This window comes from Thermobia domestica, unplaced genomic scaffold, assembly GCF_964235325.1.
Source record: "Thermobia domestica unplaced genomic scaffold, izTheDome1.hap1.1 HAP1_SCAFFOLD_206, whole genome shotgun sequence".
Classification (NCBI taxonomy): Eukaryota; Metazoa; Arthropoda; class Insecta; order Zygentoma; family Lepismatidae; genus Thermobia; species Thermobia domestica.
In genome coordinates this window covers 199,716-343,894 of record NW_027655931.1, presented here as the reverse complement: position 1 = coordinate 343,894, position 144,179 = coordinate 199,716, and positions in this window count along the sequence as shown.

Here is a 144,179-nt window from a genome sequence, read left to right as displayed (position 1 = left end):
GCATGAGTAAGGTACAAGTACGATATTCATCCCGTACTTTAGTATAAAAGGCATTCATGATATTTCGGACTAGAACCTATGTTCTGTACTGTTACACAAGATATACGTAAACTTCCTCCCACTTTCTTTATTCCACCATTTCATGAGAGCAACGTCTCTCATTTAGCCTACCCAGCATAAACATGGGACGTAAAACTCAACATTTCGTTTCCTCCCACTTTCTATATAGTCTTTTAAAAGCTTTCTGTGTACAGCGATGCAATATAAAAGATTCAATTTTCATCATTATCATCTCTCCTTTAGCTTATAGCGCATAATTGTTGGACGTTAAACTAAAATATTTCATTTCAAGAGCATTCAGTAGGAACACGTCTCAGAGGAAGGAGATGCTATGTAGTAAAAACTGTAACATGGCGCCCATAGAATAATCCAAACGTGTTATATATGCAATTCAACAATATAACCTCTCGTAACTTTTATTCTATTGTTTCGTTTGGAAACTCGTTGTTAAAATTGTGGGTCTATAAATAATTCAATTCCCTGTTGAATTTTAGTTGGATCGATTGTTACTCAAACTCCGAGGTTGAACACATCATGGTACCTCAAAATGTAGGTCCACGTCTCATAGTATCGTGCTGCTGAAAGGGACGCTACGCTACAGTCTAATTCAGCAGTCATTATTTTTTCTGTGTGTGCGCTCATATTTGATGTGTCTTGCATTTTTAAACGACTTTAAAAAGAGCTCCTCTCTCGCTAAGCAGTTAGCGTGGGAAACCGGGTTCATTTCCAAGCAAAACGGTTTGGATTCCATAACAATAACTAGGTCTTCGTCTCGCTGCTCAAAAGGATGGTAAGTTTCTCAATGACACCCCCAACTCATAGAATAGATATCTAATATATACATTTACATAGTTATTATTATTGAAAAAACAGCTCCACTCTGTGGATCAACTTGTACTAATCAAAATTTTTATTTTTGCAACACGAAGATTATGGCTTTTTTCTTTTCATTATTCATATCTCTCCGTGTTCTTTTAACAAAAAATAGACCTTATTTTTCTAATAAGACAGCTTATGTTCCATTTGCTTTTTTGTATATCAAGCTATCTCTAAAAACCAGTGTAATTTTTTCGTGTTGAATGCTAAATTTCAGAGCCCTAATCTTATAAGTTCCCCCTACTCAAAAAGAATGAATGATCCATTCATATATACTTACAGAGTTCTGAAAACCTTGTCCACCCCCACTCTCCGTTGGTCACTATGCACGGTGTGGGGTAAAAGTTCAGGTAGAAACCAGTGTTGCCTCTATTCCTTGAATTCTTTCATAGTTCAAACATGTATATATTTCTTGTTAGCTGGGGGGGAATAGCAAAAACGAAAATCTTTCTCATTTTGCTGGAACCCAAGTGAGTGGGGAATGGACGAAATTGTACCAGCTGTAAAACAACAACAACAACAACTTGTGGCCACGCTCTCTCTCTCTTACATACAACAGTCATCCGTTGACGTAAAGAATTATATATATATAGGAAGCAGGAAAACCTGTTTCAGACTTATCACAAAATATATTTCCAATAACAGTCATTTTTTATTTATTTATTTAAAAAGAAAGAAATAGATTATACTTTTACGTAAGATGATCATTTGTTATCCAAATTCTACAATTTTCATCACCTTTAAAATGATATTCATTTTAGTTGATAAATCATAATCCTATTTTATGTCTGAATTTTTCAGTATTAAGCTTCTAATTGAAATCACTGTGTCTTTTTCTACATATCATTAACTAGACATTTAACGTATATTAGCAAAAAATTCTCTGTGTTGACTTACCTATAATTCGACTCAAGTTTCATATGTATGCAAATCAAAACAGCAATAATAATAATAATAATAATAATAATAATAATAATAATAATAATAATAATAATAATAATAATGGAATGACAAATCTAACTTCAACAGTTCAAATTCTATGTTAGCTGTAAGACATTGTGTTATATAGTTCAATCATTATAATTGGTCATCCTGTTCTTCTGCGTATGTATGTTGATTCTAACATTACAGGATTTTCAAAATTACTTACCTTTAAGATCTATTAGAGGCTGTAAATAAAAATATTTTCTTCTCACTTTTAATGTCTGTGTCAGACAAACCACTAGCTTTTTCAATGTACATTGTAACTGATTCACGATCAGAGAATATTATTTGAATAATAATGTGAATATTGTAAATATAAGTTCATGTCTCAAAATACCAATGCTCTTGCTAAAAAATCACAATTTGAATAAAAAAGGAGAAAAAATACACTTTACTTTTAATTTCTCGATACAACTTTAATTATATATATTTATATTACATTTTTTTCTATTGAATTATAGCTTTCTTTTTTTTAAGCGAAGCCGTTCCATGGCCTCAATTCTTTTCACACTTATAATAATTTTTCTGGCCTCCTCCTCGTCTGATGGGAAGAGACCCCACAAGGCTTCTTCCTCTTCCTCTTGCCTTTTCCTTTTTTCCATCTGGCGTTGTTCTTCCATGTTTCTTTCTTCCCTCTCTGTTTCTTCTTGTGCTTGTTCTCCTCTTTCATTTTCTTCTTCTTCTCTTGTAATATCAATAAGAATACAATCGATGTCATCCAATGTATTAACAACATTCATTGAACCGGCCATCCTATAGGGAAAAAAAGAAGAAAATTTTTACTAATTGAAATTTTACAAGTCTATAGAATCTAAGTTAAGTATCCTTATGACTAAACAATTATTACAATAAAGTAAATCCGATTCTCAACAGTAGTATAATCTAAGATTTAATCCACCCTAAAAATCAAAACACAGTTTTTTCGTTTTCTTATATTATAAGCGAACTTTTTACAAATAGTAATAATTATATAATCGTTCAATGGTACATTGTTCACCTCCGATGTCTGAGTTTAATCCCCGCTAGCGTTGTGTGGTATACAAGCATTTTGCTCGTGGTCTTTGGCGTGGGAGACCCGGGTTCGATTTCTGCGGGGACGGTACGTAATCAACGTAGGTCCACGTCTCGCTGTTCAAAGGGACGCTAAACTAAAAATCAACAATCATTTTGCTCGTGAATTTTTCAGCTTTCATGATCGCGATGGATAGCCTAAACTTAAAATATATATCCAGGGTTTATTTCTACAATATATATTAGCACTGCTGTAATATAAATCTAGTTCACACCTAACCAAATAACGTATGTCTTTCATACACTCGTCAACGAAAACGTATATTTTTTCTAACTCAAATGAAACAATTTTAAAAATATCATCACCTTTTCAGATATCAAAGCTTATGTTGGAGTAATAATAAACATTTTATTTATAGTGTATTCAAATGATTTCTTTCTAGTGAATGTTCTCCTTCAGATTAGATACTATAACAACGCACTGAAGCATAATGGGTTGCCTACCACTTAGGGACTATGCAGATTTCAACCTTTTCTCTGCTTTTTCCCCATTTTGTATGGTCAAACCGTATATCTTAAATTTCGTTTAACTGTGTTTCAATTTACATTAATGAGAATTTGATTTTAACAGCCAGAATACAATAATAATAATATTTCCCATCGATAAAAACTCCAATCTTCAATACCCTAACCAAAATAAAATGATCTAATTTCTATTCTTTTCTGTAATCTAATTTCTCCATATATACACATTTATTATGCTCCCCCGACAAAAAATTTTCTGAGTGTGTCCGTCAGTCTTTCACAAGTTTTGTTCCTATACCCTTTATTTCAATACTAAAAAAATATAAATAATAATAATAGTTTAAGCTAGATATATATCAACAGTACAAAAATAGTTTAAATCGCTTTTACAAAAAATTCAAAGTATGTTCCAAAAATTAACCCAAACGTATGTCTGACCAACATTTCTATTTAAAACTTGACAATATCATAGGACAATTGTTAATATCACAGCATAGTACTTTTCAACTTACTTATTACTCTAACTAAATCATTATGTTAATAGAAGAAACAGTTCTTCCAAAGAAATTTAGCAAAATTATTGTATTTTGAGTAAATTACTTGATGTATTCAATAAGGTTCTCACCTTTTCTGTGAACGGTCTTTTGTTCAAGTTCTGATATGTATAGTCATTCAATCATAAATAATTCTTAAAACTTTTTATGGAATAGAATCGCCCCCACCAAAAATTAATTTCTACATATATTAATAAAATTTCGTAAAAATATATAAAGTATTTCTCTTCAAGTTACATGTTACAAAGTTCGGCGTTAACATCTCTCTTTAACTATCAAATGTATTTGTTTTTCGATACCGTACTATTTTACTGATAATCCATATCATATACATGAATTTTCTAATGTTCCTCATACTTTTTAAAACTATAAAAAAAACATCTATATGGCATATCGTAACGAAAAATGGAAAATATTTCATGAAGCTCTACTGGATGTGGTCCCAGGTTCAATCTTAGCTCACGCCAATTATTTAAACAGATTTATAAGAAACCTCAGGTTTAGATTATTTTATAAAATGTGGTAAGTTCCCCCTCCCCTATCTTTTCTCACATATTTAATCTAACGTTTTTACTCATCTTAAAAGTTTTCACATAACACGTATAAGTGCTGGACGCCCAAACTACGATCACAATTACATACAGAAATAAATCCAATCATATACGTATGTACCCGGAGCTGATCAGTTATATATATATATATATATATATATATATATATATATATATATATATATATATATATATATATATATATATATATATATTCAAACTTTATACAGAATACAATACTAACTTTACACCGTTCTTTAGTCTGCTACAAATATATTAATTCCCATAAAACATGTCTTGCTACAACATTACAACAGTCCTACTCGTTTCTTGTAGTATTCAAGAAAACAGAAATACTTTCTATGTAACACCATTGTTTCTAATACCCCATATCTATTCTAATAAGACGCATATTTATAAAATTTTCCGTGTACGTGACAAATAAATCTCCAATATTAACGTTTGGACATCGACACCCGCAACATACATATTCCACTTCGTATCTTTTCCCTCGTTTACTAAAACAAAAATCAATTTCAAACAGTATACTTTACGAAATCTAATTTCCCTCAACCCTATCACTCTTATTCAACAATAACTTTCGCTCTGTTACAATCGTAAATTAACGGTTTGTTGTGTATACTCCTTATTTATTTATCCTGTTTGGAATCTCATCAGAACAGCAACGCTGTGATCCGTCAAATAAATATGATTGTGAACCGATAAGAAATGATCCTATAAATAATCCAATTCTTGGTAGGAAGTTTCCAATATATCGAGGTTCCCCGTCTCATTTGGACTAGTTGCTAAACAAGCAAACAAATTTAAATTCCGTTTTAAAACCATGTTTCGTGTAACCCCATTGCTCAAAGCACTGCTACACCTGATAAATTTATATATCGTTTCAACAATATTTATCTTCAAATGTCCGTAGATTAACGAAACGAAACAAACATTCCAACTAAATGATTTGTTCATCTGCATATTATTTTTATTGTGTTAATAAATTGATCCAAAGAGTAAATATTTCCTTACCTGATACTTTTTAATCTTCACTGCAACACTGATGATAGTCCACCGTGGGAATTAAGCTAAAAAAAAGAAACACAATTTATTATTATATTTGAATAAAAATATTGAATAATAACAAAAGAAAATGTTACACTGTGATGCTAATATTCATATTTGTAGGCAATACTTTTCCTCTTAAAACTCAACTATTAATAATTCTCACGTTAAAGTTGTCATTTCGCAAAAAATAAATTGCTCTTGCAACTAATTTATTAGGAGAATATAAATAATTAACATTTTCTCAATAATATATATTAAATCTCATATTACTAATATGAAAATTTATCAATTTTCTTGATAATATAAATTAAATCTCATCTTATTAAAATGAATATTAAACATTTAAAAAGACAAGCAGAGTTTTATTTCCATATGTATATAATTAAGAAAAAACAGAAATCAACGTACCTTTCAATATAGGTAATAGTGACAAAGTTTTCTTATCAAACTGCAGCACACGTATGAATTAGCAACTTCTGATACCAACACTCGTGATAAAAATACTGCACTTCTTTAAACCTTGTTTATATATATATATATATATATATATATATATATATATATATATATATATATATATATATATATATACTAGCAGCGTTCACCCCGCTTCGCTGCGGTCACCCTGGAACGCAATAAACTTTGTTACTTAGATAATTTTTACTTTTTCGCTTTCAAGTGATATGATAAAAACCATAGAAGAATGTTAACATTATATCCCCTGTCATTTATGTTAACCCGCCGAGTGACACGGTCATGTGGGTTGCATATAAATACGGTTAGATTTAGCTATGATGAGCTAACAAAGGATTTGTACGTTATGGACACTTGAATGGTCAATTATCTCAAGACACTGGTAATTAAAAATTAAAGTGATATGATAAAAACCATCTAGGGTCCAAATCCTAATAACCCCCCAAAAATAAAAGAAATTGGTTCAGCCGTATTAGCGTGATGAGGTAACAAAGGATTTGTGCGTTCTCTTTTATATATATAGATTATATATTAATTTTTCGATCTATATTTCTGTATTCACTATTTTTTATTTTTTTTATTTTCAGCGTCACAGAAACCTGGCTACTGTCCCCCGTGTCCACTCCAGGAGTCTGCGCATACACCTGCTGGAATGACGCTGGTTGTGTGGAACACTACAAGTGTTGCCAGAGCGCGTGTGGCACCACGGAATGCATGCCGCCCATTTATTACAATTTTAATGCCATCCCTGGATTTTATCCACAGCCAAGTAAGTAATCGATTGAAATAAAAAATCGTTCGGACTGTGTATAAGTACTGTATGTATACAGGGTGTATCAAAGGAATAATTGGATTTCAAAGATTATAGTTTGTAAACAAAGAACCATACAGTGTAATTTTAAAATATTGTACACTAGCAGCGTTCACCCCGCTTCGCTGCGGTCACCCCGGAACGCAATAAACTTTGTTACTTAGATAATTTTTACTTTTTCGCTTTCAAGTGATATGATAAAAACCATAGAAGATTGCAGTAAATCTTAACATTATATCGCCTGTCATTTATGTTAACCCGCCCCGCTTCGCTGCGGTCATCCCGGTGCTGGCATATTGTAAAAGTGTCTGTAAAAATAAGCAAATCAATTAAAAAATTTTAAACAGAAGATTCAAGCTATTTTCCGCTGTATATCGCCTGTCATTTATGTTAACCCGCCGAGTGACACGGTCATGCGGGTTGCATATAAATACGTTTATTTTTACCTATGATGAACTAATAACAAAGGATTTGTACGTTATGGACACCTGAATGGTCAATTATCTCAAGACACTGGTAATTAAAAATTAAAGTGATATGATAAAAACCATCTAGGGTCCAAATCCTAATAACCCCCCAAAAATGAAAGAAATTGGTTCAGCCGTATTAGCGTGATGAGCGGACAAAAAATTGTACGTTCTCTTTATATATATATATATATATATATATATATATATATATATATATATATATATATATATATATATATATATATATATATATATATATATAAATAACATAACCCACGCTAACTTCGAGGACAAATTATCTTCTTCTTCTTCTCTTCTTTTTTTCTTCTTAAAATCGTCTCAAAATTAAGTACAAAAATATCGTCTTTAGCTTGTGCAAATAACCATACCTGTTCCTTTAAAACACAGTAATTGTTAAATCCCATCCAACTGCACACAATAAAAGAAAAAATATCATCTGATACCTTTTCCTCTAAATCCATACCAGTGTCAACCAAGCAGAAAACCTGATTTTTCTCTAAATACATTACCGCACACATGAGTAAACAAACCTCTTCCTTCCCTTCACAACAACAGAATTCACAGTTGCAATCTGTTAGTGGGAGGGTCAACAGGATTCGTTCGTCCGTTGTAAACATCGCCTGTCTATACCAGCTGTTAACAAGCTTGGATTTTTTTTCAAGTAAGTTTTCATTTTAGAACTTGTACAAAAAATATCTCTATACCTTACATGATTCATACAACACTTAGCTATCAAACATGAAATCCATACTTCAATTCCCGATAACAAACAAGATTCACTCCATGATTTTCGTTGCCTATACATAATTGAGCCCACATAGCATAATCGCTAACGCTCATCCCTTCGGTGCGTGCGGTCATTGCTTCGATTCCCGGTTGGAGCACTCGGTCAAAAAGTGTAATCGCTAACGCTCTTAACGTCGGTGTGAGCGGTCAAAAAAAGTGTAATCGCTAACGCTCCTGCCTTCGGTGCGAGCGGTCCCTGGTTCGATCCCAGCTCCCGCCAATTAAACTTCGTGCTCAACATAATCCATATGCCTTAGTTTTTCTTATGACTCCCATTTTCATAATACCATCATATCATGCATCTCATCATCATTACCGTGTGTACTCGCGTATAATTGCCAGGTTCGATTCCCGGTGTTTCTCACGCCACTTGTCCTCATAGAGGGTTTTTCTCATTCACACCATGCAAATGCGTGGGGGTGGTACATAACTTATAAGTCCCCCAATCCTTTTGTCCTTCCCTTTCCCCGGATTGTGTTCTCGCCAAGGGCTCCTCAAACGTGCAGTGTTAAATGGCCTTAGATGTTAAAAGCCCAGAAATTTAAATCTTAACCTAACAGTTCTCAAAAAATTGTAATATTTCATTTCATTTATTAAATGCGTACACGTTTCACGCAACCTATTCTTAGATATGTTAATGAAACTAATTATCTCTCTTGTTTCACAAATCTATGATTAGTCATTATCCATTCGGGTTTGTTTATCTTTTCATAGGATGGATCAGATAAACTTCTTATACAATAAAATTCATTTTCATTTATGTAACTCTAATATAAAGGTTCCATGTTTCGTTTTGCTAGCATATAATTTGTATTCCACTAACAACATTTAAAAATCGTTATGGGTTTATCTTCATAACAAACGAAATACATTCACTCCGTTCAGCTACAATACGTTAGTTCGATTCCGACGCTCGTCAATATAGCTTATTCATATTCTCTTTTTTTCTAGATTAATTTAATAACTAAATGCAACATTACAATTTACATGGAAGTTATCCATAACCACACGTTTTTAAACACGGAGGTTCCCTCACCTCTCTTTCCTCATACTTTTTTTTTCAAGTTAAAGCACTGTGGGCGGGGGTGATCCACAGCTGGTATAACAAGTCGGTTCCCATGGTCAACTTACAAACTTTTAACATAACAACATATTAAGAAAGCAGAAAAGAAAAAAAAAGAATTATCTCTTCTAAAAGTAGAAAAATATAGCATGCATTCATTCACATTTGCCTTCTGATTCACGTAAACAGTGGGGTAGTCTGTTTTTTTCTCATCATTTTTCAACACACACACACACACACACTCATATATATATATATATATATATATATATATATATATATATATATATATATATACAGAATCAATAGGACTTTTCAACATAATAGAGGGATTCTCATTCTTAGAACGGATACACATAATAGTTCATTCACATTTCCCCTTCTGATTCACGTAAACAGGATGCAGTGGTAGTCTGTTTTTTTTTCTCATGATTTTTCAACACACACACACATACACACACACACACACATACATATATATATATATATATATATATATATATATATATATATATATATATATATATATTCTCTTGGGTCTTGTAAACACGAGCTCTCTTTTCATGCATGATTACATCTTTCTATAGGTTAATATATAAGAATATCATTGGAACTCTCTTAGAGCCAAAACATCTCATACATGTTTCACTAAACAGCAATTATCAATCACACAGAGTATAAAGGTTCTCTTTCTCCCTACATCTCTCTCTCTCTCTCTCTCTCATATTATACTCAATTTTCAATACACCACCACATCCCACATTTCCTCTTCAATTCAATTGAATCTAGTCCACCTGCGGTTGTTTTTCACATCCTGTTACATTATATCACCAGATGTTATTCCACACTTCCCCCACTCCTCTGCATTCATCTATATGTCGAATATTGTCTTCCCATTGTATGATTAACTCCCCTTTTCTCCCATAAGTTTAACATTGTGTCACATATTGGCTATGGACTACTTACGTACCCCCTATATACATATAATACAATTGACGGAAAGCTTCATCCCTCAAAAATACTTTGGCACCAAATCATCTTTCTAGCTTAATTAAGGACTGAGCTATTGATGTTTGTTGTAAAAATAAATGTAATTTACGTCAAAACACTTAAACTCCATAAATTGGCTAACTTTGTCCCCTTTCTTCTCCCCCATATAAGCAAGAAGTACAAATACGCGATATTACCATGTAGTGGCCTACTTCATTGCTTCACGTAACAATTTTTATGAATCTATCCCCCAAGAGGGAGAATGGCCCCCAAAAAAACTGTTGAAAAAAACACACACGATATTTACCCTCCTCCCATATACATAAAATGCACACCAGCAAAGCTGCATCTTTCAGGAATAAATTGGTACCAAAACCATCGTCCAGCCTTAATTCGAGGTTTAAAGCCCTGACGCAGCAGTTGCGTCAATGGGCGTTTAAAGATTAAGAATGCAGACGACCAGTAGAACGTAACACAAGGAAACTAAACTACATATTCCGTGAACGGAGATCGAGAAAATCCCGATTTCTTTATCCGGAATTGAACATTTGGGCGAATCGAGATTAGGGAAGTTCCCGAAATTTGATCTAGCGGTTGAATATAGATGGCAAGCAATACCTAAAAGTGTAAAAATGTAATATATATGCGTATTTAGATTAATGTTTTAAACAAAATAAACATTTTAAATATGTTTTTTTTGTTTAAAACAAAGTACTTTGTTTTAAACGTTTAAAACGTTTTAAACAAAAAACATGTTTTAAACATAAAAAACGTTCTTTTTGATTTTTTAAAAAAAACATGTTTTTTTAAACCCTGTATATAACTAATATATTTCTTACACCATCACATAAATCGTAAAATTTCAACCTTTTCTTTTTTTCTTTCTTGTAAGTATCTGACTCGTGTTATTACATCTTACACTAAATATCCTTATTATACTACACTGGATATACCAAATTTTCAATATTTTGAAAAGGATGAAACATAAAATGCAAAAATAACTCTTTTTATACGTATATATATATATATATATATATACTTACTTATGGCTAATTTTCAAAATAACTTTTAATAATGTATTATTTTCATTATTCAAACATTTAAAATACGACACTTAAACAACAGTATATCAACTTATGAGTTAACTTCCAATATAATGCAATGATACAATAGCATCAACATACGAAATAAATTCTCTTATTAGTAAATAATTTTTCAAAACATATAACATATTAAAATTTTTATTTTCACACAATATTGAATAATATACATTTTTGTCGAGATTTAATAAAATTTATCGGCGCCTTTGAGATCCACAGCTAAATTTTTACAACGTAATAATTTAGTTATTATTCCCTCTGACCACTCGACAAGGTCTGCCTGGCTAAATTTCGAAGATACCTACCCACAATGAATTATTTGTTTTCCACCCCGAGATGAGGCCGGAATATAGAACACAAGGTTAAAAATTCAAAATAATAAAGAATGGATCTTACCAAAATTGCTTACTCCGAGCGTTAAAGAAATATTACATTACCCAAAATATATAGCGGGGGGAACCTCATCTCAATGACTTGGTATATGTCTTTGCTGGTTTTTCCATTACCTTGGAAAAGAAAACATCAACGGCCATTTGGAAGTCGCATAGCTAATCACAGATGCCTGCTTACATCGTATGAAACAACCTCTTTTTATTTATTTTTTTTTACATTCCATGAACTCGCTCATTCAATAACACATGAGGATTTTGTAGGTTTACCAACGCAAATTCCAATACGTCAGATGAGCATAGATTTTTACAATACAGAAAATTCAAATACTTATCAACATCTAGCAATTTCTCTAAAATTGTATGTATTCGTTCATTATTACTTCTCGACTGAACACTTTGAGACAAACATACTGGTATTGTGGTTAATGCGTTGCAAAGAACAGTTTCAACACTACTTTCTAAATCTGAATTTTTGAATTCACTTGAAATCACATCATGGTATTTCTCAGAACTATGTTTCACAGCTAAATCTAACCAAATCTTTCGAGTTTGTTTCGTAGGTTTCCACACCTTAAGTCGGTCTTTCTTAATTAATTTCTTATACAGTTTAAAAGGAAATTTTAATTTTATTTATTATCATTATTATGTGATCTTTTTTTTGTTATTACCAGAAATTTTAGACATCGCTAAGGTCAACTTTCAAAAATGTACACAATCCGGTTTTTGCAAACATATATTTTCATCCTATCCCTACTCTTGGTTTCTCGAGTACAACAAAAATTTTGAATTTTATTTCAAAACATTTAATAAACGTAACTTCGCAATTGTCTGTGTGTTTTCTGCAACAAATATTCACTTTAGTAAACACTGGCTTTCCATACGCGTACAATTTTTCACTGTCAGTAATGACATCAATTTGCATTTTGGCAGAAATTTTAACTTTCGTCTTACCACATTGCTTCACTAATTTACAATTTCCACGTATTTTATAATTAAGTTTACTGCACTTATTTCCTTTCAAATTTTTGTTACGGGAAATTTTATGCCTGATTTTGTATGAAACACTGAATTTACTTTTGTGATCAACCTGGTTTTTCATTTTCCCTGTGTGATTACACGTAGGTACTGTCACCGGATGTTCGGGCCACCTAGCACAAGTTCGTTTGACTAACCTAACTTTTGCTTTTTTCTCGCATTTGTTTTGAATTTTCAATGCTTTGCTACTACTCGGTTTTTTTACCTGATTTTTAAATTTTTCACGGACACCATCATGATTTTTAACAACTAATTTCTGCATGTAGTTTCCTTTTGCATTGACTTTTGACTTTTTGAACAACTTACAATGCTTACTAGATTTTGACTTTTCACTTCGCTTTTCACTTACATTTTCTGATCTTGGTTTCTCTGGAGTGATTACATTGCCCTTTTTATTACTACTTGCCACCATATAATTGCCTTTGTGCTTACATTGGGTTTTCTTAAAGTTCCTACGGACCAATCTTGAAATGTTTTCAAAAGATCGCAAAATTCTGTGCATGCTTTTTACTTTTCGTTTTAGTTTACTCAACTTTTGTTTCTTACCGTACGTATGCTTACCACGTCGTGACCAATCTTTGTACTTCCTGACGGATTTACTCAAAATGTACTGCAGTTACTAAAACTATTTTGACAAATTTCAACTTGTTTGCGCCATGATGTTTCACTAACATTATTCTCATTGATGCTACAAGTGCCTGAACTGATTTCATCATTAATTACACATATTTGGGTGCATAGAAAACAATAAAAACTTATGCGCTTGAAGTTCGTAACATACACATTTGTCACCACCAAGTGAGAACTGTTACCGCTATTTTCCCTATTGTCAATCTGAACCATAACTATGTTCATTAAGTACGAACATATGCCATTACTTGGAATACATGCTAACCTATCTGTTTGTGACGTGTTTTGGACGCATCCTAGTTCCATTGAATTCAACATATGACTAATGAGTAAAGAGCGCACTTTCTTGCCTCCATTCATTAATATTACTACATTAGTACAATTACACGCACAAAACCTATCAGTGCACTTTCTTCCGTAACATGACAAATATTTTATGTTCAACACATCTATCTGCTGTTTAGACTTCGAACGAACATTAGGCCTACCTGACGTAACAGTTTGGCTAACTAAACCTTTGCCTTTGTGTGACACTGGCTGACTACTTATTTCTTTAACATTGCAAGCGCTAGGAACAACTGACTTATTTACAACCTTTTGGCACCCTTGTTCTACATCTGCACAACTAGACTTTTCAATTGGCGCTTCGATTGGTTCAATTTTCTCAAATACTCCGTCCCCTTTTCCCTTACATTTACCCCAAATTTCTTTCTTTACTACTTCTACTTGTACCTGGAGTTTATTGTTAATGTGCTTTTTTGTTGTTTTACTAACTTCCACATATTTACTTTCCAAAGATTCGCTAAACTTTTCAATTTTGCTTTCTAACGATTCATGTACATTATTAATTTGTTTAAGAAGTAAAACTTGCATTTCATCTTTATTTGCTTTAATTGCGTCCAAAAGTAACTTAACCGTACTTTCATCCATTTTGCACAATTACGTAAAAATACACGAGTCAGAAACTTACCTTGTACCTTTATGTTTCTACGCATAAATCACTACTTTGACCTTACGGTACAGGAATTCTGTCCTGGTTCGGTGCGCAATTCTTATGACCGGTAGGGTTCGTGTCTTGTCTGGTACGCCTTTCTGGTGACCCAACTGGGTACGATTCTTTCATTCGGACGCTAAAGATTTTCATTTATAGTGGGTCTAACGGATGGAACGGAATGAGAAAACACGTTAATGAGCAATTCGTATTGGTTTTCGAATCGTTTTGGTTTGGTTGAACAGCTCGAAAAAGAAATCTTTATGTTTAATTTCCAACGATAATGCCTGTTTGGTTGAGGAAGACTATGCTTGAAAGAAGTGAATTATAATGGACGAGTTGGTGGAATGACAAAGTGTGAGTGCCCCGAGAAAACCCATGAGCACGATGTTGTCAGTCTCAAGCAGTGTTGGCTAAGTTACTTGTAAAAATGTAACGCGCTACAAGTTACTTTACTTTCTCTTAAAATGTTACGCGTTAGTAACGCGTTACTTGCCCCCAAAAAGTAACTGTTACTTTACTTCGAAAGTAACGCGTTACTTTTAGGTCGGGAACTTTAAAAATGTGAAAAAAATTATGACTTCAATTTTCCGTACTACTATTACTACCGCTATTATTATTATTATTATTATTATTATTCCACATTCTGAATCGCTTTATGTAAATACAACGACAAATTTTTACTTGATATATGAACATTTTCATATAATGTAACATTGATAAAATGCTATACTGTGTTGTTACTAGTAGGGATGGACAGAACTGAGTTCGAGCGAGTTTTCTTTGAAACTCGATTCGGCTAGAAACAGACATCTTTGAGCTCGAACCGAGAACTAGGCCCGAAAAATTTCCTCCAATTGGACTCGAATTGGAGCCAAATCCGGTGTGTAGTTTCGAGTACCTAATTTCAGAATAGTAAATCCCCACGTTAAGCGGGTTTGCATATCCAGGCTCCTAACTATGTAAACATTTACGATCACTCCAACCCCAATCATTTCACAGATTCAACCTGTTGCATTTAAAATATTAGGACGTAAAATTGAATGTAGTTTATACGAAAAAGACCTTTATGCATTCAGAGACCTGTAACGCCCAAATATTCACCACAAAAAAAAGTGTGGAGCAGGAAACTAGTTTACACAAAAGTCTAAAGAAGCTCAGTGAAGACGTAAGGACTGGTCGAACGGTTTGGGTCAATAGTCTATTAATCATAAGTTTATGTGTTCAAAGTATTCGTTTTGTATATTTTTCCTTAAAAGTGTGTTCCTTATTTTCATCAGAGGACTGAAAACATTTCTTTGAATAAATCTTTGGCAACTATTTGTCTCTCAAATTCGATTAGAAGGGAACATTATATGAATTGCAAATCTAAAATCCAAAACTGAAAACCAAATATTAAGTATGTTCAATATTTCATTATTATCCTTTCATTTGTAATGAAAAACTAATAAGCATTAATGATTTCAGAAGATTCTTCCCGGGTAATGATCAATATATGAATGAGAGGGAATTGATAGAACATTATTAGTCCACTTTGAGCATGATCGAAGATATGGCCACGAATTTATGTCGACAGAGTCTTAAACTCTCCCACAAGTCATACCCTGAAATCATCACTGTTTCAAAGGATTCCTTAACAAATACCTAGGTAGAACATTACATTTATTTCTCGTTCTACGTTTTGAAATGACAAAATCATAATTTTAAAGATAATTTTAATACGATAAGCATAAAAGTTTATAGAACTAATGAAGTAAATAGTATTATTTAAGTTATCGGTTTCTAATCGGATTAAAACTAGAATATTCGTTTGTGTCGCACTTTAAAGTAAATCCTCTTTATATATAACACTTATGGAAAGCATGTTTAACTCCAATTACTCAATCAATATTTTTTAATATATTTTTATTATAATATTTTTACTATTCAATGTCGTATACACTTCATTTCCCAAAGCAAAACCTCGCAAATGTATAGTGGGCTAGTGAATATTATCAAATAAATTATCATTTAGTTTACGTAAATACTGCATCGCCTGATTTGAAACTTCGTACTTAACTACTACTACTACTACTACTACTACTACTACTACTACTACTACTACTACTACTACTACTAATAATAATAATAATAATAATAATAATAATAATATCATAGCCATATCTTATAAGAATTTCAGGCTTACTCAATAAATGAATACAACGTTGTCTCTATTCAAAGTCATATTTATTCGAATCCGATAGAAATACAAAGAGAAACTTCGAGAACAGGTAAAAGAAAAATGTTACTTTGGTGGGACTGGAACTAACCTTTGAGAGTTCCTTCGACACTTTGGGCCGTATTCAGAGTCATTTTCGTCATACTACGGGCCTGACTACTGCATGAAACATGTTAGTCGAACTCTTTAGTATGGCGCTAGTCACGGCCAGACTCTGAATGTCATGTTAGACCGACTCTGAATACGACTGTTTGTTTCTTGTTTTTAAGTTAAGTGATTCACTGAACGTATCTGAGTAAGTTGTCTTTATTTTCTACTCGGTTATACACGTTTTACAATCATTTCCTTTAAGCTTGAACGACAGGAACACGAATGCAAAAGCATTTTGGTAAATTAAAATTCCCCCACCGAGTATTGAACCGGGGACCCTGTACAACAAAGGCACACGTGCTAACCACTAGAGCAGCGGTAAGAACGAATGAAATCTGTTTTGAAGTGTCTGAAATGTATGCCTATTTCGCCCTGATATAATATGTCTATTGATGAAATGATGAGGTGTATACGGTTTTGGGTTGATATAGTTGTTGCAGAAGCTAAAAAGAAAATTAATAAGATGTAGAAAACTTGAGAAAGGCTTCTAAAGAATATGGGATGAAAATAAATGTTGGAAAGACAAAATCCATGGTGATTGAAACAAAGCGATCGGTGTCAAATATAGAAGTAGGAGCTGGAGAAAAGAACAAATGACTAGTTTTCGATATCTGAGTAGTATTATTAGTGATATTATAGGCGAACGTGAAATACAAGCAAGGATAGAAATTGCGAAATAAGCCTTTAGGATGAAAAAAATACTATTTTGTGGGACCTTGATTAGAGTTGAAAAAAGAGTCATAAAATGCTTCGTATTTTACTGTATTTATAAGGCAGAATCATGGAAATTATGCAAAAACGATGAGAAACAATTGATTGCTTTTGAAATGTATGCGGGGAGAAGAATGGAGAGAAATAGCTAGGTCGAGAGGAAAACGAATGAGAAGATGTTAGAAATGGAAGGAAAAAAATATTATTAAGAAGAGGAAGAAAAATTGGTTGGGATATTGGTTAAGAAGGAACTGTATCATAAGGGATGTGCTAGAAAATATGGTGGCAGGAAAGAGAGGGAGGGGATTAATTAGACTATATAGAAACAGAATTAGGCTATTGGCGATATCAAAACAGAAAAATCGTATGTGAAGATAGAAAGGTTAATAGAAGATCGTGGAACATGGTAGTTTCTCAGCCGCGGTAAGTGACCCGCTGTTATGGCGGAATACTTCTGATATAATGATGCACAGTAGAAACAGAAAAATTTACTTTACTGTCATTGTTAATACGAATCACAATGCAAATTTCTACAGGCTGTCAAAATGCCTTGCTCTAAAGGCTGTAGAGAACTATATGTTACTATGAGCGGGGAAATGATAGGTCGAGTAACTATTGGACAAACTGGCATTCACATAGCTAGAGGTATGGGCTGTGACAAGAAAACAGTGAAGAAATTAATGTAGTGATATGAAGAAGGTGGTGAATATTTCACATCTCGGCAAAGTAGTGGGAGACCAATAATAATAATAATAATAATAATAATAATAATAATAATAATAATAATAATAATAATGTCAGGTATTTATATTTAATTACAGCAAGTCTTTAGCATACCTCGTAGTACAGTATTATCTTTTAAACGGTCATTATAAAATTGTCAAGCTAAATTTTAAAGAGTCATTATAAGTGGTGCTTTATTTATTTATTTCACAATTCATTTCTGCCAGTAGCTTTCGCCCCCTTCCTCCCTCTTCATGCTTAACCAGGAGGAAACTGCGCGTCCTCAGGTTGGAAACCACTGCGTCCGTTTGACGCCTGTAGAAAATTACATTGTGATTCGTATTAGTAATGACAGTAAAGTGGATTTTTCTGTTTCTACTGTGCATCATCGGCATCATTATATCAGAAGTATTCCGCCATTACCAGCGGGTCACTTACCGCGACTGAGAAATTGCCATGCTCCACGATCTTCTATTAACCTTTCTATCTTCACATACGATTTTTCTGTGTTGATATCGCCAATAGCCTAATTCTGTTTCTATATAGTCTAATTAATCCCCTCCCTCTCTTTCCTGCCACCATATTTTCTAGCACATCCCTTATGATACAGTTCCTTCTTAACCAATATCCCAACCAATTTTTCTTCCTCTTCTTAATAATATTTTTCTCCTTCCATTTCTAACATCTTCTCATTCGTTTTCCTCTCGACCTAGCTATTTCTCTCCATTCTTCTCCACGCACATATTTCGAAAGCCTTCAATTGCTTCTCATCATTTTTGCATAATGTCCATGATACTGCCTTATAAATACAATAAAATACAGTACACGAAGCATTTTATAAGTCTTTTTTCAATTCTATTCAAGGTCCCACAAAATAGTATTTTTTTATCCTAAAGGCTTATTTCGCAATTTCTATCCTTGCATTTATTTCACGTTCACATATCATATCATCACTAATAATACTACTCAAATATCGAAAACTAGTCATTTGTTCTTTTCTCCAGCTCTTACTTCTATATTTGACACCGATCGCTTCGTTTCAATCACCATGGATTTCGTCTTTCTAACATTTATTTTCATCCCATATTCTTCAGAAGCCTTTCTCAAGTTTTCTACATCTTATTAATTTTCTTTTTAGATTCTGCAATAACAACTATATCAACCCCAAACCGTATACACCTCATCATTTCATCTCCTACCGAAATTCCACATTCATTAGGTAGACTGGTTTTCGCCATCTCTTCTATATAGCTATTAAATAATGTCGGCGAAATACATAATCTCTGTTGACCTCACCTTCCAATTACACTGTCCGTCTACTATGCATGCACCAGCGAATTTCCATGAAAGATCATGAATAATTCTGATAATTTATATAGTATTTATGGACGAATACGTAATAGAACCTATATAAATAACATATATCGTTACTCAAAGTAACGAATACGGTAAACATAAAACATCAGTAGACATATTATATCAGGACGAAATAGGCATACATTTCAGACACTTCAAAACAGATTTTATTCGTTCTTACCGCTGGTCTAGTGGCTAGCACGTGTGCCTTTGCTGTACGGGGTCCCCGGTTCAATACTCGGTGGGGGAATTTTAATTTACCAAAATGCTTTTCCATTCGTGTTCCTGTCGCTCAAGCTTAAAGGAAATGATTGTAAAACGTGTATAACCGAGTAGAAAATAAAGACAACTTACTCAGATAGGTTCAGTAAATCAGTTAACTTAAAGACAAGAAACAAAGTGTCTAAGGCATTTGTAACTTGAAAGGAAGTCTTAGAGGTTAGTTTCAGTCCCACCAAAGTAACATTTTTCTTTTACCTGTTCTCGAAGTTTCTCTTTGTATTTCTATCGGATTCGAATAAATATGACTTCGAATAGAGACAACGTTGAATTCATTTATTGAGTAAGCCTGAAATTTTTTATAAGATTTGGCTATCATTTAATTATTATTATTATTATTATTATTATTATTATTATTATTATTATTATTATTATTATTATTATTATTAGTTAAAGTAGGAAGTTTTAAATCAGGCGATGCAGTATTTATGTAAACTAAATGATAATTTATTTGATAATATTCACTAGCCCACTATACATTTGCGAGGTTTTGCTTTGGGAAATGAAGTGTATACGACATTGAATAGTAAAAATATTATAATAAAAATATATTAAAAAATATTGATTGAGTAATTGGAGTTAAACATGCTTTCCATAAGTGTTATATATAAAGAGGATTTACTTTAAAGTGCGACACAAACGAATATTCTAGTTTTAATCCGATTAGAAACCGATAACTTACACAATACTATTTACTTTATTAGTTCTATAAACCTTTACGCTTATCATATTAAAATTATCTTTAAAATTATAATTTTTTCATTTCAGAACGTAGAACGAGAAATAAATGTAATATTCTACCTAGGTATTTGTTAAGGAATCCTTTGAAACAGTGATGATTTCAGGGCATGACCTGTGGGAGAATATGAGACCTTGTCGACATAAATTCGTGGCCATATCTTCGATCATGCTCAAAGTGGACTAATAATGTTCTATCAATTCCCTCTCATTCATATATTGATCATTACCCGGGAAGAATCTTCTGAAATCATTAATGCTTATTAGTTTTTCATTACAAATGAAAGGATAATAATGAAATATTGAACATACTTAATATTTGGTTTTCAGTTTTGGATTTTAGATTTGCAATTCATATAATGTTCCCTTCTAATCGAATTTGAGAGACAAATAGTTGCCAAAGATTTATTCAAAGAAATGTTTTCAGTCCTCTGATGAAAATAAGGAACACACTTTTAAGGAAAAATACAAAACGAATACTTTGAACACATAAACTTATGATTAATAGACTATTGACCCAAACCGTTCGACCAGTCCTTACGTCTTCACTGAGCTTCTTTAGACTTTTGTGTAAACTAGTTTCCTGCTCCACACTTTTTTGTTTATATCGATACCACTATACGTTTGCGGTGAATATTTAGGCATTACAGGTCTTGCAATGCATAGAGGTCTTTTTCGTATAAACTGCATTTAATTTTACGTCCTAATAACTTATATGCAACAGGTTGAATCTGTGAAATGATTGGCGTTAGAGTGATCGTAAATGTTTTCATAGTTAGGAGCCTGGATATTCGAATCCGCTTAACGTGGGTATTTACTATTGTGAAATTTAGTACATTCTTCAAGTATATTACATAGACAGTATAATTATTATCAATGACACAACAACTACTACAGCTTTATTATTATTATTATTATTATTATTATTATTATTATTATTATTATTATTATTATTATTATTAATAATAATAATAATAATAATAATAATAATAATAATAATAATAATTTTAACAACTCTGTATGTAAACATGAAAGATAGGCGGTTTGTATTTGAATACTAAAAAAACTAGTTGAATGAGAACCTCGGTAGTCGTGAAGTGTAGGAGTCAAGGACATTGTTCTCTAGCTTCTGAATTTGGGTTGAGAGTCTAGGTTGAGTATTCGGGCTCGAGTAACTGTTAAAAGGTATAGGGCACTGGCCAAATATCTTCAAAACTGCTCGGTCCGGGTTTAGAATTGTCAACGACTCGAGCAGCTCGGGTCACAGCTCATTCACTGCGAACCGAGAAGTGAGCCGAGCCAACAGCTCACCCAACGACTCGGCTAGAGCCCTCGGCTCAGTTGAGCCGAACCGAGCAGATTGCTCTTCCCTACCAAGATAGCTCGAGCCGATGGTTGACCCCAAGTCAGCCGGCTCGAGCCATCTTCTCAGTTGAGCCGAGCCGAGTTGAGCTTGTTATGAAAAATCTCTTGTGGTTTCGCTATCGAGACGAGATAAGATGCGAGCAGTGTCCCTCTCGTGAGCAACACTAAAAGTATTCCATATTACTATTTAGTAGGGATGGCCAATTCCGGAATTTTTACTTTCCGGAATCCGGAAAGTAAAATCGGAAAATTCCGGAATTCGGAAAAATTCCGGATTTCGGAAAAATTCCGGAATTCGGAAAAATTCCGGAATTCAGAAATATTGCGGATTTCGGAAAAATTCCGGAATTCAGAAAAATTCCGGATTTCGGAAAAATTCCGGAATTCAGAAAAATTCCGGAATTCGGAAAAATTCCGGAATTCAGAAAAATTCCGGAATTCGGAAAAATTCTGGATTTCGGAAAAATTCCGGATTTCGGAAAAATTCCGGAATTCAGAAAAATTCCGGATTTCGGAAAAATTCCGGAATTCAGAAAAAATCCGGATTTTAGAAAAAATCCGGAATTCGGAAAAAATCCGGATTTCGGAAAAATTCCGGAATTCAGAAAAATTCCGGAATTCGGAAAAATTATTTTTTCTTTTTGTAATCCTAAGAATTTTGTTCAAATGCAAACGAACAAATTTCCTTTTTGTAATCCTAAGAATGTATGATGCAAGTTAAGCTGAAACTTACATCCTAAAGTATATACTACTCAATCTTCCCATGGTTAATGAGATGTAGTCCAAAAGTACGATGCACTCCTAATATTTAATTTTTGTTTTACTGTGATATTGTCCAGAGGTAATACATATATCACACTGAGATAAACAACTTGACAGAATGAAGATATCATACGTAGTTTTCCAGAAAATCGTGAGAAACGAATTTTTATGAAGTTAAAATATGCGTCGCTTGTTGCCAGTGTGATGCAATTGATAACTTTTATGCTGGAATAGTCTTATTATTATTATTATTATTATTATTATTATTATTATTATTATTATTATTATTATTATTATTATTATTATTATTATTATTATCATTAATCGTTTGTGTACTGTAAAAGAAAAATATGAACCGTTAAGTAGTAGATTTTATCTGTTGTTTTTTGATATCTTCTAACAGTAATAACAAACTGCTTGTAAATACGCAATGATTATCAAGGACAATGGCATATTAATGTAAGGACTACTCTGCAGACTAGCAATAAACAATAAACAATAACAGATAAACAATAGTTCCAAAAAAAAAGTAACTAACTTGGGCACGTCAGAATGTTCGCGAGAATATAGGGACCCATTGAGACTATACGTGGTGTAATTATTACTCAAAGGGCCGTACAATGGAGGCATTAACGTTAATGTTAATGGTACTAATGAGCACTTACTTGCTCTAACGGTTAACCTCATTTTTGAGATGATTCTTAGAAGTGGGCGTGTTGGCATGCAGTTAGAAGACATATCCATTATTTAAAAAGCACACGTTATCTGTGGAGTGCTAACGATTTGCGTCACTATCGAACACTAACATAGCACTAGCGACGTTTAAAGTCGAAATTGGAGTCTGACATAAGTGGCTTGTCAACTTCACGGACATTATATTTCCCTTGAATGCGAGAATTTTGCGCCCAGGAAATTTGCGCCCTACCACAAAAATAGGAAAAAATGCGCTCGCAATATATTTGCACTGGGATGTTTGCGCCCTACCGCAAAAAGAGGGGAAAATGCACCGGCTATATATTTGCACTGGGATGTTAGCGCCCTACAATTCAACTTATTTTTGTACTGTGTAAAGTAACTTCCACTCACACTTGAACTAGGCTTGCCTCTCATCGTCTCAGTGAGTTACTCCATCCGTTATAATATTCCGAACAAATGAAAAAAAAATACAATTTTAGTTCACTGAAGGGCAATCCATACAAATACAATTTTTCATTATACTACAAAATTTACAATAAAAGTATAAATGACTGATATATAATTATTTATTAATATAATCAAAGAGTATAATTTAATCTATAAAAGGCTGTTTGGCTCTACCCAGATATCTCTGTTCACAATCCTTGCGAGTTGTTTGGCTTTTTAGGACACAAAATATAGAAAAGAAAATGTAAAGTGAATGTAAAATCAGTTCAGTAATATTATCAAGAAAACTATGTACAGTGTGTTTACTTGCTGGAATTACACTTTAAACACACAATTGCGTTCAGTCGTTCTTTCAGAAAAAATGTTCCGGGGGGCACACTTAGTATTCCGGAGGGGGTCACTGCTGGTACTATTCTATTTATTATTATATTATAGACGTATTATTTTGGTCTCCTCCGAGGGGGCACTTTGAGAGCTCTGGGGAGGCCAGTGTTCCCCCAAAATCATCTCTGGAAGAAGCAGTGATTGCGTTGATCCGTTGTGTTCTTTTGGCTTATATTGAAGTTTATTCTCCCCTTATATAGCCACAATGAAAATAAATCACAAATGGCATGGTTGTGGGGGGAGGATTGTTTATGCTGTAATGTCAGCCCTTCCGAGCAAATGCGTAAGCTCGAATAGGTTCTTTTATTTCGCAGGGCTCAAACTTCCCGGTGGAGGTACATTGCAGGCGCAATTTTCCTTGTTCTTGAGGTAGGGCGCAAATTTCCCAGACGCAAAATTCTCGACACCGTTCGAATGACCTCGGAAGACTATATCTTTTTCAATACTTTTTTATAATTTTTTACTCGAGATATCTTCATAGCTTCTTATTAAAACACTTACTAATATATCCTCATTTTATTGTCCTAACCAATCAATATGGGTATGTTGTCAGTAAAATATTTAGATTGATCGAGCCTCTGGTGTGTAACCACAGTATTTCATATCATCCCTCCATTAGAAATCTTGGCTAAACGAACCAATATATGTTGCCAATAAAATAATTTAGAATGATTGAGCCCCTGGTAAATAACCACAGTATTTCGTGACAGACCCCCCCTTCCTATTACCATATTCTAGCTACGTGCTTGACTCAGCTAATTCTCTACATTCTTTACCAAGCACACATTTTCTAAAGCGGAAAATGCTCTCTAAATACCTAAGCTCATTATTTTCAGCAGATACACAAATTGGGTAACATTCTATCTACATGAATGTTATATATGTCGATTACTGGAAACCGTTTCTCGCTATCTATTACCATATTTACTATATAATGATTAACGTTAAAACTGGAAATGGTTGATTTGTACCGCTTCCGGTTTGAATATTACATTCATCAGGGAACTCGATTCTTAACTATTGACTCTGTACATCGTGGCCAAAATTGATGGTAATCCATCAGATAGTACTTGAGACTGTTTCACTGACGGACAGAATGAATATATGGCTATAGAGTATTGATAAACTAAATTCGTTAATGAGTGATGATGGAACAAATATAAGAAAGGGAACCAAGAGTAGGCCTACCACCGGAAAAATTTTCGAACACAAAATTAGCCATCGAAAACCCACATGTCCTGGGTTAGAATACCATAGATGAAAACTCTACCACTGAGTCATCAATCACCCGCTTATTAGTTTTATTAATTATTATATTAATATAAATTAATGAATGCCTGCTTATGTTAATTATTGAACAATTACATTGTATACTTCGTAAAGTCAAAAATTATAAATTTGTATTTACTGTACATACAGTGAGCGCAGAAAGTGTTCGTACACCTATGCTATTGAAACGAGAATGCTTGCGAAAAAGAAACAGAAAATTTAAGAAGTGTAATAACACACACAATATGAATAATGAAAACTAAGCTTTATGAATATACCAATAAAGAACAAAAAGACAAGTTTAATGGTCAGAAAGTAAATAAATTCCGTAGAAAGTGTATAGAGTAGACGCAAAAAGAGATCGTACACCTGACGTACGAATACGAAACAAAGATACCACAACTGGGGTTCACTAGTATTCACCTGATTATACACCTCTGTTTATAGCATGACGAATAACAGAATGAGTTTAGTTGTGAATAGGAGTGAAAAAACTTCACGGTGGGCTGTAAAACTGGGAAGCAACCGAACAGAAACAAATGAGAAGACAAGAAAAGTAATTATTAAATTGCATAAGAAGGGTAAATCTTTGAGAAAGATAGCAAACCTTGCAGACAGACCTCGTTCAACAGTACAAACAATAATTGCGATGTATAATGTTTCTATCACTGTGCGAAAAAAAAAAAAAAAAAAAAAACTGGAAGACCAAGAGTTTTGAGTGAACAAGATAAACGTTACATTATTAGGGAAAGAAAAAAGGTTCCGAAAAGTAGTGCTGTGCAATTGGCAACGGATCTGGAAACACGCGGTGTTAAAGTATCAGCCAGTACAGTGCGGAATATTTGTAGGGTATCATGCTCGGATAGCCAGGAAAATGTTATGGGTGAACAAGACAAATCGTATAAAGAGACTAAAGTTTGAAAAAGAGTATAAAGATAAGGGATCAGGCTTCTTTCTGGAATAGGGTCATATTTTCGGACGAAAGTAAATTTAATCTTATCGAATCTAATGGGAGGCGTATGGTATGACGCAAGGTGAATACAGAGATGAATCCTCAAAATCTCGTCCCTAAAGTAAGACACGGAGGAGGGTCCGTGCTCGTCTGGGGCTGTATGAGTGCCTCAGGAGTGGGTCATCTCCACTTTATCGATGGAGTGATGATCCACAAAGTGTATATTAACATATTAAAGGAAAATCTCCATACTAGTGCGCAGAAAACAATTTATTGTTCAGCAAGGCAACAACTCCAAACATACAGTGGAAAATACTCGATTGTGGCTACTCTATAATACCTTGAAACAGCTTCGCACACCTCCCCAATCCCCAGACATGAACCCCATAGAACATCTATGGTCTGTTCTGGTGACAAGAATCAGAAGCCACAGCTTCTATACTAAAGAAGGCATGAGAAGAGCTATTCAAGAAGAATGGGACATATTCAGTCCCGAAGCTACTAACTAACTAACTAACTCTATGGCCTATGGAACCCGGAGGTTCAATGCCGCGTTCACAAAAGCTCTCCACTGACTTCTATAGTCCCGAAGCTACAGAACTACGAACTACTACAGGTGAAATCAATGCCACGAAGACTACAGACAATCATTAACGCACAGGGTAATCCAACAAAATAATAAATAACGTAATATACTTTATAAGCATTAATTCAATCATAAGTGTACGGTGACTTTTTGCGTTTACAAAAAAGGAATTCTCTCTTTTCTTCTGAGCAAAACAGTGATTGTATTTGTTTGGCCTTTCTCTTGTATATAGAAATAAAATGTATGAATGTGTAGTCTTAATTCTGGTTATATATATATTTTCCACCTCCCGTTCTCATGCTAGCTGTTTTCAATATAAAGTATGCATGGTGTACGAGCACTTTCTGCGCTCACTGTAGGTATGTTGACAATAAGCGAATGTTATTAGAATATTTGTTGAGATTTCTTTTCCTTCACTGCCTTTCGCCTGATTAAAAAATAGTTTGCAGTGCTTTGGAGCAGCTGCAGGTGGGAACGCGATAATGTTTGAGACATACCGGCGACTTTTTTTTGTGTGAAAATAAGACCTTCTCATAAAGCAGTAAATAACTGCAGTAGCAATTGTCTACGTAAGTGATAAAGACATATCCAACTACAAGAAACTAATACAGTATATATATTCATTATTGTGTTTCTCTTTTAACAGCTACTAGCTAGGGATGGCCAATTCCAGAATTTTTACTTTCCGGAATCCGGAAAGTAAAATCGGAAAAATTCCGGATCTCGGAAAAATTCCGATTTTTTCTAAATTCCGGATTTTTTCCGAATGTCGGAATTTTTCTGAATTCCGGAATTTTTCCGAAATCCGGAATTTTCCGAATTCCGGATTTTTTCTGAATTCCGGAATTTTTCCGAAATCCGGATTTTTTTGAATTCCGGAATTTTTCCGAATTCCGGATTTTTCTGAATTCCGGATTTTTTCCGAATTCCGGAATTTTTCCGAAATCCGGAATTTTTCCGAATTCCGGAATTTTTCCGAATTCCGGAAAGTAAATTTTCCGATTCCGGAAAACAAAATTTCCGGAATCCGGATTCCGGAAAATTTTGGCCATCCCTACTATTTAGCTTACATTTCTCATGGCTTTCGTTTTCCAATGTAATCAGGCCATGATTTCAAGACGAGTTAAAACGAACGAACCATTTATCAAACTCGAGTGAACTCGACGCGAAAAGCTGAATCGGCTCGGAACTCGACTCGAGGTTATTACCTTTGACTTGACTCGAAACTCAATTTGAATTCGAGTCGAGTCAAGTTTTAGCTTGACTCGTACTCATCCCTATGCAAGGCCGCGGTGGCTCAGTGGTAGAGCGTTCACCTCTGGTGCTTGGGGTCCCGGGTTCGATCCCAGCCCCCGCCAAGTGAACTTTGGGGTGGACAAACACCGTGTGCGTGGGTTTTCTCGGGGTTCTCCCGTTTCCTCCCACTATATTCATTAAACCATTTCATTCATCACTTATCATCACCGTCTCCTTTAGCCTAACCGGCATAACTGTGGGACGTAAGACTCAAAGATTTCATTTCATTTTTTCATCCCTATGCGTTAGGAAAAATGGTTGCTTATTATTATTCTGCTAAACTAATGTAAAATTAAAAATACAGAATATAGAGAAACATTACACTAATAAAATAAGAACACATGAACTGGGAGTGAATCAATATTTGCCAGTAACTCTAAAATCGATACATGCTTTTTAATGCTAGTTTCAAACTCTATAATCAACGGGACTCTAGGATAAGCAAACTGATCTGAAAGAACTCCAATATTACATACCATCTGCAAACTATTTTCTAGTAATAAAGTAGGCCTGCTCATCAGAACACAGTTTATTCATATTAACCCCTTACTATAAATCGTTAATTATGGCACCCTAGTTGTTGATAAATATTTTCCGCCGGGGCAGTTCAGACTGTTTACTTTTAAATTCTGTCCACCATCATTCTCAGCTCTTAAGAAAAAAGTATTCTTTCAAATGTTCGAACGGTAAAATATTTTCCTTCTCCATCTTTATAAAAACAACACCAATCAAAGTAAAATAGACTACCGGTATCATTGCACTCCTAGTTCACTCACTGAATGCATTGATTTGGAGGTGTCAAAATCTACGACAAAATCTTCCAGGTGCTTGCAATCAGTACACGTGATTTCCCTAAGGCTGTCCTTATCTTCCAAAAACAGCAAGTGGCACTACTAACTTGGGAGCACATGGTATTTCCCTCAATCCAGCTATAACCAATGCCCTCAATTTCCTTAGTGAAGTTTAAACCGATATTCCTCCAAACTGTTACACAAGGACAAGTAGTCTAGTTGTCTACGTGTCGAACTGCTGAGCAAAAGGACGAGGGATCGAATCTCGGAGAAGGACATGACAATTTTTATTACTTGCAAAATTATACATTTCACCCGTAATAAAATGAGTATTCAAACAGTTTGTGTTTCCGTGGAAAAGTAAGAATTTATTTCAAGTCAAACTTGTGAGTAGTGAAGCAAAACGAATTAGGCTCATGGTTGTCCGAATACCTGACGATTTGAATAAATCATACGACACGCCTTTAGTATGGAGCTAAAGAGCTTTCTGATACGTATAAAGAAATCACACTGACCTAAATTCCATTACGAAATAGGGCCTACCAGAAGCTTCAACACCACGTCTGCGTCACTTCGGTGAACGCTGTATCGAAACTTCCTATATAAATTTCACTCACGTGACTTCTAGTCAGTCGATCGTACTTGGTTTGTTAGCTAACTATATTGAAGGGGTATAGACGAAAAATATGCAAAATCCATTTTTCAATTTTGTGAGGAAACGAAGAAAATGTGACGCCCTTATGTTTCAGAGTTGTTGATTTTTTTTTTGAGGGGAGTTAGATTTCACTCATCTGCTGTAAATAGTGACTACTGCTGTTAACCATTGCTTTCTTTCATTTTTCATTTACACATCCTATCCTCTTTCAAGTTCAGTTCCACATACCATTCCATTTAGTTTCATATATTCTGTTCTATTACATACACATTCCTCAATCTCTTATAATATGTCCAAATTAACAAAACGGTTCTCTTGCTTTCTTTCTAATAACGATTATTTACATTTCAAGAGAGTTAATTTTAAATAAACATGCAACCAATTTGTTAATTACTACGAGCATTGAGCTTATCCTCATTCTGTGTTAATATATATTCTTCAATGTTTACATTCTAATAATAATAAATATTTACGCCAAACTTAGATATAATTACAGTATACGAAGGTTAAGTGGTAATAAAGCAGTTCAAGGCAATATCAAGTCTGTATCGTAGATTACAATTATCGTTAAAAGAAATTAAATATTCGTATCCAAAATTGATTTTATGTAGGTAGGATGAATAGGGATGCGCACGAGACAAGATTTGAGGTAGTCTCGTCTCGACAATATGCTGTAAAAGTGATGTCTCGACTCAAAAAATGTATATTTTTCTATTGGAAGAGCTGTGTCTCGACTTGAATTTTGTCAGGAAAATTCTGTCTCGACTCGACTCTGCGCATCCCTAAGGATGGACAGTTTGAAGAGCCCAGTATTCCAAAGCTGGCGGTTTAACCAACTACACCATTACGCAACATCTATTTCAGATACAACCATTATTATACACTTCATTTTCACAAGTTTCTTCTTATAATAACTATGTCGATTTCCTACTTAAATTCAATTATAGATAATTGTTTCTTATGTAGCACCTAATATTCATACTATACAGTATAAAGCAAGTACACATTCAACGTAAATAAATAAAAATGTAAGATATTACAGATTACTGGCATTGTGATTTAATCCGATTTTAAGCAGTACATATTTTCTAAATAATTGTTCAAATTGCTTTATAAGAATCCAGATTATGAGGTACCCTAAATTTTTGTAATGCCATAATAATAATAATAATAATAATAATAATAAAATAAATAAATAAAAATAAAGCATATATATATATATATATATATATATATATATATATATATATATATATATATATATATATATATATATAGGGAAGGTAGTACACAGTGGATCAATTTTTAAAACTTTCAGCATAAATCCATTTAATGTAAGTATTACTGGAATTTGTTTAGTGTAGAACATGGGCACATGTCTCTACTACATTCGTAAGTAATTTATTAGTTTGTAGCGCTGCTCTGTATCTTACAGTTACAGTTAACGCTAGTGCTTGTAAAATGATTCACTGTGTACCACAATCATACACAGTGGATCATATATGCGTACACAGTGGACCAAAGGAACAATGTATTGAGAGTAATGAATAGGAACGTATGATAAAGGGGCCCATCATTTCAAAATCTCCAAATCTACATAAAATTGTTAGCATTATTGTCAAAATCTGTACTATTACTTATAATACAAAATAAATTTTAAAATTCTAAATAAAAGTTAGAATTGAAGTATTACAAGATCTTAATAGCATACTATTAATTTCAGGAATTGATTACCAAAATAAATAATACAAGGGACTGTTATAAAACAAACGTTTTAGACATTTAAATTGATTTCTTGTACAGGGAATCATTGGTTCTGGATTAGTAAATTTAGAAGTTTAAGTAATTATGCACAATAGCATAAGCAATTTGTTATAAGAATTGAGAATTTAACTTTCTGTACTGGATTCAATTTGTCTGATTATGCAAATTATTAATCAAGAGGTTTTGGAAGCCCTCTTACTATTCAAATATTGTGTATGGGTGAAATATCTGCATTATTTGGTTGGATGAAACTTTCAGGTATCTTCTCGCTTCTTAGAAACAAAATCTAGTCATTTTCATTGTTTTTCCTAGTCGTGATTTGACCAATCTAATATATCCGTGAGAGAAATCTTACAAAGAACGTAATCACCAGGTTGAACTTCTCTTTGACTCTGTTTCAAATCATCATAAGCACTGTCGTTTCTGCCATGTAAAATTTGGGGGGGGGGGGGAAATCTAAGAAAGTGATTTAAATGGTACTACCTAGCCCAACCTGTTTATTATCTTCGATTCCATTTGCAACCTATCTGCTTACCTTCACGGACTCCCTAAGGTATATCAAGAGCTGTGTTATAATCGTTTCACAGCCTGAATATTATATTCCAAATAAATATAAGTATTATTATTTATATGATATCCTGCCGTTAGTAAATAAATTAGAATAAAATATTGAATATTTTGTACTTGAAAATTTTGGGGGGACGCGTCCCTCCAGTCCCCCCCGCCAGAGACGCCCGTGATCATAAGTAGTAGTTTCTGTCTCTAATGTAACACCGACCGTCTTCCTTAGCCCGAGGGGCATAATAATGTGACAAACTAAAATATTTCGTTTTCTAAAGTTATCATCATCTGAAGAATCTTATAATACAATTGGCTGAAAATCGTCATTCTCCGGGGGCCGCGGTGGCTCAGTGGTAGAGCGTTCATCTCTGGTGCTTGGGGTCGCGGGTTCGATCCCAGCCACCACCAAGTGAACTTTGTGGTGGACAAACACCATGTGCGTGGGTTTTCTCGGGGTTCTCCCGTTTCCTCCCACTTTCTTCATTCCACCATTTCATTCATCTCTCCTTTAGCCTAACCGGCATAACCGTGGGACGTAAAACTCAAATATTTGATTTCATTTATTCCTCATTCTCCGTTGAACTACCATTTACTTTCACTTTCTTCGGGACGGAACGTCTTTCTTTTATTCTTTTTGTTTCAGATTGCTACTGAATTTGGACTCATTTTATTTACTGGCTTTGCCTTCAAAACGTTTGGCTCTTTCCGGAGTGCCTGTGAAGAAATGGCTTCTGCCTTTCTTCCTACGATGTTTCTTGAGGTGACACAAGAACATTGTTTAAGTTCTTCTTTCTGGAAAGTATTTTCTTTCGAATCTGCATCTACATTCTCTACTTCTTGAATTAAAGGATTGTTGCTTGAGGAAGGTACATTGATTTGGTCTTCTATCTGTTTTTGCGTACATACAGCGTAGAAAAGAACTATTGTCTGTAAATACATTTTGATCGTAAGGAAACATTCCTGTCTTTCTAAAACCTGCTTTGATGTTGATTGAAATCACTGCTCGTGCAAATACTACTCCCAAGATTGAGCTGCTTCATATATTGGCATGGGTTCTCTTGGGTTTTGCAAAAATCAAATATCCACAGCTGCATTTTAATGTGCTTTCAATGGTACGAAAACAGGCACATCCAACCGGTTGTATTTTATTGCAAGAATGTGGTAACAATTTTTCATTCATCCATCCTGATGGAGTTTTCAAACTAAGTTAGTTAGGCGATGCCTCATTGATCATATGCTGATCAAAATATTTCCCAGGATAAACCATAGCTGGTGGCAAAAATATACCCGATGGTCACAGTCACACACGTCACAACGAGGACCCCACTTTCGCCACTCGTGCATAGATTTAATTGCTTGGCTTCTTTGCTTGGCTCTGCTATTACCTTCTTGGATGTCCGAACTGTTCTAGTTCATGTCTAAGTTGGAAATACATGAAAGGCTACAGAATTTGAGATATTTCGTAGATAAGTTACGTAAATTACTAAAGAATGCTTAAAGATTGTATTTGTTGAATGACAACAATCTTGAGACTACAAAATTGACGCTTTCCAACACATCTTCGGGATTTCTAATACTAAGATCTTTATAATGATTCACTCTAGACCTGAAATTTTGCTTTTTTCCCACAAAGCAGGTATCGATATATTGTTCTTCTTGGCAATTTCATACATTAAATGCCTCACGGCTACGGTAGACTAACACATTTTGTTGCACATTTTTATATAGTTCGGAAATAAATGCTCCAACTCTGAAGAGAAAATTTATCGTACAGAATAATTTGGCTTCATTTTAGCATTGTGACTTGGTACTTTCTTATTTTTTGACATGCCTGTTCAAAGTTCTGTAATCAATGTTCTTCAATTTAGCAACACGTCTAATAGAATATCACTGCTCTACCACTAATTGCACTGCTTCTCTCATCGAAATGTCTTTCATGTTGCCTTGCGTGTATTTCCTCGTGGTCAAACCATTCATTTGTAACATGTAACATGACAGTGGCGGATCCAAGAGGGACGATCGCAAATAAAACCCATCCCAGAGTTTCAAGCTTTTAAAAGTAGCTCTAAGTATCAGTATGACAACCCTCCCAGAAGTCGGTCTTGGATCCACCCCTGTAACATAGTACTAAAAGTTCCGTAAGATCCCAATATTATGATGTGTTTCTAAATGAGTATGCCAAATACTTGAACTTCTATGAACACAATGAGGTACAGAGTGGATCAGTCCACTGTGTACCACACCGATCTGATCCATTGTGTACTTGTTGCTGTCAACCCAAACAATTTCCCACTACAAGGAACTATTAAAGTAGAACATAATAAACAATGCTATATTACAAATACATTCTTACCTACTTCCCACGTCCATGATATTCGAAATTACAAGATAAATCACAAAGTCAGAGCATTCACTTCTATTACTTAATTTTTTACTTTAGCACGAGGAAAACAGATTTTTCACTTCACCACAAGTGAGAATCATCCGTTGTTGTGGGCATTTCGTTAATAAGTGTGTAATGTGAAAACAGAATAACTGACATGCGCTAGTTAAATTTGTGCTATAAATAAATGAATAACGCCTTCTGATCCACTGTGTACAATGATCCACTGTGTACTACTTTCCCATATATATATATATATATATATATATATATATATATATATATATATATATATAGAGAGAGAGAGAGAGAGAGAGAGAGAGAGAGAGAGAGAGAGAGAAAGAGAGAAGAAGTGTAATACCGAAATTTTATGTTTATTCAAATAACATATTGTAAAGTGAATTAAATATCTTGTAGAATGTTCGCATTTCCAAGAATGAAGTTAGCAAAACCCCCCGAAATATATATATGAATAATTTTCATTTTGGACGTGTGGTTTTAGGTATTCAACTGTGTTCACATTTCTCATTTTTAGCGTTTTCATATATGAATTATGGACATGGCGGACTAGTAAATGCGACAGGGATTTGAAAAGTGACACTTTGTCGGAGAATGTGTTTCCAATTACTTCACAGTAGAAATTTACATTTATAAAAAAGTTCCCATATATTTTTAAAAAAGGAAGGAAAACTTTAACTTTCCGCACGGAGGCTCGAACCGTCGCTCTTCGTTTCAGAAATGTCAGTAGCAGTACTAAACCCGCTCGACCACAGACGCAACTTACAAGAGATTGTATTATAATATGATAATAGAATCGCTCCAGCACAGGTTTCTACTTGGATGTTTAAATATCCATTTTCTGTCATTTTCAGCAACTCCTACTTAAGATAATGGTTGATTTTGCATGTTGGAACTGTGCATGAGGTATGCAATCAATATTAATCTAAAAAATAAGTAGTTTGATTTTATTTTTACATTTTCACATCGCTCGGATGACAGTACGATTTGTAGCTAGTGTCTATATAAAGAACGGCGGGAACATGCAATTTCCTGTGTATAGATCTGCGGGAATTGTGACGGATCTAGGCTTACTTTTTCGGACTTAGTTTCTGAACGAGTTTCCAGCTTTTTGTGAACAGGTGTGTACAGTTATTTCCAGTAACCTTGAACGACAGGGACACGAACACAGATACATCGAGGACATTTAATATTTCAAAGGCTCTCGCACCGGGAATCGAAACTGAGACCCCGCCTACTGAACTATCTGATGAGTGGGTTGCCTGGTTCGTTTACAAGGCAAGTAAGCATGAGACCAGGCTTGGGAAGTAACGTAACGCAAGTAACGCGTTACATTTTTCCAAAGTAACTGTAAGGGCAACGCGTTTAGTTTGCTTTACTTTCTTCGCGTTACATTTCGGATGAGTAACTACAATATATGTATATTTTTTGGAAACAAATGTTTCTTTCCTTTAAGTGAATTTCTCAGAATGAAACAATCGAGCATGAACTACATATGTCAGTGACCGACAGTCACAAACACACAGAGAAACAGATAAGTTCGTACTGCCACTTGCTGTTTTTGGAAGATAAGGACGATGAGGTGGAAAGTGTTTCTTTGTTTAAAATTATAACCGAAGTGCACTATTATGTGCGGGACTAATTCTCTCTCTCCCTCTCTCTCTCTCTCTCTTATGTTTCACAAATATTACATGTTTCGGACATTTTTGAATATTAGCTATGCTTTATGTCTGATTATTTGGTAGCAGTTTTTAGCTGACGGTTCTTCCAAATAAATCTTATCTAACACAGTAGTACCAATGTTTTGTTTACTGATTTTCTGGAGGGGAAAGAACTTAGATTCTTGGCTAGCTCTTGGCAACTTAAAAATGGCGTCTCCCCTCCTCTCCATTTCGTGGCCATTTCTCCAGGTGCTGGAAAAATACAGGTATATCTTCAGGTTTCGGTTTGGAACGGTATTAACTGTAGCAAATGAAGTTTCGTCACTGCAATTCCATTATACGACATTTTCTCCTTATGGATGTGTGCCTGTCTTTACAGGTATTTCTTTACCTTATATCAGTAACGAATTTACAAGAAACCCTTTTTTATTAATCTCGGAATTATGGGAAGGTAGTGGAGTTTTTAAGCATATATATAATTAACAGTAGCTTCTTTTTTTCTAATAAGCCACAGTATAATTCTCAAATAAATATGAATAACTTACCCGACATTCACATTTCTTGCTACTTTCTTCCATTCTTTATTTATAACGTGTCTATTATGATGTTTTTGTGTTTCTTATTCCATATTGCCGGAACATTTCTCACTAGTTCTATTAATATGTCTCTCATAATCACATTTAACAGTGCAGCGAAACCTCTCGAGTATAGACATACAGAATCCTCTGCAGACGAAATTTTAAACAAATGAAGACTTTATTCATTGCAGGGCTTCAAGGAGAACCAAAGAGAACATGAGCCACAGCGTTGCTTCCGCTGAACATAGATGTAAAAACAAACTCGGTTGTTTATCATCGCAACCACTGATTCACCCTCGCGGTCGACTTCTAGGTCGCAATGTAGCGTACCCGCATGTGCATACCCATTTGAATCCATGTGTTTGTGCCAGTATCGATCGCGAGGTCTCTTCGGTATCTTTCTACCCTTGGGCCTTATTTTAGCAACTTGTACAAATATCCGGAGGTTCCCGACCTCCTGGCTACGCCACTGATTAGTAGCATGCATTTTTCTTAAACATCATCAATCTCTGTTCACTTCAACTTTCAGCCATAATTTTATTCTTTCAAGCCAAAGAGAATACATTCGTTCTCCTTTGCATTTGACATTCTTAAAAAAATTATGTTATAATTAAACGTGCGATTTTGCCATTTTCAATGTAAATTTCTGTCCCCTCCTCCGCAAAACAAATCTCATGGGCGCAACTTGCGTGTATGGTCCCTCTGTTCCAAATAAAAAAAAGGAATTTTTCTATATTTTATGCAAGACTCTTGTCGAGATATATAATTTCATATCCAGTATTTCTGTTAATTTGGTACTGGAATTAATAGAATTGGAAGTAAATGTTTTGTGTAAGTATAATTGTGCAGAACAGCCATGGATAAATGTTTTGTGCTGCTATATATAAATGTATGAAAATTGTTAGGAAAGTTTATGGAGGGATGGAAAATATTCTTCCCAGGCTGGGACAACAGTAATTAAGTTAGTGCCAGGGATGGAAAAACTAGAGATGGGGAATTTCCTTAGCTTTCCCCCTTACAGAAACGTTTTGTAAGTAACAAACGTTCTGTGTTTGACGTATGACTGCCCAGTTTTCAGTGTGGCTCCGTGGAAGAGTGAGTAGAGTCTTTGCTTAGTAATTATAAGTTTTATGGTTCGAGTCCTTTTTCAGGGCAGTCCAATTTTTTCATTATTTGTTTTCCATATCTGAAGATGTTTCTCCCCTTCCGTAATCATCTGATGCTCTTAACTGAGTTCTTCACTTGAATTCAACAATTGGTAGTGGGATGCTCTCAGATTTGGGTGAGCTTTTACATGTCTACTTACCAAATCAAAATTTTCGACAAAATATGGATGCTATCCGATCATTTTGTCTCAAAGTCTAAATTTGCGCTTGTGACTGTATCTCTCTTTCATCATATTTGCATCTCTCGTTCTCCAATGTCATCAGCTATGGCATGAGATGGCTTGGGAGCAAAACTTGAAATCATAAAAGTGCCGTACCAATGGGCTCACTCTCACTAAGCATTTGACTAAATGTATATGTTTTCACACTGAAGGAGGGGGGTATCCGCTCTTCCTACCCTCCTGAAGTGACAGAATATTTATTCAGATTCTGTAAAGTCATTTCAGATCAAACGACAGAAAGAGTGTTCATTCCAACAGCAACAGGATTGGACTTTAATTTTTTGTTTCAATTTATCCCCACAAATATCAAGTAATATGTTTTCCATAAGAAGTATACGTCTAAGATTCATTTCATTTTGAGAAATGATGATGTAGACGATAGTGGGAATTTCGACCAAGTGTACGGGAATTTTCAATGCCTGGCGATTATGCCATCCGCATTCTTTTAAAGTTAATTCGGTAATTTAAAGTATTCCAGAAGTGTCCTTCACTGCAGGGGCGGATCCGTGGGGGGGGGGGCGATAGGGGCGGTTGCCCCCCAGAAGTGGAAACTTTCTTATTTTATATATATAAATAAAACCCATCCCGAAGTTTGGAGCCCTTAAAAGTAGCACTATGACAACCCACCGCCGCCCAGAACTCGGTCCTGGATCCGCCCCTGCCTCACTGTACCTAGTAATTTGCCTGTAGGTGAATTAGTTCTTGTAAAGAAAATGTCAAAGTCATCCTTGGATAAGAAATATTATTCCAAGTTTGATACCAAATATTCTGGCCCACCAAGATTTTAAAGTATGTAACACCCAATGCTGTCTGGGTTGAGCTCGTTAGTAATCCTGATGTAAAGCTAAAGCGGCATGTTCAATTTATAAAAAGGTACTTGCCTCCAAGAAATAACAACAGTGTTATAAATATTAACAATAGTAATGATAATTCAAATAATGATTAAACTATAGAAAAAAACCTGTGTAGGTTCAGTTCTGAAATAATAGAAATGTTATATATATATATATATATATATATATATTTTAGTGTATTCTATGTAATGTTTTTGTAAGAAATGTACTGTTTGTTTTTACAATTCTGCAGGTACAGAACTATGTGGATCCACTATTTTTGTGTGTTCGTCCGAGAAATCTGATTATCCTGAATCTTCTGCAAGGTCGAGGAAAGGCAATTTGGTCAACACAAAGGCGAATTATGTTTTCCATTCTTATCTTATTGGTGCTGCCAGTCATTCTGTTGTGGATAAGGAGAAAGATCTCATCTTGTTGTGATCATCTACTTCTGGAAATTGAGATAGAACGTCCGGAATTTGGTAAACATAGTAATATCTGGAAGTTTTTGGACTACTCTTGGTTAGTCGAACTATCCTTATTTCTGCATGCAGTAATTTGACCTTTTTCAGTGATTTTTTTCTTTTTTTCATTTCGTAAAACCATTCTTAAGAAGTAAAGCTTCCCAGAGGGGAGGAATTTAATATGAAGCATAATGAAAAAAAAAAGTAATAAGAGATTGTGATCTGATCAGTGATGGAAACATTGACGAACATTGCTGCCATAGTCTATAGTGCTGCCACCTACGAACTTTCGTTTGAGAAATTGACCTATCGAACCTTGTAGTGAGACAAGGTAATTTACTTAGTTAACATGTAAAATTGTTTAACAGTGAAATTGTTTCGAAATTGTGTCGTGAAGATGAGAAGTTAAAAGAAGTGTATTAGTGGTTTGTATAAGGAACCGGGATCATTGTGAGTGAGTGATTAATATTCACTAATTCTAAATTTAAATCTTTTTATTTTTTATTTTTTTATTTTTGAATAACGTTAAGGTGAGTATTGGTCACCCACTTCGGAATGGCCCCGACTCCTATTAGATTTAAAGTGCATTTAATTAGTAGTGTTAGATTTGGTAAAATATTTCGAAGTAACTTTTTTGAACAAAACGTAACCTCTAAATTGAATCAAAATTATTGTAACTTTAATGAGTTGTTATATAAAAGCTACATTTCGCCTTCTAGCATTAAACTGTGATTGCGGAGCAATTTCACAAAGGAATCGGTTTGTTAGTTGTGATATTTATATATGTTGTCCGTTGAATTATTTGTTATAATAAATTATATATCTCAATTGAAACTGATTCCTTCTAACTTAAAAACTATGTAATAACCCTTTCACCAAGTCTTGCTATCCGTAACCACTGGGAAATGCAGTGTACTTGTCGTTCCCTTGACATGATTGCTGCATGTTATATTTATCCATTTGCTAGACCCTTCTTGAACTATCCCATCTGGGTCCAGGTGGCAACCTTGAGGAAGGAGAGCCCCGATTAAACAAGGAGATCCGTGGTAGGACGCTAAAAAGGCAGGCATCGCCATATCAACGGTTCGTCGAATACCAAGGCCTCCTAATCCAACAGGCAAGGATTCTTGTATCCAAGATTCGTCACTCAAGGAGCAGTTAAAAATTGACTCCAGACCCATTTTGAGGATATGATCATATTTCTTCAGCAGTGGAGTCTCATTCCAAGATGGAAAGCACCGTAGGAAGTAGTTTAGGCGAGGGATTGACAATGAAGCACGTAGAAGAAGAAAAGCTACGTGTGCTGAAGTCGAGTGAAGACGAGACAGAAAATATTATACGAGTAATTTGGATATTTTGTTTAATAGCACAGTTGTAAATGCTTCCTTTGTGAGAGCAGCACCTAGAAGACAAGCATCCTGTTTAGATAGGAGACGTATTCCTGGGGCAACTTCTCCAAATCTTCTGAATAATTGGTCGGAGAAAACCAACATTTTATTTGATTCATTATGTGTTACGTAAACATTTGAATTATTATTCACTTTTCCTTGATTAACTATTTTGAACAATTATCAGTTTTTTTTCAATTTAGTTGAATCATCATCCGTTACTTGATAAATTAATTTTAATTTTAATTTTTCTTTTTAAATTTCTGAAATTTTAATCATCCCAATATAATGCAGTTATGATAGTTGTCTTCCCACTCTAGCGTGATTCCTTGTTATACACTTTGTTGGTAATTTAAACTAGAATTTACGTCTTCGTTATATATATATATATATATATATATATATATATATATATTCATGTGTATATTTTATTCAAAATTAGAATTGCAAAGAAAGCACTTATGCAGGAAAATAAATGTTAAATACTGTTGTAAACGTGAAGTTATTTTCGATGGCATTGAAGAAACGATTTTTGTTTTTTGTTAAGCACTAAGCTACACCACATTTTTGGCACCTTATCCTAGATTTTACTTTGATGCAGAGTTTGCAAGGTTGCTTTTGTTCATCATGAATCGGCCAATGACGAATAGCAACGAATCTAATATCTAAGCTAGGCGTTGTGCTGACTGCCTTCTTCTTCTTCTTCTTCTTCTTCTTCTTCTCCTTCTTGATCAAAGCTACTTCCTCAGTGGAAGGTCTTCCGCGTTTACTCGACATATCTTTCCCAGCCATTAAGCCATTTGGAATATCTGCGCTGAAATCGAGTAGCTTCTTATGTGTGCCAACACCTCTTTGGTTGCAATGACGTCTATACAATAACCAGGAATTGACAACACATATATCAATTAAGTGGAACACAATTCTAAGGTAAAATCTCCTTGCTCTTATATCAATTCTGTATAATTTAACGAGCATGTTTTGTAAATCTACGCCTCCCATCCTTTGGTTATATTCTTTGACACTTGATGGTCGCCTCACTTTTATATGACTCTTCTCAGCCAGACACCACCTTTTTACTTCATCTACTAGCTCAACACCTACGTAAGATGATGCAATGTGAACAAATTTATTGCCATACCATTTTAACGCAGTTATATTTATTGCTGTTTCTGTTCGATAATCGAAGCTTCCACGTCCAGTTCTTCTGAGATCTTTGTCACACTTGAATTTGCAATTTGATGACTTGAAGTTGGCTTCAGAGATGTGGACGGAACGGGCTCTGAGTCCTCAGGAATCAAATCATCATACATGGGGTTGTCGGTGTCAGGAAGGTCCAATTCGATATTATTCGTTACGGATGTGCCTTCTGTCGGTGTAAGAGTGAAAATTTCGTGTATGGCTGCTTCCTCGTCACCAGATTTTTCACTTAGATCATCAAGATCTGACCAGTCTCCCTCTGCGAGCATAAGCAGAATCTCTGTCGCATCCAGCGCGTTGTTCATCTGAAAGCATAAGAAAGAAAGAATATGACTGTAATTTTTGCAGTCATTAAGCCATTAAGCCATTAAGTCATTTCGAAGTTGTTAGTTTAAGTTAGTCTATTTACTAAGATTAGGTTAGTTACAGTATTACCTTCAGAATAAAGCAAGAGGTTAATTTATTAGATAAAAGTTGAACAAACTTTATAGTTTTACAGAAATAAGTATGGCCAGAAGTAGAATTTAGTATTTTCTAGAAGTAACTGTGAAAATAGAATACTCTTGGTAATCTTCCTCAAAACAGTTTCTCAATTTACTTGGAGAAAATAATTTCCATACATTTTATTTAGTATCTTCTATGAATATGTCTAATTTATTATAATTTGGAACATCCTGTATGGAAAGGACGAGGAGGAAGAATGGATACAAAACTGAGAAATAAAATGAAAGATAACTATGTCAAAAAGTATATATCTTTGTATGCCTCAATGTTTTAAAGGAAGTTTCATAAATACATAAGAAAGAAAAATTCTTTCCTCATAATAAAATATCAGCCATACCTATTGCAAAGTTTATTGAAAATTATAAGCTCTTTCTATATAAGTACTTATCATACTCCTAATGGTCCCAATTGGAACCAGACCTCATAAAGAGATATTTCTAGTAATAGCTTCAGTGTACCCTGATGGGTCCAATTGGAGTCATGCATTTTTATAAGTAAATATAATCGAAAAGATTAGAAATTGCAAGCATATAATAACAGAAAACCTAAAAACATACATTCTACCTTATATATTCAAATTTTAGCAGTGAAATATCGTGTACTTACATTGAAAATATAAAATATTCAAGCCGACTTGTCAGGGATAATTGGAAGCCTTGACGTACATGCGAAACAATTACAAGAAACATTCAAAGTACGATCGCCGTGTATAAAACATAGTAGCCAGATCAAAACTAAAAGTTCAGCAAATCTTATGGTAGGTTCACTAATTAAAAACGGGCAAAAGAAATCATGGAAATATATACGTAATGTTAACGGGCCCATTTGGACCCACGAGGTCGCAAAGGGTTAAAGGATAGAGGTGACATCCTTTCATCCTCAAAGCCAATTCACACAACCAAACTTCATCGAAATTTGAGGAGAGCAAGCTGAAGGCTAAATGAAGGGTGGTCTTGATACATTTTGCTAATTTATTGCTGATTTCTGCTATTATTCTTATAATAAAGTTATCAATTTTTCTAACTTACAGACGTTAAAATAGAAGTAAATTCATAAATTTTCATCAAGACCAGCACAGAAGTAGTTTCCATTTGTAAAGTTCAAGCTCAAGAAACAGTCTAATTATTTATTTCGTATATCCATAAACAAAAAAGGAACGAAGCACTTTATCCAAAAGTATTTTGCCATTCGTTTACCGTCTGTGATCAGCAAAGTGAAATCCATCTCCCCCTCCAGTAGTAGAAAATGGATCGATCTGGAACAGTATTGGCCAACTCAGGACCCCTGGGAAATTGAGCACCTTACACCGTGAACCCACGGTCTTTTACGACATCCATTTTAGGGGTGAATTTGTTCCCTTTTATGAGCACTTTTTAGGAGGTGTACTCGTTCTCTTTTATGAGCACATTTTAGGGGTGAACTCCTTCCCTTTTATGAGCATATTTTCCAACTCCTACGAACACATAGCAAAGCATAGGAGTATGTAACATAGCACAGCTAATAAAAGAGTATGGTATATTTTCCAACCCCTATTTGAACATAGCTCTTAGGGGGTGTACTCGTTCTCTTTTATGAGCATATTTTCCAACCCCTACGAACACATAGTAGAACATCAGACTACGTAACATAACAGAACTAGTCAACCCTTAATTGAACATAGCGCATCAGACAGAGACTACGAAACATAGCAGGGGTGTATTCAACTCCTATTTTTAACTATAAACATAGCAGAGCTAGTAAAAGAGTATGACTTATTTTCCAACCCCTATTTGAACTATGAACACACAGCAGAGCGGCTCACCCATATTTGAACACACACACACAGCAGAACATAGCAGGTGTGTATTCATTCCAACCCCTATTTGAACTTAGCAGAGAATACATAAAACTACTCCAACCCCTATTTTAACATCTTACATAGCAAAGACTACTAAGACAATAATGAGGGTGTACTCTTTTGTATTCGTTCCACCCCTATTTTAACATAGCACTGATTTCGTTCCCAACCCTTAATTGAACATAGCGCATCAGACAGAGACTACGAAACATAGTGAAGATTAAAGGTTGAACTCGTTTCCATCCTCTATTTTAACATAACGAACATAGCAGAGAATAGGAGTGTACTACAGCAGAGCGGACCACCCCTATTTGAACCTCGTTCCCTTTTATGAGCATATTTTAGCATAATAAAAGAGTATGACTTATTTTCCAACCTCTATTTGAACATAGCACATAACACATAGCAGGCATAAGACTACGGGGGTACTCGTTCTCATTTTTCAACCCCTATTTGAACATAACAGATAATACATTCGAACCCTATAGCAAAGATTCTTTTAAGGAGTGAACTTGTTCTAACCTATATTTGAACATAGCAGAGATTATTTAAAGATTGCAAAGGAACGCAAACTTCCGTGTTTTGTTATCAGTTATATAATAACTTCCGCCATATGTGGATAATTCTCATTACGTCATTCATCCGGATTTTAAAAGCATTGAGCTAGTTTTCTCTTTAACACACAATACGGATTTAATAATATAACTTGTCATTCAACGATAGGATTAAAAAAAGGGGGAACCCCGACCGTGACTTGATGATATCATCTCTATTGCGCAATATTACGTAATGCAATCACACAGGTATATGTTGATCGCTCGCGGTATAACTTGTCATTCAATGATAGGATTAAAAAAAGGGAAACCCCGACCGTGACTTGCTGATATCATCTCTATTGCGCATTATTACCTAATGCAAATTACAAAGGTATAAAAGACTCATCGAGAAGTTTTGTTTTCAGGTAAGGCATCTTATAACAATAATATCATATTATAAAAACTCACTTCTGAAATATTATAGTAACATTGCGTTATTTTTAAAAAAAATGGGAACGAAAAAGGTTAAACCAAATACTATCAATTCACCAACTGATACTCTATTTAATAATAATTTTAAAATGTGATAATGTTTTAAAAGAGGATAGTGGATGTTTTTTAAATAATAAAAGAAAAGACTGTTTAGATATATTAAAACAGGAACAAACTAATACATCTTTTAAAGTAAATTTTTCTTAGGCTATAACTTTTGTAAAACCAGTAGATTTAGAAACATGTAGATTCTTTGTAAATATTGGTAACGAAATTATTTTACCGAGTACAGATGTGAATTCTATAATTGAAAAACTATTTAATAAAATTTTAGTTGAACAAGAAAACAGAGCAATTAAGAAATCAGGGTGGTCTCTTTGCTCTGAACCAAACCATCTCTTAGAAATTAAAATCAGTAAATATGATCCTCTGACCGCACCATCTTTTATAAAATTGCCTCAATGGATTTTATCTAAAAAGAATTGTTCTAAATGTTCAAAATAACGATAATAGATGTTTTATGTACTGCATTCTATCTGCATTATATCCAGTAAAAGAACACCCACATCGTGTACATAATTACATACAATATATTAATACTTTAGTACCGTTATTTGAAAAAACGAATATAAATTTCCCTGTTGAAGTAGAACACATAAGCAAATTTGAACATATGTATAATTCCGTATTTACTAAGGAACAAATTTCTATTAATATATATATGGCATTAATTATGATAAGCGAAAACACAGGTGTATTTAAACATATAGATTTATTATATTTAAACTCTCATTATTGTTTAATTACAAATTTAAATGGTTTATTTAGACATCAATTAGGTACTCATCAAACATTTATTTGTAGACGATGTTTAGTATCTTTTTATAACAAATCAAAATTAGATGAACATGAGAAATTATGTAAAGAACACACTCCAACCAAAATTAACATACCGAAACAAGGAGATGTTTTAAAATTTCGAAATCTGAAATTGTTATTACAGAATGATGTGATAATAGTTGCAGATTTTGAAAGTTTATTAAAAGCTATAAATAAACAAATTGGATCTAATACAATACAAATTCAGGAACATATACCATGCAGTTTTGGTTATAGTGTGTGTTGGAGTAACAAATATATGAAATCAGATTTAGTTATTTATCGGGGGAAAAATGTATCGAATAAGTTTGTCTTCAATGGAGAATGAATTGAGAAAAATAATAAACATATTAGATCAACAAAAACCAATAATACTATTAAATAGTTCTCAGTTACAGGAGTATAATCTATCCACTGAATGCTCTGTTTGCGATAGTAAATATATGAGTAACAATAGAAAGTTAAACATCATAACCATTTAACTGGTGAATATATTGCCACGGTGTGCAATAATTGCAATTTGCAAATTAAACGTCAGAGTAATTTTATCCCTGTCTTCTTCCATAATTTATCTACCTATGATGCACATCTATTTGTGAAAGAACTAGGTTGCACACCTGGCAATATATCTGTAATTGCTGAAAGCACTGAGAAATACATCACATTCTCCAAACACTTTATTTTAATGGTAGGCCTATCGAGTTACGTTTTGTAGACTTATTTAAATTTCTTCCGTACAGTCTCGAAAATTTGGTGTCAAAATTAAAACCTGAGCAATTCGTATATACAAAGCAATATTTTTCCGATGATAAGTTCCCTTTAATTCTCCGTAAGGGATTTTATTTTTATGGATGCATAACAAATTTAGATACATTTAAAGAAACTGAATTACCTGGAAGAGAGGCGTTTAATAGCAAATTGAATGGAACACAAATTTCCGAGACCGACTATGAATTTGTAAAACTGATTTGGCGTGTGTTTAAGTGTCAAAATTTGGGGGACTACCATGATCTATATTTAAAATGTGATGTACTTCTCCCAGCAGATGTAATGGAAAATTTTCGAAAGAAGTGTTTAAATGCTTTTAGTATTGATGCAATTAATTGTTTTACTGCACCTGGTTTGGCATGGCAAGCCATGTTATATAAAACAAAAATTGAACTTGAACTTCTATCAGATATCAATATGTATATGTTTGTAGAAAAATCGATTCGCGGAGGCATCACACAAGCTGTATTAAGGTATGCCAAAGCTAATAATTTTTACGTACATGATTTTGATGCGGAAAATGAAAAATCTTATTTACTGTATATTGACATGAATAATCTGTACGGACTATCAATGATTGGTTATTTACCGTATGGTGGTTTTCGGTGGGAGGATAAAATTGACAAGAATAAAATTATCAATTGGCCCACTGATAGTGAATGGGTTTGTTTCTAGAAGTGGACTTAGAGTATCCAAATTATTTACACGAATACCATTCTGATTTTCCGTGTGCTCCCACTAATGAAGTTCCACCGAAGGGTAAATACTCAAAATTACTATTAACACTTAAATCGAAATCGAATTATATCTTGCATTATAGAGTATTACAATTTTATCTAAAACAAGGTTTACTATTGGTAAAAATACATAAAATATTATGGTTTCGTCAATCTAAATGGCTTGCATCTTATATACAAGAAAATACTCAGCGTCGTGCAAATGCCACAATTGAATTTCAAAAAGATTTCTATAAGTCATTAAATAATTCTGTATACGGAAAGACAATGGAGAATGTACGAAAACGCATTGATATAAAATTAATTAACAATGAAAAAAGTGTAGAAAATTAGTAGCGCAAGGTCAGTTTCAAAATTGGGTAAAATTAGGAGATAATCTTGCATTATTCCATATGTTAAAAAATCTGTAACTCTAAATAAACCGATCTATGTAGGAGCTACAGTTTTAGAATTATCAAAATTAGCAATGTATGATTTCCATTACAATATAATGAAACCTTGATATGGAGATAAGATTAGTATTACTTACATAAATACTGACTCTTTCATTTACTACATTAAAACCGACGATATTTATAAAGATATAAAAGACATGAACGAATATTTTGATACTTCTAATTACGCGGAAAATCATGCTTTATATAACACAAAAAATAAACACGTTTTGGGTAAAATGAAAGATGAATTAAGTGGAGTTCCTATCATTGAATATGTTGGTTTACGAGCAAAAAATTATGCAATAAAAACTGATGAAAATCAAGAATTGAAAAAATGTAAAGGGATCAAGAAAAATGTAGTTAAAGAACAAATTACGTTTGACGATTACAAATCATGTCTATTTCAAAACGAAACGATTCATAAAACACAATTTGAATTTAAAAACAAATATCACAATATAACAACAAATCAGGTAACAAAATTAGCGCTAGATCCGTATGATGACAAAAGAAAAATTTTAAATTGTAATATACATACTGTTCCTTGGGGGTATCATAATAAAGATTTAACATGTGAGATTTGTATATTGTAAATATGATATTTTAGTTTTTGTATATATAGTATTGATAAACAAAAATATGTCACAATCAGTTCGAGAACAAATAGTTGCAGAATTACATAAAGGTGCAAGACGAAACTATCCTCGAATTCATGATTTTTGGCAAGCTGATTTAGTTGAAATGAATAGTGGAAAATTGAAAGGTCTAGCAAAAATTAATCGAAATTTCAAATATTTATTAACTGTGATAGATACATTCTCTAAATATGCTTGGGCTATTCCTGTGAAAATAAAACTGGGAAAGAAATTACACAAGCATTTATAACAGTACTGAGAAAAGCAAACAAAAGCCCCAAATTTTTACAAACTGACAGGGTCGAGAATTGTATAATTCAGAGTTTCAGAATGTAACAGACCGATTAACGGTTGTTTACATTCTATTTGAGTTGGCTCCCGGATTGTAATGTTTATCCGTATTGTAATGTTTACCGGCTGCTTATACAGCGTTAAAGTTGGTTCGTGTATTGTAATACTGCACCCGAGTGCCTCCAAAGATTCGTTTTGATGTTAATTTGTTTCGTTGCCAATGAAATAAATGGGACAAAAGGGTTATTAGTTTTATATGCGATATGCAAAACACATATGAGATACGCGAACACACCAATAATTTACCACGAAAATTTCGAATTGTTTATACAATTGTTTCGAGTTACTGTAATAATTCCACTCATGTTATAGCAATATAGTAAAATTTGATTTACACTTTTATTCTACCTCAATTTACTTTACCTTACAATAAAATATTAGTCCGGAATGGCTTCCCATGCTGTCTCACTTTGTTGTTTTTTCTTTTTTTCCTTTTCGTCGTTCTTCTGTTGGGAACGTGGCGATCATTTCGGTTGCGACCGCAAGAGGGCGTTTGAATCGCTATACGGGTATCTATATTGAAAGATGGCGATTCTTTTGAGCAGTGAGAACAGTGGTCGTCATAGTAACAGTGACTATTTTCAAGGAGTAATTAGGTGAGTTTGAAATTTATGTTATGTAGTTTTTTCCGATAATTATGAAATGTCATTGAATAGATAGACCGACTGCTTATTTGAATAGGGTTTTGTATGGCAACAGAAGGGATATAAATTTGTTTTAGTTCGTAATCGACTATGTAATATTAAATCCGTGCTTATTAAGGTCTGGTGACGCGAGGATGATGACGCAGTGAAACGCCGTTTTACAGTGTAAAAAGAACGATGGCTTAAGTCGGTTCCTCAAAAACAGAAATTTCGTAATCAAAAGTGTAGAATTTTGGAAGTTAACCTAGTACAAATCATTTATTGGAAAACCTGACTTATTTTGGAAGAAAAGGAATACTGAGGAATCCGACAGAAGTAAAAATTCACTGAAACAAGTTTCGGCCAAAAGCCATCGAGTATTACTTCCGCCATTACGAGTGATATGAAGTAATGGGGCGGGAAGTATAGTAGTTGGAGTTCATCTCATCGGATAACGGGACCAAGTCCCATATTCAATAGGACGTGGAACTAATACCCGAAGAGATTGATTGCAACGTGTAAATAAATAGGTTTGCTAACCTATCCTGTCCTGTGAAGCCGGGGATCCAGGTGACAAGGACCGAGAGGACTATTTTGTAGGAACCTCAGCCAATTGGGTAACATTCATCCATTTTATCTTATTTTCTTCTTGTTCCGATCATAAACAGACTCACTAATTCACCAAATGGAGTGTTTCGAAATAAATATGTGTAGTTAAAGTAAAAGGCGTTACGCGTTTAGACAGCTCATCTCGTTACCACTCAATAGAATGATATCATAAGAATATGTGATCAACATCGAAAATTGTTGGTGAACTTTACTTTAAGCGCACCGCTTGATATTAATATTTTCCATGTGAGAATTGATAGGGTTTTTCTTTATTGTTAGATTAAGTAATATTTTTCACTCTGAGATGTCATTTTTAACGTGTGCCTTATTAAAAAAATGTGTTTAGGTTGATTAGGTTAGGTAAGATTTAAATTTAACGTGTCCTATAATATACATCTATCTTGATTGTTAGGTTAGGAAACCAGATTGTGTGCTTGCTGTTAAATAATGTACTTTTGTGTTGTCTTGTGATATATTTCGGGGAATATATATTTTAATTGCGTGTTTAGGTTAGGTAAATTGAACTTGTGTGCTTACGGTTGAATAATGTGCTATTATTATTTTGTCTCGTGATATATATATTTTGGGAAAATACATACTTTGATTGCTTGCTTAGGTTACGTAAATTGAACTTGTGTGCTTACGGTGAAATAATGTCTTGTTATTCTGTTTCGCGATATTTTTTTTACATGTATTTCCAATTGCGTAGGTTAGGGCTTTATGTAGGTTAAGAAATTATATTTTGAAAGTGATTTCGTACATATAACTCGGGTCTTAAATGTGAAAGGGTTTTGGTAATTTAGGATAGTAAATATACCGGTTTTTCATTGTTGTTGTCTCATGATATGCGAGTGCATACTTGATCTATGCAGATTTCAGATATATTTAAAATCTTGTTCGAATATGCTTCCGTGCAAGACTGTCTTGTGCATATATTTAGTTTAAAGGTGCCATTCACGCGTCATGGAATTTCTTACATATTTGCCTCATCGGAAGTCAACGTAGCTAACTGATGCTCAACTTTACTGATAAACATATACGTACTTACATTTATTCAATTTGTCGATCTTAAACACAATTTGAAATTTATTATGTGTCCATTGCTCTTGAAAATTAATGACATTATATTGTGAAGTTAAAAGTGATAATAATGTTGATAATGACGTTCTAATCTCTCATAAAATATGTAAACCCTGGCGTAGAGAAGTAGAAGTAGAGCATTTTTTTTCATTTGTAAATATATCATCTCATTAATAGTAGATTTTTTTTGTAGATGTATTATGTACGATTGATACATGCTACTTGCTTGTTCTAGAGTACAATGAGAATGTAGTAGCAGTCATGTAGGCTTATGTTGTCGCCTAACTCAAATGATATGTACAGGGTTATGAATCGTGAACGTCTATTTAGTAATAATTTTAGTAATGATAATGTCATTTTGTTAAATGAATAATTAGAGCATATGGATTGTTATCCTTAAGTGATCACGAACTGAGTATGTATTGTAAAGATATTGAAATGTAAAAATTGATACAATCTTGAAATTAAGTCAATGTAGTAACATAATATCGTAATTGTTTTAATGTACGGCGATGTAGGCAAATATTTAACAGATTTTATTCTGTTGCTCTTGATAATTACAATGTAACTGTTGACTGATTGGCACAAATAAACAATCACGACCAAATCTCAATTTTATAATTTCGAATACTGCTCATAGAGTTAAGCATATGTAGGTTTGATATATTTTTTTTATTCAACTTAAGTTAACGACGTTGAGTCTTCTTTCATTTCGATTGGCCACTTAACAAGAATTTGGAATCTTTTGATAAAATTTGTTGCGCATGCTTGAACTGATTTTTTTTAAGCTAACATAACCTAAACATTAAGTTAAAACATAACCAAAGAAAATGGTTTGTTATAAATTGGTAGGAGATGTACTAGATAATAATAGACCTATTGAAGAGTCTTTGCAAGATCGATGGCAAGAAGCTAAAACAAATTTAAAAAACAAAGCTCAAAATAAATTAAATCAGGTGTTGGAAGGATCTGGAAGAAAAAGAAAGAAAGTTCATTTTAGTGGTGTGAAACGAATAAAAAGATCCAAAGATATTTTTGATTGATTATGGAGCAAAGTGATAGTTTCTATCTCACACTTCCTAGCAATAGTTCTATGGAATATTTTCCTCACGGCTTGCTTGTTATACTACTAAATTATATCATCCTATTGTACTGGAGAAGGGAGTGTGGGAAACAGCTGTTGTTGAAGTACATTATACAAGTTCATTTCAGAATGTTTCCAAATATACAAATAATATTTATTACCGTATCATGAATACAAAAAACTGGAACATAACTCAAATCTTACCAGGCCACTATTATCATGTTGATGATATTCTATCTCAAATTAATCATAAAAGTGATATATTAAATTTACAATTAAAAGTCAAAGCATCTGTAAAACGAATTGAGGTTAATAGAGTAATAAAAGATCAAGAGAAGCATATAGAAGTACGCCTATCTCCTGAACTAGCCAGAATACTAGGGTTTGATCATATACAGCAGGAAGATATTGCAGTTGTTCATCATGCTTGTTATCCACCTGATTTACAAAAAGCGCTGCCTAGACTTATGTATATTTACAGTGATATTGTAGAACCACAAATGGTAGGTGACACCATAGCTCCATTGTTACGTATTATAAATACAAATATTACAGAGCATGGTATTAATAATGTACATATTTTTGACAATCCTCATTATGTGTCCGTGCAACGTAAACAATTTGATCAAATTATTATTGATTTAAGAGATAGTACAGGTAATCCACTTCCTTTCCAATATGGCAGTGTATGTGTAAAATTACATTTTCGTAGACGTAATACAGTATTGTAAATTTTACCATGTGTGAATATTAATAGTAAGAAAAAGACGAAAATGCAGTGTGAGTGTATGAAATCAGAATTAGATTTATTTGCTGGTTTACCCACGCAAACCAGTATTATAGGTAATAAAATAGTTCCATATAAGCCTGTGGCTTCAATATCTGATAATGGAGCAATAGAATTTGTTGTCCCCGTTAATGGGGATGACTATATATACTTACCGCACACAATGTTTTGTATTAAAAGTTAAATTACTAAATCAGGTGGTTCTAATTTAACTTCTGCCGATAAGAAAATTGGTCCTGTAAATGATTTTCTCATTGCAATGTTCAGTGAAGTGCAATTATATTTAAATAATCAACTTATTTACTACTCTTCACATACATATCCATATCGATCGTATATTGAAAAACTACTAAATTATAATGCTAATGCTAAATCAACGCATCTTCAAACATCAATGTGGTTTAAAGATACTACAGGGCATATGGACAGTGTAGCCGATGGTAATTTAGGATTTAAACAGCGTTTTCTTCTTACTACCTTAAGTCAGTCATTTGAAGTATTGGGTTATATTCATGCTGATATTTTCAATCAGGAGAAATTTTTACTGAATGGTGTACAATTGCGTATTAAACTAATTCCAGCTAAACCTACATTTTGTCTAATGGGTGACGCAGATGCTGATGGAAAAGTTGTAATTACAGATGCAATATTGCTTGTGAAAAAGGTTGATGTATCACCAGCAGTTAAAATAGCACAAAATAAAGTATTACAAAATCCTAAATTTAGAATAAAATATCCTATAACAAAAGTGCAGGTGAAGACAGAAACTCTGTCACAAGGAATTATGGATAGTACACTTGCAGATCTGTTTTCAGGCATAGTGCCTAAACGTATTATTATTGGGTTTGTTAGTAATACTGCTTTCAATGGTACTTATCTGACAAATCCGTTCAATTTTCAGCATTTTAATATGTCATTTTTTACACTGTATGTTGATGGAACGCCGGTCCCATCACAACCAATACAACCTGATTTTGATAATAATATATATATACAAGCATATTCTACATTATTTACAGGTTCAGGTATTTATTATTCTAATCAAGGTAATGATATTTCACTTGCCGAATATCCTAATGGTTATACTCTACTGGTGTTTGATTTAACTCCCGATTCTAGTGCTAGTGCTGCATTTCATACAAGTCCACAACGGCAAGGAAGTGTACGTCTAGGGGTTCATTTCAAAGAAGCACTGCCGTCTCCTGTAACAGCAATTATTTTTGGTGAATTCTCTTCAGAATAAGAAATTGATTTCCAGAGAAAAATATATATTAATTAAAAAAATGTTAAATACAATTGAACTTTATGAAGCATTACAACAAAATTTACCTAAAGATCATTTTATTGGTGTATATGCTGCAGATGAGTTACCTTTGTTTATTCATACATTTCCAGCCGCCATAATTATAAATACTGATTCTAGTAATAAGCCTGGTGAACATTGGGTTGCTGTTTATATATCTAATTTGTGTGTGGGAGAGTATTTCGATACCTATGGTATACCTCCCTATATACAACATCATATAAGGTTTTTAAAACGATTGATTGATTGATTGATTTTGAGTTTTACGTCTCGTTCAGCAGCGAGGCTATATGAGACGTGGACCTACTGATTAACGTGGAATCCGAACCACATGAGCTCCCGCCGGGAATCGAACCCGGGTCTCCCGCGCCAAAGGCGCATACGCTAACCGCTTAGCCACGGAGGAGCTCAGGTTTTTAAAACGAAATTGTGTGTATTATACATGGAATAATAGAAGTATTCAAGGTGATTTGTCTCAATTTTGTGGACATTACTGTTTTTTTATATCTAGCATGTCGTGCATCTGGTTATTCACTGCCCGATTTCTTAAACAAATTCTCACTTACCACTATTGATGCTAATGATATTATGCTATATTCATTTATGAGAGTATGATGATGCTATTTTTTTAAACACCGCCATTGCCGGTCCCAAGCCCTAGATGAAAAAGAAGGTTGGTTGGGGGGTTGCTACCCCCGTAAAAGAAAATAATCTCTGTATGTTAACATAAGTAAGTCATACTCTTTTATTAGTTCTGCTATGTTCAAATAGGGGTTGAACGAATTTGCTATGTTCTGCCATGTTAAAATAGGGGTTGGAAAAGTGCTCATAAAAGAGAACGAGTTCACCATAAATGGACTATGCTCAAATAGGGGTGGAAAAATAGGCCAACTGCTATGTTACATTGGAACGAGTACACCCCTAAAAAGTGTTCATAAAAGGGAACGTACTCTCTGCTATGTTCAATTAAGGGTGAAAAAAATGAACCCACCCCCTGCGCTATGTTTAAAATATGCTCATAAAAGGGAACGAGTTCACCCCCTAAAAAGTGCTCATAAAAGAAAACGAGTACATCCCTGTTATGTTTCATATTCTCTGCTATGTTCATTATGTTAAAATAGGGGATGAAAACGAGTTCACTCTTTAATCTTCACTATGTTTCGTATTGTCTGTCTGATTAAAGAACCATACTGCGCTATGTTCAATTAAGGGTTGGGAACCAAATCAGTGCTATGTTAAAATAGGGGTGGAACGAATACAAAAGAGGGTCACAAAAGGTAACGAGTACACCCTCATTATTGTCTTAGTAGTCTTTGCTATGCAAGATGTTTAAATAGGGGTGGAATGAATACACCCCTCTATGTTAAATAGCTGTGTGTTCGTATCCCTTTGCTATGTTCATTGTCTGCTATGTTGAAAAAATGTTCATAAAAGGGAATTAATCTTATGTAATTTCTGCTATGTTAAAATAGGGGTTGGATTAGTTTTATGTATTCTGTGCTAAGTTCAAATAAGGGTTGGAAAATATGCTCATAAAAGGGAACGAGTTCACCCTTGCCATGTTTCGTAGTCTTAAGTATTATCTTCTATGTGTTCGTAATTTCTGCTATGTTAAAATAAGGGTGGAAAATATGCTCATAAAAGAGAACGAGTACACCCCCTAAAAAGTGCTCATAAAAGGGAACAAATTCACCCCTAAAATGGAGGTCGTAAAAGACCGTGGGTTCACGGTGTAAGGTGCTCAATTTCCCAGGGGCTCCTGAGTTCGCCAATACTGATCCAGATCGATCCATTTTCTACTACTCCCTCTGTATATATTTCTCATATATATATAATTCTCAATGAGATTTTTTTAAATCTAAATAATACTTTTAAAAAATTTAATAATAAAGTATTGCATAAATACAAAATTATTAATACCAAATTTGAACTGTAACCAATATATTATATTATAAAACATATTGAAATAAATATACAATGACTACATCATAACATTTATATCTAAATTATTTTGTTTTTAACCTATGCTACGTAGGTATATAAGAGATAATGTACAAAGGTAAGTATATGTATTAATGTAAAATATAGATGAAAATGTGATTCTTAATTCCATACGAATTATTATTATTATTATTATTATTATTATTATTATTATTATTATTATTATTATCTCCTTGGAGCAGTACAGTGTTTTTTAAATGATTTTCCACTGGTAAGTTTTATTTTTAGTCACGAGTTCGTATTTCTGATACTATGTTTTGGACGGCACCTCATTATGTTCCACAAAACAAAGTATCATTTTACTAGGATAATGAATAACGAGTAAACAATGTTTAGTATAAATTGAATAAGAAACGGAAATACATATAATGATTTATATTTTTACTCATTCGGAGAAGACACTGTTACAAACTGACACCAAAAATTACTTTTTCTCTCACAGCACGCCATTTTGAACAAAGATATGTAATTATCTCCATTTTTCATCAGTATCACACCACAATACATGAGAATCGTCTATTGAATCACTGATTTTTTATATTCGCATCAGCATCACACTACAATACAATACAATATAATCAGCATCACACTACAATACAATACAATACAATACAATACAATACAATACAATCAGCATCACAACTACAATACAATACAATACAATCAGCATCATCCTACAATACAATACAATACAATCAGCACCACACTACAATACAATACAATACAATCAGCATTACACTGCAAATTCACGTGTTTTCTAATTATTACTCAACATGTATAATTTTAAACTTGGCTATTTCCATTGTTAAACAAGGAGATATGGAACTGCTAGTAAATTAATGCTTCTTACATATTGCCTTTCGATTAGATATAGGCCTACATTAGAAAATTTGTAACAATACATACCTAATGAACATAGGTATTACTATCGCATCAATCATTACTAGCGCTGCCTGATGTGCAACACCGCGTATATTGATACTTACTAAAGGTCTTATTGTGACTCTGTTTGTAATCAGACAATAATAACCAAGCTACTGATTTTCCCTGATCTTGATAGTTTCACCAGGCGAATAACGTGATGGAACTTTCTATAAGGCTAAGGTCGCTGCGTTTTCACATCCTTGCCCTCCTCTACCCCATCCTCGGCCCTGACTGCCTAAAAGTTATAAATAAATTCAAATTCAAATAATCAAATAATTTCGTGGATGAGAAAATTTACATAGGGAAGAAAGAGAGACTATGCTGCCATCTATTGGGAAAAGCAACTACATTCAAGCAACCTTAAATATTCATGCCAATAGCTCTAAATCAAACTGCAAATAAAGCTTTTAAGCTACGCATTCTCTTACAATTTGATAACTTTGCCACCTATAATATCCTCGACGTATTGGATGAGAGTAAAATTAACTACAAAGTGGTTGTTAAGTATGTTATAAACTTGAAATTTATACCCAACCAATTACATTAAACTTCAGTATTATTATATATAAAAATATATACTAACAATACATATTCACAATTGGTGTCATTGTGTAAGGTTGAGTAAAACCAGGGTGCGAATTGGCGGGGGGGATACCAGGGATTTCCACCCCTGACAAAAATCTTTCCCCCCTGGAGAAGAAAAATTTTATCCCTGGCAGGGATGACTTTTCCCCCTCTGGAGTATTTTTAAATGGACATGAAGATAGAAAAAGGGAACAATTCTTACTTTGCGTAGCTAACCTAGATATTGCTTGAGTGAAAATGTATGAAACATCTCACATCTCAACTGTTTTGTACTTGTTAGTAAATATATATATATTTACATATATATATATATATATATTTACACAATATTTAAATATATATATATATATATATATATATATATATATATATATATATATATATGTATATATATATATATATGTGTGTGTTTGTGTGTGTGTGTGTATGTGTGTGAGGACGGTGCGCATATGGGTGAAATTCATCCCCCGCTGGGAAAATTTTTCAATTCGCACACTGAGTAAAACTAAGATATGTTGATGATTTCATCATGAGAAAAAGTCTTAATGGACACAATCATCGAATTATGAGCGTTTGGCCACTACAGATCCGGTTTTTTAAAAACAGCTTGGTATTTTGATTTCGGTGTAAATGAATAAAACTGTGATATGTTGTAGATGTCGTTATCCTGAGAAAAATTGTCTAGGGCTTTCCAGGGTTTTCCTTTGTCCCGCAAGATAAATATCTGTATGTTGTCTATTCTTGAATGATGTTGGTCGCTACTCTCCCCATCTCTTTTCCGGGTTGTGGGATACTACTTTTTAGGGTTTCATACAATTCTACCAAAATTACAGAGTATCCTTACTTCTGCTGTTTTATAAAATGTGGCTCTGTAGGTACCGAATGATTGGTGGTTGTATCCATTGAAAGTTTTTCTCACGATCACAATATCTAAAACATATGACAGTTTCAAGCAATTGCACCGAAATTCAGAGGATCGTTACCTGCTGTTCTAATTAAAAAAATAAAAGAACAGGTGGCCTTCCAGTGGCCAGTCATTCATTAGCGGCTGCGCCTGTTGAGACTTTTTTCAGGATTACAGTATCTGGAATATATCAACGTTTGAAGCAATTCCTCCGAAATCCCGAATACCGTTACCTTCAGCTCTTTTGAAAAAGTGATCCCGTAGTGGCCAAACGGTCAGTGAATCATGGTTGTGCAAATTGAGTCTCTCTCTCACGACCACAATATCTACAACATGTCAGGTTTCAAGCAATTCCACCGAAATCCAAAATTACGTTAAATTCTGCTGGGTGCAAAAATGTGGCCCTGTAGTTGCCAAACGGTCAGTGATTTGTGGTTGTGCCCATTGAGACTTCTCAGGAACACCATATCTACAACATACCATGGTTTCAAGCAGTTACACCGAAATCCAATTTTCGTCAGGATTGTGCGGGGTCTTTGGCATTTCGAAGGGGCATTAACTCTGCAATCCTTTTCTCGCAAACACCACAAAACCCATATTTTGTATTTTGAAATCATCTGTGCATCGGCAGAGTTTCGTTTCTATAATGTGGTCCTTTTAATCAAGTGCATCCCGTTTTGAAAAGGGCCCTTTGCCCCTTTAACCTATTTTCCGGAAGAAAGAAAAAAATATATATCTCAATTTATTTTCGGTCTAGTATATGTGTGCCAAGTTTGAAAGAAATCGGATGAAGGGAATCCTTTGTGTAGATATCTCCTTTACATTTTCTATTTTTAGACGACGGTTTTTTGCACAAAAGTCGTCAATTGTCATTAGAAGACATTATCGTAAAAATTAAGTTTTATTTCTTCATCCATCGCAAGTCTTATGGACTCCCTCTATCTCGCCTCTCCGAAGATCGAGATGATGATATATTGATGATGATATATTGATGTCGATATATTTACGATATCGAACTTTGATATGTGTTAATATCGATATCGACGATATCGATATATCGACATATCGTACAGGCCTAGACCCGAAAAATTATGCTTGATATATACTAGAATCAACAATCAAAATCTAATTATGTTCTTCCATTTCCGTACTCAACGTTAAAGTGGAAGAGGATGAACTGGACAAGCATTTTGAGGCAAAAAGTGTGTTAAAATAAACTAGTTATACTTCCCCTTCATAGAGAGCTATTAATAGAATACCATTACTGTAATTTGCATTTTACTTCTGTTTCTGATAGTCATCACAAATCAGCGACAGTGCATGTACTTTACATAGTATAGTAATATACTCTATATTTTTTCAAAACTAAGCAAACCGGAAGATGAAACTCCTGTGATATTAGAGTGAAATGTTCTACAAAATATTCATAATTTATTGTCCTTATTTCTATCAGTAATTTTGCCATAGACTCAGAGCTACAAGACTAATAGAACTAGAAATGAAAGATTTTATTCCTTCTTTTCTCTCAGACTAAGAGACTTTTGCATTTTGCTGAGAATGTCATTCTTTTAAATATAAGCTCCTTATCTCGGGATAATTGTGGCTACTGTATGTTTCAAGTTAATCGGTACCCAAAAGTGTAAAGTTTGTCGACTCTTAAATCTCAACAGTTTGTTAAAATAGATTTCACATTTCATGTTGTTATTTCTTTATTACAAAAACACTTTTGGTTGATTATATTCATGGTGAATTATTGAACTTGTACACACACAAAATATTCTGACAACTAACACCGTGCAGCTAGACCATCCAATATATCCCTTCTTATCCCGTAATCGTGTCTGGTGAAAAGACCACCCCTCTCTCTTCTCGTTTCATTTCTCCCGTATTAAAATCAACAACAACATGAGCACAATTCTAATTTCAAAATATACATGTATTAGTATCAATAAAGTAAAAGAATAAAAACCAGATTTATAATTAATGTAGGGAGAAACTTAAACACTTCTCAATGAAAAATTAAAACGAATAGATATCTGTTAGAAGTACAGAAGTGAGACAGAGAGAGAAAAGGAGACAGAAGAAGAGAAAGAAAAGGGACCACAGATAATATTCGACGTAGTAAAAGAACTTAACATTATAAAGTTCCGTTTCCAGAAGTCCATCAGTAATATGGAAATAGAGTGTTTTTTAAATACTTTTCAGAACTATTGGAATATATAGAGAATGCTTGAAAGATTCATTAAGTCACTTTCAAAATGAATAGTAAACTTGGTGGTCAAATTAAATACTCAATTTCCAATGACACTTTAGAGTTACGAGTCACATCTAGGATCATGCCAAAAGTTTAACGCACATCCTTTCTTTCCGCGTGGTTCGGTTGCAAATTCGGTAGTGTTCATTAAAAGTACTGATCCGAAATACATTATAATTAACCTAGTAGAACTGTTCCTTGGACAATCACCCTAGAGGACGCCAATTCAAATCTTTATTAGAGGTGCGAAATGCACTTGATACCTTCTTCGTTTCACTGCCCACCAAGTTCTACCGCGAAGGAATCCATGGCCTTCCAGAACGTTGGCAGAATTTCGTCGATGCTGAGGGGGAATATTTTAGATCTTCCAGGTACAACTGTTTAAAAGAAGAATTGCTCTAATACTGTAACACAATTTTCCGTAATAACTTTGTTTCGTTACGTATATTTTTTTCTTTGAGTGTTCTTGGGAGAAAGAAGTTAGTATCTAATATTTCTTTAAAATTTTATGCAAAAGTAATGGGAAATGAAGATGAAATAAGCAACAAATTGAAATCAATAGCAACTTTCATCTCCTACCGGCATAGTACTGCAAAGGCCTTATATGCTAATTAACTCAGGATTTTACATCCAAATTAAATGAAATTAAATTTTTAAGTTTTACGTCCCATGTTTATGCCGGCTAGGCTAAAGGAGACAGTGATGATGAGAAATGAAGAAAATGGTGGAATGGAGAATGTGGAGGAAACGGGAGTACCCCCGAGAAAACCCACGCACACGGTGTTTATCCACCACAAAGTTCACTTGGTGCGAGTTGGGATCGAACCAAGGACCCAATGCACCAGAGGTGAGCGCTCTACCACTAAGCCACCGCTGCCCTTTACATCCAAATTAACTTGCAATATAAGAATTCTCGTTAAAAAATCGGTAATGTGAATTGAAGATTAGCGTATACTTTAGATAGCATGAAAAAGTGTAAAGATCATAACCTACTATGTGTCCGAGTGGGTGTCCTCTTCGCTGGCCTAGTGGCTAGCACGTGAGCCTTTGGTATACGGGGTTCCGGGTTAGATTCCATGTGGGAGAGCTTTCGAAATTTAACTCTCCTCGATGTTTTTGTGTGCGTGTCCCAGTCGTTCTACGTTACTGAAAAATCAAGTTAAACAAGTAAAAAGCGAGTATAAGTAAGTAGAAACGTACTAATAAGTAGATAAGCAAGTTAATGAGGCACGTTCGGTACATCAGTTAACTTTAGAAAATAAAGTGGATTGCGTTACAGGTTAATAAATTACATGTCTTCTAGGCAGCAGTTTGAGACAACCGTAATTCTTTCAATCTTTTTCTTTTTAAAGAAATCCATCTTTCTAAACATTAGCACACACTACATGGATAAGAATTTATATTATGATAGCCTATACCCTGAGCTTCAAAAGAAAAAGTGCAATCACTCATTAATTATTACGTAGTAGGCTTTCAATAGGTTCAGTGGTTGATCGTGCCGTCTGTGAATGTTATGAAATATGAATTGTTTTTTATTTTATGATGATCAAGGATGCGAATATGTGTGGTCACAACTTGCGCTCCCAGAAGCCTCAAGTTCACACGCGATAACATAACACTTCTGCATTACGTACCTTTTTTAACAACTTGCAATAGGTTTATTTATCATGAGAGAAATCCTCCACGAAATGTTTGCTCTATTGGATACTGTATTTCTGACGATGCTTCCATTATCAGATATGTAGTTTCATTTGACGTAGAATTTCATATGCCAAAACAGTTGAAAACTTTATCATTCTTTTAACTTTACTTGAGTTGAGTTGATTTTGAATTTAACGTCACTTTCAGCAGCGAGGTTATATGAGACGTGGACCTACAGATTAACGTGGGATCCGAATCCTATGAGGTCCCACTGGGAATATACTCGGCTCTCCCATATATTAGCTTTATTTGAATTTGCACCCAAACGCTCTCAAGCGGATTTAAGAGGGTGCACTTAGTACCCCAGAGATTTTCAATGAATGCATTTTTTAGTAATTATACTATTTTTTCTTTTAAAAAGGTGCAATCAATACGTTTGTTTTTTAATACGTAGTCATTGTTGAACAAAGTTCTCTTTTTTATATCTGGCAATAAGATCCTCTCTCTTCTTTCTCTAGACCCAGTCACATTACTTTTAATAAATGCCATATTACGATTTTTATCATCAAAGGGAAACTGTTCTACTCTCTGGTAAATAATAATAATAATAATAATAATAATAATAATAATAATAATAATAATAATAATATTAATAATAATAATAATAATAATAATAATAATAATAATAAAGCATCTGAATAATAAAGATATTTTGTCACCCTTCTTTGAAATTTCTGTGGGTTTCTCTGAATCTGGATATGTTGTTTTATAATGTATAATGTAAAAAGGCTTCAAACACCAATTTGGCAAAAATGATTTGTGTAAAAAACAAAAACGACTTATCAGTTGTTCTGCAAAGAAGTAAACAACTGACCTTGTTTCTTTTTGCCTTTAAAGACAATGTTACAATTTACAAGGCACAGACAAAAGTATAGAACCACGTGATATTTCGCCTAAAGGCAGCTTCGTTGCTAAACTGAAGACTAGAATTCTGTAAATATATTGCAGATTTATCAATAAGTCACACTCACAGGTATAACAGCTTAATCAAACTACGTTGTTATAAGTAAGGGGTGAGACTCTGAAAGACCGATAAATGTTGGAGCTAAGAGCCGTAGCTAGAAATTCCTTCCAGGAAAATACAAAACCCATATTATCTGATTCTATGTCTACAATATCTGTGCACAATTAAATTCACTTCGGCTCACTGCTTGCCTTTCGAGCGTCAACTTTGAAAATTTTCGGTGGGAGCTTTTGCTTCCTAATATCTTTTTCCGCACAAAATAAAAAAACGTATTCGTTTATTTTTCGCCTATTGCCCACATACTAAGTTTCGTTCCAATTCTTCATTTCCTTTACACACTTCTGACATATTGTTACTAGCACTTTTCATATTTCGTGTGCGAAAGTTTGGTGCGGCCGTACTCCACTCAGTCCTTTTTTCCACGAAAATACGAAACCCGTACTCCCTGACTCTATGTCTACAATATCTGTGCACAATTTCATTCACTTCGGTTCATTTCTTGCCTTTCGGACGTCAACTTTCAAAATTTTGGGTGTTGCCTTTGCCCCCTGAAACCGTTTCTCCGCAGAAAATAAAATACCAGTATTTGTTTATTTTTTGCGTATTGTCCATACACAAAGTTTCGTAGCAATTCTTCATGTCCTTTAAACACATTTGACATACTGTTACTATCATTTTTGATATTTCGTGATCAAAGATTTGGAGTTGTCTGTGCCCCACCCAACCGTTTTTTTTTAAGAAAATACTAATCCCTTATTTCTTCATTTTACGTCCGCAATATTTCAGCACAATTTCATTCACTTCGGTTCACTTCTTCTTGCCTTTCGGGCATCAACTTTTAAAATATTGGGTCGGGGCTTTTGCCCCTTAAACCGTTCTTCCGCAGAAAATAAAAACACGTTCTCGTTTATTTTTTGCGTATTGTCCATACAGAAAGTTTCGCTGTAATTCTTAATGTCCTTTACAGGCATCTGACATACTGTTACTAGCACTTTTCATTTTTCGTGATGAAACGTTTCGAGGGGTCCGTGCCCCACCCAACCGTTTTTTCGAGGAAAATACGAAAATTGTGTTCTTTCACTGTGCACAATTCCATTCACTTCAGTTCACTTCTTCTTTCCTTTCATTCGTCAACTTTCAAAATTTTGGGTGCGAAGTTTCAAAAAAGTTTTTCCGCAAAACTAGAAGACCCGTATTCGTTTATTTTTATGTAATGTCCATACACAAAGTTTGGTGTCAATTCTTCATGTCCTTTACAAACATCTGATATACTGTTACTAGTGTGGCGATAAACTTAAAGTATGGTTATTTTTTGCCTTAATTGAGGGATTTTGAATTAATGGGTTTCTTCAGACACTTTTGTTCTCTTGGTTTGCTTAGAGCTAGCAACAAGAGAAGGGAAATATGCAAACGATGAAGACAATTGATATTATCACAACGACGCAATATTATAGGAAGCTTACTCAGTGAAGATAATTGATAATACAAAAACAGAATACCTGATATTGAACTATGACCGCAACAACGCAGTAACATAGGAAATTTAGTCAGTGCTTACGGATGCTTGGACGCGTGACATTGCATCATGCGTCGGATATTGTACACGTATACATGTGTCATCTGTATCGTATCCTGATTGCGGCAGTTGGTGAGAACCAATGAGAATGGAAGAAAGGGCAATAGTTTCCATATTTAGGAACCTGACGCAATTTATAGTGTGATCACCACGAGATTTGGGTGTGACCCGATATCATTTTAAAGTCTTCCCAGCCCTCAGTGATTCGAGAGCCAGCCCTCATGTTCCACAGTGAGTGCGATGACTATCGGAGTAACGATTCACTCAGCTTTACGAGAATTCAGCAAGGTACGTAACAAAGATTCTTATAGTACCATTTTCTTGCATTGGGGATATCATATCAGATTCAACTAGGTTTTGTCTCCCTACAATAAAGCTCTCACGATTGAGAATGACAGTCGTATATTTGCATTTCACCGTCTATCCTCAGAGAAATGTTGATAGTAAATACTTAATAGTGAATGCTTAATAACAATCAAGTTATGAGCTGTATGTTGCTTAATCAATCAAGTAAATAAATCAGAGAATTATTGACTGTAAATATATTAGTAAATACTCAATGAAAGTCAAGTAATGAGTTGTATATTTCATAATTAACCATGTAAATACATTTCAATTAAAATAACAATAGCCTTTATTCAACCCCTAGACTTAAGTTCCCATTATTCCCAAGTAACTCTTGGTGTTTACCAATATTTTCTCTTGTGACAACCGCTAAGTGATAGCGCGAGCAGTTCTCCAAATATATGGGAAAAACGAGCAAGATGAAACAAGAGAGCTCGCCCATCGTCACAAATGGGGGCTTGTCCATTTTCTTTTCTCCCTTTGCATTTTTCGGGTCGAAAAATTGTTCGGTGCTGCTATGACATCCCTACCTTTAAGTTTCAAAGTTTTCATTGTGCATATTAATTAAGTAAATTACTTAAGTTGTTATGGATTCTTATGGCAATTAATCATTGATTATATTTTTGAAGAAGTCATTCGAGATGTCCTTCCATTGGTTCCCTTTTTTGAAATTTAAGAAGTCTCCGCCAAAGCTTCATCATTGGTATATTGCAATATCGGGTGAAACAAGTTGCAAATATTGTAGAAAAACTTTTGCTCAGGAAGCCGCGCTCACTAAGACGTTGCGTTCTGAATTGTGTCCAGTGATGAGGGCAGCAACAGATTCGTCTGTGCAGCAAGCCAGTTTGCCAAGTACGTGTCATAAAGTAGGCGAACCGCGGGAAGACCATCCTCAGCAGTACAGTTTACCAGAATCTATGAATAGGCAGCCAATAACGCAAACGCAGCGTTATAGAGAAAATTCGGCGAAGTTTGAAGAAGCTTGTAGTGGAATACCACCCTTGACTCCCTTAGATAATACACAGTATAAACCGGTGGTTGCGATACGTACGATTTTCCTTAAGCAGGAAAGATTGGCTAACCCTTCATATGAAAGTGCAGCTTGTTCTTCCGAAGAATCCCCCGGTGTTATTACAAGTGATTTTGAGTTTGACCCAAAATTAGCTTCAACACCTTTAAAGAAAGAAGAAAAGAAACATATTATTGACTCGGAAGTGGTGAAGGATTAGGAAGTTTATTTTCCATGCGGTTTACCTCCTCAAGTGGAAAAACGCTTGGAAGGTAAACTGCCAGAAGTCTCGCCACCCGAATCAAGTAAATATGATTCGGATGATGAAATTAAACAATTGGCAACGAAGGATCCCTATCAGGAAAAGACTGCACGTGACGCACTAATTCCAAGTCCTCTTTCGTTGAAAAACCTTGTAAGGAAAATCCAAGTTTCCCTAAATATGCTCAAGTTGTTTCTCGCCCTTCTTAGATGAAATATTCCCCCACTGCTGATAATGCACTTGCACTATTGTTATATGAGAATATTAGACAATAAATTTTAGATAACCATAATGTGAGGACTCCATCAGAACATTCAATAACTTTAGATGAAAATAAGGCAATAGAACTTAATTCACCCTCTCCTGAAGAACCTCAATTAGGCGACAGACAAAACCCTGAAGTATCCAGAGCAAAGGAAGATACTTTAGATCGAGTAGCTAATATACCAATAATGAAATTGCCAAAATTCAAAGGAAGTTTTAAAGAGTCTGTCACTAGGATTCTTGATAAATATCAAACCATAGCTCGTTCTTGTGATTGGACTGAACGGAAACAAAGTATTTATTTGTCAGCTTGTCTCGAAAATGCGGCTCTTGATTGGTACCTATGTCATAAGGATGTCATTCAGCAGTTGCATTTTTAAGACTTAAAAGAAATGTTTTCTCAAGCATTTCCTGATGACTTATATAAAGGTCAGTTGGAACAAAAACTGAAAAAATATGGACATGTAAACGTGAATTTGGGAGAGATGGTAAACCTATTGAAGTTAGAAGAGCTCGGACAAATTTATGTGATCAAAGATTGCCTATAATTCCCATTAGGATTTTTAATAAACAAGTTAATGCATTACTGGACACGGGATCTCAAATCTCAGTGCTGGCAGAAGAGGTGATTCTGTTAAATTTTTCTATAGCTAAGCGATTGCGTGCTACAATCCGTTTACGAACATTGGGTGATAAATTAACTCAACCACTTCCTGTCGTTCGGTTAAGTTTTCAGGTAGGAACCTATGGTAGACGATCTCGTCGACTATGGTTAAGTGTAGCTTTAGTTAAGCAAACTCAATTGGATGAAAGAATGGTTCTAGGAATAGATTTTATTAAGCGTTATACGTATGGTATAGGGTTACAATCTGTCATTATTAAAGGAAATTAAAAGCAGCCAAACATAAGATTTAATGTTCAGTATTTGCCAAACCGAAAAGAACAAACAGTACTGAATCTGACACATGTTCAGTTCTATAATAAGGATGGTAAACCTAGAGTAAACGAAAATGATTGTCCAACATCTGACCCCAGTACTGAATCTAACACGAACTGAAGTTTTTAGTGCCCAATAATTCAGGCTCTTTCTTTGAAAGTGCCCCCTATTCAGCACTTGTTGAGGGAATGTCCTATTTTGAGAATCAATTGCATTGGAAGACAACCATCGCGTAATTCAGTTAGAACTGCAGAGAGTATGCAAATACCGGCTGGAAAGGTTTGTTTAATAAACGTCAGCGTCTGCAACCCCATTGTTGGAGACTATTACGTAGAACGGAATGATGCCTTACATAGATCTCATAAATGCTTAATACCACCCACAATTTATGTGGAAGAAACAGGGTTTGCTAAACTTCCAGTCTTCAATCTTAGAAAAAGGGATGTAACTATGCACGAATCCCAAATTTTAGAACATTTGGGAGAATGTATTCCTGTATCAGAAGCGAGAGTAAACATGGTAAAAGCCACCCCATTTTCCCCTGGGAAGGTTGAAGATTCGAAACTAAAAAGACAGCAGATGGACAAGGAAATTTACATTTCTCCATACCTTACCCCTGAAGATCGGGAAAAGGTTGTAAAACTATTAAATGAATTTCAAGATATTATGGCATGGACTATAGAAGATATGACGGTGACGCATGAATATGAGCATAGCATAGAATTAATTTCGAATATCCCTGTATCTTCACCTCCTTATAGAGAGACTTTAGAGACTAAGGTCATGAAGGAAGAAATTGATAAGTTGCTCAAACAAAACATTATTTTTCCTTGTAGATCTCCTTATACGTCTCCTGTCATTTTAGTCAATAAAAGAGATAATTCTAAGAGGTTAGTAGTGGATTTTCGTAAACTGAGTTCTATCATATCTCCTGGCTGTTAGGCTCTCCCGCTAATCAACGATTTAATAGATTTATTGACAAATATCCAATTCGTAAGCTCAATGGACCTCAGTTCTGCTTTTTTCAAATCCCGTTGAGGGAAGAGGATAAATTGAAGACTGCATTCATTTGTAGTGCCGGGTTGTTTGCCTTCAATGTTGTTCTTCAAGGACTTTCCACTTCCTAAGCAGCATTCCAAATAATGATTGACAGTGTTTGCAGGGCTAAAATTTGACATAATGGCATGCTACATGGATGATTTGGATATCTTTGGAAAATCTATAGATGAAAATTTGGACAGACTTAGGAAGGTGTTCACACGCCTTCGGGAAGCTAATCTAAAGTTAAATCCGTCAAAATCTCAAATCATGTACTCTGAATTACCGATACTAGGATTCATAGTAGGACGTGGTGGAGATTGAACCCAAACGAATTGAGGCTATCACTAAATTTCAAGAACCAAAATCAGTTCGTGATGTACGTAGCTTCGTTGGAATGACCAGTTACAATTGAAGGTTTATCAAAAGTTTTTCAGCTATTTCGAAGCCCCTAATAGATTTAACTGAGTCAAATGTATCCTTTCATTTTCGAGACAAAGAATGTCAAGTATTCAATATTTTTAAGGAAAAGTTGGTCACTGCTCCTGTATTAGCCATCTTCAATCCGGAAGCTGATGATACCGAGTTGTTTGTAGATGCATGCGAATAGGGGATTGGTGCTGTATTAATGCAAGTCAACAAAGGAGAAAAACGACCATTTGCTTATTATAGTAGAAAAATCTCCGATCATGAAGCTAAATCCTTAACTATCCCAGAAAAAGAAACTATGGCTTTAGTGCAGGCTGTGTTGCATTTTCATGAATATTTAATAGGGCTGCCTTACTTTACAGCATTCACTGACAGTTGCTGTTTGTGTTATTTGAGAAATATGAAAAACCTAAAAGGGAAATTTTTGCTTTATTTAATTAGGCTAGAAACATAATTTCACAATTACAGCAAAAAAGGTAACCCTTCAAACCGGCATAGTGATTGTATGTCGAGATACCCCACACAGACCTTAAGTGAGGAAGAAAATACGAATCGAGAAGGACTGTATAAACACTATGACAATTGACGCTAATGATGTAATTAAGGCTCAGGAAGATGAATATTTTGGTAGGATACGCGATTTAGTAAAGACCGATTCTACTCATAATGAAGCCCGTCCTTACGTATTAATGGATGATATGTTATATCGAAAGTCTGGTAAGGAATTAAAACAATGTGTTCCCCGAAGCATGGTCCCAGAAGTTTTATACGCCACACATACATCATGTTTAGAAAGTGGACATTTTGGAGAGCGCAAAGTGTTCTCTCGTGTCAATGAGCGATTTTATTGGTCCCGGATGAGAGCCGTTATCAGAAATTACATTAGGACCTGTCGGGAGTGTCAAGAACGAAAGCACCCAACCACTAAACCATTAGGATTGCATGAATTCATCAAGCCCATTGAACCTTTTTATACCCTAAATTTGAATGTTTTCGGTCCTTTGCCCTCCTCCTATGGTTATAAATATGTCATTACCGCTGTCGATATGTTTTCAAATTATGTAGTAGCACGACCATTAAAAACTATAACAGCCAAAATTGTTGCGAAGTATCTATTTGATTATATAATTTGTTATTTTGTCCCAGCACGTAATATTCTAAGCGATCTTGAATGAAATTTTGTAGCGGAAGTGACGCGTGAAGTTACATCTATATTAGGAATAAATAAAAAAAATAGTACAGCTTATCATCCCAGGACAAATTCACGAATGGAAAAATATAATCACACTCTGGCAAATTACTTGAGCAAATATGTGTCTACTTCGCAACGGGATTGGTCCCTATTCGTTAGAAAAGCCTGTTATGCTTACAATACTGCGAGACACGAACACCATATATATAAGGGATATATATGTACAATATATATATATATATATTGTATATATATATAAGGGATATATATATATACAACTAAGGAAGTTACTTGATTTCCTTAAGGTATTGTAGCAGTTTTAGAGGTTTATACCTCGAAAGGAAAAAAAATGCTCATACAAATTATAGTGGTGGCGGAACGAGGTACGCTTGCAAATAGCTTTGATTAACACTATATAAGTTTAGTCAACATTTTATTGTAACTAGTAACAAAATATATATGAAACAACAACAAGTTAAATATATAATATTCATGAAAATTTTCCTTTGGCTGTAATTCAGTTTCGATTTGATTTAAACAAGTTCAATTTTAAATTTCCACAACACTAAAATATAGAGTATTTTTCTTAGGTTAGTTCAATTTAGAATTTAATTGCACTTCCAAAAGTTCCTTTCCATTAGTCCAATCAACAGCCATTAAAGCTTACGAAAGCTGACCGATTACCACATGTTCGAACGTGTTTTACAAGAAAATTTTTAAATAGCCAAAATCACCTTTGTAGAGTTACTAGCACCAAAGAAACATGTATATACACAAGACATATAATAATAAGCATTTATAATCATTGATAAATACGAGTTATAGAAGTGAGGACTAAGATACGTAATTTATATATATATATAACATGGCACAAAAATTGAGTGAGAAATTTTACGTGAATTCTTTTCTCTCCTTTTCTAAACAGCCAAACGCATCGTCCAAAACTTACTTTCTACACTTTACCAAACCTGATTTACAAAGAGTTGCATGCTTTTTGAGCAATTTTCTGCCGAAAGTTAAGTAAATTCATAATTTGTTGAGGAGAGATATTCCCACCACTGTTCTCTCTACCAGTTCATAATCCGCAATGGCGGACGTTCCTTCCGCATGAAGCAAGAAGGTTTTGTAATTCGGAGAATCGCCACTAGAGGCGTTCGTATTACAGGTGAGAGTGAGCGTCCTCATTCTATAACCACATCAAACATATACTTCTCTTATTATTATTATTACAACTTTTCCATTTATGTGTCGATTACGTTACATAAAAATTCCCTGTCCCCGTTTAAAATATATATGTATAAATACATATATATTTTTGACTACAGTAAGTTAATCGACACATAAAGGACAATAAACTAAGACCATTGCCAGGAAACAAGAAAATAATACATACAGAAAATTCAGCGACGACCACTTACAACTTATGGACACACAACACCTAGATGAAATGAAATACCGCGGTATTATGATAGGATGATACACTCTTTCGCTTCTCACAATCACTAAGACACTGAACACTTTACTCCCAGATATCTGCAAAATACAAAAATAAGAAACACACAAAATAACTGCACAAGAATTTACTGTTACATTTCAAAATAATTTTTCAACCATTTACATTTTATGTTTGGCTTGCTGATTATAAGGTTTAACATGATTTACATTTCTTTTAATGATACGCTTAGGATTAGCAATATCTTGTAACCACAATGTATTCAAATTGGGTTTGCTCAATACTTTAAAGGGACCTTCAAATAAAGGACTTAACTTAGGCGTAAAATGTTTAGTAATTGAGGCCTTTTGGAACTTCTTTACTAAAACTAACTGATCTCTATGGTAATTTGGCAAGTCTCTGGTTTTAGAGTAACATTTCTGTTTCCTCTGCCAAGATCGATCAATATTCTCTACAAGTTTCGCCATTATCTCTACCAAGATAGATCTCCGCCGGCTCAAATCCAGTTGATTCTGAGACACACATGTTGAGCGTATACTGTATTTTCTTGATGTATTGGGCTTAATCTGATTGATGCTCATTAACATATGTTCTCAAAATGTTCTTAATCGATCGTATCTGCCTCTTCGCCTGGTTGCTGCTAGGTGAGTAGGGAGCTGTAGTTATGTCCTGAATATCAAGGCTAAAAAGATGTTGCTTCATGTAGAAACTTGTGAAGATCTGCGCACGATCGTGGACGACTTCATTAGGGATTCCCAAAAGAAAATAAAGATTTTCCAACTCACTGCAAATAACCTTGGAGCTCAAAGATCTTAATGGCTCTATCATAACAAACCTAGACGCAGCGTCACAAACGATAAATAAATGCCGAAACGGCCCTGAGTTCGGGAAGGGCCCAGCGGTGTCAAAATACCAGCAATGGTTAGGTCTAGTTGTTTACGGGAGTAATAAACACCCTGTTTCTTCCTATTACCATCTTTACACGTTTGACAACGCAAACATCCTTGGACATACTTCCGAACGTCAAGGAATAAATTTCTCCAACTGCATCTTTGGGCAATCTTGGCTGCTGTCCGTGAAAAGCCGGTGTGACATCCGCCCACTTCATCCTTATGAAAGAGCTTCATAATGCTATGCTTCATGTCTTCAGGCACCTAAATCCTCCATCCCTGATTCTTCCGTTCTTTAGTTTTGACAAAAGAATACCGTCATTTATTTTGTATTTATCAGCAAGCTGACCCTGCTTAACTTGTTCCATAATTCGCTTTATTTCTTGATCTTCGCTTTGTAATTCCTTAAGAGGACGACTTAACACAGGTGCGTTCCAAAAATTAGCTAAAGATAAATTTACGGTTTGTCATTTAAATTCCTGAATTTCGTGATATTGATCATCAAAATAATGAAACTCCACTCCATTGTTAACTCTAGACCAGAGATCTGCCAGAAAGTTTTGGGACGTCCTTAAATGAATAATTTTAAATTGAAATCGCGATATTTTTTCGATTAAAGTTCCATATTTCCTCATTCCTTTATGATTACGCAATAACCATGTTAAGGAAGAGTTGTCAGAAAAAATAGTACAAGGTTTAATTAAATACATTTCAAATTTCTGAAGTGCCATACATAAAAATTTCAGTTCCAACTCGAAAATGTTTCTAGACCAATCTGACTCGGGAACAGCCTTAGAAAACAATGCTACAGGTCGTAAAAGTTTTTCCTCATCATATTGTGAGAGAATGGCAGAAAATCTTTTAAATGAGCTGTCACAGTGAATAACAAAAGGTTTATCCATATCAGGCACATGCAAAATTACATGATCTACAAAAGCCTGTTTTACTCGTTGCGAGACTTCCTGCTCTTGTGGTCCCCAATGAAATTTATTTTTCACAGAACGTAACTTATGTAAAGGAGCCATAATTTCGGCATAATCTGGTATATACTTCTTATAATAATTAAAGTAACCACAAATACGATTAACGCCCCTCCTATTTTTAGGCTGAGGTAAATTTTGCACTGCTTCTACACGCTCAGGATCTATTCTAGTAAAGCCACCTTCAAATTCACACCCTAAAAAATTTATCTTAATTTGAAATAAAAGATAATTTCTGTTTTGACACTGTTATACCCCATTTACGCAGTCTTTCTAAAACTTCTTCTAATATTTGCTTGTGAGTTCCTACATCTTTCGTGTGTATAAGAAAATCGTCACAAAACACCTCTAAATTCTTACCTATCATATCGCCAAAGATTTTATGCATAAAGCTTGTTAGAACGAATGTACTACATCTAAACCCCATCGGGAGTTTACGATGAACAAGCAAACGTGTGGGAGTGCAAATGGTAGTATATTTTTTTGCTTTTTTCTGAGATATTCATCTGAAAGAAACTTTTCCGTATATCAAGCCGGGAAAACAGGGTATCTTGGCCTAAATTGGCTATAGTAGCCTCTACTTGTGGACTAGGAAAGCTGGTTACCCTAACCTTCTTATTAATTTCCGAGAAGGCAACAACTAAACGTTTCGATTTATCATTATTCGTCCCCAAAAAGCATGGAGACGAATAAGGAGAATAGGGGACCTCTTCTAAAACGCCCTCCTTTATTAACTCATCAATATGGGCTTCAAGTTCTTTCAATTTACTTCCTGTAACTTGGTACGGTTGAAGTCTAACGGGGGGTGGGATCTTCCATCTCAATCTCATAAGTAGGGGGCGCGGTGGCTCAGTGGTAGAGCGTTCACCTCTGGTGCTTGGGGTCCCGGGTTCGATCCCAGCCCCCGCCAAGTGAAATTTGTGGTGGACAAACACCGTGCTCGTGGGTTTTCTCGGGATTCTCCCGTTTCCTCCCACTTTCTTCATTCCACCATTTCACTCATCTCTCATTATCACCGTCTCCTTTAGCCTAACCCGGCATAACCTTGGGACGTAAAACTCAAAGATTTCATTTTATTTTTCAATCTCATAAGTAAAATCCTTAATTTAGCCCAAAGAATTTGAAATAACATCTGGATAAGAATTACATAAATTTTGAACATATTCTACCAATTCTGGATATTTATTTTTCAAACTAGAAGAAATTTCAATATTCTCTACCTCATTATTCTCATTCTCAACTAAATTATTATTTTTATTGGTGTCCTTATATAATTCCCTGGAATTAAAAACATTATTATAACAACATAACTTATTATGAATGGTGCTACCTGCGGTTTGTAGTAGGACCTGCTCCTTCTCCCTCCTTCCTTCCTTACAATGATCCTCATTCAAACTCGGTATGGTATGACCAGTATTGTTCCTTTTCCCTTGGACAGGCGCCTTGGTTTTGGAATAGGTGGATCCTGATTGATTATGCACAACTTTGGACTTACTGGAAGAAATATCTGAATGCACAGTTTTAGAAGGCACTAAATCTTCCCTCCAGTGTAAAGGCACTGTAAGGTTTAACGTAGTAATAACAAGTTTCTTTTGGGATATGTCTATAATAACTTTGTTATCCAAGATGAACTGATTTCCCAACAGAAGATCGAAATATGTTCATTTTGTCACATAAAACCACAAGTGAAAGTCTGTATTAATAAATTTGATGGTAATTTTAACCTTTTGATGAAGTGTTACCGCTGTCTCACCTATTCCCACTGTAATAAAATTGGTGGGTATAATGTTTACCTCTACCTTATTACGTATAAGGTTCAAAAATTTTTTACTAATCAGATTGACACAAGACGCCGAGTTTAATATACAGGAGTTCGAAACACCATCCACTGTAACAGGAATAAATAACACTTGTTTGTCCCTTTCAAGATGATTTATCAAAGTTCGAGGTAAACGTTTTTCTTGAGACGTGAATTTAGATAAGGAAGGGCAGGAGTTCTGAAAATGTCCAACTTGATTGCACCGGAAGCACTTAACATTCCTTTCTAAGCGGGATTTTTGAGGTGGAAAGTTTTTATCCGAGAAATCCATTGGTGTAGAATAGTTCAATATACCCTGAGCAAACTTTACATTACCCATTAATTTACAATAATCCTTATTATAGCGATTAAAGTGGTCACAAGACTGTGCAATGGTCATTAGTTCAGGTACGGAAGTAGGAATCTGATTTGCAAAATATTTAACATAAATATGTGGAGGAACTAAATTAGTTACTATGTCGCAAAATATTTGATCTTCATAATGAAGGCCTAAGACATTGGCAATACTTAGTTTCTCTTGCAAGAAAGTATACATGTTTTCATGCTCTAGCATTATTCTATAAAAATAACGACTCACAAATTGAGTCCTACTAATTGTCGATACAAACCTTGCAAGTAAACTTGAACAAATGTGTCCCCAATCATTAGATATACTTAAGAAGGAATATAAAGTACGATTAAATTCGCCACGTGTTTGCTCTAAACTAGCGACCAAAATTACATCGACAGTCATTTCCTTCCGCCTAATTATTTCATCAAGACGCACAAGAAATATAAAGGAAGAATGACTTTCTGTTCCGTCTACTACGGGTAAAGAATGTATTTGCTTCTGTAATGCTATGTAAGCGCTTTGTGATACATGCTTTCGGAAGTCACATGCTAAAGCAGGTCTAGCCATAGTGAAACCAAGACTATCATTACCCAAAATAGGCCTACCAGTTTCAAAATTATTACGCCCTTGATTATTACTTCCGTACAAATGATTTTGTAATATATTACTACTTCTAATATCAGCATAAGGTTGCTTTATGTGAGTTTCAGCAGTGTCACCCCTAAGTACATCTGTGCCACGAGGTATATTAACGTCTACGTTTGAATCTAAATTTTGATTTCTTTCAAAGTTAAATCTTGGAAAATGTGAGTCAAATTCCGACAGCACAAAACAATGAAACTGCGTTTCAGGATAGTGAAGATTTCTTACGTATGATTTCTTAATTGAACCCACCTTACGTATGCTAACTCTCTGCCCTTGCAGAATATTAGATGTTTGAGCATGAGCACCCATTTGCATTTGAGAAAATGTAGACATTATTTTATGAGGTTTATATTGGATAGCCCGTAACAAATGCGGCGAAGAATCGCACCCAGTAATTTGCCTTTCGTTACAAAATAAAGAACTCCCTTCTGAATGATTACTCTCACACTGATTCAAGAAATTTAATGGTTCACATACAAACTTACCGACACATGTTCCGAAACTGGCAATGCAGTTTGAATTCCTATGCTACAAGTACCTTCCATAGTTTCTTTTCTACGGCGGCCTTCATCTTTACCTGTACTCAATTCAGATCCCTCTACCGTACTTTCAAATTCGAACATGTTCTCACTATCATCAGAAAAATCTATAGGTAAATTGTCACACTGTGCCATGTTACCTTACTCTCCTATAATTTTTACCTTTTTTAAATATAATTAGCCAATTCTTCTCTATTTCCATGCACGCACAATGTGTAGCCCTTTTGCACCAAAGCTATCACTAGGCGCATTGCGGATTATGAACTTAAAATATAATTTGTATGTAGCAGTTTTAGAGGTTTATACTTCGAAAGGAAAAAAAATGCTCATACAAATTATAGTTGTGGCGGAATGAGGTACGCTTGGAAATAGCTTTGATTAACACTATATAAGTTTAGTCAACATTTTATTGTAACTAGTAACAAAATATATGTGAAACAACAACAAGTTAAATATATAATATTCATGAAAATTTTCCTTTGGCTGTAATTCAGTTTCGATTTGATTTAAACAAGTTCAATTTTAAATTTCCACAACACTAAAATATAGAGTATTTTTCTTAGGTTAGTTCAATTTAGAATTTAATTGCACTTCCAAAAGTTCCTTTCCATTAGTCCAATCAACAGCCATTAAAGCTTACGAAAGCTGACCGATTACCACATGTTCGAACGTGTTTTACAAGAAAATTTTTAAATAGCCAAAATCACCTTTGTAGAGTTACTAGCACCAAAGAAACATATGTATATACACAAGACATATAATAATAAGCATTTATAATCATTGATAAATACGAGTTATAGAAGTGAGGACTAAGATACGTAATTTATATATATATAACATGGCACAAAAATTGAGTGAGAAATTTTACGTGAATTCTTTTCTCTCCTTTTCTAAACAGCCAAACGCATCGTCCAAAACTTACTTTCTACACTTTACCAAACCTGTTTTACAAAGAGTTGCATGCTTTTTGAGCAATTTTCTGCCGAAAGTTAAGTAAATTCATAATTTGTTGAGGAGAGATATTCCCACCACTGTTCTCTCTACCAGTTCATAATCCGCAATGGCGGACGTTCCTTCCGCATGAAGCAAGAAGGTTTTGTAATTCGGAGAATCGCCACTAGAGGCGTTCGTATTACAGGTGAGAGTGAGCGTCCTCATTCTATAACCACATCAAACATATACTTCTCTTATTATTATTATTACAACTTTTCCATTTATGTGTCGATTACGTTACAGTATTACATTCCTGGTGTAGACAGACAGACCAATAGACGGACAGACTGACAGACAAAAAACACCAAGTGAAAAAAGGGTAAATAGAGAATTGTAGAGATTAAAGGATTAAAATCAATCTTCCGTTTGAAAGGTTATAAGTCATGAGCAGCGTTAATGAGAATGTAATTAAAATGGAATACTCCTTTCGTATTTTGTAGGTCCAGATAGAATCAATAATACTTCAATCCGTGTTAAAAGAGTCAACACTACCAGAAGTCCCATTAGGACGGGAAGTAAGTCTGATAAGCAGTGTTTGGAAAATCATTTTCCTTCTATTTCTCACGTGAAAAGGAGAGCGCCTAATATAAAAACTGAAGTACGCTCAGAAGTGGCTGGGATAACGGTAAATAATAAATTACCCTCTACCACCATTCCCCCCTTTTCTGGGAAACTGCATGAGGACATATCTCAATTCCTTGACGCGTACAAAACTTGCTGTAGTCTATATCAGTGGAGTGATTAGGAACAACGAAAATATTTGCCAGCGTACTTGCAAGGAAATGCTCCTGATTGGTATCATATGAAAAAGGAGTCGCTATCGACTCTGGTGAAATTTGAAGATCTAGAAGGTCAACTAAGAAAGGCCTTCGCAGCCTCCGCTGAGCTTGGTGAACCATTTGCCTTATTGTCAAGACGAAATAAAACACCCCATGAAAGTTTTCCCGAATATATTTATGCAGTATTAAGTTTATGCAATAAAGTAGATCCTAACATGAGCGAAACTGAACGAAAATGACACATACTAAAGGGGTTGGGCCGCAGTGCTCATGAATTTGTCATTACACGTGAGTGAGATAGTGTAGATGAAGTAGATAGACTACTTAAATTGTATGAATCTGCAAAGGTACAAGCAGGTTTACGTGCCCTCTCTGATGCTCCCTTGGAACTCCCTAATTTAGAATCCTTAAATCAACCTAAATTAGAATCCAGTCGACACTTTGAATCAGTAAATCGTGGAGGACAGCGATTCTATAATCGTATAGGACGCGGATCAAGAGGTCCCGCCCTAATTTAATTCAAAAATTCTAAAATATGAATATCAATGAGGTACAATGTTTTTCTTGTGGTAAATACGGACACTATGGCCCTGAGTGTCGTAATCGACAAAATCAAGGTCAATATCGAAATCAATCGAATCAATTCCGTCGTGGAAATCGCTATCACAATAGAGGTCATCCGAATAATAGAGCACAACGTCCTAGAAGACGCCCTAATAGGGAGAGACACTGAAATAATTAACTCAGCCACAAAATATAGAAACTTCCGATAATGCCCAAAAATAAGGTGCATATTAGTACCCTCTCTCTTCTAAGATAAGTAATTACACAAGGCTTTATTAAAAACAAAATATAATAAAAACAAAAATGTTATGTTAAGTACCAGTAAACTTTAGTTAATTGGCATTAGAAAGAACGTTACTATACCCTTATTATTATTATATCCTTGTATTGTAGGATTACCATGAACTATTATATGATACGTCCTCAATTGGCTAGAGGAAATCTTAAGATTAAGTTTTGGAGGTATTCTTGAGAGATATGTGAAGCTAATAATACCCCCGGATTTTCAAGTTTTATCCACCCTTATTTTGGTGACAAGACCCGCAATAGGCAACACTATTACATGATATATATCGTAAACTCTCTTATCTGTCGCCATATTCGCCCTATGTGTTTAAATAAAACCTCAAAATAGTGCTGATCCAGAAATTATGGGAGGCACCTTCTCAATAAGATCATTAGCTACCCCATTGGCTACCCCTAGAGCGACTAGAAGAGGAACTAATCCATCAGTTAAAGTAACCACAACTTCATGTGACTAGTAACTGGACTTTGTGTCATCCATAACCCAATTCAATCATTACCAATTCATTCATTAGCACATGGCGGATTATGTATTATTCCCTTTTACTCACCAATTCTCTATGAATCGGCTGTGGTAATTCTCACAAAATTCACATATCAACAGGCTATCACTGAACAATACGAATTTGAAAATTTTGATCAAAATATTTTACCTGAAACCATATCAGCTGATGACCCCTCTAAGGATTAGTCCACATTAAATTAACTGAGTCTTCTCTAAACGAGTTTTTCTTAATATGAATAAACCTGGAGTATATATGTAAATATACGTGTATAGCGACACTCTTTTTTTGCGTAACTCTCATCAAACTTTTTAATTAGGCTATTTATTTTTCAGATTGTTCCGATTAACAAAATATTACGGAAACGCAAAAACGGAGACTTAATATATTTCTTCAAGGTTAATCTCCGTAAGTAGTCGCTTTTGTCATGACTACTAAATCTACCATTAAAAACCATGAGATACCAATGAGCCATACAGATTGTCAAAATTTCTCTGATTCTTGTAATAAATTCAAATGTAAGGTTTGTTTTCAGAATGAACTAAATATGTTGGCGTTACCCTGTAACCACTTGGCTTTTTGCACACACTGTGCTGCATCAAAGCAACACTGTGTTATTTGTAGACAGCCCTTATCAGGATGTAAAAGAATATATTGGAACTAAATGATACTGTTACACGATTCGGCGATAAATATTAACTGTCAGTATATTTACATATGGATTTCCAGAAGTAAAATGAACAGCAGTATTCTCTTGTTTTTGTCTGCAGGATTTTTCTAAAGCAAAGAATATCATGAATTCTAAAAAGAAGGATTTTTTCTTGAGCTTAAACCCTTAAGGGTCAATAGAAATGTCATTTTCACTTTCGGCATGAAACTGTATGCTTTAAAACAAATCTCTACATTATTTAAACATTCTTCCATGTTTCTGACTTTTGTCTGCTTTGTTCTTCCTACTAAGAAATGTTTCCTACAAACTGGCCTTTATCATACTATCTGATCTAGGCTATGACGAGATTCATTAACAATCAAATACACTCTGTAAAGAAAAAATAACGACACCTCAATTCTCAAGCTAACTTACACAGAAAACCATAGTTGCAGCCCGTTAGAAGAGGAATAGAAGGAAATGAAGAGTGGGATAGTTCATTTGCGTTATTTGTGACACCTGTGGTGTTCGACATCGCTTGCCAATTGTTTGTGTATCAGTAATATTTTCGCTAGATGGCACTGAGTGCGTCTCGTAAATTATTGTAGTGAGAATTTTGTATTTCATTTGTGATCTATAGGCTGAGGTAAATAGCGTTTTATGATTGTTCTTTGCTTGTCAAGTGACAAAATTGTTGTTGTGCAGCGTTGTTTGTATGTGATATTGTTGCTAAATGTGGACTGTAAACAAATAAGATGGGTAAGAAATGTGACTTGTTGCCGTGTGAACAAGACATAATTATTGCTTTGCGCAGCTAAGGCAAATCTCTAAGGGAATAGATGGAATACTGAAAATCCATGATTCTCCGGCAGGAAGAGTAATCCACAAGTGGAAACAGCATAACAATCGTCCCTTCGTCAATAGTGTGCAAGAAAAATGAAAGCATCACCCAGAGCAGATTGCTAAATGAAATCAATAGCACTGCCGATTTCAGGAGTGATTTCCCCAAAAATCGCTTCTGTAGTTTGACATGATCTTGGAACTGCAATTACTCGTACAACTGTGTTGTCTTGATTGTATGAAGAGGATATTACAAAGAAGAAACCGCGTAGAAAGTCCAAACTGACAAAACACAGAGGATTTCAACATCTAGTTTTGTGAGTTGATATGCAACTTGGACTTATGACAACTGGAAGCACGTCGTTTTCTTCGTTGAAAAGAAGTTTAGAATAGACGGAAACGATGGTGGTGTGAAGTGGATACGAACAAGCAAGGAACTTGACAAGGATTTTGTTTAAAAGATGCAAATACTCAGTTACTGAGTTATGGTATGGGCTTGGTCCATCGTTAAAGACGTCAGAACAACTGATATATGTGAAGGATTGTTTGATGCACGAAAATATCTTCAAATTCTGGTACGTAAAGTTCTTACAACAGCTAAAGACGACTTTACTGAAGAAAATTTGGACTACTTCCTTTTCCAGGACGATAATGCTTCATGTCACCGAGCGAAAATCGGTTCAAGAATATGACTATTTAGAAACTCATGTGGCCTACAAACTCACCTGACATGAATCCAGTTGAAAATTTGTGGATCAATATGAGTAGAAGATTAAATAGACAACTATCTCAAACAGAATGGAATTCAAGGAACAGATAATCCGGGTGTTATTCCGTGAAATCGAGGTTGCATTTTGCAATAGCCTTGTTACCAAAGGGCTCCGATGATTCGCTGCACTGCAGAAAGCCCATGGTGCACATACAAAATACTAGTTTGGTGTATGGTACTTCCCGATGTTTGCACATAATATGTCTTACCCTCAAGAAATTCCATTTCTTGTTTTCTGCTATTGTTGTTGATCTTTTTTCAGTTTTATGTATAACTCTTCCTATAAACGATTTTGCTCAAAACACACACAGCTTCTTATATATGCATATAAAATCATTAAATTCATGTCAAAAGCCTGAAACTCTGGCGCAAGTATTAAGAATGAACTGCTCATTAAGAATATGCATTGTAATATTATCAGGAATTCATGTAAAAAATCATATTGATTAAAGTATGTTGCGAAAACCATATCCGAGCAAGTGTCGCTATTTTTTCTTTACAGAGTGTACCCTATCCCAATTGTTACGATTGAAAACATAATTCTAAGTCTAAAGTTCTACAATCAGCGAGCGTTAATAGTAGTTTCACCGAAAAAGGCCCTCTTGAGAACCAGTGCTTATGCACAGAGCGCCTTCGTACGGGCTAAGCGACGGCTAATTTCCAATCTTAGATTTCCTCCCTCAACTCTGAATACACACACATTAAGAGCTAGGAGTACTGCATATGAGTATAACACACTTGCCAGTTCTATAATCCTTTTCTATTATAGGACATGTGCGAGATTAGATAAGTTATTCTCTCCTTTCTGCTGACATAAAAAAGAGGAAATAAATGCCATGCTGTCTATGTTTACATGTACTTATTCGCTTTAATTTTGTTTATTAATAAGTAAATATTGTATAAAGTATGCACTGGTACAATATAACTACCCTAGTACTATGTATACAATAGTATCCTAGGGATGCATGCATCCATATTTATATGTATAGTAGGATATATTATAGATTCTATAGACATATCTTACGAACATACTAATTACTATGCAATATTATTCTTATGTATATACATATAGGTTAAACATAGGTTACCCGTATTTGTGTTTTTAGATGGGTATATCGTAGGTTATGTTACAGTAATTTAACAGTCATATTATACCAGCAATGTTATATATATATATATATATATATATATATATATATATATATATATATATATATATATATATATATATATATATATAGTTTATTTCATATTATTCACGTTCATTATTAATAATTAATGTGCAATATTATTCTTATGTTATGTATATAAATATAAGCTATATACTTTTTTGCTTCAGAAACGTATATTATTCACATATTTTTACATCCAAGTAATATTCACTTATCCAAGTAATATTTATTTATTATTATAATTATATTCATTTCCATATATTCTTAAAGTGTATATTTTTATAGTTTATTGTTGTGTGGTATTGTTCATTTGACCATATTTACTAATTGTGATTAGTGTACTCACTGCGCTACATTTTCTTCCACACCCAGAATGCAATACGGGCTATTAGTACAGTTAAGACCATGCAATATGTAAAAAGTATATTTACTTAATTTCCTTATATAATCTTCCAAACACGTCTTTAAGATGCTGTTACATACTCTACAATCATGCTACATGCGATTTAATACAACTACATACACCATGTTCATGCTTCATGTTACATGCTGAGGGTTCCAAATGATCTTCAAGCATTGCTCCTACCCAGTACAGACCATCTCAATATTTTAGGTGTCAGGGTGTTGCTTAGGGAAGCTCGCACAATCTTCTCCTTTTCCACTTGGAGAAACACATGTCAGGGCTCGGAAGTATTGACCTTTCCTCGGGAGGTGCTTCCAGAGCAAGCGATGTTAAAAATCCCCGTTTGCTTTGAGAGCACCCCCAGCCGTTAGTCATCCATGTCAATTCCCTTGAATCCTCTTCAATTTGTGTACAGTCCTAGTCAATGCTCTCTCTCTTCTCATCCTTCTTGGTTCGTTCTATCCTCCAGTTGACTTTAGTGTAATTCTATTATATTCCAAACACCTAATTATATTCCTATTATCCTATTATACAGGTTTCATACTGAAGCAGTGAGAAATTAGAAGCTCTAAAATTATTATTCCTTCTAGGCACCTACATTACTGCAATTATCCTGAATTATACTGAATCCCCCTTTTCTGTAACATTATATTTCCTCTTTTCATTTGGGAGAATACCACTCACTTTATTCATAAGTTTTAACACTCTCAAAAATCTTATGTCTTACGTGTTGTTATAATCATGTTTTGATTGATTTACAGATAAGCTTTTCTTGTTGCCTTCACTTGTGAGTAATTACATTTTAGATTATTTTTTTACAATTTTGTTTAAATTGTTTGAAACAATTACATACATTATTTTATTAAAGGATATCACAGATGAGAAGTTAATATTCTCGAGTTGAGAATACATTTGTGTTGGCTGATGCAGGTCAGTCATCAACTAGTTGTGAATGTCGGGATAGTACTCTATCAAAAGGCCATGGTTCCTTCTTTCCCTTTTCTTTTTTCTCCGTTTTCGGTCTAGTCCTGCAACATAAAGTTGCAATGTCACCTACATACTATGTTCTGTACCTACATCGAAAGCCTTAAAGATTTTGTAATGTCATTCATACTTGTTATGCAATCTCATCATTGCGCTAACAATAACAATAACATTCAGTAATATTTCGTAAATGTAAGCTATTATATAATTGTATGTCATCTTGAATAGCATTCTGAATTCCGGATGTGTGCTATCTACTTTTTCAACTAACTGTTATCAGTCAAACACACACAAACAAGAGTACGCAATGCTTCATTCACGTTTTGCATGCTAAAATAAAAATAAAAATAAATTAACACTGCACAAACGAAACTAAGACAAATGAGATTGATGACCTCCTCATGAATGTAATATCAAATCATGCTCATTTAGGATTTTACATTCCAATTAGACAAAACAAACGAGTACCATTCATAATAATCGTAATAAAATAAAAAGTTGTCATGCATTAGTACTAATAACAATAATCTATCTATCTATCTATCTATCTATCTATCTATCTATCTATCTATATATATATATATATATATATATATATATATATATATATATATATATATATATATATACTTACTTTTTACATCCAACTATGTTAAATAATAATAATTATAATTATAATTATATATATATATATAAGTTCTACCTTATGTCCTTCGAACTATATAAAATCGGAATTAATATACTAGATTCTTTCAGGTTCATTTTCAGCAGGACCACTATCAAAGAATAATTGTTGACTTCACCTACAGTTTTCCAGTTGAATTAAGCTTATTCGAATTCGCTACCTTGTACTATTGGAAGGTCATTGAATACATACTCTGAAAAAAATTCTAAGTAATATAACATTCGTTTAACTCTTAACCCATTATTTTTAACGCTAGCGCGTTAATTATTGCGGGAAATTTTGCAAGAATACACTCACTATTACTACCCTCATTATTTGTAAGAATTAATATTACTACACTCACCATCTGTGATACTTCCTAATTAGTACGTTTCCTGTGATGTTTCCTAATTAGTTTCCTAATTAATTTTAATACGAGTACAATATCGATGAGTAGATTATGTTTACTATAAATTCATTTTGTTTTTGAAATTGTTCTGTTAGCAATTATTTTTGGTCTTATTAAATTGAGTTGGGAATCTTATTAATATTTTCTTAAAATTAAAATTAATATTTTCTTAAAACTGTTTTATCAAGTGTTTTCGCAGATGAAATGTGGTATCTTATTTAAATATTATGTATTAATTGGAAGACTGATCCGTTTTATTAATACGTCTTAATACGTCTTAATAAGAGGACCCAGTTAATACGCTTACTCTTAATCATAGAAAATTCATGAGAAAGAATCAGATAAAAGAAAAAAAAGTTCTACTTACCACAACACCTATTAGTTGAACCGCCACCAATTCTCCACAGTTAATTAATTGAACTACAGATCGACACGAACAGCGTTTGCAGATCGACACGAATTGCAGATCGACACGAACAACAACAAAACTTTAATTACAGTACTCATCGCGTATCACATTTAATTATATAATATCTATCACTTTCACACACCGTAATTATGTACTGCTTATCTCCGTCCGACACACGCACTTACACACAAAACAGAAACAAACAATACATTTCGCGACACAATGGAATAGCATCCTGTCCCGCGAACTAGTTAGGATGAAATACGTGGTCAAAAGCCTTCCACTGTCTTCAAAATTCAAGCAAGTTTCCTGCCTAACCCTTTCGCCGAATTCTAAATTCCAATAAAATTTCGATACACTATTTGCCTTCCTTATATGTAGAGTGGCATCATGCACGGGGCAATGTTCTGAGGAATGAGTATCCAACCCAATACATTTTCTATAAATTCTCACTATTAAGCCGTACGTCTTGTGTGAATCCAAAAGCAGAAAAGGATTATAGTTGAAAAGAAAGAAATTTAGTACGAGGAAAGAAAGAAACTTCCTACTCTAGATGGAAATCTTGTACACACTTTCGTAAGTGATTTGGCACACGTTTCCTGTTATACCGTTATAACTGGTAAACAGGAAACCCATATCAAACCCATATCAGGATTGGGTGTCCACGGCAAAATTCTGTATTGAAATCAAGAAATTAATGAAACTAAATATAGATGATTAACATATTCTCCATTTGGCTAATTCGGTTTATCACCACTAGATATCGAAGTTCCATGCCTTAATAGATATCAGTTCGATTCCCCGGATGAGAATTAATGTAACAATTTCTCTGTCTTTCGTCACTCCTTTCTGAGTACACTCCCTAATCTTATAAAGAGAAAAAGAGAGAAAGAACACTACTTATCCTGGTTTCGAGACGAAACCAATCAAAACGAAAAAGGATTCCAACCTTATAGTTTCATTGGCATGTTGATTCAAAGCCCAGACTGATAGTAATTTCATTTAACAAGTTCTGATATTGATGTTTCTTTTTTTAAAAAATATGTATATAAATCTTAATTATTAAATTCATTTAAAAATATATAATATCTACAAGAAGTGACAACAGTCCTACCTTTGATTCCGCATGGTAGTATGGTATTATGATTAGTACCATTAATGAAGACAAATCCGCCCCTACCCAACATAAAAACTGGTGTTGATCTCTATTGATCCCTCACAAACTGTTGTGTATATGTCACAAGGATGTTAAATCTAACTCCTTGACTTCCTTGTAATTAGTCGATTCCTGGCGGGAGCTCATGTGGTTCGGATTTCACGTTAATCAGTAGGTCCACGTCTCATATAACCTTGCTGCTGAACGGGACGTTAAACTCAATATCACTTCACTTCACTTCCCTTGTAATTAGAAATTATGGGACAACAGCAACATATATATATCTACATTAAATGTCGTTCATTTGTGTAATACAAATTAAATTGCCAGCAATTATGAACACTGAAAATTGATTTCATGTTTCAAGCCAAGATTCATGTAAATGCTAAGTATATATATAATTTTGAATTTATCTCACAGAGTTCACTATGTTACTAGGTATCGGAACCCTATTTCGTTCTTTTATTTTTTTTATTCTTTTAACATTTCAAATTTTAATCTTTTACTATTAATCAGAATTAACAATTGTAATTAATTTTTTAACCCATGGTCTGTTTTAGCAAATCTTCATTTCTTAGTTGTTTCACCTCAGTTTTGTTTGTTTCTATTGCATGTACCATGCTAACACTCATTGACAAACTCATTGAATATTCGACCTACTAAATGTTCAAACATTCCATATAGTTGTGAATCATACGACCTTGCCCTTAAACCATTGAAAATAGTACTGTGATTTTTGTAGAGTCAAATCCTTTATCTAGTATAACTGTAATAACATTTCAATGAGTGATGTAAATATTTCATGTGACAAATTAATTCAGTGCTATTCTGGTTTTCTGGTATGTTTATTCTGGTTTTCTGTATAGTTTCTACTAATGATGATTACTTTTGGTTGATGATAACCAATTACTACAATTGAACATTGTTATGATTTAACTTGCTTTCTTTTGAAGTCTTGTGTATCGCGAGTATTTTGCTTTCTGCACGTTCATGTACTAAATACCAAGTGGAATTTAGTAACTATTACTTTCATTCACTATACCGTAATTTCTTTAATGTGTTTCAACTGTGTCTCAATGTGTTTCACCTGTGTCTCATTCCATGTGTTATGACTTGTACTTCAGCTTTACGGAGACACTATCATTATTTCCTTCATATGTTGTCAAATATGATTTACAAACATATTAATCGTTCTATTTGGTGAAGACGAAATGCGTACATACGACTGTAAAGTTCTTTTCCCTTACTATATGATTATATTCGCTTACCAACTGAATCCCCCTTTCTTTCAATCCACAGTGTTACCTACATAGTAAAATTCTCACGTACTAGGGTCATTCAAAAAGTAAGGTCCCCATGTTCAGACTATGCCTCGCTCACTTCTTGGTAATTTTCAGAGTCGAAAATTATGATGCAGTGAGAATGTGGAGATACATTTAAAGTATGGTTATCTTTTGCCCTTAATTGAGGAAAGTTGAATTAATGGGTTTCTTCAGACACTTTTGTTCTCTTGGATTGCTTAGAGCTAGCAACCTGTTATTGAACTATGAACGCAACTACACAGTAACATAGGAAATTTAGTCAGTGCTTACGGATGCTTGGACGCGTGACATTGCGTTATGCGTCGGATATTGTACACGTGTACATGTGTCATGTGTATCGTATCATGGTTGCGGCAGTTGGTGAGAACCAATGAGAAGGCAAAAAGGGCAATAGGTTTCCATATTTAGGAATCTCACTCAATTTATGGTCTGATTACAAGATTTAGGTGGACCCGATATCCTTTAAAAGTCTTAGGATCCCCAGCCCTCAGTGACTCGAGAGCCAGCACTCAGGTGTTCCACAGTGAGTGCGACGACCATCGGAGTAGCAACTCACTCAGCTTTACGAGAATTCAGCAAGGTACGTAACAAAGATTTATATAGTACCATTTTCTTGTATTGGGGATGTCATATCAGATTCAATTGTGTTTTGTCTCCCTACAATGAAGCTCTCACGATTGAGAATGACAGTCGTATATTTGCATTTCGCCGTCTATCCTCAGAGAAATGTTGATATTAAAAACTGTAGTGAATACTTAATAACAATAAAGTTATGAGCTGTATGTTGCTTAATCAATCAAGTAAATAAATCAGAGAATTATTGACTGTAAATATAATAGTAAATACTCAATGACAATCAAGTAATAAGCTGTATGTTGCATAATTAACCATCTAAAATAAATTTCAATTAATATTAACAATAGCCTTTATTCAACCCCTAGACTTAAGTTTCCATTATTCCCAAGTAACTCTTGGTGTTTACCAATATTTTCTCTTGTTACAACCGCTAAGTGTTAGCGTCAGCAGTTCTCCAAATATATGAAAAAAACGAGCAAGATGAAACTTGAGAGCTGCCCCATCGTCACACTAGCACTTTTCATATTTCTTGATCAAAGATTTGGAGGGGCCTGTGCTCCACGGAACCGTTTTTTCCAGGAAAATACGAAACACATGTTCCTTCATTTCAGTCTGAAAAATCTGTGCAGAATTTCTTTCACTTCGGTTCACTTGTTATTGCTATTCGGGTGTCAACTTTTAAAATTTTGGGTTAGGCTTTTGCCCCTAAAACGGTTTTCCCGCAGAATAAAAACAACTATTTCGATTATTTTGTGTGTAGTATCTACCTGCCAAATTTCATCAAAATCGGTGTGTTACACTTCGGATGTGTTAGTTGTAAGTTCCTTCTCTTTTGAACACCGAAAAAATACATAACAAAAACAAAGCTATTGCGGTAAAATGCAAATTACATTAAGTAACTGTACTTCAATTGGAGAATCTTTTTCGATTCGTGTCATATTTCAAATAAAACTTGCTGTACTTTGCATTTTCCAATTCCTCGAAAGCACGATCAGCAGCATCAGGAGCAGACACGAATTAAATGGCTTCAAAGTCTGCTACACAAGAGCAGGGGCGGGTCCAGAAGGCGATCAGGGCGATTGCCCCCCAGAAGGGGAATCTTTCGTATTTTGTATATAAAAAACCCATTCCAGAGTTTGGAGCTCTTAAAAGTAGCTCTAAATAGCAGTATTACAAACCACCGAGGCCCCAGAAGTCCATCGTAGATCCGCCTCTGGACAAGAGTATTGGTGAATGAACACTTACTATTCACATTCTGTTTGCACATCTCAACAAATAAACAATATTTTCATCACTTCCATCTACTACTGCATTCTACTGAACTGTAACGACTTTTTATGTTTAAAAATAATTATTCATTTTTCAATAATTAAATGTTTAAGTCCAGTGATTCACCATAAACAGAGACAACTAGAAGTGTTTTTGTAACGAAGAAATAACAACATGAACTGTGAAATATCTTTTCACAAACTGTCGAGGTTTGATAGTCGACAAACTTTACTCTTTCGGGTACCGATTACCTCGGAACCGCGGTAGCCAGAATTATCCCAGGATAGGGGACTTATATTAAGAAAATGAAAATCTCAGGAGAAAGCAGAAGTCTTTTAGTCTGGGAGAAAAAGAATGAAATCTCAAATTTCTAATTCTGTTAGTCTTGTAGCTCTGAGTCTGTGGCAAGTGTACTGATAGAAATAAGGACAATGAATTATGAATATTTTGTAAAACATTCCACTTTAATATCACAGAAAATTCATCTTTCGTCTTGCTTGGTTGTGGAAAGTTATAGAGTGTATTGGTGTATTATGTAAGTATGTGTACTCTCGCTGATTTGTAATGACAATCAGAAACGGAAGTAAAAGGTAAATTACAGTAATAGTTTTCTGTTAATAGTTTTGTATTCAAGGAGAAAGGGAAAACCTACTTTTATTTTAACATTTTTTTAAAATTTCTATTCGGGTTCACACCCTTCCCCCTCAACATTGGATACAGAAATGGAGAACTTATTTAAAATGTGATTGTTGATTTCAGTATATTTCAAGCATCACTTCTCGGACTTGGGCCTGTGATATGTCGATATATCGCTATTGTCGATATCTATATTATAATATATCAACATTCGATATCGCAAACATATGGACATGAATATATCATTCTAAATTTTCGATATTGATATTCGGAGGGGGGCGGCGAGGTATAAGGGGCCCCTGAGACTTCCGATGGATGAAGAAATTAAACTTACTTTTTACAATAGTGTTTTCTGATCATAATATCTCTATTACCACAAATCGCAATGCAAATACATCCACCTGCAAATTTGCAATATTATATGGTGTAATTTGTTAGGCGCCAGAAATTTTCTGCTCCCTGAAAAAAGAAACAAAAAATCACGTGCAAAAGCAAGTGCTTCGAACTTAGAAGTAGAATTTACCATAAGAAATTTTTTTGTTTCTCTCCGAGATTTCCATTCCTCTGACGGAACAGTTCTCACTTATACGGATAGCCTCTTAAACAGATGGAAAGATTTCTTTGACGATTTGCTGAACACGCAGCCAAAAACTAATGTGCGTGGAGAAAAGGAGATACACACCGCAGAACCGTATATTCCAGAACCCAATCGAATAGAAGTGGAAGCCGCTATAAAGAAATTGAAGAAACACAAATCTCCGGGTGTAGATGAAATTCCGGCTGAGTTAATTTTAGCTGGAGGCGAAAAATTGTGGAACAAGATACACAAACTCATTCTCCTTATCTGGAACAAGGAAGAATTGCCACAAGAGTGGAAAGAATCAATCATTGTTCCAATTCACAAGAAAGGCGACAAAACTGACTGTAATAATTATCGAGGCATTTCTCTTCTGTCAACATCCTATAAAATCCTTTCAAATATTCTGTTAGCAAGATTGACCCCATACGCAGATGAAATTATTGGAGATTATCAGTGCGGATTTAGACGAAATCGATCAACTATCGACCAAATATTTACCATTCGCCAAATACTCGAAAAAAAGAGGGAATACAATATCCCGGTACATAAACTATTTATTGATTTTAGAAAGGCGTACTACTCGGTTAGGAGAGAAACATTATACAACGTTCTTACAGAACTTGGAATACCAAGAAAGCTAATTAGCTTAATTAAGATATGTTTAAGTGAATCCCAAAGTAAAGTCCGGGTAGGAAAATTTTTGTCCACAAGCTTCCACGTCGAAAATGGCCTGAAACAAGGAGATGCGTTGTCGCCATTATTATTTAACTTTGTGCTGGAATACGCCATAAGGAAAATCAAAGATAGCAACCAGGGCCTAGAGTTGAACGGCATTCACCAGGTTATGGCATATGGTGATAATGTAAATTTAATAGGGGATGATAGGAGAACAGTAGAAATAAATGCAGAGATCTTATTAAACGCTTGCAGGGACATGGGTTTAGAAGTAAATGCAGAGAAAACTAAATACATGGAAGTGCGTCGGGACCGTAATACGGCAAATTGAGGTGGCGTTAAAATATTAAATAATGCTTTTGATAAAGTGGATACTTTCAAATATTTAGGTCAATATTAACAGACGAAAATCATATTCACGAAGAAATTAAATGTCGACTAAAAGCAGGGAATTCGTGTTACTATTCGGTTTAAAATCTCTTGTCGTCGCGAATTCTGTCGAGGAATTTGAAGCTTAAAATATATAAAACGATAACCATGCCTGTTGTTCTATATGGTTGTGAAACATGGTCGCTTACTCTGAGGGAAGAACATAGACTGAAAGTATTTGAGAACAGGATCCTGAGAAGAATATTCGGACCCAAGGGGAACGAGAATGGGGAATGGCGGAAGCTTCATAACGAGGAACTACATAGTTTATACGGTTTACCCAACATTGTTAGGGTCGTCAAGTCTAGGAGGCTTAGGTGGGCAGGTCATGTAGCTAGAATGGAAGAAAGTAGAAACGCTTTCAAAGTCTTGACTGGTAGACCCATAGGAAAACGACCATTAGGAAGACCTAGGCGCAGATGCGAGGACAATATTAAGATGGATCTCGCAGAGATAGGAATACAAATTAGAAACTGGATGCAATTAGCTAAGGATAGAAGTCAGTGGAGAGCTTTTGTGAACGCGGCACTGAACCTCCGGGTTCCATAGGTCATAGAGTTAGTTAGTTAGTTAGTTAGTTTTTGGCCTTTGAGACCGCTCATTGACAAAATGTGCACACATGATCGCTATATGCATTCATGCTTTTAAGCAGAGTCAGAGATTTTGAAAAGGATACGACTTTTTAATAATAATAATAATAATAATAATAATAGTAATAATAACAATTATTATTATTATTATTATAACAATGGGGTTTACAACTAGGGTCCCATCTCTTTATCTTGCATTTGAGGGCCGCAAGCCTGCTACTCCACTGGCGTTCCCTATTCTGAGTTTGTCTCTTTTTCGTTTCGTGTAGATATTTGTTTTTGTGCTGTTAGGCATTTATATGAAACCTTTATATTATGCAAGTTTTTCTTGTTATAAGTTTTTTATGTGGGGTGGGGGAAAGAAAGAAATGCTTTCTTCTGATATCTGTCTCTTACCATTCATCTTGTTTGAACTGCTTAAGTAAGTCCTTTTGTAATTTTGATGTCATCCAACTCCGTCACAATAATAAAATTGACATTCTTAACAATTTGTTTTATTCTCTTATTTGAGTTTGGCACACATATATTTGTGACTAAACTGATGTTTTGTGCAACGCCTTTCGAATTTGCAACCAATCCATTGCAAGTGGTAATGCACTTTTAGAGTCCTGTATACAATAATGAGACTCCGCCTTTGATGATCATCCTTTGATCAGCCCTTATACATATGGTAGGCAAATGTTGGGCCAACCGACCATAGTTGGTTTTGGCGGTACTGCAAATCGTTATGACAACAATTATTTGAAACGTTGACCCAATAGAAGATTGTGTACAGTTGGCCATCCAACCAATGGACGAGAATGTGCCAACCATGGAGGAGTTGGGCCAACTAAATTCCAACAAAATGCCAACAAGAAAATCACAGTTTGGGAACGATCGTTATCCTACAATCTACCAACTATGGTGTGGTTGGGCCAATGGAATGCCAACAAAACATCAACGTGAAACAAAACAGTTGGTCAACGATCGTTATCCTACGGAATGCCAACATTGTGACAACAAAATAGAACATTGGCTTTCGTTGCGTTGCCGAAACAACGATGCACCTACGTTGAACCACTGTTTTGTTTTCGCTTGTTGGCATTGACGGTTGATGGATTGTCGAGTTGGCATTTTGATATTGGCCTTGCCAACGATCCTACAAATAGAAAACAGTTGGCACACCGTTCGACAACGAAAATGTTACTTGGAATATATATATATATATATATATATATATATATATATATATATATGATGCAAAATTTCAAAGTCAGGTGCCAGTATCTCACGTAGAAATTATGATCCCTCCCCCCACGGCCTTTCGTTCCACAAAGAGTGAGATTACATCAGGGCATAAATTTTCAAAACCAGAATATTAAGATACAGGAGAATCAATTTTTACTTGAACAATTCACATACATGTTCAAAACTCTCTTACCTTAAGACTTCACGCTTCGATTGAAGGTGGGAAAGGAGAGACAACTTACAACGTTGTGAAGACTTCACTTTCCATGTCCGTTGTGAAGAATTCGTAGGATAATGATCGTTGGCCAACTGTTTTTTCACTTTGATGTTTTGTAGGCATTCCATTGGCCCAACCACACCATAGTTGGTTGATTGTAGGATAACGATCGTTAGCCAACTGTGATTTTCTCGTTGGCATTTTGTTGGAATTTAGTTGGCCCAACTCCTCCATGGTTGGCACACACTCGTCTATTGATTGGTTGGCCAACTGTACACAATCTTCTGTTGGGTCAACGTTTCAATAAAGGAAATAATTTTAATGAGAACGAATTAAATTAAAATAAATAACATCATTTTGATAGATCAAATTAAATATTTAAGTAAGATCATAATTAAATTAAGGGGAAAAAGTTTCTCAGATCTAGGGATCGCGTTTTAAGCCATATACTGAAGTTCTAATAATCTGAAACAATTTTTTAATTTTAGTTATAATTTTTAAAATTTTGATTAAAGAATCGTGTAGGATTATATTTCTACAGGAAAAGAGGTCACTCAACTTTCCAGGAACCACCTCGTCCCCTTCTATTGCCCAGGTAATAAATCTTCCTCCCCAGGGACTTACCCAGGGCCGGTACGGACCCACAGACAAGGACATAGTCAAGTACCAGTTCAATAGACCCCCTGCTGTTCTTTTATTGACCACTTTTAGCTACTGGTCTACTTTATTTCATGCGGATTTGACATAAATGTTCCTGCATTCGATGAGTATGCTCTTCAGACTTCCAAGATGTTTGTCAAGAAGTACCCGTGGTACTACATGCCTGCGTGTGTGCATAAATTTTTGCTTCATGGTCCTTCTATAATTTGTGCTGCATTACTTCCCATTGGGCTATTGAACGAAGAAGCTCAGGAAGCACGATATAAAGACATGCGTCGATTCAAGCAGCATCATTGCAGAAAATTCTCAGAATATGCTACAAACGAAGATCTGCTATTTAACTTACTACATGGGACCCTGTCATTTCATCAATGAAACATCTGCAAAGCAATAGAAACAAACTTTCAACAGCAATGCTAAGTCTTCTGGTGGAACCTTCTCACATTACAGCACAAGCAGCATAAGACAGCGACAGTTCTGTCAGTGACAGTAAAGATAGTAATGACTGAAATAACACTTACTGATAGTGAGAACATGGTGATACATATGATTAACTTATGATAATTCAATATGGTATATGCAGTCTAACTTACATAGATTTATACAGTAGAATTGTATATATAAACATTTTTCCTGCATAACATTTGTATTTGTGTGAAAGTATTGCGTGATGTCTGACCACAAGCATAGGTTTCAGATATTATTCAATTTATATTTTCGTATATATTTTATGTACAACTAGAGTCCACTGATCTATTTGCCTTGTAGTACTGATTCAAATATTGTCATTTCACATACCGTTATATCACATATTTGATAACTATCTCGTACGATTTTCTGCATGTTAAAATGCCAGATTTTCAGTAAATCAATCTAATTCACCATGTTTCTTCATTTTCTTTCATTTTTGACCATATAAAATGAATCACAATCATTGGACAATACCTACATTAATTATGCGCATACAATTGCCAATTTCGGCCCACTGTGCATGGTAACAGATGTTACCATATATCCTAAAAGGGTTAAATCTGATACTGGTAGCGCCACCAGTGACCTAGTGCAATACGCTACATTAAGAACGAAGGCCCAAGTGTGTCCTACTCCACCAATGGTTGCCCGGCTAGCTGCTGAGATCATCAACCGATTCTTGGTGGCGCAACCAGTTGCCCTAGTGTAATAGGCTTAATATACTTCAATGCCCCGCCACGTTCTCCGTTCACTGGTTGTGCCACCGGATGTGCAATGTGCACATCCTATGGAACAACCAGTGGCCTAATGTAATAGGGATCTAAGAATAACGAATATAAATGAAATATATAAATGAAATCGTCGTTGTTACATTATTACGGGAAAATAGCTGAACTGGTTGAAATTGATTTTGAATCAGGTAGTGCCTACCTCGAACTGGGTTTCCATAGTGTCACTGCATTTAAAATGCTTAATCTAAGGAGGAAGAATGATTCAAAATTTACGTCAAAAACATTGTATCTCACGATCCTATCAAGTTAGCACTAGCGTAGCGTGATATTCCGAAATGGGGATGCCAAAGTTAGTCACTTGTGCGATACAATACTATTCCAATCACCAACATAGCTATTCCGAGGGAAAATATAAGGTTGTAAAAATTTAGAAGGGAGGTCCCCCTAATTGGTGGCCTAGTGGGGCATACAGAAGCAAATGCATGGATTACATTAGAAGCCAATAGGCGATTGTCTCAGCTCCTTCTTGCCACTGCCGTTGTGACGAAAAATCTCGGCCTCACTGTTGTCTGAACATTGTTTCCAGTATAGTTCCCTTTATTTATTTCTCGTGGGCAGCTTCTTTCTCTGCATGCCATACTGCCATAGGCGCCGACTTTGGATGGGCAAGACAATTTTGGCCCCCCCAATATTTATAGGTGGGGTCCTCGCCCCTCCAATATAATCCAGTCGAGGAAGAATTAACAAAGAGGAGCAAGAATTTCTGTCATAAACTTCGTCGTGCTTTTAATTCAATATAGGAAGAACCTTTTTATTCGATAAAAAAACGCCATTTTCAAAACTTTATAGAATGGAGCACTGAAGCTTCAACCAACACTCTGGCAGCACTAGTATTGTAAAGACCTGGAAAAACCGGAAATTTTTTTTACCGTTTTTTCCCGAGCTTGGAAACAAACGGAAAAATTGGGAAAAATTGAAATTTTCGAATATTTTACTACATTATGCTTTTAAAATGAAAACTATTTGATATTTAGTAGTTTACGATTAAGATCATTGAGTAGTTATGTTTCTTGTATTAGAATAGGAATATTTTGTGGCAACAAATATATTTGTACCATTCCTTTGCACCGTGATAGAATGGAGTCATGGCAACAAAAGATCCTAAAATGTAATACTAGTTAGAATAATTAATATAGACGTATTTATATTATCTTAAGTAATCTTATAAAGTTACCGTTTTATGGCAGGAAAGTGTTAAGTAACAGGGCCAGAATCATTCTAGTTAATACCAGTATGTTAAAATCAAATATACAGGGTGTTTCAAAAGAACAACGAACACCGACAACGTTTGGGAGGGGATTGCGTACACCAAGATAAGACAAAAAGTATAGCCATCCTGGGTGCACAAATGCTTCTTTTCGAAGTTATAGGCCGCCAAAAACATGAAAAAAAATGAACTTTGAAGGTCCATAGCTCCAAAACTGTGGAATTTATCGTAGTCGGGACAAGACTTCACTTAGAAACTAATATGTGCCCTATCCAAAAATCCATGTTTCAGAATGCTAAGGTACTCACGAAGCAATTTTTATAGAGGGAGTTTGGCTACGGGCATATAATTTGAAGTACTCTGCAACTGCCTCTATAAAAATTGTTGTGGAAGTACCACAAGATTCTGAAACATGGATATTTGGATAGGGCACATACTAGTTTCTAAGTGAAATCTTGACTCGACTACGGTAGGTCCCATATTTTTGGAGCTATGAACCTTTAAAGTTCATTTTTTCATGTTTTTCGCATCCTATAACTCCGAAAGGAAGCATTTGTGCATCCAGGATGGTCTATACTTTTTTTCTTATCTTGGTGTCAGAAATCACCTCCCAAACGTTGTCGGTGTTGTTTCGAAACACCCTGTACAATTTATGGAGATACGTATTGTCCTTGTGCTGTGTGAAATTTCCGGAAATTAGAGAAAATATTTTGTTCGGAAATATTGGCAAAACCCAGAAAATATAATTTAAAAACTATTTTTTCGCCTGATACTAATCTTATTTTCTGTAACGTGTCTGCAGCATATACGTATACAACGTATTACGCTAGCAGGAAACATTTAAAGTAACAGCTTTTAATTTTACTTTTTAGTTTTCTGATTTCTGATAAAAATCCCTCTTTATTATTTGTATTTATATTTTTCGAACAACTCAAAAAGAGAGAGGATGTTATTTATATATATACGCATATACCGCACAAGTGCGTAAATTTGGGCAGCGACAAATATATTAAATAATTTAACATTTGAAATTTCCTTTCGTTATTACTAAAGACTAACAAAATACCCGTTTTTCGCACGGCGAGAATGCGTTTCATTTTGGGTATAAAGAGCACCAAAACTGTCACCAATGAACTTAGGAACCCCCAAAACTATGAATTCGATACTAGTATCAGTCATTTTCAGTTACTTTTACATGTCATTATCCCCCATTATGAGTAACTAATGGGGCATAATTTGGATTTAAACGGCATAGGAACTGTCACTGTTCATCTCAGCCACCCCGAAAACTATGTATTCGACGCTAATATCGGCCATTTTCGATCATTTTTATATATCCACCCATTCTCCCTGTCCCAAGTTGCGGCGCTGAATTTTGATTTATACTGCACCGGAAATGTCACTGTTCATCTCAACGGCCCTGAAAACTATGGATTCACACCAATATCGATCATATTGCATCATTTATATATATCTCCTCCTCCCCCAGTTTGCGGGCATATATTTGGATTTAAACGGCATCGAAAGTGTCATTGTTCATCTCAGCGACCCTGAAAACTATGGATTCGACACTGATATCGGCCATTTTGAATCATTTTTATAAATATATCTCCCCTTTCCCCTCCCCCTCCCTTAAGTTGCGGGCCTGATTTTTTATTTAAACAGCATCGGAAATATCACTGTTCATCTCAGCAACTCCGAAAACGATGAGTTCGACACTAAGATCGGTAATTTTCAATATATATCCGCACTTTCTCCAAGTTGCACTTTCAAAGGTCTCGAATCCATCCCAGGCCCGAACTTCATCTATGTTGAATTTTTTTTATCGAGATCAGTCCGGTGGTTCAAGAGTTGTTAAGTTGCAAATATAGTTACTTTCATTTTATATATGTATATAATTTGTCGCATTAGAAAACAGGTATTGTTTACATTGCACATAAAGTTTATATTAATGTCTGTATTTGAATATTAAATAATAGTTATATGTCTTAGTGCATGAATATTAGTGAAATTTGCTTACTGCTCTTTGTTTTAAGAAGTGGTATAGTTAAAATTAACAAAATTTCACCAGATCAAAGAGTATATTAAGAACTCAGTTTCATTCAAGAGCCCTATTTGTTGCAACAGAAACGCTTCATGATAGTAGATGTGTATGCAATTGTAAAAGTTTGTAATTAATGCACAACCAGGAGTAAACGACTAAAAGGCACATAAAGGAAATGAGTGCAGACTATTAATTTTCAAGAATAATTACAAGTTTTATTTTAGAATGCTTCTTTTCTTAAAGTATTCACAATATTGAAATTTACATTTTTCATGCGTTCAAAAAATAACTGTTCCATTACTAGTAAAATTAATTTAATACAAATATTTTTTTATTTTCCCAATTTTTCCGGAAAGAAACCGGGAAAAACGGTTTTTTACCAGCCGGTTCAAAATTTCCGGAAAGTTTACAACACTAGGCAGCACTGATATGACAAGTGAAGATCAATGTGAGCGCAAACTTGCAGTGAAGTTCCTAAATTTTGAACTTGTATTTGTTTTAAAGCCTTTAGGCAAATTTGCATTAGGTCGTGAATTTGGATGCAGCGGAGTGGATGCAGCTTACCAAGAACTGCGGGGGGGGGGGAAGGGTCATCAAGCGGTTGAAAGAAAACGGCTGAATATGATGATATATTTATTCATTGTTTTGGCCCCCCCAATGTTTTCTTCAAGTCGGCGCCTATGCATACTGCAATCTCGTTCTTTAAAATGTCGCCCCTAGAAATTTGTCATCTTGAGTCCGGAAATCAGACGCCTATTCGTGAATATGGGACTGAGTGTATACGTATATCATTTGAAGATGCAAAGAGAAAGCACTTAAACTGACTCTGGGGGCCTGTTTCTGCGTATGTATTTCGTTGTCAGTTATCCAGATACTGAAGGCAGGGGAGCAAATTTGTCTTCAACATTCGGGGCATGGGTAACACCGTTTCAATATATTTTCAAAATATTTATGAAGTTGATAAACAATGCTGTGGAGGATCAGGGGAGCAGAGTTGTCTTCAACATTGGGTGGAGCGTAGATTTGAAGGAGGAGGGCAAATTTGAGACTTATTCTGGGGGGAGGGGAGATGAGACTCATATTACGGTATATGAATCTGATTTCTGAGGTGAACCTGTTGTATATTATATATCAGGCAATGTATATGAAATTGTGGTACATATCAGTATTACAAATTAGTGCCGTAAACACATTCTGAAATCTGAATACATTCATATTTGTAATTGGTATGTTTCTACTTAGGCATCCACAATTATCTATATTAAAATTTTAGAACACTTGTTTTATAATAATTTAAATAATGACTTCCCCAAAACTATGAAAGAAAATCAACTATGTATGGCGCAAGAATACTCTTATTTGAGCAAAATTATGAACACAGTAGCATTCTAGGAATCGTTACAGGAATTAAACAAATAGTTGAAGATAGACTAACAATAATTAATGACAATGCCATATTAAAGAATACGATTCTTTTTTAAAAAATAAAACAACTCAAGGGACATCAATTTCATCTCACTTTCCTTTGTGGCAGTCGAATACAAATCATCACAATTTCAAATCGGATTATTGTGGGAGACAGTCCCCCTGTTCCAAGATTGGAGAGGACATGTTCCCCTCGTCTCCCCGGGATATGTGCCAGTGACTGAAGGGCCCAAGCAATCTTTGCGAGGGGCGGGGAGTGCTGGCTCTCTTGGCCTACCAGATTGGTGACCGTGATTCTACAGAATGTTTTATATTTATGCTTGTGTGTGTGTGAGCTCCCTCAAAGAGTTTCTGGCCACTCCACTGGATATACTATGTATTTATGATGAATATTAATAGTTTGCCTTTAATTACGATTACAATTACGATGTATTTAATCATGATTAAAGCATAACTATTTTATACTATTATTTACATAACCGACATGCTTGAAAAAGGCATTGAACTAGCTAATTCTGTTTTGTTTCTATCTCCTTGATGTTAGCTCTCGTACCTTCTGTACAGAAACTATAACTTAGTTCTAAATATGTAGAGTTGGAAATACTTGAATGGGCCTGCGTATAACTAAAGTAAAATGTAGAGTTGCAAGGGATGAAGAAAGAAAGCAAGTAGTTGCGCATGCGCATTCGGCAGAAAGCAGACGACAACCCCGTTGCTTGCAGTAGGCCTGAATGCTCAAGGAACATAGCATACACTGTTGCCACAGTCTTAGCTCCGGAGTGGGCTGAAAAATAGTACCAAATTGAAACAAAAAGGGCTGAATTCATGATTTTATACCAGTGTAATGCATGGCTCTATAACACGAAACTATAAAAGGTAAAGTTCTAGAAAACTCTCCCCCTCTTCTACGAGTCCAAATCAAAAAGTCTCTATTTTCGTCAATATAGCGTCACTAGCAAACAACTTATCCCGGTAAGCCGGCAACTACGTCAATGTATTTTTTCGTTACTATTATTTTTTGGTGTAGAATCTGTGCAACGATATATAAATTGTAGACTTACCTGAGCACACGCTGGTCTTCTTCAGAATTTCCAACACTTGATTCAACGCTTTTTTTTTTTTTTTTTTTTTTTTAAGATTTCAAACTAAAATTTCCATCACACTGCTTCTTTCTCGTCTCCTTCATGCGCCCATCTAGCGTCATTTGTTTCCCGGTATAGTTCGAATTACGAATTACGAATACGTATTACGAATTACGAAGTTCGTAGTGTTATACAGTGCACGTTACTGAATGAATGTTTAACGCATTTTAAGAGTCCAACACAGAGTATGAGTAACGTGAGATGTAGGAAAAATCTTACACTTTTGAAAATGTGACAAATATTTGTTAAATAGTGCTGAATTGGGTAAAATTGTACCAACTTTTTCACAAAAGGGGCTGAAAATACCAGCATGGTAACAACGGGCGCTGAATGACAAAAAGGGCTGAATTTGGTACAATTGTACCAAATGTGGCAACAGTGATAGCATATGACAAGAGGAAAGACAGAAAATGTGCATCTGAGTGACGCGCATGCGTAGGTTCCGCTTATCAATGTAAGGCGAGAGAGCACATCCAGAAGATTGCAGTGGAAATAATTGTGATAATTACAAGCAAACAATTTATATACAATGAAATACGTATTTTTTTCTTATTAACAGGGGATGCCGGGCATACCGGCGTTCCCTTAAGTGAGATGAAACTCCGTATATGAACTCATTAAAAATACACAAGTGGGAAGTGTCTGAGTTTTTTTTTTTTCAAAATCCCACTTCTATAGTACCTATATTCTTTTTAATTCCACATATAAACTGACGTCCATCTCATCATTATTGGGGAACGGCACAACCGTTGGAAATGAAATTTTCAACATAGTCAGCCCTTGATTTAATCTGGGCATTTACCACGTCATTTTCATTAAAATGTGAATCCTAGGAAAGGAATATTACTTCAAAATATATGGTAAAATTATAATAATATTTCATGAGAGCCTCAAGTTAGGGAGTTGAAACTTGGCGAACTCCATATTAAAAAGAAGTTGAAACATTTCTAGCGATTTTTTTTAAATTCCTCTTCTAAACGGGAGAAAGGAGCAATTTCTTTAGTATTTTCATTCTGCTATAGTATAGTGTTAAATAACATTTCATAAGATGTTCGAAATCAATAAACGATTGAACCGTTTAAAATAAATTTCTGAACATAGTTAACACTTGAGTTATCCTGGGTTTCTATCATTACATTCTGCTTGAAATGGTTAGATTAAGAGGGGAGAGTTTAAATTTTTCACAGAGAATTACGTTTGCATCGTTTGGAATGAGTTTTTGAACATAGCATTTGACACGAGCTGAGTATTTATTGTTTTATTTCGAACCAAATAAGCATTTTAATGGGAATTCAAATATTTTCCGTAACGATCCCTTGTAAAGAATGAACATAAACCCTGCAGAATATTCATTCAATATTGATGCTTTGTTGTAGGCGTTCAGATTTATTTCCTTTGCTTCTATAAAAGTAATAAATTTGCAAAAACTGGTGCAACTTACTGGAGACTGATCAGAAAATCGGAACCGGACTTTGACTCATGAAGCATTCTTTAATACTAATCTAGGCATCGGGGCTTAAAAATTGAGTTCTAAGGGCAAAACATATATCAGTTTGGCATCCGATATTTTTTGAATATACATCCATCACTAATCACAAAAATGGCGGACGCCAGGAAAAATAAACTCACAGGAGAGGAGGGGGAGGGGGGGAAAGCTGAAATTTTAGCCGTTTTTAATATTCACTGTAACTGCGTAACCATTGGAGCTAGAGCATCAAAACTTTTTTCATTTTGTTTGCCTAATTGTTTTCTACAGTTTAATTCTAGTGCATTTTTGAGGTGAATATAATGGTTTTCTGTTATTTTCATTTTTACTCAGTTTTGGTTGCGCGTGACGTCAGTTTTTTGCCACAGATTCTTTACAAGATGGAATTCGGAAAAATGTTTCCTCTAAAAGTTTTACGTAATTTTATGCTCTTTCAAAAAATGCACACTTATATTAGTGTAGAACTAATAGTGCCTGAGTTATAAGCGACTTTATTCTGTCGTGTGTGAAACTAATCACGGCACGGCCCAAAAGTTACCTTCCCACAAATGGTAGATATTAGCAGCTAATGATGATTAATATAGAATAATATATATAATCTTGTCTGCCTGCGTGTATATAATCTTGATGATTAAGTCTGTCTATAATATCATTAAAAGTATCCATTTCTAATATCAGTGGAGGGGCTTTTCGGAAAATAACCCTTCTCAAAACACAAAATTTCTCTGAAGAATGAAAAGAGAGCTTACTCTAGTACACAGTATGAGAAATTCTGAAAATCAGTTTCTTTATACGTGTCTCTGATACCTATTTAAACATGCCTAAACATGCAGCTTTCTATTCATTTTTCTGAAAAAAATATCTTGTTTCAAGAAGGGCTTTTTTTGCGATAAGTCCTTCGATTTATGCATGTACTATAAAGATACTGCGCGAAATAGAGCAGAAACCAGATTTCAAGAGAGAATCATGAACAATTTGTCATCCATGTTTTCTAACGTTTAAACTGTTAAATCTTAGTTACAGAAGAAGTATTTGTCTATTATTAGGATTCTGTACAGTTGCTATAATACAACAAAGCTATAATAAGATACGTAATAGAAGGAAACTATATATTTAAGAAATCTCTACACACGAGAACAAACTATTTGATTTCTTGAATTATTTCTTAATAATATTATGCCATTCTTATATAAAGGTAACCAAGAAAGTTCTGTCGCTTTTTCACTCTCCACTTTTGAACATCGACATGTCTTCTAAGACGTACATGGAAGATCAAAAATAGTCCTGATCAACATCTGCCAACGTTCTGGAAGGCCATGGATTCCATCACGATAGAACTTGGTGGGCCGTGAAGCGAAGAAAGTATCAAGTGCATTTTGCACCTCCACTAGGAATTTGAACTGGCGTCCTCTAAGGTGATTGACCAAGGAATGGAACAAGTGATAATCGGAAGGTGCATTGTTTGAGCAGTATGGTGGATGTAAAAGTGTTTCCTATCCAACGCATGGAATGGTGTCCCGGGTCTCCAAGCCACTTAGGGCTTAGCGTTGTTGTGTAACAGGAGGACCTTTTTGTGATTTAGAAGTGCTGGTTTCAGAGTTTTTAGTTTTGCTTGAGCTGTCAGTACTCAACCGCATTGATGATGTGATCAGTTGGTAGCAGTTCCTGATGCACGATGCCGCCAGCAGTCCACCAAACACATAGAAGTACCTTCATGCAGTGCTGGTTTCGGTTGTTTTGGAACCGGTTCATGGGATCCTAATCAATGATGACGGCGCCGTGGAGCTTCGTACAGGTCCCATTTCTCATCACATGTCTACAACTTGTCCAGAAATGGCTCCTTTCTTACACGAGACAGCAACGAAATACTCGTATCTGCAAGCGTTGCCTTCTGGCCCGGAGTCAAATTATGTGGGACACATCGTCCCAACTTGTGGTGCTTCCCAAGTTGATGGACGTGCTGCCGAATGGTTTTCCCACTCACACTGAATTGTAGTCTCAATTCCTCACATGTCTGGCCACTGTTTGCCCCAATTGCTGCCTGGAGATCTTCATTTTGTACATGTGTTGGTCTTCCAGTAAGTAGTGCGTCTTCGAGTGTTTCGTCACCGTCCTTAAACTTGTTAAACCACCACTGCACTGTCCGCGTAGTCATGACAGCCTCCTAAAAGCTTGGCATATCCTGCGTCCCGCTGCAGCAGCGTTTGATCCGTTTGAACTCTTGCAGCATACACGCCCTTATGACGTTCTGTGGAGGTCCCATATTCACTCTGTCCTTACGCAAGTTCACGGTGTAACTAAACTACCACAACCAGGTAGTATATTGGATATACCTACACCAACAACTGACCTTGGCCTTATCTCCATTTGCATTCAACTCACAGTATGAAGGCCAATGTAGCACAGACATCCACGAAAAACTACAGAACTTTATTGGTTACCTGTATATCTTGAAAAAGATAAACAAATGTGTGATGCCTTTCATGCATCATTCAGTCTTCTTCATCACTCTGTTCATTAACTGATTGAATTTTTGTACTCTCTCGGATAACTGCACATTGGAATGCACAAGAAACCGCGATTCTTACATTTGCATTTCAAACTTACACACTCTAGTTTCTGACACATGGTAATCTCTAACGAAGCCTTGGGAATATATTCCAGTGTTTTCAAAATTGGCTTCAGAATCTGCTCCTGCAAGTACCATCCGGAGTCTTCGGGCCTTGGTAGATCAATCTCACACTTATCAGCATTTTCCAAATTGCTATTTGGTAATGGGATCTCTTTATATGTTGTTTCAGAGCATCACTAGTTGAAGATAATTTCTCCAGGCTGCATTTTCCTAAAAGTAGGAGCCTAACTTCATCATAGATCTTCGCATTAACCTTAAGGAGCATTGAGAAAAACAGTTCTGCAGTTTCAATAGCATTTGCTGATAAAGGAATCTGTCCTAAGAAAAATAAAAGGGCGCCGTTTTCTGACATGAGTAAGTAGACAGCTCTTGATCTTTGATGATACAACTGAATCTGATGTTATGTCGCATCCAAGTGGAGCATGATAAACCATTACCTCTCTTCTCATTCTCAGATAACTGGTGACAAAGGTGGTGAACTGGAATAAACCTTCTTGTTTTGAAATTCCGCCATCATATACGATTTTTTACAAGAAATTCTGTCATAATGGTGCATCAACAGCAGGAATACATCGGTGTCTCTACTCATCACAACAATTCTTTCTGAATTGTGATTCACAAAATGAAGTATCATTCTAGAATCTGCTTTTTCATGCTTCCCTTTAAGATTTTGAACATCGACCACGAAATGTGACTTAACAATTTTCTGGTCTTTAAAACTAACGGAAACAACCACAAAGAGTTTTGAAGGTGATAATTCCTGCAATGCATTCTCCACTTACGGTATACTTACTCAGAGAACTGTGATTCCTCTTGGACAGATTCATTATCAGTAAAGGCTATTGAATCTGCAAAGCTGTTTTTCACAAAACTCCTCAAGGTTAATGTGAAGATCTGTGATGAATCTGGACTCTTACTTTTAATAAAATGCAGCCTGCAGAGATAACCTCCAACCAATGATTCTCTGAAACAAGACATAAAGAAATCCCCTTACCAAACACCAATTTGGGAAACTCTGGTAAGTGTGAGTGCAAAAATTCAATATCAGTTAATGAACAGAGTAATGAAGAAGACTGAATAACGCAATAAAGACATCACAAATTTCAATATCTTTTTAGGATATAAGAGTGACATAACATTACTGAGAACTAATTCTAGAAATCAAATAATTTGTTCCCTTATGTAGAGATTTCTTAAGCACATGGTTTCCTTTTATTACATTTCTTATTATAGATTTATTGTACAGTATTATATCAACTGTACACAATCTTAATAATAGGCAAATGCTTCTTCTATAAATAAGATTTAACAGTTTGACCCTCAACTGGTATAGTGAAGTTTTAGTGCATAGTTAGTGACGTGAGGTATTAATATAAAAAGGAGCACAATTAAACATAAAAAGGAGCACAACTACTTTTGAAATATGAACTTGTTTTAATTATACATTGTAGCTATAGGACATAACGCACCATAGATAAAATAAAGAAATATAGCAATGTGCATGGATATAACATGCTTAAACCAGTCTGGTGTATGTTGTCTAATGTAAATAAAGAGAGTTTCCTATATGGCTACACTGACACTGATATGCAAATTATAATAAACAAACTCCTCAAAATTATTGTCAATGGAAGGCAAGACATTTACAAATTTGTAAAATTTTTGAAGTATATATTAATTCGCCAATTTTGCAAAGGTTCGTTCTACCTTACTTCTCACTGTATCACTTTCACTTTCTGACATGAAAAACATGTAATTAATTTTTTTCTGTAAATTCAGAATCATACACATTCTCACTAGATGGACCAGGTTTGTCAAACATATTGAACGAGAAAAAGTGATTATGAAGTTTTCAAAATGTATAAAATATGGACACTGCCGAGCTCCTTCGCGGCTAAGCGGTTAGTGTACGCGCTTTTGGCGTGGGAGACCAGGGTTTGATTCCTGTCGGGAGCTCATATGGTCCGGATTCCACGTTGATCAGTAGGTCCCGTCTCATATAGCCTCACTGCTGAAATGAACGTGAAAACTCAAAATCAGCTCAACTTATGACCACTGCCCTCGAACAAAATACTAACACAATTAGTGACGTGTGGTCCCTGGAACTCCACTAACTGCAAGGAAACGTAACAGTGATGCTAAGACATCCGAACTCTATAGCTACTTGTAGCCAACTGCGAGCAAGAAAGGTACTAGGAGTGACATGTATCCAAGATTAATCGTCTGCTAGAGAGAGAAGAAAAAAATGGTGTATGGTGTCTGTGGGACTTCACGTCACCAATTAAGGATTAAACGTTAAAAAACATGGATGACAAATTGATCATAATTCTCTTTTGAAATCTGGTTTCTGCTCTATTTCGCGCAGTATCTTTATAGTACGTACATACGTAAATCGAAGGACTTACCGCAAAAATAGCCCTTCTTGAAACAAGATATTTTTTTTAGAAAAATGAATAGAAAGCTGCATGTTTGGGCATGTTTTAGTAGGTATCAGAGACACGTATAAAGAAACATTTGCAAAGTTTCTTATACTATGTACTAGAGAAAGCTCTCTTTCCATTCTTCAGAGAAATTTTGTGTTTTGAGAAGGGTTATTTTCCGAAAAGCTCCTCCATTGATATTAAAAATGGATACTTTTAATGATATTATAGACAGACTTAATCATCAAGATTATATACATGCAGCCAGACAAGATTATATATATTATTCTATATTAATCATCATTAGCTGCTAATATCTACCATTTGTGGGAAGGTAACTTTTGGGCCGTGCCGTGATTAGTTTCACACACGACAGAATAAAGTCGCTTATAACTCAGGCACTATTAGTTCTACACTAATATAAGCGTGCATTTTTTGAAAGAGCATAAAATGACGAAAAACTTTTAGAGGAAACATTTTTTCGAATTCCATCTTGTAAAGAATCTGTGGCTAAAAAACTAACGTCACGCGCAACCAAAACTGAGTATAAATGAAAATAACAAGAAAACCATTAGGCAAACAAAATGAAAAAAGTTTGGATGCTCTAGCTTCAATAGTTACGGAGTTACAGTGAATTATAGAAACGGCTAAATTTTCCGCTTTCTTCCCCTCCCCTCCCGTGAGGTGTTTCTTCTGGCATCCTGCATTTTTGTAATCAGTGATGAGTATATATTCAAAAAAATATCAGATGCCAAATTGTTACATGATTTGCCTTAAACTCGAAAAGGAGAGCACTTTCAAGTTGATGCCTAGACTATACAGTTAAACTTGCCGAATATTGCAATTTCCGTTTTATTTTGCAAAGACGCGTGATCTTTTAGCGCTCTGATGTATGTTTCCGAGCGATATGGGTGGCAGAATTTCAGGAAGTTTTGTGGATTTGCTGTTGTAATGATGAACCCTTGAGCTTTCTTCTTAACGTGTCCACTTATCCTAAAACTGACTACTGATTTGGGTCAGGTAAAATTTGTGATCATCCGCCTCACAGGCCATATCTAATAGGTAAGTAATGTCAAAACTATTGCAATTGTAACTGAGGGTATTAATACTAAATGTTGAAATAACATTGAATTGTTGATGCATGAAATTAATAGAAGAGAGCACGTCACTTAATGATTCACGAACCCCAAAGAAGGTATTATCATTACAAAAGCTCTCTTCATGACGGTTGGGAATAGAAATGAAACCAACATACTAATCAACATTCAAATTTTGATAATTGATTATAGATATTCAAAAACATGCTTGTCTTCAGTTCAATTGCGGTTAATAACCTTAGTTTTATGTGAAGTCATCACGGTTTGAGACTACAATGATATATTATTTGATTAGATTTGGAGCTTTATTTTATTGTATTACGTTTTTGTTTTTCTTGCTTTTCATAGAATGAAACCGCACAAAGGTGTATTTCTGGAAACGTTAATAATGATATAATTCTGGGAACAAAACTACAATAGGGATAGTTCCTGACTGATGAAGATGCAAAATACTGCGGAAAGGAAACCAGGGCCGGCCTTAGGTGGTGCAGGACTCGTTTGGGAACATTATGCCGGGCCCCAGGTTTATAACTAACTTGCACCAAGGTCTGAAGAACCAATATATATATTGCGCTCTCCCTATTGGTCTAGTGGTTAGCGCGTGCGCCTGTGGCGTGTAGTCCCGAGCTCGATTCCCGGTGGGATAACACACGAAATTTAATTCTTTAATCAATGATTTTCGTTAATCATCCATCTCCTGAGAACAAATCCTGGGACGTCAAATAGAAAAAAATAGTTTCATTTCATTTCAAAAGTTTCATAGAGATTGGCAATTGTGTATAGATAGCTAAGGGAATTACTTCGATAGAAGCCAGAATCAGGCCTGACGAGAGGGTGGGGGAGCCGAGGCTATTTCCCCGGGGCCAGGACTGCTGAGGGGCGGCGAATGCAGAAAGTGTTATAACCTTTGTGCTAAAGAGAAATTTGCAACAAATATTTTCCGTATTTCTAAAATCATATTTACCTCGATATCATTTAATGTTTATTTGCTTTCCTTGTCGTTTATTCTGTAAGATTCCAGAGTCATCTCGATCATTATTAGAATATCCAACTGGATACCCTTGTGCAAATAATTGGAGAAAACTATGGGAAAGAATTTCCTCTAATGGAAACAGCGTAAATCATAAGATGTGCTATGTTGAATAGCGTAATTTAGATAAATGCCTACATGACTAGACCTCTATTGACATGATCAATTTTGAAAACATTAAAAGGGAAAGTGCAAGGTGGAGACAAATCTTAACCAGAACCAGATGTTATTCTTTTCTTGGGGCTAAGGCGGTTACCCTTAAGGGGTGATAACGTTCTAACAGGTGATCCAAAAAATGGTAACTTTTTAGGCATTTTGGAATTAATAAGCCACTATGACCCGTGCTACAAGAACATTTGATGAATGTGAAAGCTTCACAGATGGACCATCGTCGACTACAGGTATATGATTTGTCGCCAGAGATACAGAATGAATTCATTCAGTGTTGTGCAGATCATGTACTTCAAGTTATTTTTAAAGAGAGACAAGCAGTCAAATATTACTCTATAATTGTTAATGCAACCCCTGATTTCTCACATGTTGAATAGACAGTTTTCATTTTACAGTTTCTGAGTTTGGTGATTGATGAACGGAAGAAACAAAAGTATAGATCCAAGAACGTTTCCTAGTCTTTGTGGATTGTCACCAGAAAACTGGAGATGCAGTAGCAGATCTTATTTGCGTTACCCTAGAAAAGAATAACATTCCACTTAGTGACTGCAGAGGTCAAGGTTATGACAATGGAAGTAATATGAATGGACAGTACAAGGGTGCGCCAAGTTAGATACTCAAGAAAAATCCTCTTGATTTATTCTCTCCTTGTGCATGCCATACCTTAAATCTTTGTGGTGTTGAGGCAGCTGAAAGTTGTCCTAAAACTTTTAAATTTTTTATATACTTCAAAAGTTGTGTAATGTATTCAGTTCTAGTCCTCAGAGATGGGATTTAATTTAAAAAGCTATTGCATGCTATCTTCAAAGCATGTCAGATACACTTTGGTCTGCAAGCGTGGCATGCGTGAAGCCATTTGCAACTAATTTTCCGGAGGTAAATAAATGTATGCCTCGAACTGAGTGCTGAAACTGAAAGAGCTCAAACTGAGTGCTGAAACTCTGTATAACATAAACGCAATTGAAAGTTATTTAAACACGTTTGATTGTATACTTATGTCATCAATATGGTTACTGGCAGCCATCAACTACAGAAACGTTGTCTTGCAAGAGAGATAAATTTGGATGTCGACGTTGGCAATATCACAAATTTGATAGAAAATCTAATACTACTATGCAGTAAATGGTAAAACATTTTGCAAGATTGTAAACTTGTGAGCAGATATCTAGGAATGATTTCAAATTTTCCAGAAAAGCGCTTAATCAAGAAACGTTTAGCAGACGGAACTGTTGAAGAACAAGAAAGCATGAACAAAGAAGAAATTTTCAAACAGTCAGTTTGTTTTGGTTTAAGTTATTATGGATTATGTTAGAGTTAACCTTAAATGTCAGTATAAGGCAGTATATGATCTAAACACGGATTTCTTGTGGAAGTATCCAACGTTAAGCAATGATGCACTTGAGGGAGAAGTAAGGACGTGGTTAGAACTATACAGCTATAATGTATCAGATTGTACCATTAATGAAATGGTTCATCTGCAAGCGATTCAATCTGCCAACTTCAGTGCTGCTCTGACACCATTTCAGTTGCTCAACACAATTCTTGACCAAAAACTATGTTCAACATTTTCTCGAACGTTACTCTTGCACTTCGTATTTTTTGTACTCTACCAGTGTCTGTGGCAGAGGCTGAAAGATCGTTTAGTGCACTAGCAAGAGTAAAGAATCTTCTTAGGTTATCGATGACATAAAAAAGATTATCCTTCTTGGCAACTCTTATAATGGAGTCTACTTCAGCTCGTCAGCTAAACTTGAGTAATATCGTAACGTAAATACATTTGCTAGCAGGAAAGCAAGAAACGTTGTTTTATAAATTAAGAAGTCTAACTCTAGAAATGTTATTAGTACTGCTCGGAAGTTGAAGACCTAAAAATTTGTCTAATAAGGTCCTATAAACAGACCTAAAAATATCTAAAAAAAAAAGGACCTAAAAACTGGAAAACGGACGTAAAAATAAGACCAAATTTAATTAGAATTACATATTAATTGAATATAATGCTCAAGAAAGAGAAGCTTCTGGTAGGCTAACGGTCTGTCGTTCTTCCATAAACTGAAGCACAAACTAAAATTAGAAAACTTCCCCCTCACCCCCCCCCCCGCTGGGGGACATTATTACGCCTCCTTATCTGACTTCTGATTGTTACAGATGTGGTCTTATCAGTCCAGTCGTTGAAGAATGTCTTAGTATCTGAATTTTCTTTACTAAAGAAAAGATGTTTAAGAGGTGGTGGTGATTCGAGTTAATGACCAGTAAATTTATTGTCGAAAGATGAAGGACAAAAAAAAAAGACGTTAAGACGTGTTAAAAGCTTAAAAAAAGACCAATAAACAAAAAAGCGGAGAAAGGCAAAAAAAGACAAATAAAATCCACAATTTTCTTGCCTACAATGACTCAAAATGAACACATATTATGTTAAGTCTCGTCTTCGGGTACTCGTAAAAAGAGGATTTTTCCTCAACTTAAGGACCCTAGTAATTAGTATATACATTTAATGCAATTAGTATAATGTAACTAGTAAATATACAGTATTATCTGTAGATACAGTTTGCCAGCTTTCATATCGGGCCCGATGATAGCTCAACCCTGGGGCAAAAGTTCGTTCTCGACGGGCCTGGCTAGGATCATACTTGGTAAGTGCAAATTTTCTATTTTTTACGACCTTTGTCCTAGAACTTTTTTGACAAAGGTTGTATCTATAATACTATAGAATTTCATACTAATCTATTAAATACAATAGTGTATCAACAAGCCAATCTAACAACCCCATGCCCTAAGCATCGGTGGACCACCGATGGGCAACTAGCGACAGCTCGCCAAAAATTGGCGGTCCTGCAGCTGCGATCCGCGGTGCCCCGCTTTTCGTTTTGAAAACTATACCACCAGAGGCCCACTGGCGGCAGAAACGCGACGGAACGCCTATGAACCACAAAATTACTCCCCCAAAATACGTTAAATCGCCTATAGCGTGATTTGTTTACATTAAGATGAGTCTAAAAAACACTTTTAAAAAAGTTAAAAAACAAGTACTCCGGTGTGGACGCGAACCACCAATATTATGATTACTAACCATGTGTTCTTCCGACTTCGCCACGGAGGTGATGAAGGAAACATCGTCTGTAGAGACGTAGGAGGTTTGTAGGAGGTCTTCTTAATTTGGCCAATCAGAGGGCTCCTTTAACCGTGTCTCTTCGACGATAACTGTTTGGGATCATATAAAGTGCATTCGCCATGTAATTTTATAGCAAAATGAGATGCATCTATTTACTTTATTTCATAGTTCTCCCATATACACTTTCTAATGATTGACGACAGATGCCATCTACAAAACGTATCTCAAGATTCTTTACTTCATGATGTAGAGGCAGGGGTTACTCTTGATCCCCGGAACACACTTTGATAACAATTCGTCAAGAAAAAATAATATGTAATAATGACCGCATGCATATGAATGGCGATAGTTCGTGTTGGTCCCTTTGCGATTCTCCGCGACGAATCGAAGGACCGCGGACCAAAATGAAGTCCTCGCTGCTATGCGATGGTAACTTCAACACTCCGACTCTAGATATCTGTTTCGACTCGACGAAACCCCGTCACTAGTGGCACACTAGCGCCAATCCTTTGACACCTCTCTATATCGACGATCGACATTTACCGGCAAGTGGACCATTAGGTGTTGGCGACGTTTACGGCATGGGGAAGTTTTGACATATATTTCGAAGAATTGAACACTTTCCAAAAATACAGGTGACTCCCTTGCCCCACCATGCGTGTGGCCATGCATACAACAATAATTATACTTGAAGACATGTTTTAAAAATTTAGCAAAGTTACCAACAATCCTTATATTGTGCACAATATAAGAGAATGACGTGTTAAATGCATCATAATAACTAAAAATTCTGCAATTTTAATTGAAACCACTTAATTATGGAGATAGGGATAATAAGAGGGTAAGAGGAACAACCAATTCCAGTAATTACTTTTAATTAGCTCTCTCTTCGTAATTAAGCGTTTCCGATCAAAGTCACAGAAAATATTTTTCTTGTATTGAGATTGTGAACACATATGATAAGTTTGTCAGTTTATCCTCGGAACACCCTGCATGTTTACATATAAGCTTGATTAGGAAAAATGATTAACGGCAAAGACAATTTCGAAACATTTTTCCGCTTCAATGCTGCGGAGTCCTCTTTCAGGAGGAACTAACATAAATCTGCACCATGGACAAATCTGTCAAGGGTCCCATTTCCCTTTATAACGTCTTTCCATCTACAAAATCTTCTGGTGAAAACTCTCACCCTGTTCATTGCTTACAGCACCTAATTTTTCAGAGAAGTAAATCAAATAGATATGCAGACAGTGAATGAATTTTAAAATACATATTTCACCCTTGTTTCTCGCAATTTTTCAAGAAGGTTCTGTGCCAGTATTTCGTAATTTTCTTCTCTTACAAGTAAACCTATCGATGTCGAAAACTAGTTTCTTGTCCAAACTTGGCAGAGAAGTGTGGAATATCAAGAAACGAGCATAAACAAAATTTGAAATGCTTCCATAAAGACTAACGCAGTGGAAAAAAAATCAGAATAAGCCATAACAATATGTTTCAAGTTTGAAAATATTATTTTATTTGTAAAACGGGTAAATGGATGAAAAACAAAAACACATTAATCGACACCTGATTAAAGTAGACATTTATTTAAGGGCATTCTTATTATGGCCACCGTCCTGAAGTTAGACAGCTTGTATCTGGCTCGACTTTTTTTAAATGGGAAGGGGGTCATGTAATATATCAAATTGTGCTAGAATTTTACGAGAAATACAAAAGTGAAGTCTATGTTTTCATTAGTTTATATTTGTAAGATATGTATGTACAAACGCCGTCTCATCTCGAAAATTGTATGTCTGTCGTATCTCGAAGTCTCCGCTCGTTATCGAGCCGAGATAGCTTAAAATTTCGACTCTTTCCGTCTCGTGAAGTACCACTACTTAAATAAATGCATTATAAAACTTTAACCTCAATAAATCCTTACAGAGAAAATTAAACATTTAATAGTGAAGTCTGTTATGAAACAAGTAGATAGAAGGGATATTCTATAGTGCATTTAATTAAATAGTGATTCCGTGAGACGCGGTATTCATATAATTTTTGAGACGATACGTAACGTGAAAATTGATTATCAAATTTCTTACATTACTGCTTTTAATAAATAGAATTTACTGGAAAGCATTCTTTATGCATCAATGAGCATACAAACGATACTTACCAAACCTTTGCAAATTATAATGAAGAATAGTAACACAGGTACAAGACAGTTATTTTTCTTATTTTGATATTGTTTAATTTGATATCATGACTTTTAAACATATATAGTAGTTTAATAGTTTTTCATATGCGGAAACAACAAAATAAACAATTTTAATAGTAAGCAAACTTCTGCATACGAGGCTCGAACCGCCTTCAATCATTTATGGATTGATTTTACAGACTCGGGTTAACCAACTGTGCTACCGATTTCTTACAAGTTAGACGTCTGTTCTACTACAAGACATGATTTCCATTACGATCATGTTCCAATTCGTCCCTTTTGATAGATAATTTCCACTGTTTGCTTTATTTATATGGAGCCTGCAGATATAAGAAATGTTAGAAATATTTGATTAAATATTTTGTTTGTGGGTGTGAATCCATATGTTCAAATAGAGTTGAATTGCAGAAATCAATCCCGGCCTAGAAAAATACAATTTTCAACAGAGTTAGTAATTTTCGTAATTTCGGTCAAATTAAGGTTTTTTGCTTCTAATTTCTTTAATCTGACGTTGCTTGAAAATATCCCCTTTTCTTTGTATGTTCAAAATTTTGGAAGGGTTGGCTTCCGCACCAGAAATATTAATGACAAACATGTTTTTAATATTTGTGTTCAGTATTATTTTAAAATAAAGAAACACGTCAATAATTTTGCTCATGCCTGTACAATGCTTGGGTCTTTTCTCCACCAAAGAAAGCCATAGAAATAGTTCCTTGAGTTAAGGTTTTGCCCTTGGACACCAAATGTAGGTTAGGATACGTACAGACATTTTTCTAACACCCTTCTGTAAAACCTAATCGAATGCTTGATTATTGTTTAGGTACTAGGAGCTTATATAATCAACTAGCAGCGTTCACCCCGCTTCGCTGCGGTCACCCCGGAACGCAATAAACTTTGTTACTTAGATAATTTTTACTTTTTCGCTTTCAAGTGATATGATAAAAACCATAGAAGATTGCAGTAAATCTTAACATTATATCGCCTGTCATTTATGTTAACCCGCCCCGCTTCGCTGCGGTCATCCCGGTGCTGGCATATTGTAAAAGTGTCTGTAAAAATAAGCAAATCAATTAAAAAATTTTAAACAGAAGATTCAAGCTATTTTCCGCTGTATATCGCCTGTCATTTATGTTAACCCGCCGAGTGACACGGTCATGCGGGTTGCATATAAATACGTTTATTTTTACCTATGATGAACTAATAACAAAGGATTTGTACGTTATGGACACTTGAATGGTCAATTATCTCAAGACACTGGTAATTAAAAATTAAAGTGATATGATAAAAACCATCTAGGGTCCAAATCCTAATAACCCCCCAAAAATGAAAGAAATTGGTTCAGCCGTATTAGCGTGATGAGCGGACAAAGGATTTTGTACGTTCTCTTTTATATATATAGATTTGTTGTATCTGTGATTGTCAAGTACGACTAAGGGCTTAGTTTCCTTAATATCACCATATTCGCGTTACCCAGTTAACATTGTCTTCGTGCTTAAACTCAGAAATATGTAATTAAAGGAGAAGATAGTTTAAGATGTAAAGGGCAAGCCCCACCAATGTAATTTGCTTGCTAAAATGTAAATATTCATGGTATATTTATATTACAGATAATCAAATTTGAGGACAATATTACGTAATAATTTGACATTTTATTAGCATCATTCCGATACGTAAATATATATATTGATAGCATTATTTATATTCAGAATAGTTATTCATATTATATTTTATATGAATTAAGTATTGAAAAATATTAAAAAGTAATCTTTATCTCTTGAAGAAGTCTTTCTCTCGATAATATTTCAATCTTAGCATCACAGAGTGCGACGGTACTAGGAACTAGAGGTCAGTAATCTCTACAGCTAATATTTTGCTAACTTAAATATGAATCAAACCCAAGAGAAGCAGATTTGTAGTGTATATTCCATATGGAATATAAATTGAGGAAGATAAGGTGCATTTAGAAGCACTGAATAGCTATTACCGCTATTTGCAAATCTATTCTGTTGTTGGTTTGTATATACCGACATGCCACATTAGAGTGCGCATTTTTTCGTTTGACCTGGATGTTCACACCTAAGAAAACGAACGTTACTCGAAAGAATCCCTAGTCACTTAACCTAAAGAAAAATAAAACGTTGGCTGCTGTGACGGGAGTACGAGATTAAGAGAGTATATAATTAGTAATTAAAAATAATATACTAATCTATAGAAGATGGGACGAAAAAATTGAGCCTTAAACATATTATAAGTATGGTCTAATTTCCACAAGGGGAAATGGCCTATACTGCGGTCAAAAGCATTATTCGTGTAAGTAAGATTTTTTAAAAGATAGAAGCTAGTTTGGTCTAACACCGAAAATGACCTTTACCAATTACTTTCGTATGAAGGGGTGAAAAGGTCTGAATATACTGGGTTTATTTGGTTTTGACAGCTGTCTAAACTCAACAATTAAATTATCTCTATATTTAGCAAAACAGAAATAGTAAATAACATTGTTCTGAGTTTATAGGTATAGGATATTTAAACTTTACAAAGTATCTTCCTCATTCTCAATTGAATATAAACTAACTCCATGGCCTATGGAACCCGGAGGTTCAATGCCGTGTTCACAAAAACTCTCCACTGACTTCTATTCTTAGCTAACTGCATCCAGTTTCTACTTTGTATTTCAATCTCTATGAAATCTGTCTTACTGTTATATTCCCATCTGCGCATAGGTCTTCCTAATGGTCGTTTTCCGATTGGTCTTCCAGTCAAGACTTTGAAAGCGTTTCTACTTTCTTCCATTCTAGCTGCATGACCCGCCCACCTAAGCCTCCTAGACTTGACGACCCTAACAATGTTGGGTAAACCATATAACTTATGTAGTTCCTTGTTATGAAGTTTCCGCCATTCCCTATTCCCGATCCTCTTGGGTCCGAATATTCGTCTCAGGATCTTGTTCTCAAATACTTTCAGTCCAGGCCCGTATCCAGGGGGGTCTAGGGGGGCCGCCCCCCCTAAATTTTGGCTGGCCCCCCTACAATTTTCACGGTAGGCTTGCAAATGAACTATAATGTGGTAATATGGTTGGATCGGCCCCCCTAACTTCAGCCGGGCCCCCCCTAAATTTTGGGGCTGGCTACGGCCCTGTTTCAGTCTATGTTCTTCCCTCAGAGTAAGTGACCATGTTTCGCAGCCATACAGAACTACAGGCATGATTATCGTTTTGTATATTTTAAGTTTCAAATTCCTCGACAGAATTCGCGACGACAAGAGATTTTGAACCGAATAATAACACGAATTCCCTGCTTTTAGTCGACATTTAATTTCTTCGTGAATATGATTTTCCTCTGTTAATACTGATCATAGATATTTGAAACTATCTATTTTATCAAAGTATTATTTAATATCTTAACGCATCCATAATTTGCTGTATTACTGTCCCGACGCACTTCCATGTATTTAGTTTTCTCTGCATTTACTTCTAAACCCATGTCCCTGCAAGCTTTTAATAAGATCTTTGCATTTCTTTCTATTGTTCTCTTATCATCCCCTATTAAATTTACATCATCACCATATGCCATAACCTGGTGAATACCGTTCAACTCTAGACCCTGGTTGCTATCTCTGACTTTTCTTATAGCGTATTCCAGAACAAAGTTAAATAATAATGGCGACAACGCATCTCCTTGTTTCAGGCCATTTTCGACGTGAAAGCTCGTGGACAAAAATTTTCCTACCCGGACTTTACTTTGGGATTCATTTAAACATATCTTGATTAATCTAATTAGCTTTCTCGGTATTCCAAGTTCTGTAGGAACGTTGTATAATGTTTCTCACCTAACCGAGTCGTATGCCTTTCTAAAATCAATAAATAGTTGATGTACCGGGGTATTGTATTCCCTCTTTTTTTCGAGTATTTGGCGAATGGTAAATATTTGGTCGATAGTTGATCGATTTCGTCTAAATCCGCACTGATAATCTCCGATAATTTCATGTACGTGTGAGGTCAATCTTGCTAATAGAATATTTGAAAGTATTTTATAGGATGTTGACAGAAGAGAAATGCCTCGATAATTATTAGTCAGTTTTGTCGCCTTTCTTATGAATTGGAACCAGTGGCGGCGTAAGGCAAACTGGGGCCCGGGGCCAGTCAAGTAGATCGGGGCCCCTTTTCAAACAATCGTGATTTATACACTTCTACGTTTGATATTCATCTACGTAACCATTCCTTCTGTATACTCTTCTCCCTTTCCCGTTGGTGTGTGTATTTAGATCATTTTAATCTGGGATATATTAAACAAATGGGGTGACATTTAGAACCTGTGTCTATTTTTCAAATACTTAGAAACGCTTTCAGGCTGGTATTTAAAAATAAAACTGGACCAGGCTATCATTGCATATTTTTTCTTTTTTATTCATTTTCAAACAAAGGACCCGATAGAGAAAGGATTAGGGATACAAGTGTAACGGAAACTACAACCCACGACAAAAATAGCATAATCTTAAGAACAAACAAAACGTAACAATCAATAATCCTACCCTATATTAGCCTAGTATCAACGTATACTATAGTTAGATGGAATAGTGGAAGTAATGCTCCTAACAATACATTTAGAGTCAAATTTACGTACGGAACGTTACAATGAGCTGATTTTGCAAAAATTTCAAATAATAATATAACCGATGCGATTTCTAAATGTAAGTTCTATGTCGTCTAGAATATTTTTGTTTGGTTCTCGCCTTTGGTGTTTCTCCTGCACAATTTCTCATATGGTTGTTTATTCATAGTTTCTCCCTGTCTGAATTTACGCTAGATGGATATTTGATTAGATTTTTCTTCTACAATTAGCCCCGTTCACTTTAACATTCGGTAAATACAATAATCAAATATTTTTTTCTTTACCGAACTATCCGTAAATAATCAGTGTTGGGTAAGTTACTTGTAAAAATGTAACGCGTTACAAGTTACTTTACTTTCTCTTAAAATGTAACGCGTTAGTAACGCGTTACTTGCCCCCAAAAAGTAACTGTTACTTTACTTCGAAAGTAACGCGTTACTAACGCGTTACTTTTAGGTCCGAAACTTTAAAAATGTGAAAAAAATTATAACTTCAATTTTCCGTACTACTATTACTACCGCTATTATTATTATTATTATTATTATTATTATTATTATTATTATTATTATTATTATTATTCCACGTTCTGAATCGCATTATATAAATGCAAGGACAATTTTTTACTCGATATATGAACATTTTCATATAATGTAACATTGATAAAATGCCATACTGCGTTACTCGTAGGGACATACACGAGCGAGTTCTCTTTGAAACTCGACTCGACTGGAAACAGACATCTTTGAGCTCGACTCGAAAACTTTCCTCCAACTCGACTCGAATTGGGGTCGGGTTTCGAGTCGAGTCGAGCCAAATCCGGTATATAGTTTCGTGTACATTCTTCAATATATTACATAGACAGTATAATCATTATCAGTGACACTACTACTACTACAACTTATTATTATTAAACTAATTATAACAACACTGTATATAAAAATAAAAGATAGGCGGTTTGTATTTGAATACTAAAACCTAGTTGATTGCCAACCTCAGTAGTCGTGAAGTCTAGGAGTCAAGGACATTATTCACGAGCTTCTGAATTTGGGTTGAGGGTCTCGGGCTCGAGCTGAATTTGGGCTCGAGCTGAATTTGGGCTCGAGCCAAACACTGTTAAAAGTTATAGGGCACTGGCCAAATATATTCAAAACTGCTCGGCCTGGGTTTAGAATTGTCAACGACTCGAGCAGCTCGGCTCACAGCTCATTCACTATCGACCCGAACAGAGAAGTGAGCCGAGCCAACAGCTCACCCAACCGACTCGGCTAGAGCCCTCGGCTCAGTTGAGCCGAACCGAGCAGATGGCTCATCCCTACAAGCCAGCTCGAGCCGATGGTTCACCCCAAGTGAGCCTGCTCGAGCCATCTTCTCCGTTAAGCCTAGCCTAGCTGAGCTTGTTATAAAACATCTCTTGTGGTCTCGCTATCGAGTCGAGACGAGATGTGAGCAGTGTCCCTTCTCGTGAGCAACACTAAAAGTATTTCATATTACTGTTTAGCTTACATTTCTCATGGCTTTCGTTTTCCAGTGTAATCAGGCCATGATTTCAAGACGAGTTAAAACGAACGAGCCATTTATCAAACTCGACTGGACTCGAAAGTCGACTCGGGAATATCACCTTTGACTTGACTCGAAACTCGACTTGAATTCGAGTCGAGTCGAGTTTTAGCTTGACTCGTGCTCATCCCTATGCGTTAGACAAAATTGTTACTTATTATTATTCTGCTAAACTAATCATATAATAATAACAATGTTGTTATGTAAAATTAAACATACAGAATATAGAGAAACATTATACTACAACTAATAAAATGAGAACACATGAACTGGGAGTGAATCAAAACTTGTCAGTAACTCTAAAATCGATAAATGCTTTTTAAAGCTAATTTCAAACTCTATAATCAACGGGACTCTAGGATAAGCAAACTGATCTGAAAGAATTCTAATATTACATACCATCAACAAACTATTTTCTAGTAATGAAGTAGGCTTGCTCATCAGACGTTAAGTATGGCACCCTAGTTGTCGATAAATATTTTCCGCCGGGGCACTTCAGACACTTTACTTTTAAATTCTGTCCACCATCATCCTCAGCTCTTAAGAAAAAAGTATTCTTTCAAATGTTCGAACGGTAAAATATTTTCGTTCTCCGTCTTTATAAAAACAACACCAATCAAAGTAAAATAGACTACCGGTATCATTGCACTCCGAGTTCACTCACTGAATGTATTGATTTGGAGCTGTCAAAATCTACGAAAAAAATCTTCCAGGTGCTTGGAATCAGTACACGTGGTTTCCCTAAGGCTGTCCTCATCATCAAAAAGCAGCAAGTAGCACTACGAACTTATCTGTTTCTCTGTGTGTCTGTGACTGTCGGTCACTGACATGCTCGATTATTTCATTCTGAGAAATTCACTTACAGGAAAGAAACATTTGTTTACGAAAAAAAATTACATATATTGTAGTTACTCATCCAAAATGTAACGCGATAAAAAATAACGCAAACTAGGTACGTTACTTAAAAATTTGTAACGCGTTACCGTTACAGTTACTTTGGAAAAATGTAACGCGTTACCTTGCGTTACGTTACTTCCCAAGACTGTAAATAATAGATAGAATAGATTTCTCCCCTGCGTGTCTTCTTCATTCATCTTTTACTAGGTTTCTCTCCAGTGATAATGTACGGTCTATTTAGTCCCACTGCTTTTGCCGAAGTATCAGTGAATAGAGAAGCACTAGAATATTTCTCTCTTGCTTGTCCTTTTTACTATTGTTTCCAGATTTTACACTTGTTTTATGATTATATTATTTTGTATTTAATAGCTCAGTCATGTTTATATTCTGTCACTTATGACTATTTCCATTACCACTTACTAACGTACTTAGTGTTACAATATATTATAACAAAAATTCCTGAATATATTGAATAATTGGGGATATGTAATAGATTAAATGTGTGAGCACAGAATTCTTCTACGGGTTATTCCAACCTACTTTTCATTACCACGTATCACCAGTCAATTGATAGATCTTGACGGCTTTTTATTACTCTTTTGGTACTTTTGTATTTTTATTGCCTTTACTTGAAACATGAAACTACTTTCGACAGTACTTCCCTACCATATTCGCCTGTGTTCCACCAACATTCAGAATGATACCTTCCTTGCTTTGGTGACTGCGAAAGTCTCAACTATATTATCAAACTCCAAAGTGGATGCTAATTCATTTTCGATGGAAAGAATGGCCAGATTCGTGAATTTTTCTTGACTCATTGTGGAACGCAAGTATGATTTTATCAATTTCATTTTGCTGAAAGACCTTTCACATGATACGACAGATACAGGCAGTGTTATCAAAATCTGAAGAGCGGTTGCCAATCTTTCGTAAATTTCAAGCCTCATTGAAGATACATATTTCAGGATGCCTTGTGGGGAAAAGTCAAGTTGTTCTTCAGCTTTCTGAGCACACCTTAGTGAACGGATTAAATCCTTACAATCCTGAAATAATAATAAGCCATCCGAGTCATTCGGGTAGAACAAAGCCAAATCAGAGCAACATGGTTTTAGACTTTCCTTGCTCTCATCATCTAGCTGTTGGACAAAGTTGGCAATGGAACACAGGAATACAAATCTGTCTTTCAGTTCATGCATCTGAGTTAAAATTATTCTACATTTGTTGTCTCATCTCATCTAGAATTTCATTGATAGAGCGCTTCACTTCCGAATGTGCAGTCAGGGGTTCATTCTTTGCTTCTCCAGGCATGCATCTCCTTCTTCTACTGTGTGTACAATTATGTTCCATACCCTGCAACTACCTTCAGCTGCGGATAAGATTTCCTTGCTCAACTCAAGTCTCCAGGTATCAATGGTGTCAACCAGGTTGTGTAACTGAATAAGACTTTGATTGAAACTCATATCCTGAGATTGAAGAAATTTTTGGATCCGATCAATATATGAGATATCTGCAGACCAGAAATATAGTAAAGCGATGAAGTTAAATGACTGGATGCTTGCAAGAAGAAGACCAGCATCTCCTCTAGTATCACGCGTTTCAATCGAAGTGTCATGCAGATCTTCCAACAGATTAATTACTTCATCCAATTACGTCTGTGAAGTTGTCCCGCCCATCTAATGAATTCTTCTTTTTCTTATCTACATCGTTAGTTTACCGTTAGTTTACGTTAGTTTTGCTAAAATTATCGTTAGTTTCGAAAAAATAAAATTTTTATTCAACAAATAAATGGGCAGGCCAACTTCACGGTTCCCCACCCACAAACGAATTTCAAAAGTTTTTCATATCACAAGGTTGGTTTATCGTTAGTTTACGTTAGTTTTGCTAAAACTATCGTTAGTTTCGCAAAAATAACGATTTTATTCTATAAATAAAGTTTCCCGCCAACTATGAGTTAGCTCGCACATATTGAATTCTCATAAAATTCCAACTCATATCGTTAGTTTACGTTAGTTTTGCTAAAACTAATCGTTAGTTTCGCAAGAATAACGATTTTATTCTAGAAATAAAGTTTCCCGCCAACTGTGAATTAGCCCGCCCATATTGAATTCTCATAAAATTCCAACTCATATCGTTAGTTTGCGTTAGGTTTGCTAAAACTATCGTTAGTTTCGCAAAAATAACGATTTTATTCTAGAAATAAATGGGCAGGCCAACTTCACGGTTCCCCACCCACAAACGAATTTCAAAAGTTTTTCATATCACAAGGTTGGTTTATCGTTAGTTTACGTTAGTTTTGCCAAAACTATCGTTAGTTTCGCAAAATTAATGATTTTATTCGAGAAATAGAATTTCCCGCCAAATGTAAAGTTTCCCGCCCATAAAGAATTATCATAAATTTCCATTTCACACCCTTAGTTTATCGTTAGTTTACGTTAGTTTTACTTTCCTTAGGGACATAATGGACACATTCCAGTGTACCTGACTTAAGAGGATAGGCATATGACTGCTATGTAATTGTGCTGTTAGGGTTTACATTTGGCGGAAATCTTTATTTCTCGTATAAAATCGTTATTTTTGTAAAACAAACCTTAATTTTAGCAAAACTAACCTAAACTAACGATATGAGTTGGAAGTTTAAGAGAATTCAATATGGGCGCGCTAATTCACAGTTGGCGGGAAACATTATTTCTTGAATAAAATCGTTATTTGTGCGAAACTAAAGATAGTTTTAGCAAAACTAACGTAAACTAACGATGTGAGATGGAAATTTATGATAATTCTTTATGGGCGGGCTAACTTTACATTTGGCGGGAAACCTTATTTCTCGAATAAAATCGTTATATTTGCAAAACAAAAGTTAATTTTAGCAAAACTAACGTAAACTAACGATAAACTAACGATATGATTTGGAATTTTATGAGAATTCAATATGGGCGGGCTAACTCACAGTTGGCGGGAAACTATTTCTAGAATAAAATAGTTATTTTTGCGAAACTAATGATACTTTTAGCAAAACTAACGTAAACTAACGATAAACTAACGATATGAGTTGGAAAAACAATGAAATGAAATTCTTGAGTTATACGTCTTAAGGTTATGCCGGTTAGGCTAAAGGAGACGGTGATGATGAGAAATGAATGATATGGTGGAATGAAGAAAGTGGGAGGAAACGGGAGAACCCCGAGAAAACCCAGCACACGGTGTTTGTCCACCACAAAGTTTACTTGGCGAGAGCAGGGTTTGAACCCGAGACCCCTAGCACCAGAGGTGAACGCTCTACCACTGAGCCACCGCGGCCCGAAATATGAGTTGGAATTTTATGAGAATTCAATATGGGCGGGCTAATTCACAGTTGGCGGGAAACTTTATTTCTAGAATAAAATCGTTATTTTTGCGAAACTAACGTAAGTTTAAGCAAAACTAACGTAAACTAACGATAAACTAACGATATGAGTTGGAATTTTAAAAGAATTCAATATGGGCGGGCTAATTCACAGTTGGCGGGAAACTATTTCTAGAATAAAATCGTTATTTTTGCGAAACTAACGATAGTTTTAGCAAAACTAACGTAAACTAACGAAAAACTAACAATGTGATACGAAAAACTTTTGAAATTCGTTTGTGGAGGGGGAACCATGAAGTTGGCCTGCCCATTTATTGTGGGTGGGGAACCGTGAAGTTGGCCTGCCCATTTGTTGAATAAAAATTTTATTTTTTTCGAAACTAACGATAATTATAGCAAAACTAACGTAAACTAACGATAAACGAACGATGTAGATAAGAAAAAGAAAAATTCGTTAGGTGGGCGGGACAACTTCACAGACGTCATCCAATTGACAAGAAAGTGCCTCTAAAGCTTCTGCTTTTGAACTCCATCTAGTGTCAGTTTCATGTTTCAGACCAATCTTTATATGATTTTACACCACATTTCATCGGTGAGTAGATCTAGGTAAGAATACCAACAAACGTTCCATTGCTCAACAAACAAAGTGACCGCCAGAACGTTAACGTGCGCAGCATGTAAGCCAACGTCCATTTAGACAGCCCCCCCACCTTGTCAAAATAGGTCGAAAATGGTGTCAATCGTTTGTGCATCGTTTGTGCAGCAATGTGCAACACAAATTTTCGTTTGTGCAACAATGAACAATGAGCTAGAGCGAAAACAAAGTGGGGGGGCTGTCTAAACGGTAGCCCCCCACCTTGTCAAAATTGGACGAAAATGGTGTCGATCGTTTGTGCATTGTTTGTGCAGAAATGTGCAACACAAATTTTCGTTTGTGCACCAATGAACAATGAGCTAGAGCGAAAACAAAGTGGGGGGGCTGTTTAAACGGTAGCCCCCACCTTGTCAAAATTGGTCGAAAATGGTGTCAATCGTTTGTGCATCGTTTGTGAAGACATGTGCAAAACAAAATTTCGTTTGTGCAACAATTAACAATGAGCTAGAGCGAGGGGCTGTCTAAACGGTAGCGCCTTACCTTGTCGAATTAGACAAAAAATGTATCAATCGTTTGTGCATTGTTTGTGCAGACAGGTGCAACACAAATTTTCGTTTGTTCAACAATGAACAATCATCTACAGGAAAAACAAAGTTGGGGGCTGTCTAAACGGTAGCCCCCCACAATGTCATAATGGGACGAAAATGTATCAATCGTTTGTGCATTATTTGTGCAGAAATGTGCAACACAAATTTTTGTTTGTGCAACAATGAACAATGAGCTAGAGCGAAAACAAAGTAGGGTGCTGTTTAAACAGTAGCCCCCACCTTGTCAAAATTGGTCAAAAATGGTGTCAATCGTTTGTGCAGACATGTGCAAAACAAAATTTCGTTTGTGCAACAGTTAACAATGAGCTAGAGCGAAAAGAAAGTGGGGGGCTGTCTAAACGGTAGCCCCCCTTGTCAGAATTGGACGAAAATGGTGACAATCGTTTGTACATCGTTTGTGCAGAAATGTACAATACAAATTTTCGCTTGTGCAACAATGAACAATAAGCTAGAGCGAAAACAACCTGGGGGCTGTCTAAACTGTAGCCCCCCACCTTGTCAAAATTGGACGAAAATGGTGTCAATCGTTTGTGCATCGTTTGTGCAGAAATGTGCAACAAAATTTTCGTTTGTGCAACAATGAACAATGAGCTAGAGCGAAAACAATATGGGGGCAGTCTAAACGGTAGCACCCCACCTTGTCAAAACTGGACGAAGATGGTGTCAATCGTTTGTGCATCGTTTGTGCAGAAATGTGCAACATATAGTTTTGTTTGTGCAACAATGAACAATGACCTACAGCGAAAAGAAAGTGAAGGGCTATCTAAACGGTAGCCCCCAAACTTGTCAAAATCGGTCAAAAATGGTGTCAATCGTTTGTGCAGAAATCTGCAACAAATTTTCGTTTGTCCAACAATGAACAATGAGCTAGAGCGAAAACAAATTGTGGGTATATATAAACGGTAGCCCCCCACCTTGTCAATATTGCACGAAAATGGTGACAATCGTTTGTGCATTGTTTGTGCAGAAATGTGCAACACAAATTTTCGTTTGTGCAACAATGAACAATGAGCTGGAGCGAAAATAAAGTGGAAGGTGTCTAAACAGTAGCTCCCCCACCTTGTGAAATTAGACAAAAAAATGTATCAATCGTTTGTGCATTGTTTGTGCAGACAGGTGCAACACAAAAATTTTCGTTTGTTCAACAATGAACAATCATCTACAGCAAAAACAAAGTTGGGGCTGTCTAAACGGTAGCCCCCCACAATGTCATAATGGGACGAAAATGTATCAATCGTTTGTGCATTGTTTGTGCAGAAATGTGCAACACAAATTTTCGTTTGTGCAACAATGAACAATGAGCTAGAGCGAAAACAAAGTGGGGGCTGTCTAAACGGTAGCCCCCCACCTTATCAAAATTGGACGAAAATGGTGTCGATCGTTTGTGCATCGTTTGTGCAGAAATGTGCAACACAAATTTTTGTTTGTGCAACAATGAGCAATGAGCTACAGCAAAAAAAGTGGGTGCTATCTAAACCGTATCCTCCACCTTCTCAAGAATTGTCGAAAATGATGTCAATCGTTTGTGCAGGAATATGGAACACAAATTTTCGTTTGTTCAACTATGAAGAAAGAGCTAGAGAGAAAAGAAACTAAGGTCTGTCTAAACCGTAGCCCCCAATCTTGTCAATATTGGTCGTAAATGGTGTCAATTTTGAGAAGGTGGTTGTGGGGCAACGGTTTAGACAGCCCCACACTTTTTTTCGCTATAGCTCATTGTTCATTGTAACACAAAGAAAATTGGTGCTGCACATTTCTGCACAAACGATGCACAAACGATTGACACTATTTTCGTCCAATTTTGACAAGGTGGCGTGCTACCGTTTAGGCAGTCTCCCCACTTTGTTTTCGCTCTAGCTCATTGTTCATTATTACACAAACAAAAATTTGTGTTGCAGATTTTTGCACAAACGATGCACAAATGATTGACAGAATTTTCGTATAATTCTGACAAGGTGGTGGAACTACCGTTTGGGCAGCACCCCAATTTGTTTTCGCTGCAGCTCATTGTTCATTGTTGCACAAACAAAAATTTGTGTTTCACATTACTGCAGAAACGATGCACAAATGATTGACACAATTTCCGTCCAATATTGAAAAGGTGGGGGGGCTTTCCATTAGACAACCCCCCACTTTCTTTTCGCTCTAGCACATTGTTCATTGTTGCACAAACGAAAATTTGTGTTGCACATTTATTCACAAATAATGCGCAAACGATTGACGCCATTTTCGTCCAATTTTGACAAGGTGGGGGGCTACCGTTTAGACAGCCCCCACTTTGTTTTCGCTCTAGCTCATTGTTAATTGTTGCACAAACAAAAATTTGTGTCACAGATTTCTGCGCAAACGATGCACAAACTATTGACACCATTTTCGTTCAATTTTGACAAAGAGGGGGTTACCGTTTAGACAGCCCCCCACTTTGTTTTCGCCCTAGCTCATTGTTCATTGTTGCACAAACGAAAATTTGTGTTGCACATTTCTGCACAAACGATGCACAAATGATTGACACCATTTTCGACCAATTTTGACAAGGTATTAAGCTACCGTTTAGACAGTCCTCCACTTTGTTTTCGCTGCAGCTCATTGTTCATTGTTGCACAAACCTAAATTTGTGTTGCTCATTTCTGCATAAACGAGGCACAAACGATTGACACCATTTTCGAGGAATTTTGACAAGGTGGGGGGCTACCGTCTAGACACCCCCCACTTTGTTTTCGCTCTAGCTCATTGTTCATTGTTGCACAAACAAAAATTTGTGTTGGACATTTCTGCATAAACGATGCACAAACGATTGACACCATTTTCGTCCAATTTTGACAAGGTGGAGAGCTACCGTTTAGACAGCCCTTCCCAAATTGTTTTCGCTCTAGCTCATTGTTCATTATTGCACAAACTTAAATTTGTGTTGCACATTTCTGCACAAACGATGCACAAACGATTGACACCATTTTCGACCAATTTCGACAAGGTGGGGGAGCTACTGTTTAGACACCTTCCAGTTTGTTTTCACTCTAGCTAATTGTTCATTGTTGCACAAACGAAAATTTGTGTTGCACATTTCTGCACAAACGATGCACAAACGATTCACACAATTTTCGTCCAATGTTGACAAGGTGGGGGTTACCGTTTAGACAGCTCACCACTTTGTTTTCGCTCTAGCTCATTGTTCATTGTTGCACAAACAAAAATTTGTGTTGCACATTTCTGCACAAACGATTTACACCATTTTCGTCCAATTTTGACAAGGTGGGAGGCTACTGTTTAGACACCTTCCAGTTTGTATTCGCTCTAGCTCATTGTTCTTTGTTGCACAAACCTAAATTTGTGTTGCACATTTCTGCACAAACGAGGCACAAACGATTGACACCATTTTCGAGCAATTTTGACAAGGTGGGGGGCTACCGTCTAGACACCTTCCAGTTTGTTTTCGCTCTAGCTCATTGTTCATTTTGCACAAACAAAAATTTGTGTTGCACATTTCTGCACAAACGATTTTCACCATTTTCGTGCAATTTTGACAAGGTGGGGCTACAGTTTAGACAGACCCCACTTTGTTTTCGCTCTAGCTCATTCTTCATTGTTGCACTAACGAAAATTTGTGTTGCACATTTCTGCACAAACGATTATCACCATTTTCGTGCAATTTTGACAAGGTGGGGGGCTACCGTTTATATAGCCCCACACTTTGTTTTTGCTCTAGCTCATTGTTCATTGTTTCACAAACGAAAATTTGTTAAAGATTTCTGCACAAGCGATTGATACCATTTTCGACCGATTTTGATAAGTTGGTGGGCTACCGTCTAGACACCCCCCACTTTGTTTTCGCTCTAGCTCATTGTTCATTGTTGCACAAACAAAAATTTGTGTTGGACATTTCTGCATAAACGATGCACAAACGATTGACACCATTTTCGTCCAATTTTGACAAGGTGGATAGCTACCGTTTAGACAGCCCTTCCCAAATTGTTTTCGCTCTAGCTCATTGTTCATTGTTGCAAAAACTTAAATTTGTGTTGCACATTTCTGCACAAACGATGCACAAACGATTGACACCATTTTCGACAAATTTCGACAACGTGGGGGAGCTACTGTTTAGACACCTTCCAGTTTGTTTTCGCTCTAGCTCAGCGTTTCCCAACCTTTTTCAACTTGCGGCACACTACAGGTGTAACTTGAATTCTCGCGGCACACCCATATTACACACACACATACATACACACACACACACACACACACACATATATATATATATATATATATATATATAATTTGTAAATATAAAATACCGTGGTATTTTTCTGTGATTACTGATCTTAGAGAGAAGAAAGCTCGATCACTGGTTTCCCCCCGTGGTAAACCTTTGTGCTTATTTTTCATTCTAATTTTAAAATAGAAAACAATTACAATGAAATATAGGACTGGGGTTTTTAAAAATCCACCTTCTCTTTCGAAAACTGTATCTAGCCTTTCACTAAAAAGGAAGATCACTAAATAACGAACAAATGAACAAATCTCCTGTACCTTTAAAACACAAATGTAGGCAATTTCTATGCATGTTTGCTTTGTTGAATTTATTGAATGATATGTTAAAATTTCAAGTTACGAAATAGTCTGCAACAATAATGAAACAATAATGGTCATAACAATGATAAATACGTTTTTCAGCATTAAAAATGTGCAGAAAAGTAACATAGTAGGCTATAAACTTAAAAGTGTAGATTTATAGTAGAGGTTCATAGTAATGTGAAATACAAATATACATTTTCCCCTATGTCTTGCAATTTGGTTCCTATAGAATTAATAATTTGTTTCGATTTTCTCGCGGCACACCAGCGGCCCATTCGCGGCACACCAGTGTGCCGCGGCACACCGGTTGGGAAACGCTGCTCTAGCTCATTGTTCATTTTGCACAAACGAAAATTTGTGTTGCACATTTCTGCACAAAAGGATGCACAAACGATTGACACAATTTTCGTCCAATTTTGACAAGGTGGGGGTTACCGTTTAGACAGCTCCCCACTTTGTTTTCGCTCTAGCTCATTGTTCATTGTTGCACAAACAAAAATTTGTGTTGCACATTTCTGCACAAACGATTTACACCATTTTCGTCCAATTTTGACAAGGTGGGAGGCTACTGTTTAGACACCTTCCAGTTTGTTTTCGTTCTAGCTCATTGTTCATTGTTGCACAAACGAAAATTTGTGTTGCAGATTTCTGCACAAACGATGCACAAAAGATTGACACCAATTTTGACCGATTTTGACAAGTTGGGGGCTACCGTTTTGACAGCCCCCCACTTTTTTCGATATTGCTCATTGTTCATTGTTGCACAAACAAAAATTTGTGTTGCACATTGCTGCACAAACGATGCACAAACGATTTACACCATTTTCGTCCAATTTTGACAAGGTGGGGAGCTACCGTTTAGACAGCCCCCATATTGTTTTCGTTCTAGCACATTGTTCATTGTTGCACAAACGAAAATTTGTGTTGCACATTTCTGCACAAACAATGCGCAAACGATTGACACCATTTTCGTCCAATTTTGACAAGGTGGGGGGGGCTACCGTTTAGACAGCCCCCACTTTGTTTTCGCTCTAGCTTATTGTTCATTGTTGCACAAACGAAAATTTGTGTTGCACATTTCTGCACAAACGATGCACAAACGATTGACACCATTTTCGTCCAATTTTGAAAAGTTGGGGGGGTACCGTTTAGACAGCCCCCACATTGTTTTCGCTCGAGCACATTGTTCATTGTTGCTCAAGCGAGAATTTGTGTTGCACATTTCTGCACAAACGATGCGCAAACGATTGACACCATTTTCGTCCAATTTTGACAAGGTGGGGGGCTACCGTCTAGACACCCCACTTTGTTTTCGCTCTAGCTTATTGTTCATTGTTGCACAAACGAAAATTTGTGTTGCACATTTCTGTACAAACGATGCACAAACCATTGACACCATTTTCGTCCAATTTTGACAAGGTATTAAGCTACTTTTTAGACAGTCCTCCACTTTGTTTTCGCTCTAGCTCATTGTTCATTGTTGCACAAACCTAAATTTGTGTTGCACATTTCTGCACAAACGATTATCATCATTTTCGTGCAATTTTGACAAGGTGGGGGGCTACCGTTTATATAGCCCCACACTTTGTTTTCGCTCTAGCTCATTGTTCATTGTTTCACAAACGAAAATTTGTTCCAGATTTCTGCACAAACGATTGACACCATTTTCGACCGATTTTGATAAGTTGGTGGGCTACCGTCTAGACACCCCCCACTTTGTTTTCGCTCTAGCTCATTGTTCATTGTTGCACAAACAAAAATTTGTGTTGGACATTTCTGCATAAACGATGCACAAACCATTGACACCATTTTCGTCCAATTTTGACAAGGTGGGGAGCTACCGTTTAGACAGCCCTTCCCAAATTGTTTTCGCTCTAGCTCATTGTTCATTGTTGCACAAACTTAAATTTGTGTTGCACATTTCTGCACAAACGATGCACAAACGATTGACACCATTTTCGACCAATTTCGACAAGGTGGGGGAGCTACTGTTTAGACACCTTCCAGTTTGTTTTCGCTCTAGCTCATTGTTCATTGTTGCACAAACGAAAATTTGTGTTGCACATTGCTGCACAAACGATTGACACAATTTTCGTCCAATTTTGACAAGGTGGGGGTTACCGTTTAGACAGCTCCCCACTTTGTTTTCGCTCTAGCTCATTGTTCATTGTTGCACAAACAAAAATTTGTGTTGCACATTTCTGCACAAAAAATTTACACAATTTTCGTCCAATTTTGACAAGGTGGGAGGCTACTGTTTAGACACCTTCCACTTTGTTTTCGTTCTAGCTCATTGTTCATTGTTGCACAAGCTAAAATTTGTGTTGCAGATTTCTGCACAAAACGATGCACAAACGATTGACACTATTTTCGACCGATTTTGACAAGTTGGGGGCTACCGTTTTGACAGCCCCCCACTTTTTTAGATCTAGCTCATTGTTCATTGTTGCACAAACAAAAATTTGTGTTGCACATTGCTGCACAAACGATGCACAAACGATTTACACCATTTTCGTCCAATTTTGACAAGGTGGGGGGCTACCGTTTAGACAGCCGCCGATATTGTTTTCGCTCTAGCATATTGTTCATTGTTGCACAAACGATAATTTGTGTTGCACATTTCTGCACAAACAATGCGCAAACAATTGACACCATTTTCGTCCAATTTTGACAAGGTGGGGGGCTACCGTTTAGACAGCCCCCACTTTGTTTTCGCTCTTGCTCATTGTTCATTGTTGCACAAACGAAAATTTTTGTTGCACATTTCTGCACAAACGATGCACAAACGATTGACACCATTTTCGTCCAATTTTGAAAAGTTGGGGGGGCTACCGTTTAGACAGCCCCCCACATTGTTTTCGCTCTAGCGCATTGTTCATTGTTGCTCAAGCGAGAATTTGTGTTGCACATTTCTGCACAAACAATGCACAAACGATTGACACCATTTTCGTCCAATTTTGGCAAGGTGGGGGGGCTATCGTTTAGACAGCCCCCACTTTGTTTTCGGTCTAGCTCATTGTTCATTGTTGCGCAAACGAAAATTTGTGTTGCACATTTCTGCACAAACGATGCACAGTCGATTGGCACAATTTTTTCCAATTTTGACAAGGTAACGGGCTACCGTTTAGACAGCCCCCCCACATTGTTTTCGCTCTAGCTCATTGTTCATTGTTGCACAAACGAAAATTTGTGTTGCACATTTCTGCACAAACGATGCACAAACCATTGACACCATTTTCGTCCAATTTTGACAAGGTGGGGGGCTACCGTTTAGACAGCCCCCCACTTTGTTTTCGCTTTAGCTCATTGTTCATTGTTGCACAAACGAAAATTTGTGTTGCACATTTCTGCACAAACGATGCACAAACGATTGACACCATTTTCGACCTATTTTGACAAGTTGGGGGGCTGTCTAAATGGACGTTGTAAGCCACAAAGTTCAATGAATTATTGTTACGAGGAACGAAAATGGCCAAAGGACTTACATTCCGTATCAAAGTTGGAACTCTTGTTTTCTTATTCAACATTTTCCTCACTCTAAATTTATGGGCTGAAATGTAAATTCATACGCCAAAAAACAAAGAGCAGAAATGGGGAAAACAGCTATGCAAAAGGGGTTCGGTCGCTGAAAATTCTAGTTGTAAAGTATAAAAGAAAATAAGACAGAAGTGAATCAGCGACTATAGCGTTTGCACCAAAGAGCTTTTAGTTAGCAACATAATGCTAGTATCCTAATAAGGCATTATGTACGTTGATCCCTTCTTTCTACCCTTCTATTGAACTGATATACGAATAAATAAATAAATAAATAAACAGTGATATTTTAGGAGGCAGGCTAGTAGACGGGGCCCCATTACTTGCATCGTAAGACCTTACAATGTAAACAACACAATATACGTTGACTTTCTTTTATTATATTTTAATCCACACTCAGCTTTTTCCTTTAAATTTCTCTGAGGTTATTGAACAGAGTGAAACTTTTGTTTTATTCGTATTTCAATACACATACATTGTTTCCTTGAAGTTTCTTTGGAGCCCCAAGAGAGAAAAACTTTTATTTTATTATTTTTTCACCTACATTCGATTTTTTTTTTTTTTTAATTTTCTTGGGGGCCTCAAGAAATTGAAATGTTTGTTTTATTCTTCTACCTGCATTCAGCCTTTTTGTTTAAAATTCTTTTGGGGCCCCCAAGAGTATGAAATCTTTACTTTAGTTTTCACTTATATTCAGAGCTTTCTCCTTTAAATTTCTTTGGGAGTCTACAGGGTAATGAAATTTCATTTTATTTATTTTTAATCTACATTCAGTTTTCTCTTTAAATTCCTTTCGAGTCCCAAAGAGAGTGAGGCCCGAAGCTTTCAGCTTATACGGAAATCCAGCATTGATTAGCTTTATTAGAGAGATATTTGTGTTGTATCATGCGTTATTGGGTGTAATAATGATTGAAAATTAATTGCGTTTACATTTAGGAAAGGTATGGATTATAAACCTTGACGACCCTTCCACGGCTCATGGTAAAATGGTTCCTTAGTAATTATTTTTTACCTACCGTCGGGGGCCCCCACAATGTGGGGCCCGGGGCGGGGGCACCGCTCGCCCCGCCCTTACGCCGCCACTGATTGGAACAATGATTGATTCTTTCCATTCTTTTGGCAATTCTTCCTTGTTCCAGATAAGGAGAATGAGTTTGAGTATTTTGTTCCACACTTTTAAAATTAACTCAGCCTGAATTTCATCTACACCCGGAGATTTGTGTTTCTTTAATTTCTTTATTGCGGTTTCTACTTCTATTCGGTTGGGTTCTGGAATATACGGTTCTGCGGTGTGTATCTCCTTTTCTCCACGCACGAAGTTTTTGGTTGCGTGTTAAGCAAATCGTCAAAGAAATCTTTCCATCTATTTAAGATGCTATCCGTATCAGTGACAACTGTTCCGTCAGCTTTCTTTAATATATACTCATGAGGTTAATAGCCTTTCTTAAATTCGCTGATCCCCTTATACATGTCCCGCATGTTTTTATTTTTACTATTATCTTCAAGTTCCTTAATTTTAGCTTTCAAAAAATCGCGTTTCTTTGTTCTAAAAGTTTTGGAATTTTCCCGCCTGATATCTGCGAAATTTTGTGTAGTTATTTCATTCGGATTTTGTAGCCAGCGTAATTTTGCCTGTTTTCTCTTCTCTGTTAGTTGAATGCATTCCTGATCGAACCATGGTTTGTTCCTACGTATTTCCGCGTGTGCCAATTTTTCTTTTGCTGAAATTGTAATGCTATCTCTAATTTCAATCCAGATATCCTCAACACTAGTGAACTCCGAATCTTCTGAAGCCGAGAATCTATTCGAAACTTCAATCTGGTATTCCTCTCTTACCTGGCTCTCTTCTAATTTCTTTAAATTGAATCTCTCCGTTTTCAGACAATGAATATTACCTTTATTCAACGATAATCTCTCTCTTATTATCGCTGCTACCAGGTAGTGATCAGTGCCACAATCAGCCCCTCTGAACGACCAGACATCAATTATGCTAGATTGCCTTCTTCTATCTACTAAAACGTGATCAATTTGATTATGTTTTTCCCTCTGGTGATGTCCAAGTGTATTTATGAACGTCGCGATGTGGGAATTTTGTACTCTTCACGATTACGATAACTACAAACGTTTTCTATGTACCCGCCGCCAACTGCATCGGATTCAGCTCCAATCGTTCGCAGCCCCAGATCCATAGTAGGTCCTGTCCTTCATAACCTCGCTGATGATGAGGAAAAGAAAAAAAATATTATGCAATTTCTGTTAGCTTACTCATTTTCATTAATGAATTACGTGATTAAGTCCGTTACCCGGGTGGGATTGATACCAGTTTATATAGGTGCTCCCAGTTGGTGTAATTACTAGTGTGCGCATCTTTGAATTCAATTTAATTTTAAGAGGTGATGGTGTATGAAGTGCAAGTTCATGTATATTCTATATATGACTGCTTTAAAAAGTAGTGTTTTACTATAACATACATACGTAATTTCAATTAAAGAATGTTTAACTAATATTTTGATACATCGTTTTGAAAATTAAATATTCAAAGGTTAATATTTTTGTTATGTGATATATTTATTGATTATACATTGAAAAACAACGAATAAATTATATTCATACAAGTATGATGGAACATGTGTTCATTTCAATCTACGTTTATTAGCAACATCATCATAGACAGATTGTGTTAAGGTAAATTATTTGATACCTGTATTTGTAGGAACAAAAATTCTGCCCAATTTACGAGGCTCGTATATTGAATTCTTAGAATTTTGCTTTTATTTTTATTCTTTCTTTGTTTTAAGATGGCTTTACTTTTAAATAATTTTCCCTTCATAACTTGGCACAAAAATCTTAATTAAACGATAGACTAATAACATACTGAATATTCGTATCATATATATTCACAAAACACCAAGGAAACCTGTAGCAATGAAGGGCACACGTTCTGTTGCTGACTGAACATTGTTAGAAAGGATATAATTGCCACTGAATCTTGAAATTCATTGTATATCACTATGTCGAATTACATAATACATAATAAAATTATTTCAAAATTAAGTAGTCATCCATAGTATGCGTGGGTTGCTGCGCCCTGGATTTAAGTTTATACTTGCATACTTAGTTAGCACGTTTATCCAGCAATTGGAGAGTGGTAAAATTACCTTTGAAGCAAATACTGACAATTTTAAGCACCAGCATTTATATCTAAAGTTCCAGCTCCTCTTCACGATGTAGCATCGGTTTACAAGTCCCGATCCCAAGTCATATATTTCTTTGTGCGGGAGCGCTGGACGATATCGGGGAATTCTTTTCCCCGCTGTATTGAAGAGTTAGTAATAATAATAATAATAATAATAATAATAATAATAATAATAATAATAATAATAATAATAATAATAATATAGGGTGTTTATAATTAAAGTTTTACTTTCAAAATGATGTAAGAAAAGAACCCTGGTCAGAATTACTTCAAATTTGAACTGAATATACTTGAAGAGAAGAGGGAAACGGTATAACATAAGAAAACAAAAGTCTAGCCATAATTAACAGGCGTTTTTATTGTTGTTTTTATGCTGTTTTTAGTCCAAGGACAACTAAAATCCGAATCATTATGTACATTTTATGCGGTTTATGGTTTAAGCATAATTAAAAACCGAATCATTATGCGATGCGTTTTTGACCTAAGAATAATTAAAAAACCGATTTTTCCCATCCAATGCGGTACGACCTTGCCGTAGGGATGGGCTTTCCACTAATAGTGCCACAACTGTTGAATGACTTGGAAGTCACTTTTTCGGTCACAAAACCGAAACAATCATGAACATTGAACAGTACCGTTAGTTTAATGTGGAACTCATGCCAAAGCCGTCGTATTTTGGTTCAAAATATCACTTGCAGTTGAATCCACTTTTGTTATACCGCTATTGATAAACTTTGGGACTTTTGTTTTCTTGTGCCATTCCATTTCCCTCCTCTTCAAGTATATTCAGTTCAAATTTGAAGTCATTCTCACCAGTGGTTCATTTCTTTACAGTATTTTGAAAGTGGGACTTTAGTTATAATCATGCTAAATATATACAGTATATTAGTAGCTAAAATGCATATTCTTCTCAAAGAAAGGAAGGGTCTATGGGGAACATTTGAAAGTGGGACAGCATTCGCTGGTATAGTATACCGCCTCTGGTTTTCAGTGATGAAAGCGTACCGCCTCTGGTTTTTTAGGATCAAGATATGCCGTCACTGGAAAGTGGATATTAATATACGTTTAATTAATCTACTTTTATACACAATAATTGACGAATAGCTTTGCACACAAAAATATTGTATTTCTTATGTAGAAATAATTTCTAAGTTGACAGCACCGACATTTTTGTTATCTTTTTCTTACCACTTGTTTTTAAAATGAGGTATTTTCAACTTATAGTGCCATATTTAGTTTATATTTTGATGTGGCATATTGAATTGTTTCTTTCATATGTCTGTCTGTCTTCTTGCCTTAATTCATATATAAACTAGCCTTTGGCTAGCTGGGGGCTCCGCCCTCAGTCCTCTCCGTTTGCTCTGTCTACGACCTCGAATCACCGGAAATTCACAATTCTACCAAGTTTCAAGTTTCTTTTCCTGTTTCTACTATCTAAAAGGTAAAGATTTTCTATCCGAAGAAAACGCCCATTTAAATAACATGGTAAATTTTTCATTACCCTTTAGATCCATTAAAAAATAAAAATATTTGCTTTTGGCAAATTTCCTGCGGATTATCTATATTCATGTCAAATTTTATCATTCTAATCCCGCCGAAAGTACCTAAACATTTTGGTATGTAGAATAAGTCTCATATAAATCAAATGGGAAAAATTTTTCAGTTCCCCATAAAACCACTCTACAGTTGGAAATTTTTATTTTTGATGATTTACTTAGGAAACGCTAACGAAAACGTACAAGGATACCAAATTTCAAGTTTTTGTTCCAATTCGAAGTGCCTAAAACACGAGATTATAGGTTCCGTATAAGGTCCATTTAAATAACATGGGGAAATTCATCCTCCCTTAGACCCTCTAAAATTAAAAAATCCACTTTTGGAAGTTTTCATGTCGGTTAGTCCTGGAAAGATACAATCATGCCAAATTTCAACTTTCCACGTCGACCAGAAGTACCCCTGTAATTTATGTCAGTTCATGTAGTTTTATATATAGTTAGGATTTAGGGGTTGTCTGCTATGAGAGCGAACCTTCCGCTGGTTTGGGATTTCCCTCAGTCGAGAGGGGGTCCCGGAAGCTTTCCCGCAGGAAATTCTTAATATAAAAACCCGTTTTTTGGGCATTTTCGTGTATAATTCTCTATTATAAAACATAAGGGGGATATATATGTTTTTTTTTAGAAAGTTGTTGGCGGGTATCAATGCCCCTCCCCGTAACTAAAGAAAAGCTCTCCAGTGGTTTCCAATCATTATGTAAATAGAACTGCAATCTTTCAGGCAACATACCCTCACTGTATTTCAGCATTTAGATAGCCGGTATTTCGAGTTAAAATCGTAATAAAGCATACCGCCTCTCTTTTTTGCCACTTCGAACACTGATTTCAGCGCATCGGAAGTGCATAGCTACACACGGAAAAGAAAGTATTTGTCAGTTGACAAATTTTCTTTTCCCAATAACTCGCGAACAAATGAACTAATTTGGATCTTTTAGTCGTTAGATACTCAAATTTCACATCAGCAATAGTCTTAACTGTCAAATGGGCAGTATGCGGTCGTGCGTTGCCATGCAGTAGAAGGACATCTTAGAACAAAAGTCCTCGTCGTTTACACCTGAATACAGGGCGAAGTTGATTTTTCAGCAGGTTTGAATATGAGGCACTGGTAACTGTCAATCCTTTTCCCATGTATTGTTCCAAAATTATTCTATTTGCATCCCAGAGGAGAATGAGCATGACCTTTCCTGCTGATGATTGAGCGCGAAATATTTCGGTTTCGGCGAAGAGCTATGCCGCCATTCCTTGCTTGCTGTTTTGGTTTCTGGTTGATGATAGTGGACCCAGGTCTCATCGCTTGTAACAATCCTGTCCAGATATGCATCACTCACGGCGTTGAAACGACGTAAAAGTTCTACACAGGTGTCGATGCGAGATCTTTCAATTCAGCAGTCAACTGACGTGGGACCCATCTTGCAGACACCTTCTTGAAATGCAGAACATTATGCACAATGTGTTGAGCTCAACCAAAGCTAATATTCCTGATTGTGGTGTTTTATTTCAGTGTAATACGTATGTTTTCCATTACAAGCTGTTCCGCTAACGCGATGTTTCCGTCGGTCACTACGCAGTGAGTCTATCCTGGTTGAGGAGCATCGTCCACGGATGTTATGCCACTTTTAACCTTCCTATATCACTCGTATACTTGCTGCAGGGACAAACACGAATCACCATACTTTGTTGCCATCCTGCGATGAATTTCAATTGGTTTCACACCTTCACTGCTCAAAGACCTGATGACCGAACGCTGTTCTAACGTGGTGCATATGGACAGTGGAGCGGGCTTCTTGATACTGATTCTGCCGCCTTCGTCATTCTTCCAGCAACAGTCTGCCACCTGTCTTTTATTAAATGCAACTCAAGGCCTCATCCACGGTACTGCAGCGTTTGGACCCAATAATCAAACTTTATGTCATTTGATTGCATTTAAGGTTTTCATTTGATCCTCCGTAAAGTCTCATCTCCATAGAGTTTCAATTTCAATTGAAATAAGAAATCCAAGGTGGATAGCA